Raw genomic sequence first — 144,179 nt, 5'->3', positions numbered from 1 at the left:
TGTCGGAGGTGAGTGTGTGCTCTCTCTGTCGCGGGATGAGTGTGTGCGCTCTCTCTCTCGGTCGGTTTTTGAGTGTTTTCTCTCACTCTGTCGGGGTTGAGTGTGTGTGCTCTGTGACGTGGAGTGAGTGTGTGCTCTGTGACGGGGAGTGAGTGTGTGCTATCTCTCTGTCGGGGTGTGAGTATGTGCTCTCTGTCGGGGAGTGAGTGTGTGCTCTCTGACGGGGTGTGAGTATGTGCTCTCTGACGCGGAGGGAGTGTGCGCTTCTCTGACGTGGAGTGAGTGTGTGCTCTCTGTCGGGGAGTGAGTGTGTGCTCTCTGACGGGGTGTGAGTATGTGCTCTCTGACGCGGAGGGAGTGTGCGCTTCTCTGACGTGGAGTGAGTGTGTGCTCTCTGTCGGGGAGTGAGTGTGTGCTCTCTGTCGCGGGGTGAGTGTGTGCTCTCTCCCTGTCGGGGGTGAGAGTGTGCTCTCTCTCTGTCTGGGGTGAGTGTGTGCTCTCTCTGTCGCGGGCTGAGTGTGTGCTCTCTCTCTCTCGGTCGGTTTTTGAGTGTTTTCTCTCACTCTGTCGGGGTTGAGTGTGTATGCTCTGTGACGTGGAGTGAGAGTGTGCTCTGTTACGGGGAGTGAGTATGTGCTCTCTGACGGGGTGTGAGTGTGTGCTCTCTGACGTGGAGGGAGTGTGTGCTCTCTGACGTGGAGTGAGTGTGTGCTCTCTGTCGGGTTGTGAGTGTGTGATCTCTCTCTGTCGGGGAGTGAGTGTGACCTCTCTGACTGGGAGTGAGTGTGTGCTCTCTGTCGGGGAGTGAGTGTGTGCTCTCTTTCGGGGTTGAGTGTGTGCTCACTGTCGGGGTTGAGTGTGTGTGCTCTGTGACTGGGAGTGAGTGTGTGCTCTGTGACGGGGAGTGAGTGTGTGCTCTCTGTCGGGGTTGAGTGTGTGCTATCTCTCTGTCGGGGTGTGAGTATGCGATCTCTGTCGGGGAGTGAGTGTGTGCTCTCTTTCGGGGTTGAATGTGTGCTATCTCACTGTCGGGGTGTGAGTATGCGCTCTCTGTCGGGGAGTGAGTGTGTGCTCTCTCTCTCTCGGGGTTGAGTGTGTGCTCTCTCTCTCTGTCGGGGAGGGAGTGCGTGCTCTCAATCGGGGAGTGAGTGTGTGCTCTCTCTCTGTCTGGGGTGAGTGTGTGCTCTCTCTGTCGCGGGCTGAGTGTGTGCTCTCTCTCTCTCGGTCGGTTTTTGAGTGTTTTCTCTCACTCTGTCGGGGTTGAGTGTGTATGCTCTGTGACGTGGAGTGAGAGTGTGCTCTGTTACGGGGAGTGAGTATGTGCTCTCTGACGGGGTGTGAGTGTGTGCTCTCTGACGTGGAGGGAGTGTGTGCTCTCTGACGTGGAGTGAGTGTGTGCTCTCTGTCGGGGTGTGAGTGTGTGATCTCTCTCTGTCGGGGAGTGAGTGTGACCTCTCTGACTGGGAGTGAGTGTGTGCTCTCTGTCGGGGAGTGAGTTTGTGCTCTCTTTCGGGGTTGAGTGTGTGCTCACTGTAGGGGTTGAGTGTGTGTGCTCTGTGACTGGGAGTGAGTGTGTGCTCTGTGACGGGGAGTGAGTGTGTGCTCTCTGTCGGGGTTGAGTGTGTGCTATCTCTCTGTCGGGGTGTGAGTATGCGCTCTCTGTCGGGGAGTGAGTGTGTGCTCTCTTTCGGGGTTGAATGTGTGCTATCTCACTGTCGGGGTGTGAGTATGCGCTCTCTGTCGGGGAGTGAGTGTGTGCTCTCTCTCTCGGGGTTGAGTGTGTGCTCTCTCTCTCTGTCGGGGAGGGAGTGCGTGCTCTCTATCGGGGAGTGAGTGTGTGCTCTCTCTGTCGGGGGTGAGTGTGTGCTCTCTCTGTCGCGGGATGAGTGTGTGCGCTCTCTCTCTCGGTCGGTTTTTGAGTGTTTTCTCTCACTCTGTCGGGGTTGAGTGTGTGTGCTCTGTGACGTGGAGTGAGTGTGTGCTCTGTGACGGGGAGTGAGTGTGTGCTCTCTGTCGGGTTTGAGTGTGTGCTATCTCTCTGTCGGGGTGTGAGTATGTGCTCTCTGTCGGGGAGTGAGTGTGTGCTCTCTGACGTGGAGGGAGTGTGTGGTCTCTGACGTGGAGTGAGTGTGTGCTCTCTATCGGGGAGTGAGTGTGTGCTCTCTCCCTGTCGGGGGTGAGAGTGTCCTCTCTCTGTCGCGGGCTGAGTTTGTGCTCTCTCTCTCTCGGTCGGTTTTTGAGTGTTTTCTCTCACTCTGTCGGGGTTGAGTGTGTGTGCTCTGTGACGTGGAGTGAGTGTGTGCTCTGTGACGGGGAGTGAGTGTCTGCTCTCTGTCGGGGTTGAGTGTGTGCTATCTCTCTGTCGGGGTGTGAGTATGTGCTCTCTGTCGGGGAGTGAGTGTGTGCTCTCGCTCTGTCGGGGTTGAGTACGTGCTCTCTGACGTGGTGTGAGTGTGTGCTCTCTGACGTGGAGGGAGTGTGTGCTCTCTGACGTGGAGTGAGTGTGTGCTCTCTGTCGGGGTGTGAGTGTGTGATATCTCACTGTCGGGGAGTGAGTGTGACCTCTCTGTCTGGGAGTGAGTGCGTGCTCTCTGTCGGGGAGTGAGTGTGTGCTCTCTTTCGGGGTTGAGTGTGTGCTCACTGTCGGGGTTGAGTGTGTGTGCTCTGTGACGGGGAGTGAGTGTGTGCTCTGTGACGGTGAGTGAGTGTGTGCTCTCTGTCGGTGTTGAGTGCGTGCTATCTCTCTGTCGGCGTGTGAGTATGGGCTCTCTGTCGGGGAGTGAGTGTGTGCTGTCTGACGGGGAGTGTGTCTGTGCTCTCTGACGGGTAGTGAGAGTGTGCTCTCCGTCGGGGAGTGAGTGTGTGCTCTCCGACGGGGAGTGAGTGTGTGCTCTCTCTCTTTCGGGTTTAGTGGGTGCTATCTCTCGGTCGGGGTGTGAGTGAGTGCGCTCTGTCGGGGAGTGAGTGTGTGCTCTCTCTCTGACGGGGTGTAAGTGTGTGCTCGCACTCTGTCAGGGGAGTGATTATGTGCTCTCTCTCTGTCGGGGAGGGAGTGCGTGCTCTCTGTCGGGGAGTGAGTGTGTGCTCTCTCTCTGTCGGGGGTGAGAGTGTGCTCTCTCTCTGTCGTGGAGTGAGTGTGTGCTCTCTCTGTCGGAGGTGAGTGTGTGCTCTCTCTGTCGCGGGATGAGTGTGTGCGCTCTCTCTCTCGGTCGGTTTTTCAGTGTTTTCTCTCACTCTGTCGGGGTAGAGTGTGTGTGCTCTGTGACGTGGAGTGAGTGTGTGCTCTGTGACGGGGAGTGAGTGTGTGCTCTCTGTCGGGGTTGAGTGTGTGCTCTCTTTCGGGGTTGAATGTGTGCTATCTCTCTGTCGGGGTGTGAGTGTGTGCTGTCTGACGGGGAGTGAGTCTGTGCTCTCTGACGGGGAGTGAGTCTGTGCTCTGTGACGTTGTGTGAGTGTGTGCTCTGTGACGGGGCGTGAGTGTGTGCTCTGTGACGGGGAGTGAGTGTGTGCTCTCTGTCGTGGTTGAGTGTGGGCTATCTCTCTGTCGGGGTGTGAGTATGTGCTCTCTGTCGGGGAGTGAGTGTGTGCTCTCTTTCGGGGTTGAGTACGTGCTCTCTGACGGGGTGTGAGTGTGTCCTCTCTGACGTGGAGGGAGTGAGTGCTCTCTGACGTGGAGTGAGTATGTGCTCTCTGTCGGGGTGTGAGTGTGTGATCTCTCTCTGACGGGGAGTGAGTGTGACCTCTCTGTCCGGGAGTGAGTGTGTGCTCTCTGTCGGGGAGCGAGTGTGTGCTCTCTTTCGGGGTTGAGTGTGTGCTCACTGTCGGGGTTGAGTGTGTGTGCTCTGTGACGGGGAGTGAGTGTGTGCTCTGTGACGGGGAGTGAGTGTGTGCTCTCTGTCGGGGTTGAGTGTGTGCTATCTCTCTGTCGGGGTGTGAGGATGCCCTCTCTGTCGGGGAGTGAGTGTGTGCTCTCTTTTGGGGTTGAGTGTGAGCTATCTCTCTGTCGGGGCGTCAGTATGCGCTCTCTGTCGGGGAGTGAGTGTGTGCTGTCTGACGGGGAGTGAGTCTGTGCTCTCTGACAGGGAGTGTGTCTGTGCTCTCTGACGGGTAGTGAGTGTGTGCTCTCTGACGGGTAGTGAGTGTGTGCTCTCTGACGGGGAGTGAGTCTGTGCTCTCTGACTGGTAGTGAGAGTGTGCTCTCTGTCGGGGAGTGAGTGTGTGCTCTCTTTCGGGGTTGAGTGTGTGCTATCTCTCAGTCGGGGTTTGAGTGTGTGCGCTCTGTCGGGGAGTGAGTGTGTGCTCTCTCTCTGACGGGGTGTAAGTGTGTGCTCGCACTCTGTCGGGGGGAGTGATTGTGTGCTCTCTCTCTGCCGGGGTTGAGTGTGTGCTCTCTCTCTCTCTGTCGGGGGTGAGTGTGTGCTCTCTCTGTCGCAGGCTGAGTGTGTGCTCTCTCTCTCTCGGTCGGTTTTTGAGTGTTTTCTCTCACTCTGTCGGGGTTGAGTGTGTGTGCTCTGTGACGTGGAGTGAGAGTGTGCTCTGTTACGGGGAGTGAGTGTGTGCTCTCTGTCGGGGTTGAGTGTGTGCAATCTCTCTGTCGGGGTGTGAGTATGTGCTCTCTGTCGGGGAGTGAGTGTGTGCTCTCTTTCGGGGTTGAGTACGTGCTCTCTGACGGGGTGTGAGTGTGTGCTCTCTGACGTGGAGGGAGTGTATGCTCTCTGACGTGGAGTGAGTGTGTGCTCTCTGTCGGGGAGTGAGTGTGTGCTCTTTGACGTGGAGGGAGTGTGTGCTCTCTGACGAGGAGTGAGTGTGTGCTCTCTGTCGGGGAGTGAGTGTGTGCTCTCTGACGTGGAGGGAGTGTGTGCTCTCTGACGTGGAGTAAGTGTGTGCTCTCTGTCGGGGTCTGAGAGTGTGATCTCTCTCTCTGTCGGGGGTGAGTGTGTGACCTCTCTGTCGGGGGGTGAGTGTGTGCTCTCTGTCGGGGGTGAGAGTGTGCTCTCTCTCTGTCGGGGAGTGAGTGTGTGCTCTCTTTTGGGGTTGAGTATGTGCTCTCTGACGGGGACTGAGTGTGTACTCTCTGACGGGGAGTGAGTGTGTACTCTCTCTCTCTCGGTCGGTTTTTGAGTGTTTTCTCTCTCTCTGTTGGGGTTGAGTGTGTATGTGCTCCGTGACGGGGAGTGAGTGTGTGCTCTCTGACGGGAAGTGCGTCTGTGCTCTCTGACGGGTAGTGAGAGTGTGCCTTCTTTCGGGGAGTGAGTGTGTCCTCTAATTCGGGGTTGAGTGTGTGCTATCTCTCTGTCGGGGTGTGAGTGTGTGCTCTCTGTCGGGGAATGAGTGTGGGCTCTCTCTCTGACGGGGTGTAAGTGTGTGCTCGCGCTCTGTCGGGGGGAGTGAGTGTGTGCTCTCTGTCGTTGTGTGAGTGTGTGCTCTCTCTCTCTGTCGGGGAGGGTGTGCGTGCTCTCACTGTCGGGGGTGAGTGTGTGCGCTCTCTGTCGCGGGGTGAGTGTGTGCTCTCTCTCTGTCGGGGAGGGTGTGCGTGCTCTCACTGTCGCGGGGTGAGTGTGTGCTCTGCCTCTCTCGGTCGGTTTCTGAGTGTTTTCTCTCTCTCTGTCGGGGTTGAGTGTGTGTGCTCTGTGACGGGGAGTAAGTGTGTGATCTGTGACGGGGAGTGAGTGTGTGCTCTCTGTCGCGGGGTGAGTGTGTGCTCTCTCTCTCGGTCGGTTTTTGAGTGTTTTCTCTCACTCTTTCGGGGGTGAGTGTGTGATCTGTGACGGGGAGTGAGTGTGTGCTCTCTGTAGGGGTGTGAGTGTGTGCTCTCTGTCGGGGTGTGAGTGTGTGATCTCTCTCTGTCGGGGAGTGAGTGTGTGCTATCTAGCTGTCGGGGTTTACGTTGGTGCTCGCACACTGTCGGGGGGAGTGAGTGTGTGCTCTCTCTCTCTGTCGGGGAGGGAGTGTGTGCTCTCTGTCGGGGTTGAGTGTGTGCTATCTCTCTGTCGGGGTGTGAGTATGCGCTCGCTGTCGGGGAGTGAGTGTGTGCTGTCTGACGGGGAGTGAGTCTGTGCTCTCTGACGGGGAGTGTGTCTGTGCTCTCTGACGGGGAGTGAGTGTGAGCTCTCTGACGGGGAGTGAGTCTGTGCTCTCTGACGGGTAGTGAGAGTGTGCTCTCTGTCGGGGAGTGAGTGTGTGCTCTCTTTCGGGGTTGAGTGTGTGCTATCTCTCAGTCGGGGTTTGAGTGTGTGCTCTCTGACGGGGAGTGAGTCTGTGCTCTCTGACGGGTAGTGAGAGTGTGCTCTCTGTCGGGGAGTGAGTGTGTGCTCTCTTTCGGGGTTGAGAGTGTGCTATCTCTCTGACGGGGTGTAAGTGTGTGCTCGCACTCTGTCGGGGGGAGTGATTGTGTGCTCTCTCTCTGCCGGGGTTGAGTGTGTGCTCTCTCTCTCTGTCGGGGAGGGGGTGCGTGCTCTCTGTCGGGGAGTGAGTGTGTGCTCTCTCTCTGTCGGGGGTGAGTGTGTGCTCTCTCTGTCGCAGGCTGAGTGTGTGCTCTCTCTCTCTCGGTCGGTTTTTGAGTGTTTTCTCTCACTGTCGGGGTTGAGTGTGTATGCTCTGTGACGTGGAGTGAGAGTGTGCTCTGTTACGGGGAGTGAGTGTGTACTCTCTGTCGGGGTTGAGTGTGGGCTATCTCTCTGTCGGGGTGTGAGTATGTGCTCTCTGTCGGGGAGTGAGTGTGTGCTCTCTGTCGGGGAGTGAGTGTGTGCTCTCTTTCGGGGTTGAGTACGTGCTCTCTGACGGGGTGTGAGTGTGTGCTCTCTGACGTGGAGGGAGTGTATGCTCTCTGACGTGGAGTGAGTGTGTGCTCTCTGTCGGGGTGTGAGTGTGTGATCTCTCTCTGTCGGGGAGTGAGTGTGACCTCTCTGTCTGGGTGTGAGTGTGTGCTCTCTGTCGGGGAGTGAGTGTGTGCTCTCTTTCGGGGTTGAGTGTGTGCTCACTGTCGGGGTTGAGTGTGTGTGCTCTGTGACGGGGAGTGAGTGTGTGCTCTGTGACGGGGAGTGAGTGTGTGCTCTCTGTCGGGGTTGAGTGTGTGCTATCTCTCTGTCGGGGTGTGAGTATGCGCTCTCTGTCGGGGAGTGAGTGTGTGCTCTCTTTCGGGGTTGAATGTGTGCTATCTCACTGTCGGGGTGTGAGTATGCGCTCTCTATCGGGGAGTGAGTGTGTGCTCTCTGACGGGGGGCGATTGTGTGCTCTCTCTCTCTGTCGGGGAGGGACTGCGTGCTCTCTATCGGGGAGTGTGTGTGTGCTCTCTCTCTGTCGAGGGTGAGAGTGTGCTCTCTCTCTGTCGTGGAGTGAGTGTGTGCTCTCTCTGTCGGGGGTGAGAGTGTGCTCTCTCTCTGTCGGAGGTGAGTGTGTGCTCTCTCTGTCGCGGGATGAGTGTGTGCGCTCTCTCTCTCGGTCGGTTTTTGAGTGTTTTCTCTCACTCTGTCGGGGTTGAGTGTGTGTGCTCTGTGACGTGGAGTGAGTGTGTGCTCTGTGACGGGGAGTGAGTGTCTGCTCTCTGTCGGGGTTGAGTGTGTGCTATCTCTCTGTCGGGGGGTGAGTGTGTGCTCTCTGACGGGGTGTGAGTATGTGCTCTCTGTCAGGGAGTGAGTGTGTGCTCTCTGACGTGGAGGGAGTGTGTGCTCTCTGACGTGGAGTGAGTGTGTGCTCTCTGTCTGACGGGGGTGAGAGTGTGCTCTCTCTGTCGGGGAGTGAGTGTGTGCTCTCTCTGTCGCGGGCTGAGTTTGTGCTCTCTTTCTCTCGGTCGGTTTTTGAGTGTTTTCTCTCACTCTGTCGGGGTTGAGTGTGTGTGCTCTGTGACGTGGAGTGACTGTGTGCTCTGTGACGGGGAGTGAGTGTCTGCTCTCTGTCGGGGTTGAGTGTGTGCTATCTCTCTGTCGGGGTGTGAGTATGTGCTCTCTGTCGGGGAGTGAGTGTGTGCTCTGTGACGGGGAGTGAGTGTGTGCTCTGTGACGGGGGGTGAGTGTTTGCTCTGTGACGGGGAGTGAGTGTGTGCTCTCTGTCGGGGTTGAGTGTGTGCTATCTCTCTGTCGAGGTGTGAGTATGCGCTCTCTGTCGGGGAGTGAGTGTGTGCTGTCTGACGGGGAGTGAGTCTGTGCTCTCTGACGGGGAGTGAGTCTGTGCTCTCTGACGGGGAGTGAGAGTGTGCTCTCTGTCGGGGAGTGAGTGTGTGTTCTCTTTCGGGGTTGAGTGTGTGCTCACTGTCGGGGTTGAGTGTGTGTGCTCTGTGACGGGGAGTGGGTGTGTGCTCTGTGACGGTGAGTGAGTGTCTGTTCTCTGTCGGGGTTGAGTGTGTGCTATCTCTCTGTCGGGGGTGAGTATGCGCTCTCTGTCGGGGAGTGAGTGTGTGCTCTCTTTCGGGGTTGAGTGTGTGCTATCTCTCTGTCGGGGTGTGAGTATGCGCTCTCTGTCGGGGAGTGAATGTGTGCTGTCTGACGGTGAGTGAGTCTGTGCTCTCTGACGGGTAGTGAGTGTGTGCTCTCTGACGGGGAGTGTGTCTGTGCTCTCTGACGGGGAGTGAGTGTGTGCTCTCCGTCGGGGAGTGAGTGTGTGCTCTCTTTCGGGGTTTAGTGTGTGCTATCTCTCTGTCGGGGTGTGAGTATGTGCGCTCTGTCGGGGAGTGAGTGTGTGCTCTCTCTCTGACGGGGTGTAAGTGTGTGCTCGCACTCTGTCGGGGGGAGTGATTATGTGCTCTCCCTCAGTCGGGGTTGAGTGTGTGCTCTCTCTCTCTGTCGGGGAGGGGGTGCGTGCTCTCTGTCGGGGAGGGAGTGCGTGCTCTCTGTCGGGGAGTGAGTGTGTGCTCTCTCTCTGTCGGGGGTGAGAGTCTGCTCTCTCTCTGTCGTGGAGTGAGTGTGTGCTGTCTGACGGGGAGTGAGTCTGTGCTCTCTGACGGGGAGTGAGTCTGTGCTCTCTGACGGGTAGTGAGTGGGTGCTCTCTGACGGGTTGTGAGAGTGTGCTCTCTGTCGGGGAGTGAGTGTGTGCTCTCTTTCGGGGTGTGAGTGTGTGCGCTGTATCGGGGAGTGAGTGTGTGCTCTCTCTCTGACGGGGAGTAAGTGTGTGCTCGCACTCTGTCTGGGGGAGTGATTGTGTGCTCTCTCTCTGTCGGGGTTGAGTGTATGCTCTCTCTCTCTGTCGGGGAGTGAGTGTGCGCTCTCTGTCGGGGAGTGAGTGTGTGCTCTCTCTCTGTCGGGGGTGAGAGTGTGCTCTCTCTCTGTCGTGGAGTGAGTGTGTGCTCTCTCTGTCGGGGGTGAGTGTGTGCTCTCTCTGTCGCGGGATGAGTGTGTGCGCTCTCTCTCGGTCGGTTTTTGAGTGTTTTCTCTCAATCTGTCGGGGTAGAGTGTGTGTGCTCTTTGACGTGGAGTGAGTGTGTGCTCTGTGACGGGGAGTGAGTGTGTGCTCTGTGACGGGGAGTGAGAGTGTGCTCTCTGTCGGGGTTGAGTGTGGGCTATCTCTCTGTCGGGGTGTGAGTATGTGCTCTCTGTCGGGGAGTGAGTGTGTGCTCTCTTTCGGGGTTGAGTACGTGCTCTCTGACGGGGTGTGAGTGTGTGCTCTCTGACGTGGAGGGAGTGTGTGCTCTCTGACGTGGAGTGAGTATGTGCTCTCTGTCGGGGTGTGAGTGTGTGATCTCTCTCTGTCGGGGAGTGAGTGTGACCTCTCTGTCCGGGAGTGAGTGTGTGCTCTCTTTCGGGGTTGAGTGCGTGCTCTCTGACGGGGTTGAGTGTGTGTGCTCTGTGACGGGGAGTGACTGTGTGCTCTGTGACGGGGAGTGAGTGTGTGCTCTCTGTCGGGGTTGTGTGTGTGCTATCTCTCTGTCGGGGTGTGAGTATGCGCTCGCTGTCGGGGAGTGAGTGTGTGCTGTCTGACGGGGAGTGAGTCGGTGCTCTCTGACGGGGAGTGTGTCTGTGCTCTCTGACGGGGAGTGAGTGTGTGCTCTCTGACGGGGAGTGAGTCTGTGCTCTCTGACGGGTAGTGAGAGTGTGCTCTCTGTCGGGGAGTGAGTGTGTGCTCTCTTTCGGGGTTCAGTGTGTGCTATCTCTCAGTCGGGGTTTGAGTGTGTGCGCTCTGTCGGGGAGTGAGTGTGTGCGCTCTCTCTGACGGGGTGTAAGTGTGTGCTCGCACTCTGTCGGGGGGAGTGATTGTGTGCTCTCTCTCTGCCGGGGTTGAGTGTGTGCTCTCTCTCTCTCTGTCGGGGAGGGGGTGCGTGCTCTCTGTCGGGGAGGGGGTGCGTGCTCTCTGTCGGGGAGGGAGTGCGTGCTCTCTGTCGGGGAGTGAGTGTGTGCTCTCTCTCTGTCGGGGGTGAGAGTGCTCTCTCTCTCTGTCGGGGAGGGAGTGCGTGCTCTCTGTCGGGGTGTGAGTGTGTGCTCTCTCTCTGTCGGGGGTGAGTGTGTGCTCTCTGTCGCAGGCTGAGTGTGTGCTCTCTCTCACTCGGTCGGTTTTTGAGTGTTTTCTCTCACTGTCGGGGTAGAGTGTGTGTGCTCTGTGACGTGGAGTGAGTGTGTGCTCTGTGACGGGGAGTGAGTGTGTGCTCTGTGACGGGGAGTGAGTGTGTGCTCTCTGTCGGGGTTGAGTGTGTGCTCTCTCTCTCTCGGTCGGTTTTTGAGTGTTTTCTCTCACTGTCGGGGTTGAGTGTGTGTGCTCTGTGACGTGGAGTGAGAGTGTGCTCTGTTACGGGGAGTGAGTGTGTACTCTCTGTCGGGGTTGAGTGTGGGCTATCTCTCTGTCGGGGTGTGAGTATGTGCTCTCTGTCGGGGAGTGAGTGTGTGCTCTCTGTCGGGGAGTGAGTGTGTGCTCTCTGTCGGGGTGTGAGTGTGTGATCTCTCTCTGTCGGGGAGTGAGTGTGACCTCTCTGTCTGGGTGTGAGTGTGTGCTCTCTGTCGGGGAGTGAGTGTGTGCTCTCTTTCGGGGTTGAGTGTGTGCTCACTGTCGGGGTTGAGTGTGTGTGCTCTGTGACGGGGAGTGAGTGTGTGCTCTGTGACGGGGAGTGAGTGTGTGCTCTCTGTCGAGGAGTGAGTCTGTGCTCTGTGACGTTGTGTGAGTGTGTGCTCTGTGACGGGGCGTGAGTGTGTGCTCTGTGACGGGGAGTGAGTGTGTGCTCTCTGTCGTGGTTGAGTGTGTGCTATCTCTCTGTCGGGGTGTGAGTATGCGCTCTCTGTCGGGGAGTGAGTGTGTGCTCTCTTTCGGGGTTGAATGTGTGCTATCTCACTGTCGGGGTGTGAGTATGCGCTCTCTGTCGGGGAGTGAGTGTGTGCTCTCTGACGGGGGGCGATTGTGTGCTCTCTCTCTCTGTCGGGGAGGGAGTGCGTGCTCTCTATCGGGGTGTGTGTGTGTGCTCTCTCTCTGTCGAGGGTGAGAGTGTGCTCTCTCTCTGTCGTGGAGTGAGTGTGTGCTCTCTCTGTCGGGGGTGAGTGTGTGCTCTCTCTGTCGCGGGGTGAGTGTGTGCGCTCTCTCTCTCGGTCGGTTTTTGAGTGTTTTTTCTCACTCTGTCGGGGTTGAGTGTGTGTGCTCTGTGACGTGGAGAGAGTGTGTGCTCTGTGACGGGGAGTGAGTGTCTGCTCTCTGTCGGGGTTGAGTGTGTGCTATCTCTCTGTCGGGGTGTGAGTATGTGCTCTCTGTCAGGGAGTGAGTGTGTGCTCTCTGACGTGGAGGGAGTGTGTGCTCTCTGACGTGGGAGTGAGTGTGTGCTCTCTGTCTGTCGGGGAGTGAGTGTGTGCTCTCTCTGTCGCGGGCTGAGTTTGTGCTCTCTCTCTCGGTCGGTTTTTGAGTGTTTTTTCTCACTCTGTCGGGGTTGAGTGTGTGTGCTCTGTGACGGGGGGTGAGTGTTTGCTCTGTGACGGGGAGTGAGTGTGTGCTCTCTGTCGGGGTTGAGTGTGGGCTATCTCTCTGTCGGGGTGTGAGTATGTGCTCTCTGTCGGGGAGTGAGTGTGTGCTCTCTTTCGGGGTTGAGTACGTGCTCTCTGACGTGGTGTGAGTGTGTGCTCTGTGACGGGGAGTGAGTGTGTGCTCTGTGACGGTGAGTGAGTGTGTGCTCTCTGTCGGGGTTGAGTGTGTGCTATCTCTCTGTCGGGGTGTGAGTATGTGCTCTCTGTCGGGGTTGAGTGTGTGCTCGCACTCTGTCGGGGGGAGTGATTGTGTGCTCTCTCTCTGCCGGGGTTGAGTGTGTGCTCTCTCTCTCTGTCGGGGAGGGGGTGCGTGCTCTCTGTCGGGGAGGGAGTGCGTGCTCTCTGTCGGGGAGTGAGTGTGTGCTCTCTCTCTGTCGAGGGTGAGTGTGTGCTCTCTCTCTGTCGGGGGTCAGAGTGTGCTCTCTCTCTGTCGGGGGTGAGAGTGCTCTCTCTCTCTGTCGGGGAGGGAGTGCGTGCTCTCTGTCGGGGTGTGAGTGTGTGCTCTCTCTCTGTCAGGGGTGAGTGTGTGCTCTCTCTGTCGCAGGCTGAGTGTGTGCTCTCTCTCTCTCGGTCGGTTTTTGAGTGTTTTCTCTCACTGTCGGCGTTGAGTGTGTGTGCTCTGTGACGTGGAGTGAGAGTGTGCTCTGTTACGGGGAGTGAGTGTGTACTCTCTGTCGGGGTTGAGTGTGGGCTATCTCTCTGTCGGGGTGTGAGTATGTGCTCTCTGTCGGGGAGTGAGTGTGTGCTCTCTGTCGGGGAGTGAGTGTGTGCTCTCTTTCGGGGTTGAGTACGTGCTCTCTGACGGGGTGTGAGTGTATGCTCTCTGACGTGGAGTGAGTGTGTGCTCTCTGTCGGGGTGTGAGTGTGTGATCTCTCTCTGTCGGGGAGTGAGTGTGACCTCTCTGTCTGGGTGTGAGTGTGTGCTCTGTGTCTGGGAGTGAGTGTGTGCTCTCTTTCGGGGTTGAGTGTGTGCTCACTGTCGGGGTTGAGTGTGTGTGCTCTGTGACGGGGAGTGAGTGTGTGCTCTGTGACGGGGAGTGAGTGTGTGCTCTCTGTCGGGGTTGAGTGTGTGCTATCTCTCTGTCGGGGTGTGAGTATGCGCTCTCTGTCGGGGAGAGAGTGTGTGCTCTCTTTCGGGGTTGAATGTGTGCTATCTCACTGTCGGGGTGTGAGTATGTGCTCTCTGACGGGGGGCGATTGTGTGCTCTCTCTCTGTCGGGGTTGAGTGTGTGCTCTCTCTCTCTGTCGGGGAGGGAGTGCGTGCTCTCTATCGGGGTGTGAGTGTGTGCTCTCTCTCTGTCAGGGGTGAGTGTGTGCTCTCTCTGTCGCGGGATGAGTGTGTGCGCTCTCTCTCTCGGTCGGTTTTTGAGTGTTTTCTCTCACACTGTCGGGGTTGAGTGTGTGTGCTCTGTCGCGGAGTGAGTGTGGGCTATCTCTCTGTCGGGGTGTGAGTATGTGCTCTCTGTCGGGGAGTGAGTGTGTGCTCTCTTTCGGGGTTGAGTACGTGCTCTCTGACGGGGTGTGAGTGTGTGCTCTCTGACGTGGAGGGAGTGTGTGCTCTCTGACGTGGAGTGAGTATGTGCTCTCTGTCGGGGTGTGAGTGTGTGATCTCTCTCTGTCGGGGAGTGAGTGTGACCTCTCTGTCCGGGAGTGAGTGTGTGCTCTCTGTCGAGGAGTGCGTGTGTGCTCTCTTTCGGGGTTGAGTGTGTGCTCTCTTTCGGGGTTGAGTGTGTGCTATCTCTCAGTCGGGGTGTGAGTGTGTGCGCTCTGTCGGGGAGTGAGTGTGTGCTCTCTCTCTGACGGGGTGTAAGTGTGTGCTCGCACTCTGTCGGGGGGAGTGATTGTGTGCTCTCTCTCTCTTGCCGGGGTTGAGTGTGTGCTCTCTCTCTCTCTGTCGCGGGGTGAGTGTGTGCTCTCTCTCTCTCGGTCGGTTTTTGAGTGTTTTCTCTCACTCTGTCGGGGTTGAGTGTGTGTGCTCTGTGACGTGGAGTGAGAGTGTGCTCTGTTACGGGGAGTGAGTGTGTGCTCTCTGTCGGGGTTGAGTGTGTGCAATCTCTCTGTCGGGGTGTGAGTATGTGCTCTCTGTCGGGGAGTGAGTGTGTGCTCTCTTTCGGGGTTGAGTACGTGCTCTCTGACGGGGTGTGAGTGTGTGCTCTCTGACGTGGAGGGAGTGTATGCTCTCTGACGTGGAGTGAGTGTGTGCTCTCTGTCGGGGAGTGAGTGTGTGCTCTTTGACGTGGAGGGAGTGTGTGCTCTCTGACGAGGAGTGAGTGTGTGCTCTCTGTCGGGGAGTGAGTGTGTGCTCTCTGTCGCGGAGTGAGTGTGTGCTCTCTCTCTGTCGAGGGTGAGAGTGTGCTCTCTCTCTGACGGGGGTGAGAGTGTCCTCTCTCTGTCGCGGGGTGAGTGTGTGCTCTCTCTCTCTCGGTCGGTTTTTGAGTGTTTTCTCTCACTCTGTCGGGGTTGAGTGTGTGTGCTCTGTGACGTGGAGTGAGTGTGTGCTCTGTGACGGGGAGTGTGTGTCTGCTCTCTGTCGGGGTTGAGTGTGTGCTATCTCTCTGTCGGGGTGTGAGTATGTGCTCTCTGTCGGGGAGTGAGTGTGTGCTCTCTGACGTGGTGTGAGTGTGTGCTCTCTGTCGGGGTGTGAGTGTGTGATCTCTCTCTGTCTGGGAGTGAGTGTGTGCTCTCTGTCGGGGTGTGATGTGTGCTCACTGTCGGGGTAGAGTGTGTGTGCTCTGTGACGTGGAGTGAGTGTGTGCTCTGTGACGGGGAGTGAGTGTGTGCTCTGTGACGGGGAATGAGTGTGTGCTCTCTGTCGGGGTTGAGTGTGGGCTATCTCTCTGTCGGGGTGTGAGTATGTGCTCTCTGTCGGGGAGTGAGTGTGTGCTCTCTTTCGGGGTTGAGTACGTGCTCTCTGACGGGGTGTGAGTGTGTGCTCTCTGACGTGGAGGGAGTGTGTGCTCTCTGACGTGGAGTGAGTATGTGCTCTCTGTCGGGGTGTGAGTGTGTGATCTCTCTCTGTCGGGGAGTGAGTGTGACCTCTCTGTCCGGGAGTGAGTGTGTGCTCTCTGTCGAGGAGTGCGTGTGTGATCTCTCTCTGTCGGGGAGTGAGTGTGACCTCTCTGTCGGGGTTGAGTGTGTGCTATCTCTCGGTCGGGGTGTGAGTGTGTGCGCTCTGTCGGGGAGTGAGTGTGTGCTCTCTCTCTGTCGGGGAGTGAGTGTGTGCTCTCTTTCGGGGTTGAGTACGTGCTCTCTGACGGGGTGTGAGTGTGTGCTCTCTGACGTGGAGGGAGTGTGTGCTCTCTGACGTGGAGTGAGTATGTGCTCTCTGTCGGGGTGTGAGTGTGTGATCTCTCTCTGTCGGGGAGTGAGTGTGACCTCTCTGTCCGGGAGTGAGTGTGTGCTCTCTGTCGAGGAGTGCGTGTGTGCTCTCTCTCTTTCGGGGTTTAGTGTGTGCTATCTCTCGGTCGGGGTGTGAGTGTGTGCGCTCTGTCGGGGAGTGAGTGTGTGCTCTCTCTCTGACGGGGTGTAAGTGTGTGCTCGCACTCTGTCGGGGGGAGTGATTGTGTGCTCTCTCTCTCTTGCCGGGGTTGAGTGTGTGCTCTCTCTCTCTGTCGGGGAGGGAGTGCGTGCTCTCTATCGGGGAGTGAGTGTGTGCTCTCTCTGTCGCGGGATGAGTGTGTGCGCTCTCTCTCTCGGTCGGTTTTTGAATGTTTTCTCTCACTCTGTCGGGGTTGAGTGTGTGTGCTCTGTGACGTGGAGTGAGAGTGTGCTCTGTTACGGGGAGTGAGTGTGTGCTCTCTGTCGGGGTTGAGTGTGTGCAATCTCTCTGTCGGGGTGTGAGTATGTGCTCTCTGTCGGGGAGTGAGTGTGTGCTCTCTGTCGGGGTTGAGTGTGTGCAATCTCTCTGTCGGGGTGTGAGTATGTGCTCTCTGTCGGGGAGTGAGTGTGTGCTCTCTTTCGGGGTTGAGTACGTGCTCTCTGACGGGGTGTGAGTGTGTGCTCTCTGACGTGGAGGGAGTGTATGCTCTCTGACGTGGAGTGAGTGTGTGCTCTCTGTCGGGGAGTGAGTGTGTGCTCTTTGACGTGGAGGGAGTGTGTGCTCTCTGACGAGGAGTGAGTGTGTGCTCTCTGTCGGGGAGTGAGTGTGTGCTCTCTGACGTGGAGGGAGTGTGTGCTCTCTGACGTGGAGTGAGTGTGTGCTCTCTGTCGGGGTGTGAGAGTGTGATCTCTCTCTCTGTCGGGGAGTGTGTGTGTCCTCTCTGTCGGCGAGTGAGTGTGTGCTCTCTCTCTGTCGGGGAGTAACTGTGTGCTTTACGTCGGCGGGAGTGAGTGTGTGCTCTCTCTCTGTCGGGGTGTGTGTGTGCTCTCTCTCTCTGTCGGGGGGGTGAGAGTGTGCTCTCTCTCTGTCGGGGGGTGAGAGTGTGCTCTCTCTCTGTCGGGGGGTGAGAGTGTGCTCTCTCTCTGTCGGGGAGGGAGTGCGTGCTCTCTGACGGGGGGGTGAGTGTGTGCTCTCTCTCTGTCGGGGGGTGAAAGTGTGCTCTCTCTCTGTCGGGGAGGGAGTGCGTGCTCTCTGACGGGGTGTGGGTGTGTGCTCTCTCTCTGTCGGGGAGTGAGTGTGTGCTCTCTCTGTCGGGGAGTGAGTGTGTGCTCTCTCTGTCGGGGTGTGAGTGCGGGCTCTCTCTCTCTCTCTCTCTCTCTCTCTCTCTCTCTCTCTCTCTCTCTCTCTCTCTCTGGACTGTGAGTATGTACTCTGAGTATTTGCTGCCTCGGCTGGATGTGATTGTTGGTGTGTGTCACTGGCAAAGCCACCATTTATAGTTTATCTGTGCACATGCAGCAGAGTGACTTTGGTTAGATATAACAGCAACGATCACCATTTTGTGTTTCATTCTTGCTGCTGCTTTCAAGCGTTTGCACTGTCTCTGTGATTTTTGTTGCGGTTCTCGGGTTTTGTCCCACATTCCGTCGGCTTGTGGTTAGGTTTCCTGTGTCGTGGGCATGCTACGTTGGCACCGTAGGTGTGATGTCTCAATCTGAGCACATGGGAGCCTGTAATTTCTGCAAATCTAGATTAGCACAGAATGTGGAGGAACTCAGCTGGTCAGTCAGCATCTAAAGTGGGATAAAGTGGCAAGAAAGCATCCTCTCTTCGTGGATGTTTATTCCTCTCCAGAGATGCTGCCTGACCTGTTGAGTTCCTCAGCTCATTTGGTGTGACCTGATGCAAATGACACATTTCACGGTATGTTTCGATGTACATGTGACAAATAAACTAATCTCTTTCTTCATCTCACCTTCAGCCTCTTTAAGTGATTTGCAAGGCATATGTGGTCTGGAATCACATCTAGACCAGTCCAGGAACAACTTCTGTAATCTGGCACCTTGTTCTCTCTCACAATTCCATCTACTTTTTTTCACATTAACACATCAGTAATATTTCTTAATAAACCTACCAACCTGCAGAACGGTAGCACCAGGTATGAATGAGTGTCTGAGTTTCTGCCCGCTTCCTTTCGTCCTGAAGAAGGGTCTCAGCCTGAAACGTTGACTGTCTATTCATTTCCATAGATGCTGCCTGACTTGCTGAGTTCTTCCTGCATTCTGTGTGTGTTAATCTGCATTTCCATCAGCTGTAGAAACGATTGTTTGCCTCCCACACTTGTTTCCTAGTGTGCCTGTGAATGTGAGCGTGCCTCTGTTCTTGTGCAAAAAATTGTGCATGAGTTTCTCTAGGTGCGAAAGAGAGAGTGTGAGCACGTGTCCATGGTTCTGAGTGAGCGTGAGTGTGTTTCTGTGTGAGTGTGAGCACGAGTCCATGGTTCTGAGTGAGTGTGTCTGTGCTTCTGTGAGTGTGAATTTGTGTTTCTGAGTGAAAGTGAGCACGTGTCCATGCTTCAGAATGAGAGTGAGCATGTGTCCGTGCTTCTGAGTGTGTGAGTGCGTGTCCGCGTGTCTAAGTGAGTGTGAGTGTATGCCCGTGTTTCTGAATGAATGTGAGCGTGTGTCCACGTTTCTGATTGAGTGTGAGTGTGAGTCTGTGCTTCTGAACGAGTGTACAGGTGCCTCACAGACAGTATCAGAGGTCAGAGTTGAACTGGATTACTGGAGCAGTGAAGCAGTGAACCTACAGTGAATTTAAATTCAAGTTAAAGTGCGCCTCTATCGAGGATAGACGTGGATAAAGTGCATCTCTATCGAGGATAGTCTTGCACGGGCATTTCGCTGTCGGGGCAGTTGTTCATGGAGTGTCAACACTATGAAAACGAACTTTTTGCATCAGCAGCACCATACATTAGAAGCTGATGGAAAATAGAAGGAAACCCAAGTATAAATTACACACCTACCGAAAGGAGCTACTCATTAAGCAATGCCATTATTAAGAGACTTAGAGAAGAATATCCCAGATTGATGTGCTTTCAGGTCACTCCAATGATCTAATGGTAAAATATAATCAAAAATTAATTAATGAAAATTGCATTCCAAGTTTAGAGACTTGGAGCTAATGCTCGTTGTTGTTAAAAGTCACCTTGTTAACTAATAGAGCTAACTATGCCTTTCCTTGTGTGGCCCCTGTGCGACTCAAGACCAGTGGTCCCCAACCTGGGGTCCACGGTCCTCTCGTCAATGGGAGGGGTCTAGTGTTGAGAACCTCTGCTCTGGACTAACTGAACGGCTCCTTGTTGCTTCATCGGTCCAGGGACATCAGAGATGCATAATAAATGTGGGAAACACCCTGTCAATGGTTGAGTTCAAGAAATATCGCTTGCTGAAGAGTGTGGTTATTGGCTCAATCTACCTGGTGATACCTTCCCAGATGCTTTGGAGGCACAATAGTGTGGACAACTGGTGTCTTTGTCCCAGGGTCAAAATATCTGACGGTGGAGGGCACGTGATCGGCAGATGAATTTCCCCTCTTGGACTACATCGAAATCCACGTTCCCATTGGATTGAATCCGATGGCCGGTTCTCTTGAGTTTCTACTCTCTCCATCTCCTGCTGAAAAGACCACAGCCCACCCCAGTGTCCATCACAAAATCCTCTCTGCCCAGTGTACCCTCGAACCTTCTCCCAATTCCACCATCCTGATTGGATGACGTGACATTCCTAAGCATGAACATCTCAACACCTTGTCTTTAAGAGTAACCCAAACACTACCAGCAGAACGCACTGCTTCCACAGAAAGCCATTAAATGAACCACCCTACAACATTAGCAGTAAAATCCTAATTGGAGCTTTACACTACAAGAGAGTTCCAAGCTCCAGTACAATTCTTACGGAGTTAAGGAGCATAACAGTGAGCTGCAGGTGAACGAGTAGAAACCAAGTTCTAGTTCTTCTTTCTGTCACGCTGTCTTTCTGTCGTTCTCCTTGTCACTCCCAACAATCCCAAAATGTTATAGTGTTTATACTGTTTTCTACTGGATAACATCATGGGCATGTGATGTGTTCCAGATACCTTCGCTGGGACAAAGTAACTCACACAGATGGTCTTGGAACAGAAATGAGGTGTAACTTCTTTAGCCGGGGTGCATGAGCGGGTAAGAGATGGAAGGAGGGGTGGGGGGTGGGGAGGAGAGAGAGAAAGAGAGAGAGAGAGAAGTAAATTTATCACCAGAGTACATATATGGCACCAAACCTGAGGTCCATTTTCTTGCGGGCATTCACAAGGGGCAATAGAATGAATGAAATACCGGATCCCACAGGATAGACAAACAACCCATGTGGGAATAATATAACACACTGTGCTGCTTTCTCGTGATAGCACTCCATATAGATGTGCTCAGAGGTGGGGATTGATGGCCTGGGCGGTATCAGTAGAGACCGATACACCAGTTACATTGCAGGAGTTGCCAGTCAGCATTGACCTCAATGTAGGACTGCCTTAATGTCTCCAGCTCTGGATCTTTCCTCTGCGTTCAATCCCAAAGCCTTTCCTGTAGATGTAAGACAGAGAAGATTTGAGATCAGAGTTTTCCTTCTCCTAGATGAGCTGGCAGCCGTGGCTGTTGAGCCCCATCTGTCCAAAGTGACTGGTTTTAAGGTGCCAGTAACCCGCTTTTGCCCCTTCTCCTGTCAGTAGAAACGGTTCCGCTGGGTTTAGTAGCAAAGTCACACATGAAGGCCTGGTGGTGGACTTGATTGTCAGAGGCTGTTTGAGACCCACGCCATTGGGAGAACTTAATAGGTAGTGGGAGCTTGTGCCCATTACCACCTGTATCCAGAGAGCAGTGCCTGTCGTGTGGCAGCACTGCCCTCACCTGGTCGGAGGGCACATCACATGCCAGTCAACATTTCACCCCTCCCAACTAGTCAATCCACACTAAACCATTGGTCGCCTTAATTGGATTAACCAGTCTAGCACCAAGCCGTTGGCCCCCACCCCGGTGAATCACCCCCGATCTATAAAGGGTGCTGCATGTACTTGGCTCGCTCTCTTTTGCCATCCTCGAGGGACCACCCTGCTTCAGTCCAGGCTGAAGACCGCTGGAGACATGCGGTGAACCGTGCATTGAATAGGGTTGTGGGAGCGTTTATTGTTGTCCCTGTAGCAGAGAGCCGTGGATGCCCTTAGTCAGGGGTGGCGGGTATCGTAGTTACTTCTCCCTTGCTCGTATGCGTACCAGTACTCCGTCCCCACACCGTTTTCCCGTGTATTGTACTGCCGACCCGACTTTTCCCACGCTCGTCTATTCGAAGCGCGTTTGTGCGAACATTGTGGCCGCTTGTTTTGTTCCCAAGCTTTTTCTCCCCTTCTAAATAAATTCCTTATTATCAAAACTGTGTGTCCAAAGTCCTTGCCTTTGAGACCCAAAGAATCTTTCTCATTTCCATCACAACACCACCCCCAGCTGTAACAACCTCAAGGGAGCAGCGAGAGTACAGGCCCTCCAACGGTTGGCTCGGCCATGGATGTTGCGTCCGAGCTGTCATGGACAAGCCCTGGAATTTAGTACGGGGAGCAGAGAAAGAGGGAAAGCATAGCAGTGAGAGAGAGAATCATTTCAAACACATTCTACTTCATTAATTGTTCAGAGCTGAGTTAACAACTCATTAACCACCATTAGTGTTTAATCATGAGTATCAACGTCATATGCTGAAGTTGTAGACAGTGTTTTTCATTGTCTTATTAACGTTAATGGAGCGAGATGTTTTACCGTGAGTGTGAGGAAGACTCCTCTCAGACTCCCGTTGCCTGGGCGATCACCCTGTGAGTGGCCCTCCAGATCCTACCTCACCATTGGGTCACCATCGTCTGGGTGTGCCCACAATTTACGGATTGCCATTGGAGGTGATCTATCACTTAGAGTGATGACGTAAATCGTCTGTACGCCGTTCCTGGACTCTCGCAGTACCATCATTTGAGCCGAGTAAGATGGTCTCCTAGGGGGCCTTCAGAAGCCACAAGGACAGGGAGGACTCGCCTGTCACTTTGTTTGACGTGGGGAGGCTGATCCACCGGCAGCCACCACATGGTTCTTGACAGACCGAGGTCAGGACCCAATGGCGTGGAGTGCAAGATGACAACAAAGAGAAAATCTGCAGATGCTGGAAATCCGAGCAACACACTCGAATGCTGGAGGAACTCAGCAGGCCTGGAGCAAGCTGGCCGTAGACCCTTCAATTCTTCAGCCTTCAGTGATGCGTCATCATCTCCTGCCAGCCCCACCGTTGAGGTCTTGGTTGAGTCGCTGTTAGTCCGGAACCTCCCACTTGATCTTACTGCCATGGGTGACCTTACCGTCAAATGGCTAAACTTCAGGCCGCTGTCGGGATCTCAGGAACTCACGAACCTCTCCACCACAACAAGGTGACTGTTAAGTTTGAATTTTGAGTTGCCACTGCAGAATATTCAAATATTTCAGTATATGAACTCCATCGCTCTACCAATTTGTCATACAGCCCCATACGTCCAAACATTGTCGCCAGTTTTAAACACAATCACGCTCTAGAAAAGTTAACTAGTCTGATCTGTGTCTCTCTTTTTTATTTATTTTATTTAACGGTCCCGTTCTCGTTCTCTCCCCTTGGATTTTCCACTCACCACGATTCCTGCAGCCATTTCCTCTTTGCTCACTAGCATTACACAGAGATACACTCCCCGTGTTACACACGGACTTTTCTTGCCGGAGGGCATGTGGTGAACTATATATACCTGTCTGGACACGCCCCCACCCCGCTGACTGCTCCTGTGGCCCCTCCCATTGACTGTGGCTCCTCCCACAGACCCCGGTATAAAGGCGATTGAGGCCTGTGCCCTGTCCTCAGTCTCCAGGATGTAGTGTGGTGGTTAACTACTGCTTGTTCTTTCTTCCAGTCAATAAAAGCCGATATCTCGCCTTTACGCCTCAGAGAGAGTTATTGATGGTGCATCAGGGAACAACGCAATAAATATCACGTGAGGACTTGCCTCGTTGCCATCAGTTGTTATGTTTGTTCTGGGAATCCAGGTGACCATGAGTAGCACACATGTGAGACGGACAGCTGAGGGACAAATGTGTGGTTCTTTATTTTACTCGCAAGTCGTCTCCTCAGAATGCTCTCTCACCTTACAGTCTGTAACGCACTGGGAAGCTCGACAGCAACCCGTAAGTTCAAAATCTACATGAATGCAGAACGATGACGGTCATTGGAGAGACACCCTGGACTTCAGCAGGGGTCCAGCAGAGGTGATCAGGTGATCACCCCACACACCTTTCATAGCTCCTGTCCCACTGTCATCAGACCCTTGAATAGATCTTGCATGCACTAGAAGGATTAATTCTTGGACTCCTGATTTGCTGATCCACCATTGCACTCCACTGTCTACCTGCTCTGCTCTTTCTATGTATCTGTACCACGACACTCAGTGGCCACTTTATTAGCTACACCCGTACACCGGCTCATTAATGAAAATATTTAATCAGCCAATCACGTGGTAGCACTCGATGCACAAAAGCATGCAGTCATGGTCAGGAGGCTCTTTTGTTGTTCAGACCAAACATCAGAATGAGGAAAGAATGTGATCTAAGTGACTTTGACCATGGAAAAATTGTTGGTGCCAGATGGGGTGGTTTGAGTATCTCAGAAACTGCCGATCTCCTGGGATTTTCACCCAAAACACTCTCTGGAGTTTACAGAGAATGGTGCAAAAAAGTCCAAAACAAAAAAAAATCCAGTGAGCAGCAGTTCTGTGGGTGAAAACACTTCCTGAAAGAGAGAGAATGAGAGAGTTCAGAAAAGAATGGCCGGACTGGTTCAAGCTGACAGGAAGGTGACAGTAACTCAGATAACCACCTGTTACAACAGTGGTGTGCAGAAGAGCATCTCTGAATGTATGCCACGTTGAGCCTTGAAGGGGATGGGCCACAGCAGCAGAAGACCATGAACATACACTCAGTGACCACTTTATTAGGTACAGGAGGTACTGAGTGTAAGTTATCAAGATAGTAGTTATTTAAAAGCCTGCCCTTTCTGCCAACACATGGCACCCCCTCATTCCAAACTAAAAGGCTTTTTTTTCTGAGAATTTATTGTTTTATTGACAAAAGCAGCGCATTGGGGAAAGAAAAAGAAGTTTTAAATGTAAAGACAAGAGACTTAATAGCTCCAGACAGGTTGGAGAAATGCAGGCTTGTATTTAATCAGTACTTCCCCGAAGGCACACAAAATACCAGATGTTTCTCTCCTGAGTTCAGAGAACACATCTGGTGAGGCAAATTTAACCTGGCAGAAGATACATTTTAAGGGCCTTACAAAGAAAAGTGAAATGACTTTCTCTCTCTGAAGAGCGGGTCTTGTTATATAAGGGTCCTCGCTTTCTGTCAAACTGGAAAATAAAATTACATTATGAGTTAAAGCAACGGTCTGGAGTAATTGCAAGTACTGACGGAGATATGTAACCCAGAAATCTCTGTGGAGAAACTGCCTTACCCTTCTCAATTTTTGACTACGGGAGTGAATCCTTTCTACCTACACTCAGTGGCCACTTTATTAGGTACTCCTGTACACCTTCTCATTAATGCAAATATCTAATCAGCCAATCATGTGGCAGCAACTCAATGCATAAAAGCATGCAGACATGGTCAAGAGGTTCAGATAAGATAAAACTTTATTTATCCCAAAGGGAATTACTGTTACAAGATTACTCCATTAGAAATATATACTTTAATAAGCATTACGGTATAAAAATAAAACAAAATATGCATTAAAAAGTAATAATACAAAACACAGATGTGCAATGAAACCATATACTTAAATACTTGAGGAGGAGGAGGAGTTGTAGAGTCTTAGAGCCACAGGCAGAACGGATACCCTGTGTGTGTTCAGTGATGCATCTCGGTGGAATCGAACTGTTACTAAAGATGCTCCTCTGTTTGTCCAGTACATCAGGGAGGGGGTGAGAGGGATTTTCCATAATGCTCAGCTCCTTCTGTGGCATCCTCCACTCAGACACAACCACCGGGGAATCCAGTTCCACCCCCCAAGCAGACCCAGCCTTCCTGATGGGCTTATCCATCTTCTTACCGTCAGCTGCTCTCACCCTCCTGCCCCAGCAGACTACAGCGTGGAATAGAATGCTGGCCACCACTGAGTCGTAGGACATCTGCAGCTAGTTGTTCAGACCAAACATCAGAATGGGGAAGAAATGTGAGCTATGTGACTGTAGAATGACTGCTGCTGCCAGACGGGGTGGTTTGAGTATCTCAGAAACAGCTGATGACCAGGCATTTTCACCCACAACAGTCTCCAGAATTTACAGAGGATGGCACTGTTTTATATTGTAACTCCAAAAAGACTATGCAGCAGAAGAACTTGAGTTCTCTTTGTTTTTTTACTGTTAGCGAGGTGCACATTATGACATGGTGGTGTGATGAAGTATGCAATTTGCATACTTTTACATATAGAGTGCTTACAGGAAGTACTCATCTCCCCTGGAAGTTTTCATGTTTTATTGTTTTACAACATCGAATCACAGTGGATTTAATTTGACTTTTGTTGATCAACAGAAAGAGACACTTCTATGTCAAAGTGAAAACAGATCTCTACAAAGTGATATAAAATAATTACAAATATAAAACACAACATTATTGATTGCAAAAGTGTTCACACTCCCCCCTTTATTATGACAAACCAAACCATCACTGGTACAGCCAATTGGTTTTAGAAGTCACTTTATTAGGTAAATGGAGATCTGTTTTTGGAGACCTGTGTGCAGTCACGGTGTTTCAATTAATAATCGTGAATGTACACCTGTGTCTGGAAGGTCCAACTGCTGGTGAGTCAATATCCTGGCAAAAACTACACCATGAAGACAAAAGAACACTCCAAACAACTCTGCGAAAAGCTTATTGAAAAGCACAAGTCAAGAGACGGATACAAGAAAATTTCCAAATCACTGAATATCCCATGGAGTACAGTTACATCAGTCTCCAAGAAATTCAAAGAATAGGGCACAGCTGGAAATCTGCCTAGAGCAGGCTGTCCTCAAAAACGGAGTGACTATGCAAGAAAGGGACTAGTGAGGGAGGCCACCAAGAAGCCTATGACAACTCTGGAGGAGTTACAAGCTTCAGTAGCTGAGATGGGAGAGACCTGTGTATAACACTGGTGCCCAGGTGCTTCACCAGTCACAGCTTTACAGGAAAGTGTTGAAGAGAAGCCTCTGTTGAAAAAGTCTCATGAAATTTCAGCTAGAATTTTTTAGAAGGCATATGGGAGACTCTGAAGTCAGCTGGAAGAAGGTTTTATGGTCTGATGAAACCAAAATTGAGCTTTTTGGCTATCAGACTAAATGCTACATTTGGTGTAAGCCAAACACTGTACATCATCAAAAACACACCGTGGTGGTGGCTGCATCACGCTGTGGGGATGCTTCACTGCCGCAGTCCCTGAAAGGCTTGTGAAGGTAGAGGGTAAAATGAATGCAGCAAAATTCAGGGAAATCCTGGAGGAAAACCTGGTGCAGTCTGCAAGAGAAGTGTGACTTGGGAGGAGATTAGTTTTCCAGCAAGATGATAACCCCAAGCATAAAACCAAAGCTACACAGGAATGGCTTTAAAACAACAAAGTTAATTTCCTGGAGTGGCCAAGTCAGAGTCCAGACCTCAATCCAATTGAGAATTTGTGACACTGGTCTTGAAAAGGGCTGTTTACTCACCATCCCCATGCAATCTGACACAGCTTGAGCAGTTTTGTAAAGAAGAATGGGGAAAAATTGCAGTGTCCAGGTGTGCAAATCTGATGGAGACCTATCCACACAGTCTCAAGGCTGTAATTGCTGCCAAAGGTGCATCTACTAAATACTGACTTGAAGGGGGTGAATACTTATGCAATCAATTATTTTATGTTTTATATTTGTAATTAATTTACATCGCTTTGAATAGATCTGTTTTTACTTTGACACAAGTCTTTTTCAGTTGATATGTGTCAAAAGAGCGAGATTAAATCCACTTTGATTCAATGTTGTAAAACAATAAAACATGAAACTTCCAAGGGTGGTGGAATACTTTCTCTAGGAACTGTAACCTGTATTGCATTCTGTAAACAATAAAGAAGGTTTAATCAAACAATTTATTTACAATGTCACTCTGGTATTACTGAAATATTAAATACAAATCAGGTGGGAAAAACTAAAAGCATTCAGTGAGCAGCAGTTCTTGTTAAGAGAGAGATCAGAGGAGAATGGACAGACTGGTTCAAGCTGATGGGAAGGTGACAGTAACTCAAATAGCCACGTTGTTACAACAATAGTGTGCAGAAGAGCATCTCTGAATGCACAACATGTCGAACCTTGGGCCATATCAGCAGAAGACTTCAGCTTAAGGAGATTCAGCAGATCACCAATACTGTGAGGCACTGTCAAAAGTATCCTGACTGACTTCTGTCATAACCTGGGATGAAAATTCCAATGGTCAGGAATACGAGAAGGTGCAGACAGTAGTGGACACAGACTGGTCCAACACAGGCACCAGCCTCTCCACTACTAGGAGCATCTTTCGCCAAGGATCTTGACCATCTGGGTCATGCCCTCTTCTCATTCCTACCTTCAGGCAGGAAGCTCAGAGGCCTGAAGTCCCACACCACCAGGTTCAGGAACAACTACTTCCCTACACCCATCAGGTTCCTGAACTGACCTGTACAACTCAAATCCAACCCTGGTGACAGATCTACCATGGACTTGTCTTTGATTCTATTTCTGTGCTAATGTCTTGTATCATTATCCTGAGGGTCTCTGTTGGTTGGGGTTGACCATGGAGGTTTAGCCCTAGATGTCAGTACACAGGACTGGGTGGTACAATATGGAGAGCAAGCTGTTGCCCATGTAGCAAGCTCCCCCCCCCCTCTATGCAGCGGATGAATCCAAAGGAACAGCAGAGACCAATATGATTTGACAGCAAAAGCATTGCAGGAGCTGCGTCAGCATTGAACTTGACGTAGGACTGCCCTTGGGACATCAGCTCCACACCTTTCATCTGGGTTCACTCCAGAAGCCTTCCCATGAGTGGGTGTGGCTGCAAGGCTGCGGAGGTTTGAGATCAGAGTATTCCTTCTCCTAGGTGAGCTGCCGACCATGGCTGTCAAACCCCATCTGCCCAAAGCGACTGGTTTTAAAAATGCCAGTAACACACCTTTGCCCCATCTCCTGTCGTTAGGACCAGTTCTACTGGGCTTGGTAGCTAAGCCACGTGTGAAGGAGATGGACTTGTTTGTTGGAGGCTATTTCAGATGCTCATTGCTGAGAGCTTGCCCCCACTATCCAACCTCCATCTATGACAGTCTTAAGGAACCTGGACTTTCTAACTTGTGTATATCTAATGTTCTCTGTGTTGTCTGAACGTACGTGCTGGTGTAAACAGTGTTTCATTGGATTTGTAACTCCAGATGTGTGCACAGTGGTCTAGTAGTGGACAAAAGAGAGTAGTGGACACATCCCAGGACGCTGCTTGGTTTACAGGGCATGTGCTATCACGAGAGGCTGGATAAACTTGTGTTGTTTCCTCTGGCGTGTCGGAGGCTGAGGGGGAGATCTGATAGAGGTTTACAAGATTATGAGAGGCATAATAGGGTGGACAGAGAGTATCTGTTTCCCAGGGTAGAAAAGTCTAATACCAGAGGGCATGCATTGAAGGTGCGAGGGGGTAGGTTCAAAGGGGATGTGAAGGGTAAGTTTTTTACTCAGAGAGTGGTGGATGTCTGGAAGGCACTCCCCGGTGTGGTGGGAGAGGCAAAAACATTCAAGGCTTTTAAGAGACATTTGGATGTGAAGAAGATGGAGGGATATGGACACTGTATAGGTAGGAGAGATCAGTGTTTGGGTGATTTTGATTTGCTCTTTAACTGGCTTGGCTCAACATTGTGGGCCAAATGGCCTGTTCTTGGGCTGTATGTTCTAAAGTATCAGTCTCTGCCTATAGGCATTCTATACATATTCTATTCTATACATTGTATAGGCATTCTATCCCTATCAGTCTATAGGGCATTCTATACATCTATCACTCTGACATCCCTCGAGTCTTTCCTACAATCACCTTAAAAGTATGTCCTCTCGTATTAGTTATTTCCGCCCTGGGAAATGGGCACTGGCTGTCTTCTCTGTCTATGCCTCTTATAGACCTCTATCAAGCCTCTTCGCATCCTCCTTTGCTCCTAAGAGAAACCTTTCCTCATAGGACATGTTCCCTAATCCAGGCAGCATCCTGGTAAATTGGCCCTGCACTCTCGCTGAATTTTCCTCATCCTTTCCATAACCAGAACTGAACGCAGTACTCCAAGAGTAAACACGAGATTCTGGAGATGTTGGAAACCCAGACACACACAAAACGCTGGAGGAACTCGGCAGGTCAGGCAGTGTCTGTGGAGAGGAATAAGCAGTCAATGATGAGGAGTCTCAGCCCAAAACACTGACTGTTTATTCCTCTCCATCGAAGCTACCTGACCTGTGAAGTTTCTCCAGCATTTAGCGGTGTGACTGCCAACAATAAGCTGGACTTTGACTCCAGTCAAACATATGGCTGAGTAGTCTACAATGGGATCTTAGAACTTAATGAACACACGATCATGCTTGCAGACCAGAGCAAACATCCCCAGTTTTAATATTCTTGTTATAATAGCTAAAAGAAGAAAGATGAATCTTTTGGGAGAATGAGACTGAGGCAACATTGTCACAGCACAGTTTTAATAGTTCATATGCTCCTTGTAATGACATTTTACCTAGAGTATGAGGCATTGAAAGGACAGATTATATTATGATTTATCTTTCAAAACCCTGTTGAGAAACTGAATCCAGTAGTAGTCAATTATGTTATCAGTTTAGAAACCAGTGCTCAATATTCCAAAAGAATGGCTTTAATATAGTTTCAAAGTTAAGAAGGTGAAGTTAGTAACAAACTGATCTTTTTCTCTCATTGAATGGTGATGTAAAGGTGACTTCAGGGGGCAATTTCTGAGCTCAGTGACATCAGAAACTGATGGATTTTTTGACCTTGTTGTCAGTTGCAATCTGTTCGCGTATCATCTTTCCTTTGGATTCCTGAGCCAATTTCACCCCGGTGAAGCAAGGCTAAGTGTTTTTAAGCAGCAGCACAGTTAAAGTAGCATCAGAGGTAGACAGGGAGATGGAGGAGCCTTTTGGTAGGCTGGCCATCATCAGTCCGGGCACTGTGTACAGAAGTTAATGTCTCAGGTTTGCAATTCAGAATCAGAATCAGAATCCGGTTTAATAATGTCGTGAAATTTGTTGTTTTGTAGCAGCAGTTCTTTGCAATTTATGAAAGTACTACAAATTATAATAAATATATATAACAAATTATCTTAAATTTAAATTTAATTAAGTTTAAATTAAATTAAATGAATTAAGTTGTAGAAGTATGGTGGCCAATATGTGCACAGTGAGATTCCACAAGAGCAGTGCACCTAATTACCTGGTTAGTTTTGATATTGTTAGTTGAGGGGGAATGTTTATTTATTTATTGATATACAGCGTAGAATTGGCTCTTCAAGCAATCCCCTGATTTAATCTGAGCCTAATCATGGGCCAATTTAAAATGACCAACTGGTTCATCTTTAGACTGTGGGAGGAAACCGGAGCACCTGGAGGAAACCCACACGGTCACAGGGAGAAGGTGCAAACTCCTTATAGGCAGCAGGAGGAATTGAAGCCAGGTCAACTGTACTCTGAAGTGTTGTGCTAACCACTACACTAGCTCAAATGCTGGCCAAGACACTGGGAAAAAATTCCTTCTCTCTAACACACTGGTGTCACGGGATCTTTTACAGAGGTCCAGATTCTTGGGCACAGGGATTTTGGCCTAGCTTGTCCTGAGGTACCTACCTATGGTGGTCTCATTTTGCCTGCGTTTGATCTAGATAGTCTCTTGGTTAGACAGGGTGTCACAGGTTACAGGGAGAAGGCAGGAAAATGGGTCACAGCACAGGTGCACCACAAGGTTGTGTGCTTAGCCCCTGCTCTACTTGCTTTACACCTATGACTGCGTGGCTAAGCACCGCTCAGAATCCGAATCAGGTTTAATATCTCTGTCATATGACATTTGTTAACTTAACAACGGCAGTGCAATGAAATGCATGATAATATTGAAAAAAATAAATAAATCAATTAAAATAAGAATATATATGTATATTAAATAGTTATATTAAAAATAATGCAATATCAGAAATAGTGAAAGTGAGGTAGTGTTCATGGGTTCAACGTCCATTCAGCAATTGGATGGCAGAGGGGAAGAAGCTGTTCCTGGATCACTGAGTGCGTGCCTTCAGGCTTCTGTACCTCCTACCTGATGGTAACAATGAGAAGAGGGCATGTCCTGGGTGATGGGGGTCCTTAATAATGGACGCTGCCTTTTTGAGGCAAAGCTCCATGAAGATGTCTTGGATACTATGGAGGCTAGTGCCCAAGATGGAGATGACCGATTTTATAACTTTCTGTAAGCTCCTTTCAATCCTGTGCAGTCGCCTCACCCCATACAAGACAGTTTTCTCCCCCCCATCTGTAGAAGTTTTTGAGCTCAATAGCAAAAAAAAAAAATAACACTTTCACTACGTCCATATTAACCTGTTCTTTTGGCATAAAACCTTGGTCTGAATTCAATCTGGAAAATTTACAAAGAAAAAGGGAGAACATTTTGGAGATAGTGATCACAATCCTATCTTCTTTACCATAGTATTGGAGAGGGATAGGAATGGACAAGTTAGGGAAACGTTTAATTGGAGTGAGGGGAAATATCAGGCTATCAGGCAGGAACTTGGAAGCATAAATTGGGAACTGATGTTCTCAGGGAAATGTATGGAAGAAATGTGGCAAATGTTCAGGGGATATTTGCGTGAGGTTCTGCGTAGGTATGTTCCAATGAGACAGGGAAAGGATGGTAGTGTACAGGAACCATGGTGTACAAAGGCTGTTGTAAATCTAGTCAAGAAGAAAAGAAGAGCTTACAAAAGGTTCAAAAAACTAGCAAATGATAGAGATCTAGAAGATTATAAGGCTAGCAGGAAGGAGCTTAAGAATGAAATTAGGAGAGCTAGAAGGGGCCATGAGAAGGCCTTGGCAGACAGAATTAAAGAAAACCCCAAGGCATTCTACAAGTATGTGAAGAGCAAGAGGATAAGATGTGAGAGAACAGGACCAATCAAGTGTGACAGTGGAAAAGTATGTATGGAACCGGAGGAGAGGCAGAGGTACTTAATGAATACTTTGCTTGGGTATTCACTATGGAAAAGGATCCTGGTGTTTGTAGGGATGACTTGCAGTGGACTGAAAAGCTTGAGCATGTAGATATTAAGTAAGAGGATGTGCTGGAGCTTTTGGAAAGCATCACAATGGATAAGTCACCTGGACTGGATGAGATGTACCCCAGGCTACTGTGGGAAGTGAGGGAGGAGATTGCTGAGCCTCTGGTGATGATCTTTACATCATCAATGAGAACAGGAGAGGTTTTGGAGGACTGGAGGGTTGTAGATGTTGTTTCATTATTCAAGAAAGGGAGTAGAGATAGCCCAGGAAATTATAAACCCGAGAGTCTTACTTCAGTAGTTGGTAAGTTGATGGAGAAGATCCTGAGAGGCAGGATTTATGAAAATTTTGAGAGGCATAATATGATTAGGAATAGTCATCATGGCTTTGTCAAAGGCAGGTTGTGCCTTTCGAGTCTGATTGAATTTTTTTGAGGATGTGACTAAACACATTGATGAAGTTAGAGCCGTAGATGTAGTGCATATGGATTTTAGGAAGCATTTAATAAGGTACCCCATGCAAGGCTTATTGAGAAAGTAAGGAGGCATGGGATCCAAGGGGACATTTGTGGCTTGCATACAGAAGGCAAAAAGTGGTTTAGATGGGTCATATTCTGTATGGAGGCCAATGACCAGTGTTGTGCCTCAGGGACCCCTACTCTTTGTGATTTTTATAAATGACCTGGTTGAGGAAGAGATGAGATGGGTTAGTAAATTTGCTGATGACACAAAGGTTGGGGGTGTTGTGGATAGTGTGGAGGGCTGTCAGAGGTTACAGCAGGACATTGATAGGATCAAAACTGGGCTGAGAAGTGGCAGATGGAGTTCAACCCAGATAAGTGTGAGGTGGTTCATTTTGGTAGGTTAAATATGATGGCAGAATATTGCATTAATAGCAAGACTTTTGGCAGTGTGGAGGATCAGAGGGATCTTGGGGTCCGAGTCTATAGGACACACAAAGCTGCTACCCAAGTTGACTCTGTGGTTAAGAAGGCATACAGTGCATTGACCTTCATCAATCATGGGATTGAGTTTAAGAGCTGAGAGGTAATGTTGCAGCTATATAGGACCCTGGTCTGACCCCATTTGGAGTACTGTGCTCAATTCTGGTCGCCTCACTACAGGAAGGATGTGGAAGTCATAGAAAGGGTGCAGCGGAGATTTACAAGGATGTTGCCTGGATTAGGGAGCATGCCTTATTAGAATAGGTTGAGTGAACTCAGCCTTTTCTCCTTGGAGCGAAGGAGGATGAGAGGTGACCTGATAGAGGTGTACAAAATGATGAGAGGCATTGATCATGTGGATTGTCAAAGGTTTTTCCCCAGGGCTGAAATGGCAAGCATGAGAGGGCATAGTTTTAAAGTTCTTGGAAGTAGGTTCAGAGGAGATGTCAGGGTTAAGTTTTTTATGCAGAGAGTGATGAGTGTGTGGAATGGGCTGCCAGCGATGGTGGTGGAGGTGGAAACGTTAGGGTATTTTAAGAGACTCTTGGATGGATACATGGAGCTTAGGAAAATAGAGGACTATGGATAACCCTAGGTAGTTCTAAAGTAAGGATATGTTCGGCACAGCTTTGTGGGCCAAAGGGCCTTTATTGTGCTGTAAGTTCTATATTCTAAAAATAAGAACTGAAATGACAAATTTCAGAAAACACTGTGTTCACTTGAACACATTTCAATGAACACTACTTAGGACAGAAGGGGGAAGGAGAATGACAGACATAAACATTTTACCCAACACCAAGATAAAAATTCAAAGAATGTATTTTCATCAACATAACCAGGTTTCAGCACTCCACCTGAGCATATACAAACTTAAATAAATGCATAACGCAGAAAAATTATAAACATATCACTACAGAAGAAAAGTGAACCAATGGATGGCCGTGACCCTCCATGGAAGACATTCCCACGATCTGAGCAGACTAGATGTCAACAAGGAAGTGTCAAACACCTGGCTCAGAGTTGGAGATCTCTTCCCAATAACAGGAGGGTTCCTTGTGGCAATACTGGACCCGGTGGTTAACACACAAAAAAAATCAAAATACATAATCAAAGACCAGCAAGTTCAAGACAATAAATGCAGAAAATGCTGAGAGAACCAGAAACAATCCTGCACATTCTATAATCCTGTAGCAGTTTAACTCAATCTGATTCCTTGCGCAGATACAATCACGTGGCAAACATCTTTCACCAAAATCTTGGCTTAAAATACAAACTCTTCCACTCTCTCTCCACATCTGATCCTCAGTGAGGACTGAAGTCAGTAAATGGTCTTGCTGACATTGAGTGAGAGGTTTTTTTATTACACCAGTCAGCCAGATTTTCAATCTCCCTCCTTCATGCTGATTCATCGCCATTCATCAACTGCAGTGGCATTGTCAGCAAACTTAAATATGGCATTGGAGATTAGGCTCCCTTTAAATCTTTCTCCACTCACTTTAAATTTATACTTTCCAGCTCTAAACTCACTTATGCTGGGGAAAAGACTGTGACCTTATAGACATCGCTTCATGAGTTTATGGACCCCGGTAAGGTCACCTCCATCCTCACATTTCTCAGTACTGTATCCAGTTCTGGTCATCTATCTGCAGGAAAGATGTAAATATGATTGAAAGAGAGCAGATAAAATTTACAAGGATGTTGCCAGGACCTGAGAACCTGAGTTACAGGGAAAAATTGAATAGGTGAGGACTTTATTTCCTGGATTGTAGGAGAATGAGGGGAGATTTGATAGAAGTATACAGAATTATGAGGGGTATAGACAGGGTAAATGCAAGCAGGCTTTTTCCACTGAGGTTAGGTGAGACTAGAAATAGAGGTCATGGGTTAAGGGTAAAAGTTGAAATGTTTAAGGAGAACATGAGAGAGAACCTCTTCACTCAGAGGGTGGTGAGAGTGTGGAATGAGCTGCCAGCGGAAGTGGTGGATACCAGTTTGATTTCAACATTTACGGGAAGTTTGGATGACTTAATAGATGGGCGGGGTATGGAGGGCTATGGTTCGTGTGCAGGTTGTTGGGATGAGGCAGAATAGCAGCTCAACATGGACTAGGTGGGCCCAAGGGACTGTTACTGTGCTGAAGTGTTCTACGACTCTGTGATTCATTGACTCCAAGGGAAACCTCAATCCATCTTTATAATGAAATGATGCATATGGCTAGCATACAAAACAAAGTTTACACTGTATATGTGACAACAATAAACCAATTTACCAATTTAGCAAAAATCCCTGGACTATCCAGTCTTTTCTAATGAATCAAGCTCTGCAGTCCCAGTAGGATCCTTAGGATTTTGTTCTGCACCCATAGTTCAGTGAACAGAGCTGCAACATTATCCAAGAGGGGCAAGTGGGGTTTTGGGTTAATGTCACATCCAGAACACAGCCTCCACCACTGTGAAGTCCTCCCTCCATTTCACTGGAGTGACAGCCTGGAAGTTTGTGTACAGAACTCTGGGAGGTGGGGGTGGTCTTTGGAACAGAGATGAGGGACTGTATCCTGAGTTGGGCCTTGGAGATTTTTATGATGCTGCTGGTCCTGGCATTCCAGTGGCCTCTGCTTCCCTGTGGGGCAGAGAGCACCCAAGGAAGTAAGACATCTATAGATGCACTGTGGAGAGGACCTGCCCTTAAATTCACTTGGTCTATCTCTGAGACCTCCTCCCTCCTTCTCAATCTCTCTGTCTCTATCTCGGGAGATAAACTGTCAACTGACATCTTTTATAAACCTACTGATTCCCATGGTTATCTGTTCCCACCCTATCTCCTGTAAAAATGCTATTCCCTTTCCTCAGCTCCTTCGACTCGGCCGCATCTCTTCCCAGGACATGGCTTTCCATTCCAGGACATCAGAAATGTCCTCTTCTTCAAAGAATAGGGTTTCCCTCCCTCTACTATTGATGCTGCCCCTACCCACATCTTCTCCATTTTACCAAACATCTGTGCTTACATAGAAACATAGAAAATAGGTGCAGGATTAGGCCATTCAGCCCTTCAAGCCTGAACCGCCATTCAGTATGATCATGGCTGATCATCCAACTCAGAACCCTGTACCTGCTTTCTCTCCATACCCCCTGATCCCTTTAGCCACAAGGGCCATATCTAACTTCCTCTTATATATAACCAATGAACCGGCCTCAACTGTTTCCTGTGACAGAAAATTCCACAGATTCACCACTCTCTGTGTGAAGTTTTTCCTCATCTCAGTCCTAAAAGGCTTCCCCTTCATCCTTAAACTGTGACCCCTCGTTCTGGACTTCCCCAACATCGGAAACAATCTTCCTGCATCTAGCCTGTCCAATCCCTTTAGAATTTTATACGTTTTAATAAGATCCTCCCTCAATCTTCTAAATTCCAGTGAGTATAAGCCTAGTCGATCCAGTCTCTCTTCATCTGAAAGTCCTGCCATCCCAGGAATCAATCTGGTGAACCTTCTTTGTACCCCCTCTATGGCAAGAAAGTCTTTCCTCAGATTAGGTGACCAAAGCTGCACACAATACCCTGGGTGTGGTCTAACCAAGGCCTTGTAGAACTGCAGTAGAACCTCCCTGCTCCTGTACTCAAATCCTTTTGCTATGAATGCCAACATACCATTTGTTTTTTTCATTGCCTGCTGTACCTGCATGCCCACCTTCAATGACTGGTGTACAATGACACCCAGGTCTCGTTGCACCTCCCCTTTTCCTAATCAGCCACCGTTCAGATAATAATCTGTTTTCCTGTTCTTGCAACCAAAGTGGATAACCTTACATTTATCCACATTAAGTTGCATCTGCCATGAATTTGCCCACTCACCTAACCTATCCAAGTCACCCTGCATCCTCTTAGCATCCTCCTCACAGCTAACACCGCCACCCAGCTTCGTGTCATCCGCAAACTTGGAGATGCTGCATTTAATTCCCTCGTCTAAATCATTAATATATATTGTAAACAATTGGGGTTCCAGCACTGAGCCTTGCGGTACCCCATGAGTCACTGCCTGCCATTCTGAAAAGGTCCCGTTTACTCCCACTCTTTGCTTCCTGTCTGCCAACCAATTCTCTATCCATATCAATACCATACCCCCAATACCGTGTGCTTTAAGTTTGCACACTAATCTCCTGTGTGGGACCTTGTCAAAAGCCTTTTGAAAATCTAAATATACCACATCCACTGGCTCTCCCCTATCCACTCTACTAGTTACGTCTTCAAAAAATTCTATAAGGTTCGTCAGACATGATTTTCCTTTCACAAATCCATGCTGATTTTGTCCGATAATTTCACCTCTTTCCAAACGTGTTGCTATCACATCTCTGATAACCGACTCTAGCATTTTCCCCACCACCGATGTCAGACTAACCAGTCTATAATTCCCCGGTTTCTCTCTCCCTCCTTTTATAAAAAGTGGGGTTACATTAGCCACCCTCCAATCCTCAGGAACTAATCCAGAATCTAAGGAGTTTTGAAAAATTATCACTAATGCATCCACTATTTCTTGGGCTACTTCCTTAAGCACTTTGGGATGCAGACCATCTGGCCCTGGGGATTTATCTGCCTTTAATCCCTTCAATTTACCTAACACCACTTCCCTACTAACATGCATTTCCCTCAGTTCCTCCATCTCACTAGACCCTCGGTCCCTTACTATTTCCAGAAGATTATTTATGTCCTCCTTAGTGAAGACAGAACCAAAATAGTTATTCAATTGGTCTGCCATGTCTTTGTTCCCCATGATCAATTCACCTGTTTCTGACTGTAAGGGACCTACATTTGTCTTGACCAATCTTTTTCTTTTCACATATCTATAAAAGCTTTTACAGTCAGTTTTTATGTTCCCTGCCAGCTTTCTCTCATAATCTCTTTTCCCTTTCCTAATTAAGCCCTTTGTCCTCTTCTGCTGGTCTCTGAAATTCTCCCAGTCCTCAGGTGTGCCACTTTTTTTTGCTAATTTATATGTTTCTTCTTTGGTCTTGATACTATCCCTAATTTCCCTTGTCAGCTATGGGTGCACTACCTTCCCTGGTTTATTCTTTTGCCAAACTGGGATGAACAATTGTTGTAGTTCATCCATGCGATCTTTAAATGCTTGCCATTGCATATCCACCGTCAACCCTTTTAAGTAACATTTGCTCGTCTATCTTAGCTAATTCACATCTCATACCTTCAAAGTTACCCTTCAAAGAACCTTTGTTTCTGAATTAACTATGTCATTCTCCATCTTAATGAAGAATTCCACCATATTATGGTCACTCTTACCCAAGGGGCCTCGCACGACAAGATTGCTAACTAACCCTTCCTCATTGCTCAATACCCAATCTAGAATGGCCTGCTCTCTAGTTGGTTCCTCAACATGTTGGTTCAGAAAACCATCCCACATACATTCCAAGAAATCCTCTTCCTCAGCACCCTTACCAATTTGGTTCACCCAATCTATATGTAGATTGAAGTCACCCATTATAACTACTGTTCCTTTATTGCACGCATTTCTAATTTCCTGTTTAATGCCATCCCCAACCTCACTACTACTGTTAGGTCGCCTGTACACAACTCCCACCAGTGTTTTCTGCCCCTTAGTGTTATGCAGCTCTACCCATATCGATTCCACATCCTCCACGCTAATGTCCTTCCTTTCTATTGCGTTAATCTCCTCTCTAACCAGCAATGCTACCCAACCTCCTTTTCTTTCCTGTCTATCCCTCCTGAATATTGAATATCCCTGGATGTTGAGCTCCCATCCTTGGTCACCCTGGAGCCAGGTCTCTGTGATCCTAACTATATCATATTCATTAATAACTACCTGCACATTCAATTCATCCACCTTGTTACGAATGCTGCTCACATTGACACACAAAGTCTTCAGGCTTGTTTTTACAACACTCTTAGCCCTTATACAATTATGTTGAAAAGTGGCTCTTTTTGCTTTTTGCCCTGGATTTGCCTGCCTGCCACTTTTACTTTTCACCTTACTACTTTCTGCTTCTACCCTCATTTTACACCCCTCTGTCTCTCTGCACTTGTTCCCATCCCCCTGCCACATTAGTTTAAAGCCTCCTGAACAGCAGTAGCAAACACTCCCCCAGGACATTGGTTCCAGTCCAGCCCAGGTGCAGACCGTCCTGTTTATACCGGTCCCACATCCCCCAGAACTAGTTCCAATGCTCCAGAAATTTGAATCCCTCCCCCTTGCACCATTTTTCAAGCCATGTATTCTTCTGAAATATCCTCCTATTTCTACTCTAACTAGCACATGGCACTGGTAGTAATCCAGAGATTATTACCTATGTGGTCCTACCTTTTAGTTTATCTCCTTACTCCCTAAATTCACCTTGTAGGACCTCATCCCGTTTTTTACCTATATCGTTGGTACCTATGTGCACCATGACCACTGGCTGTTCACCCTCCCATTCCAGAATGTCCTGCAGCCGCTCAGAGACATCCTTGACCCTTGCACCAGGGAGGCAACATACCATCCTGGAGTCTCGTTTGTGGCCGCAGAAACGCCTATCTATTCCCCTTACAATTGAATCCCCTATCACTATAGCTCTCCCACTCCTTTTCCTTCCCTCCTGTGCCGCAGAGCCACCCATGGTGCAATGAACTCAGCTGCTGCTGCCTTCCCCTGATGAGACATCTCCCCCAACAGTATCCAAAACTGTATATCTATTTACCTCATCTTCTTGCCACCTTTACAGTGATAGAGTTCCTCTTGTCCTTATCTGCCACCCTATGAGCCCCTGCATCCAACACATTATCTACTGCAACTTTCCCCAGTACTAAAGGGATCCTACTAAACACCCTGCCCTCCACTTTCCACAGATCTCATTCCTTCTGTGATTCCCTTGCCCACTGATTCCCTCCAACCTGATGGCATGAATATCAATATCTCCTTGTTAAAAAAAATTCCCTCTCCTTTCTCTTTTTCACTATTCCCACTCTGACCTTTTACCTCTTCTTACCTGCCTATCACCTCCCTCTGGGTCCCCTTACCCTTCCCTTTCTCCCATGGTCCACTCTCCTCTCCTATCAGATTCCTTCTTCTCCAGCCCTTGACCTTACCCACCCACCTGGCTTCACCTATCACCTTCCAGCTTGTCTCCTTCCCCTCCTCCCCACCTTTTTATTCTGGCATCCCTACCCCCTCTTCCTTTTCGGTCATGATGAAGGGTCTCAGCCCAAACCGTTGACTGTTTATTCATCTCCATAGATGCTGCCTGACCTGCTGAGTCCCTCCAGCACTTTGCTCTGGATTTCCAGCATCGGCACACTGTCTCTTGTGGAGAGTATCCTGACTGGTTGCATCACTCATTGTCCAAGAATGGAAATGCTTACAAAAAGTGGTGGACACTACCCAGTCCACCACAGGTAAAGCCTCCCCACCATGGAGAACATCTACAAGGTGCACTGCCTTGAGAAAATAGCATTCATCCAGGCCATGCTCTCCTCTTGCTGTCACCATCAAGAAGAAGGCACAGGAGCCTCAGGACCCACACCACCAGGTTCAGGAATGGTTATTGCTCCTCAACCATCAAGCTCCTGAACCAGCTGATGCACCATCAATAACTCACTCTGAGACGTAAAGGCGAGATATCGGCTTTTATTGCCTGGAAGAAGGAACAAGCAGTGAGTGACCACCATACTACATCCTGGAGACTGAGAGGCCGGGCTCAGGCCTCAATCGCCTTTATACCGGGGTCTGTGGGTGGAGCCACAGGTGCAGTCAGCAGGGGGCATGTCCAGACAGGTATATGTAGTTCACCACACCAGCGTGGATAACTTCACCCCCACCCCCCCAACACTGAACGGATTCCACAACCTATGGACTCACTTTCAAGGATTAAACAACTCACGTTCTCAGTATTATTTATATATTTATTGTCTTCTTTTTCAAATTAGGTGTTTGTCAGTCTGTGTGTAGTTTTACATTGATCTATTGTGTATCTCTGTTCTGCTGTGAATGCCTGCAAGAAAAGGAACTTTACTCACCTTAATGCCGAACTGATTCCACAACCTATGCACACATCTTTCAATGACTCCACATCTCATGCTTGCAGCGTTATTCATTTACCTATCTTCTTGTCTATTTATATCCTTTGCACTTTGTCTTCTTCTGCACATTGGTTGTCCATCAGTCTTGGAGTGTCGTTTTTTTGTTCTATTGTATGTCTCTATTCTGCTGTGAATGCCTGAATGAAAATGAATCTCAGGATTGTATATGGACGCATATATGTATCTTAATAATAAATCTACTTAGAAGACTGGCCCGCAGGAGTGAAGTTTTGCACACTGGCCTTCGGCCTCTGTCAGCAGAGGGAGCTGTATCCCAGGACATGGAGAAAGTACTGGGAGAGAGCAAGCAGCCACGATCTGAGAGAATGAGAGCTCCCTGCGAGAGCCACAAGCTTTCCGACAAGCTGGCTTAGTCCAGTGTGTGACAACCCCCTCCCACCTCATCTGCAGCCCAGAATGAGTGGCTTTGTGGCCAATGCATGGAAGGGCAGGTGGTGTTGAGAAAGCAGGGAGTCTGCAGAAGGACTTCAACAGCTTAGGAGAAGGGACATAGAAGTGGTAGAAGAAATACAGTGTAGGGAAGCGTATGGTCTTATGGTCTCAAGATCTTACACAAGCAGTAATACTCCAGAATGTTACCATAATCGTGCAAGTTATGTATAATTTATGTTAAATTGTGATAACTTATTGAACATAGAACATTGCAGCGGAGTACAGGCCTTTGGCCAATGATGTTGATCTTTTAATCTACTCTAAGATCAGTCTAATCCTTTCCTCCAATATGCTGCCCTCCATTTTCCCATAACTCATAAGCCTATTGAAGAGTCTTACAAATATCTGTAATGCATTTGCCTCTACCATCACCCCGGCAGAGTTTCCATGCACCCATCATTCTCTGTGTAATAAACCTTTCTCTGACAATCCTGTTTATACTTTCCTCCTATCACCTTAAAATGATACCCTCTCCTAGTAGCCATTGCTGCCCTGGGAAAAATGCGCTGGCTGATCGGAAGGCGGTGAAGGTTTTGCGCTGACACAGGGGTGGATCCTAATGCTGATTGGCTCCCAATCTAACACCCCTTTCCAGCGATGACGACGACAGTGGTGAAGAGGATGGCTGAAGACAACAGCGCATCGGCCCGAGGCCTGGACGTCAAGAACACTGTCTGGCTGACTGTGCGACGCCAGAGCGAGGGCAATGGATTTTTGAGAGTGACCTTCATCCAGAAGGTCCTGATGGACTGTTGCGGTTTCACTATCGACGACATCTACTGCGTCCAGGCCTTTGCTGGGTTCTTCGACGTCACCTTCTGACGACCCTCAGGGTGGCAGAAGTTGCTCCAGCTGTTCCAGGAGAAGGGGAGAGAGGCGCCGCTGTCGCTGTTACAAGCACAGCCCCTCTTCGCTGCCGCCCAGCAGGAACGGACTGCCACCGTGCACATGTTCAACCCGAATGTGCCGGTGGCCGCCGTGACCTTCCTCCAGGAGTGCGGACTGCCACACTTCCGCAGCTACTGGAGGTGGTCACGTTGGTGACCCGGGGTTTGTCGGTGTGGTCAGGGGGCAACAACTGTCGCGCTGCCGGCCTGGGGATTCTGCTACAGGGAGGCAACTTCTCAATCACCCGAATCAAAGAGGTGGTTGCCGGGTGTCTCCTGGTAGCAGACGTCAAATACCGGGGCATTCCGCTCCGGCTGATCAGTGTGTCAGTTTCCCCCGTGCGAAGCAAGCCGCTGGCCATCCTTGAGCAGCTCCCACCGCTGCTGGTGACGGCCCGGCCGGTCGTTCTGCACCTTTGATGCGGCCGGACAATCCGGCAGTGCCGACGGCAGGCTGGACAGTACCTCCAGACTCCTGATGGAAACGGTAAAGACAGCCAAGCTGTGCGACACCTTTGGCGACCCCACAGGTGCAGCTCAGCCACAAGCTACCTGGACACGATCGGACGGCTCAGCCCATTCCTGGATCAACTTCCTCTTCCTGTCAGAGCCCCTCACGGTCAGAACCACCAACGTCACGCCGTGTTCTTCTCTGACCACTGCCCCCTGCGGGAGGACCGGAAGGCAGGGAGGGGGACGTGGAAGCTGAACGTCAAGCTGCTGAACCCAGAGAATATTGAGGAACTAGAGAAGGAGTACACAGGTTGAAGAACCTTGAAAGCCTTCTTTGATTCCCCGGTTCACTGGTGGGAAGCCCCCAAGGAGAACATCAAGAGGTTCTTCATCCGCAAGGGTATCCAGAGAGCAAGGCAGGGGCAGAGGGAACTGCGTAAACTCCAGACAGAGTTGCAGCAACTCCTCCTCCTGCAGTCGAGGGGGGTGGATGTCAGGGAGGAACTGCGGCAGGTAAAGGGCCGGCAGGCCCAGCACTTTGCCGCCGAGTCCTCCAAGATCATCTTCCGATCGAGGGTCCAAACCGTGGAGCAGGACGAGACGCTCACGATTCTTCTTCCAGAAGGTGCACAGGGAGAACTCTGTGATCCACAACCTTAAAGAAGAGGACGGCTCAGTCGCGTCCTCGCCGACAGACATACTGAGGATCTGCAGGTCCTTCTATGCCGGTCTGTACGGAGAAAAGGCCACAGACTCCACAGCCTCCCGCAGCTTCCTGTCGTCTATCACGCAGGTCTTAGTCGAGGCAAGCGGGAGAGTCTGGAGCAACCCCGTTCCATTGAGTCGGGTAAGACTCCCGGAAGCGACGGTTTACCGGTTGAGTTGTATTCGGCTCTGTGGAACCGGATGGGCCCCGGCCTGCTGGAAGTGTACAACACTACGCTCCTGGCAGGCAGCATGTCAGAATCCATGAGGAAGGGCATCATCACCCTCATCTACAAGCAGAAGGGGGAGAGGGAAGACATTAGAAATTGGAGGCCCATCTCCCTCCTGAATGTTGACTACAAGATCCTGTTCAAGGCTATCGCCAACAGGGTCAAGTCTGCACTGGAGCAGGTTATCCTTCCGGGCCAAACCTGTGCTGTACCGGGCAGGAAGATCTCAGACAGCCTCGCGCTGCTGAGGGACACCATCGCCTACATGCAGGACAGGGGGGTGGATGCCTGCCCGGTCAGCTTGGACCAGGAGAAAGCCTTCGACAGGATATCGCACACGTACATGGCGGATGTACTCTCCAAAATGGGATTTGGGGAGGGAATCCGGAATTGGATCAAACTGCTCTACACGGACATCTGTAGCGCAGTTCAGGTCAACGGGTGGGAAACAGACAGCTTCCCCACCAGGTCTGGAGTCAGGCAGGGCTGCCCTCTCTCCCCTGTCTTGTTCGTGTGCTGCATAGGACCCTTTGCCGAAGCCATCAGGAGGGATGGGGGCATAAGAGGGGTGACACTGCCGGGCAGTGGAGGGACCCAAGTCAAAACCTCCCTGTAGATGGGCAACGTCACCGTCTTCTGCTCCGATCCGAGGTCAGTTCGCAGGCTGTTCAGCATCTGCGAACAGTTCGAGCTGGCGTCAGGGGCCAGGGTCAACTGCACGAAGAGTGAAGCCATGCTCTTCGACAACTGGCCTGACCGATCCAGTGTCCCCTTCACCATCAGGGCTGATCACCTGAGGGTGTTGGGAATCTGGTTCGGAGGGTTGAGGCGTGTAACAAGAACTGGCAGGAGCGGACTGCCAAGGTGAAACAGAAACTGGGACTGTGGGGAGGGCGCTCCCTATCGATAGCGGGCAAGAACCTGGTCATCAGGTGTGAGGTGCTCTCAGGGCCGTTGTACTTGGCTCAGGTGTTGCCAGTCCCCCGCCCTTTCTGCTCGGAAATCACCCGAGCCATCTTCAGATTCGTCTGGGGATCCAAGATGGAGCGGGTCAGATGGACCACCATGCACAAGTCCCTGGACAACGGGGGCAAAGACGTTCCCAATGTCACCCTCACCCTGATGGCCAGCTTCGTGTGTGGCTGCATCAGACTGTGTGTGGATCCCAGGTATGTGGGCACCAAGTACCACTATGTGCCCTGGTTCTACCTGTTGCCCTGGCTACGAACGATGGGTCTGGCCCCTTTCCCGTGCAACGCCCCTGTCAGCTGGTCATTGCCGCCATACCTGTCCTTTGTAGAGAAGTTCTTTCAGGTCAACGCCTTTGACCACAGGGCCACCAGGCAGTGGTCAGCACGTAAGGTCCTGCAGGCACTGCAGGAGAAGGACAAGATGGACACAGTGGGGTGGTTCCCTGAGCAGACCGTCCAGTTCATCTGGCAAAATGCTTCATTGCCAGACCTCACCAACAGGCACCAAGACCTCACCTGGCTGGTGATGAGAGGGGCCCTCCCAGTCCGATCCCTCCTGTACACCCGGAACATTGTCTCCACACCCCTCTGCCCTGGGGAGGACTGCAGAGAGGAGGAGTCAGTGACCCACCTCTTTGCACATTGTGGGTTCACGGAGAAGGTGTGGAGGAGGATGGAAGGGACAGTGTCGAGGTTCATCCCCTGCAGCTGCGTAACAGAGGACTCTTTGATCTACGGGCTGTTCCTGGGGACGCACACTGAGACAAACATCGAACATCCGGTTATGCTGGCAGATCATCAACTTGATCAAAGACGCTCTTTGGTCAGTCGGAAACTTGATGGTCTACCAGCACGCGGAGATGTCCGTGGGAGAATGCTGCCGACTGGCACATTCTCAGCTGCAGGAGTACGTGCTGAGGGACGCACTCAGACTCGGTGCAGCCACCACAAGGGCCCGGTGGGGAAGGACCACAGTCTAGGGTCCTTCTCCCTTGGGAGTTGAGGGGTGGGTGGCGGGGTGTATACCCCTAAACCACCGTATGTAAATATGAAATAACAGAGTGCCACCTGGGTGGCAAAAGTTTGGGAATGTAAAGACTGTAATGGAAACATTTGTAAAGGACTGAGAGTCATGGAATGGTTTATTGTACCTAATTTTATTTTTGAATAAAGTATATTTTGATTAAAAAAAAACTTATGGATGTAGAGATACAGCATGGTGCCTTCAAGATATTCCCTGGAAATTTTGAACATGAAGTTTTGGGCAGGAAAGTACAAGCACAAGAGATTCTTCAGATACTGGAAATCTGAAACACATACAAAATGCAGGTGAAACTTGGCAGGTCAGGCAGCATCTATGGACTTTGATGAAGGGTCTCAGCCCAAAACATCAGCTGTTTCTTCCCCACCATCGATGCTGCCTGAACTGCTGAGCTCCTCCAGTATTTTGCAAGTGTAGGGCAGGAGAGTTGGTCCTCCATTGTACTCTGCCTTGAATATATTCAGTAGTTCGACCACCCTAGTCCTCTTGAGTAGAGGAAACATTAACATTTCCCCTCTTTCCATGTTTTCTGCCTAATTGTTGAGTATTTCCAGCATTTTCAGTTATCTGATGGATCTGGAAATAATGAAATACGAGCTAAAATTCCCATAATGCGAAGTTCAAAGATCAAAGTAAATGTATCACAAAGTACGTACATTGCACGTCACCATACATTACCTAGAGATTCACTTTCTTGCAGGCTTTCACAGTAATTGATGAATTAATGAAAATTACACACAAGCAAAGATGGTCAATGAACCAATGTGCAAAAGAAGACAAACTCATGCCCTGAAGAAAGACAATAAACTGTCTTGAATCGTGAACTGTTAATTATATTCCAAAACATGGATTCTAGTACTGTTTCTGACAGCTTTCTCCCCTTTCTTGATCTGTCTCTACCTCAGGAGACAAACTGTTGACTGACATCTTTTATAAACCTACTGATTCCCCCATCTATCTTGATTATACCTCTTCCCACCCTGTCTCCTGTAAAAATGTCCCCTTTTCTCAGTGTTTTTATCTCCACTGTCTTTGCTCCCAGGATGTGTTTTTCCTTTCCAGGACATCACAGATATCCTTCAGAGAACGGGATTTCCTTTCCTTCAACATTGACGTTGCCCTCACCCGCATCTCCTCCAGTTTTTGAACATCCATGCTCAGCCCATTTTCCAACTGCCTTAACAGAGATCCTCACCTAACACTCCATTAGCCTCCACATCAGACACATCATCTTCCATAACTTCCACCATCTCCAAAGGGATCCTACGACCAAACATATTTTTATATTCCCCCCCCCCAACTCTGTTTTCTGTAGGGATTGCTCCCGGCATGATTCCCTTGTCCATTTGTCCCTCCCGACACTTAACCCTGCAAGTGGGCAAAGTCCCTGTCCCTATCCCTATCCCTGTCCATTCACCGCCTCCCTCATCTCCATTCAGAGCCCCAAGCAGTCCTTCTAGGTGAGGCAACACTTCACTTGTAAATCTGTTGGGACCATCTATTACATCTAGTGCAGCCTACTCTGCATTGGTGAGACTCCTTGTAAGTTGGGGGACTGTTTTGTCAAGCAGCTCTGCTCCCAAATGGAATTTCTCCATCATAAGCCCTGCGGGTTTTTGCGGCAAGCAGGAGGGTGTTGGTTCCAAGGTTTCTAGAGTAATTAATTGCTAATTGTTGTCTTAATGAAAGTCGTTAAGCACTTGTGCATTCTGTTTAATCTTGCCAAGTTTATTTTGACTGGCATGGGTTTTCTGCTACTGTGATTACTTAAAGCGGACTCCTGATTAGTGCTTATCGCGGGGTCCTTTTTCTATGACAGATTTGTTTTGCAGTATCGCTTGGTTAAGCCACCAATGTTCTGTGAAATTCCTTTGTACAAATTCTTGTTTCTGTCTCTATATGGGAGTTTGTCAGTCCTCCGCAGCTGGGTTCAGTCATTGGCGGAGCTCACTAGAACATTCCTGGTGGCCAAACAACTTAATTCTAACTCCCATTCCCATTCTCCTCTTGGGCCAAGATGAAACCACCCTCACGGTGGAGGAGCAACACCTTACATTCCATCTGGGTAGCCTCCAATCGGATGGCATAAATATCAATTTCTCATTCCAGTAAACAATGAGATGGTACTAAACGGCAACTCCTTTACTTGCATCTTTGGAAACAGCTCTATTTCTATCATTAATATCTTTTGAAGACCCTGACCAGGAGTTCCACGGTGACTTTGGTTCTTTGTGGGAATGGGACCCACTCTCGGGGTCTCATGACTGGCTGTTATCCGACATGCTGAGGGCGTGTCCTAGGAGCTCGGTTCACCTTTGGAGTGCTCTGCAGACGGATGGATCAAAGGTCGGTGTCCCGACAGACTGGTGTGTTGTGGGAGTCGGAAGATCTTTGGCTGTGTGCCCAGAGACCTGAGATCTTTGGGTTCAGAGCTCGGAAAAAGCGATGCAATGGACTTTTAATATCATAAACCAGTGAGTTGTTTGTTATGTCTCCCCTCTCGCTGTGAAAACAGAGATATCGCTTTCTCCTGGAGAGAGAGAGAGAACCTGCAGTATGTCAAATACCGGGTGACCGCGTAGTCTTTGGGGTAACTGCGTCTGTGTCTTTGCTGTTGCTTTTGCTCCACACTTGGTGGTGGGTACCAATGCTTTTTTTTGCCAGTGTGGGAAGGGGGATCATTGCTTGCTGCCATTTACGTGTGGGAGGGGAGCTGGGGGGGGGGGACTTTGGGGTTCTAACATTTAACTGCCATTCATTCTCTGGGGCACTCCTTTGTTTTTGTGGATGGCTGCAAAGAAAAAGGATTTCAGGATGTATATTGTATACATCTTTCTGACATTAAATGTACCTTTGAAACCTTTGAAAAATTTCCTCCCCCTTCTCTGGCCACTTACCTCTTCTCACCTGCCTATTTCCTCCCACTGTCCCCTCCTCCTTCCCTTTCTCCCATGGTCCACTGTCCTCTCCTTTTGGATTCCTTCCTCTCCAGCCCTATACCTTTCCCACCCACCTGGCTTCACCAATCACTTTCTTGCATGTCCCCCATCCCACCCTTTCCAATCCTGAAGAAGGGTCTTGGCCCAAAATGTTGACAGTTTATTCACTTCTACAGAAGCTGCCTGACCTGCTAAGTTTCTCCAGCATTTTGTGTGTGTGTTGCTCTGCATTTCCAGAACTTCAGAATCTCTTGTGTTTATGATTCTGGCACTGTTCATTCTTCAAGATTTGCTTTGTAAATTCTGCTGCAAGATATTGAACATTAATTATGTAGGTAAGATATTAGTGAATTTTAATTATAAAGGCAGTAGAGTTACATTCATTCTTCTATGGAAGGTTTTTTCCATTTTCAAACAGCAGAAGGGAATATTATAGAGAGAATTATGGATTCCTCAATTAATGTTGTAGTTAATGCAACTCAGAACACTTTACCGACAAAGATATAAGTAAGGTTGAAAGAGTACAGAGAAAATTTACAAGGATGTTTCTGTGACCTGAGGACCTTGGTTGTAAGAAAAGATTGAATAGGTTAGGACTTTATTCCTTGGAATGCAGAAGACCGAAGAGGGATTTGATAAAGGTACACAAAGTTATGAAGGGTATGGATGGAGTAAATGCAAACAAGCTTTTTCCATTGAGATTGGATGGGAGAACAGCTGGAGGTCATGGGTTAAGGGTGAAAGGTGAAAAGCTTAAGTGGCACCTGAGGGGAAACTTCTTCACTCAGAGGGTGGTGAGAGTGAGAAACGAGCCGCTAGAGCGAGTGGTGCATCCGAGCTCGATTTCAATGTTTAAGAGAAGCTTGGGCAGGAGGTTATGGGGATCGATTCTCTAGGTCAATGTACAAATGGTTTGTCACAGACTAGATGGCTGAATGGCCTGTTCCTGTGCAGTCCTTTTCTGTGACTCTAAATAGAACATGAATCGCTTGGAAGGAAATTGCTGGTGTACGAAAGGTAGAACAGGCTGACTTCAACTGAGTGAAGTCACGGTGAGATAAACAGCTGATTGCCCCCTCCCCATGTGTCATTTCTGAAACACTCATCTCTGCCTCATTCCCAGCGCATGGAGATGAGTCCATGGTCAGATCAGCCATGATCTTATTGAATGGCGGGGCAGGCTCGATGGGCCGGATGGCCTTCTCCTGCTCCTATTTCTTATGTTCCTATGAACCAAAGTAGCTCAGGCTTTATAAGGCATTGGTCAGACTGTACTTGGAGTATTGTGAGCAGGTTTGTGCCCTTTATCTGAGAAAGGATGTGCTAGATTGGGAAAGGGTCCCCAGGAGGCTCATGAGAATGATCTCAGGAATGAAAGGGTTAACATACAAGGAATTTTTGAACGCTGTGGGCCTGCACTCACTGGTGTTTAGAAGAACGAGAGAGGATCTCACTTAACCTGTCCAACACAGAAAAGTCCAAATAGAGTGCATGTGGAGAGGATGTTTCCCATAGTGGGGCAAGCCTAGGACCAGAGGGCACACCACATAATAGAAGGACATCCCTTTGGAACGGAGATGAGGAGGAACTTCTTTAGCTAGATGGTAGTGAATCTGTAGAATTCATTTCCACAGGTTGCTGTGGAGGCCAAGTCATTGGGGTGGATGGAGGGGAAGCTCCCTGGACTGTGTCAGAGCAAGGACTAGGCCTGAAGCCACGGTGCCACTCGTTTGCAGCCGTGCTGCCGCACCGTGCGATCGGTCAAATCTGTTGGTGCTTCTCCGGGGACAGTACGGATGCGACATCTCTGCCCACCCAGTGTTTTGCTCGGCATAAGACAAGCTCTATGGCGGCCAGCTGCAGGTTTTTTGTGGAGGCGCTCGGTGAAATTGGGGACTCAAGCTGTGGGGACACTTGCTTTTCAGGCACCGGGGGAAGGAGCGTCCAAAGCAGCGTGCTCTGTCAGGGCAGTGCAGCACAGTTGTGATGACTGAAGACCTCAACTGGACCGAGGGGTTTGAACTGTACACATAGATAGTTGTGTGGTTATGTTTTCACTATATGTGTCTGTCTATGGGAGGACTGGGCTTCAAAACTGTGGAGTTGCCTAGTGGGCCAGTCCACAGATGATATCGGTGGGCTGGGGGGGGGGGGGTTGTTCTGGATTATATATGTGCATATTCTGTGTCGTCGTATTTTTACCGATATCCTAGATGGGTTTGTTGACTTGTATGTGTGAGGCCTGGGCGTCAAGCTACAGGGTCACGGGGTCTGGGGGGAGGTGGATCTCATTACGAGATTATGATCTTGTTTGTGCTTATTGTGTGTGACTATTGGTGTTGTGTCTTTGCACTTTGACCCCGTAGTTACACTGTCTCGATTAGCTGTATTCATCGATGGTTAAATGACAATTGAATTGAATAATTAAAGCTACGTTCTTGATCAGTCAGGGTGTCAAAGGTTATGGGGAGAAGGAGATTGAGAGGGGTAATAAATCAGCCATGACGGAATGGCAGAACAGACTCGATTGGCCAAATGGCCTAATTCTGCTCCTATGTGTTATGGTCTTATAGTTTCAGATGACTGCTCAGGTTTCCCTGCACCTGACTTCTGCCTTGTATGGGTGTGGGGCCAACACAATTTTATACACTCCTTCCAGATTTGGAGGGGATGATTTGTCAGGCCAGCGGAACTCCAGTTGTTGAAGGAGGAAGGTGAAAAAGAGGAAGAGCTCCATTCTGGCCAATTTTTCTCCAAGGCAAACACGGGGTCCTGTTGGAGAAGCAAGGTGAAAGAGGATCAGCTTTAACAGAGCTCAGAAACAAATCATGTACACGACGTGTTTTTATAAAATTGTGCAGATTCACAGAGCAGTGGATGACCATTCATCCAAACTAACCAAACATATTTAGTTCTTCATGCTTCTCAGCTTCTTGGTCCATTGGTCCATTAGTTCCAGCTCTTTGAAGTTCACCCATTTGGCACTTAGCCTTGTAAGCGGAACAAGTGCCACACCTGCCCCTACACCTCTTCCCTCACCACTCAGAAACCCAAATAGTGCTTCTAGGTGAGGTGACACTTCATCTGTGAGCCTGTTGGGGTCACCTACTGTATCTGGGGCTCCGGGTGTGGCCTCCTGTTTATCGGTGAGACCCGACATAAATTGGGAGATTGCCAGAGAAAGCAGGATCTCCAGTTGGCCATACGTTTCAATTTTACTTCCCATTACTATTCCGACACGTCAGTCCCTGGCCCCCTCTACTCCTGCTATGAGACCACACTCAGGCTGGAGGAGCGACACCTTATATTCTGTCTGGATAGCCTCCAACCTGACGGCATGAACGTAGATTTTTTGAACTTCTGGTAATTGACCTCCCTCTTCTTCACTATTTCCCATTTCCATTTATCTCTGTCACATCTTCTTACCTGCCCATCACCTCCCTCGGGTGCTCCTCCACCTTCCCTTTCTTCCATGGCCTTCTGTCCTCTCCTATCAGATTCCCCCTTCTCCAGCCCTTTATCTCTTTCACCATCAACTTCCCAGCTTTTTATTTCAACTCCCTTATCCTCTCACCTACCATTTTGTACTTTTTCCCCCGTTTCCCCCACCTTCTTACTCTGAGTTCTCTTTCTTTCCAGGGTCTCAGCCCGAAATGTTGACTGCTTACTCTTTTCCGTAGATGCTGCCTGGCCTGTTGAGTTCCTCCAGCATTTCCTGTGTATTGCTTTTGATTCCCATCTTTGTGTTCTTACCAAGCTCTCCACTAACCGTTCTGGCACTCTGGTTCCCATCCCCCAGAAACTCTAGTTTAATTCCCCCCGCGAAGCACCAGCAAACCTTCCCGCTAGGTATTAGTCTCCTTCCAGTTCAGATGCAACGGTCTCTTCTGTACAGGTCCCACCTTCCCTGGGAGAGAGCCCCATGATCCAAACGTTTTACACTCCCCCTCTAACTCCGTAGCTTCATGTTAAACTGTATAATCTCCTTATTTTTGGCCTCACTAGACTGTGGCATAGGCAACTATTGGAGATCATAACCCTGGAGGTCCTGTCCTTTAACTTGGCACCTACCTCCCTGAACTCCCTTTGCAGAACCTTATTACTCTTCCTACCCATGTGACTGGCACCTACATAGGCTACGACCTCTGGCTGTTCATCCTCCTATTTAAGGATGAGAACTCATTCTGAGATGTCCCAGAACCTGGCACCCAAGAGGCAACATACCATCCAAGAATCTCATTCTCGTCCACGGAACCTCCTTTCTGTACCCCTAACTAATAAATCCCCTATCACCACAGCTCACCTCTTCTCCTCACTCCCATTCTGAGTCACAGAGGCAGACTCTGTGTATAGACCTGACTGCTGTGAATTTCCTCCGCTGGGTCACCCCCTAAGAGTATCCAAAGTGGTATACCTGTTGGTGAGGAGGATGGCCACTGGGGTAGACTCTGTTGGTTGTTTAACTCTTTTCCCTTTCCTGACTGTCACCCAACTTCCAGTTTGCTGCACCTTTAATGTAACTATATCTCCATATGTCTTATCTATCACACCCTCAGCCACCTGTATGATCTAGAGTTCATCCAGTTCCAGCTCCAGCTTCTTAACATGGATGCACTTCTTGCATTAGGGTCACTGGAGGCTTCCCTGCCTTCCCACATCCCACAGGAGGAGCATTCCGCTATCCTGCCGAGCATCCCTACTCCTCTAACCGGGAAAATGTAAAGGGGGAAAGAAAACCTTTACAGCCACCTGCAGCTTTCATTTTTGCCTTTTTTTTGCCTGACTGAAGCCTTGTAGAGCAGAAGCCTCAAGCTCTCCACTCTAACTCTGTTCAATCTGACGATGACCGCTCCAACTGCCTATGCCTTACTTTCATTTATTCTTGTCAATCCATCCTGAATACTGATTGACTGTTGCCTAAAGCTCCAAAACTGCCATGAATCACTGTCTCTTCTACTCAATCAGTGAACCTGAGTGAGACTATGCCCTCTCAGGCATCTGATTTTCTTTTTGGCTAACAGGAGATTCCAGATCCCCAACACTCCTTAGAAAAAAATAACTTCCCCAAATTTTCTCCTAATCTTTCTACCATGAAACTGAACCTGATTAGATAAACAGTACTTAAGGTGGAGCTTGGTCAGTGCTTGATTAGTCAGGGCATCAAAGGTTACAGGGAAAAGTTAGGAGAACGGGGTTGAGAGGGATAATAAGCCAGCCAGAATGGAATAGGGGAGCAGATTCAATGGTCTAAATGACCGAATTCTATTCTTATGTCATGGAATTTTTGCATCATGAGTTACCAACCTCTTTGGCAAGGGACATCATCCTTTCCTGTCATTATCCCTCATCACTGGGCACACTTCATTTAAATTGAGTCTTGGTCAGGACAATCTCTTCACTTCACTAGAAGACTGGAGGTGACTTGACTGAGCTATATAAGATTATGAGAGGCGTAGATCGAGTGTACAGATCATTCCTTCCCACCCCCCCCCCCAAGGGTGGCAATGGGCAATAACAGAGGCCATCTATTTATTCTGAGTGGAGGAAAGATCAGCGGAGATGTCGGAGGTAGGATTTGTGGGTGATTTACACAGAATGTACTGTGGGGCTGGTGGGCCATGGACCATAGAAAAATGGATGGTTATGGGCTGAAACTCTTGAACACAAGATATTCTGCAAATGCCAAAAATCAGGAGCATCACACTCAAAACTCAGCAGGTCAGGCAGTATCGATGGAGAGGGATAAACAGGTAACATGTCAGGCTGAGCCCTTCCACAAGTGCTGCCTGACTAACTGAGTTCCTCCAGTGCTTGGTTATTGCTGTGTAGGAGGGAAGGTCTAGACTGAAAATAGAGTAGTTTAATATACTGCAGGTTAGTGCGACATGGTGGCCTGAGGGGACATACGGTCCTACGTTCTACAACCAGCAAACCATAGCCCACAGAAACAGAACAAAGGCCAGAATGTTATGCAGTGCTCTAGCTGAAATTAACAAATACATTCATTTACACTCAGTGGCCACTTTATTCGGTACACCCGTACACCTGCTTATTAACGCAAATACCTAATCAGCCAATCACGTGACAGCAATTCAATGCGTAAAAGCACGCAGACGTGGTCATGAGGTTCAGTTGTTGTTCAGACCAAACATCAGAATGGGGAAGAAATGTGACTTTGACCGTGGGATAATAGGGAGGTTTGAGCCTCTCAGAAATTGCTGATCTCCTGGGATTTTCACACATAGTCTCTGGAGTTTACAGAGAATGGTGCAAAAAACAAATAAAATCATTGAGCATTATTTCTGTGGATGAAAACACCTTGTTAATGAGAGAGGTCAAAGGAGAGTTACCAAACCGGCTCAAGCCGAGAGGAAGGCGACAGTATCTCAAATCACCACAAGTTACAACAGTGGTGTGCAGAAGAGCGTCTCTGAGCGCGCAACACATTGAACCTTGAAGTGGATGGGCCACAGCGGCAGAAATCCATGAATATACAGTCAGAGGCCACTTTATTAGAAAAAATGGATGGTTACAGGAGGTACCAAATCAAACGGCCACTGAGTTTTGTTTTTCAATCCTAGCATCCCCATGGTTTAAATTGTCTCATTTTATCAAGGAGAGAATTGAAATTCCTTTATGGATACCTTCCCTGCTCTCCACCACCTTTAGTGATCTGCAAGTTTCTGGTGAGTCTACAATGAACTACAGCTCACCAGCACTGTGAGTTGGGGTAGCACAGCAGCACAGCGGTTAGCACAGTGCTTTACAGTGCCAACTGTAAGATCAGGGTTCAATTCCCAGCGCTGTCTGAAAAGAGTTTGTATGATCTCACTGTGACCGTGTGGGTTTCTTCTGGGTATGCTGGTTTCCACCCACATTTCAAAGACATGTGGGTTGGAGTTAATAAATTAGGAGGCGAGCTATATTGGTCCAGAAGATGGCAACACAGGTGGACTGCCCCCAGCATGTCCTCGGACCATGTCGGGTGTTGATTGAAAACCATGCATTTCATTGTATGTGTTAATGTACATGTTATTAATAAAGTTAGTCCTACCTAACAATACTTAAGTTATCACACTGGACAGCTGTGTACTGGGAAGGAGGAACTCCTTAAACATTGGTACAATTTTGTTCTTCACTGCCAGCTGTCTAAACCTTCACCGATAGATCTGTCTGTCTCTCTCTATCTGTCTATTGATCTAATAATAATATTTAAAGACCTAGCTCTCTTTTTGCTTGCTTGTTTGTTTCTCAGAGAAATGGACAATGAACCCACATTACCCAGTTACACCAAAAGGCCCTCTGCTGGTTGGGGTTGACCTCGACAAGCCAGGGCGGTACGATATGGAGAGCAAGCTGCTGCCCATGCAACGGGCACCACTCTCCACGCAGGTGAGAAACCCAAAGGAATGGCAGAGACCGATACAGGTTGGCACCAGGAGCTGCCAGTCAGCGATGAACTCTGTGTAGGACTGCCTTAGGGACTCCATCTCTGGATTTTTCCTTCAGGGTTCACTCCCGAAGCCTTCCCCATGAGTGGGTATGGCCATAAGGCAGCAGAGGTTTGAGATCATAAGTTTTCCTTCTCCTAGATTTACTAGGATGTTACCTGGGTTTCAGCACTTAAGTTACAGAGATCAGTTGAACAGGTTAGGTCTCTATTTATTGGAGCGTAGAAAGTTGAGGGGGGATTTGATTGAGGTATTTAAAATTTTGAGAGGGATAGATAGAGTTGACATGAATAGGCTGTTTCCATTGAAAGTAGGGGAGATTCAAATGAGAGGACATGATTTGAGAGTTGGGGGCAAAAGTTTAAGGGAAACACCAGGGGGTATTTCTTTACTCAGAGAATGATAGCTGTGTGGAATGAGCTTCCTGTAGAAGTAGTAGAGGCCAGTTCAGTTGTGTCATTTAAGGTAAAATTGGATAGGTATATGGACAGGAAAGGAGTGGAGGGTTATGGGCTGAGTGCGGGTAGGTGGGACTAGGTGAGATTAAGAGTTCGGCACGGACTAAGAGGGCCGAGATGGCCTGTTTCCGTGCTGTGTTTGTTATATGGTTATATAGATGTGCTGCCAACCATGGCTGATAAGCTCCATCTGCCCAAAGCAACTGGTTTTGAGGTGCCAGTAATCCATTCTCACCCCTTCTCCTGTCATAAAAAGGGTTCTGATGGGTTTGGTAGTTAAGCTGCTTGTGAAGGCCAGGAGCTGGACTGGTTATCAGAGGCTATTTGAGCTGCATGCCATTAGGAGCATTTAATAGGTAGCGGGAGCATGTCCCCATTACAGTCCCAGCTGTGACAACCTTAAGGAGCCCCAATTAACCTATGTGAACAAATAACCTACTAAAGTGTGTGTCTTTGGAATATGGAAGGAAACCGATGTATCTGGAGGGAAGCCCATGTGGTCAAGGGGAGCTGGTACAAACGGACGGTGGTGGGAATTGAACCAGGGGTACTGGCCTGTTAGCATTACGCTAACCATGCCACGTGATAGTGGATGCACAAGGATCTATCACAATCATCTAGAGCCTTAACAGCAAACTACTCACCCATCGAGAAGGGTATGAATGCATCCGGTTGGAAAAACTCCCCGCTGTCGTTTAAAAAATTCTCCGGATTGAACTGGTGTGGGTGCTTCCACTGACCCTCTTCAGTCAAAGCCGACCACAGGTTGAATAACACAAGGGTGTCCTGGAGAAACAGAACATTAACGTAGAACTAAACAGAGGGCTGAAGGAACTCAATGGATCAGACTGGGCAAGTCCTCCACTCACAGACCTTGAGCAGAGCTTATCTCAATAGTCAGCTCACTCTCCCCTTGCACTGTCTGCTCTCTCTCATGGTCTATCTGTCCGATTGCCCTCTCCCTCTCCACTCCCACTTCTCTGGCTCTCTTCCCTTTCCTCTCTGTCTCCCTCTCTCATGCACTCACTCCTCTTCCTCCTTTTCCTCTCTCACTTTCTCTCCCTCTCCCCTTTCTCTCTGTCTCTCCTCTCTCCATCTCTGTCTCTCACTCTCTCACCCATCTGTCTCTGTCTCTCTCTCCCTCTATTTCTCTCCTTTATCTCCTCTCTCGCCCTCTGTCTCTCTCCCTCCCTGTCACTCTCCTTCTTTCTGTGTCTGTCTGTCTGTCTCTCTCTATCCACTCACACGCATACTTCCACCTCCCTGTAGCTCCACGAGCTTCGTTTCCCTCCTTCGCACCTCTGGCAAAGTGTCTTTCTTATACCAGAAGCATTTCCACAGATGCTGACTGCTCAGTATTTCCCACATTCCCTGTTGCTGACAAGTTCCACAGTGTACATAATGCTCAAGCGAGCAGAATTTCATCTTCTGTTGTCAGAATAAATAATTCCTTTTGTAACAGCCCCACTCTATGACGCAAAACAGAATATAGTTCCTATTTTTGAAAGATTAAGTAGGAAAATGAATTCACTGATGTTAGAGGGTTTTCATATTTTCATACTAAAAGGACATTTGGCCCATCAAATGTGTACTAGATTACAGAGAATATAAATATAAATTTCTATTATTCATGCTCAGAACATTTTAATCCTGTTTCATATGCAAGTAGGACTTTATCCCCAGGAGCATAGGAGACTGGGGAGATATGATGGAGGTATACAAAATTATGAGGGGTATAGATAGGGTAAATGCACTGAGGTTAAATGAGACTAGAACTAGAGCTCATGGGTTAAGGATGAAAGGTGACATGTTTGAGGGGGAACGTGAGGGGAAACTTCTTGGCAAACAGAGGTTAGTGTGGCGTGGAATGGTGGATGTGGATTTGATTTCAACATTTAAGAGAAATTTGGATAGGTACTGTATGTGCATGGTTTGTCGGCTTGTTCTGCTGCAAGGGTTTGGGTGCATCAATACTGAGAGCTCAGCCACTGGGAGTCCATCTACTGGCAGGGTCTCCCATGATGCTCAGGTCTCAGCTGAGGCATCAAACTAAGACAACCCACCCAGCTGGTTAGCGGCAGTATCCGGGCCAGAGGGAGGCCCAGCAATCTACTCCCGTATCTTGCCACAGAAACAGCATGGATAACTAACTACATACTGGATAATTTCCTCGTGTTTGGATAACTACAGTAAAGCAAAAACAAAATACGATGTAGTGGTGGGAGATGAAACCCTATGGCATGTGCCAGTGATGTTAAACCCCGGCTGACAAGCTCCAGCTGCCCGAAGCTCTGGTTTTAAGGCACCAGGACCCGCCTTCGCACCTGCTTCTGCCAGTAGAAACAGTTCCGCTGGGCTTAGAGGCTAAGCCACACGAGAAGGCCAGGAGTTGGACTTGGTTGTCAGAGGCTATTTGAGGCGAACTTTTAGGTAGTGGGGGCTTGTTCCCACTACCACTCCTCAGCTGGACAGCCTTGGAACTCAGTACTGAGCAACTGATCCAAATAGCTTCTGTGTCCTGGGAGCTGACATGGAGAGGATGCTTCCAATAGTGAGGGAGCCTCAGGACATCCTTTTAGAATGGAGATGGGGAGGAATTTCTTCAGGCAGAGGGTGGTGAATCTGCGGAATTCATTGCCACAGACGGCTGTGGAGGCCACATCACTGGGTATATTTAAAGTGGAGGTTGATAGATTCTTAATTAGTCAGGGCATCAAAGATTACAGGGAGAAGACAGAAGAGCGGGGTTGAGGGAGATAATAAATTAGCCATGGTGGAATGGCAGAACAGATTTGATGGGCCAAATGGCCTGATTTTTGCTCCTATGTCTTATGGACTTAAGGTTAGTGGGAGCCAGGAAGAACACAAACACAAAAAAAGGAGAGGAGTTACCTTTTTGATGGTGTATCCCATAAATCTAATGTCTTGCGTGGTTGTGTGCATAACGGAAAATGGCAGTACGCTTGCAAATCGCTGGATCTCATGGATGACAGCGTTGACAAACGGCATCCTGGCTCTGTCCTCCAGGGACGGGGTACGGGACCGACCGATCACTTCATCTATCTCCTTCTGACATCTCTCTGGGGATCAGGAGAGGAGGAATCACTCAGAGTCACGAGGCATGGAGCAGGCTCTTTGGCCCACAAAGTAGATGCTATACACTAAACACCTATTTACACCGACCAACCCTGCACAAGTTCTCAGCTTCACCCCGCCCCCCAAGATTACACCACTCCTCTGCACAATTGGCTCAATTTACAATGGGCAATTAACACCATAAAATATCAGTGACCTCTTTATTAGGTGCACCTGCTCACCCCCTCATTAATACAAATATCTAATCAGCCAATCACGTGACAGCAACTCAATTCTGAAGCGCATTCAGACATCGTCAAAAGGTTCAGTTAATTACCGGTTGTGAGGCTGTGAGATATTATGATAGACGTACAACGGTGGGGGAGGTTATGCCACCTTTGTGAATGAGGGCTTATTGAACCTTCCCCAGCGAATACCAAATGTGTAATTGTTGAATTGTGAGATCCACACGGTGGGATCAAAATTGTAACAATTTATAGCCCAGGTCGGGAACTGTCCGTGGAAGGGTTGGGAAGAATGGTGGGTCCTAATTCTGGTAAAATAATTTTTTTGGGTGACTTTAATGCACATAGTGGTTTGGTGGGCCTGTAAGACAATAGGTGCTAATGGGGCAGCAGTAGAGGTGTTTTGGAAAGAATGTGATTTAATTTCTTTAAATGCTGAAAGACAAGGGTGGATATTGCCAAAGGCGAGTGTTCTTGTCTAGACTTGACTCTTACCTCTGCTCCACTTAGTAATTGTGATGTAATGATTGAGATGTAATGATCATGTAATGATCTTTTCTCAGTCCTATGTATCATGGGCATCAAGGTTCACTAACAGAATTTGGGCTCTGGTACTCAATGATGTTTTAAGAGGGCAAACTGGGGAAAACTTTCTGATAAGTGTGATGAATCATTTGATCAGTTGTCTGTAGGTGATACCATAGAAGAAGACTGATTATCAGAGTGTAATTTCTGGTTTGTGTGTCAAGCTATTCCTCTGGTGTCTAGGATAACTGGTAAGAAATGTCTTCCTTGGTGGCCACAGGAATGGACAGAGGTCAGCAGGGACCCAGGACGGGCATTTCCTGTTTTCAAACATAGATTAATGTAAGAAGCCTTGATTAGCTTTCAGAAGAAAAGGAGAGATACTAGGAATGCTGAAAAGGTGGCTGGGAGTGGATTTTGCTCATCATTTGGGAAGGAAACTGGCATGACAGTGGTGTGGAGAATGATAAAGAAAATGAATTGTGACAGAGGTTATCACCAGATTCCAGTGTTAGTGGAGAATGGACACTTGGCTGCAATAGACAAAGAACAGGAAAAACGTCTGCGAATGTTTGCAAAGATATATAGGCTAGACAATTTACTGGATGAGTACATGAAGAGATGAGAGTGTACTTTGATGGACAATGGGAAGATTTGGGAGAAACAGGAGATGTTTGAGAGTGGCATGATGATAACCTTACATTGGCTGAACTGAAATTTGCTGCCAATTGTGCGAGAACTACAGCCCCAGGACAGGATGTGGTGAGCTACTGTACACTCCAGCATCTGCCTGCGGCAGTCCTGAAGAAGTTGCTTGGGTGTTATCATAAAGTCTGGAAGCAAGGAATGCGCCCGGGAGACCGGAAAAGCACTGTGGCATTGCCTATTGTTAAACCTGGGTATGATCCAACCCTGTCAAGTATCTACAGCCCTATTGCTCTCACCGACCACTGTGTAAAATAATGCAGAAAATGATAGTAATTAGGCTGATGTTTGTTTAGGAGAGGAGAGAATTAGTCATTACCAGTGTGGGTTTTGTAAAGGGAGATCTACATATGATGTCTTGTATTACTGGGAAACAATATTCAGAAAGCTTTTACAGTAAAAGAACCAGTAGTTGCTGGACGTAGGAAAAGATGATATGCTATGGAGGGGACGGCTTTTGATTAAACTCAGGGAGGTTGGTATTGGTGGAAGGCTTCACAACTGGGTATTGGATTCTTTTTTGTTTGGCTGGTCGTTTAGAGTGAGGGTGAGTGAAGAAGCATCATTAGAGTTTTTGGTGGTGTCATTAGTCCAATGTTGTTTAATCTGATGATTACCTTTGATGGTGTTGGGCCTGGCTTTGGATTGGCTTTATGTGCTGATGGTGGACCTCTGTGGAAAAGGTAATGCTGCCTATGTGGTCAGGTCTGTGTAAACAGCATTATCAGCAAGGGAAGATGGTCTTTGGACTGTGGTTCTAAATGTTCAGTTTCTAGGTCAAAATATATGGTTTTAGTCTGAAAAATCACCTTACTCTGGGTGTACGCTGTCTAGGGTTCACGTGTTTAAATGTTTGGGGTTGTGGCTGGATGTGAGACTGACTCGGAGAACACATAAAAGTTTTTGGATGATAAATGAGAAGCAGGTCATTAACTTTATGTACTGTGTGGCTGGGTATGACTGGGGAGCTTCTAGGGGTGTTCTATTGACAATTTACTGCACTTTAATACTCTCTTGTCTAGACTATGGTTCCATGATTTATGGAAAAGCAGCTTGTTCAGTTTTATATAGGTTGGATGTTCTACGGTCCAGGGCACTTAGAGTCTGTAGTGGAGAATTCCGGACCACACCTGTAGATGCATTGAGGGTTGAACTAGGCGAGATGCCTCTTCCCCTGCAGAATGAAAAATTTAACCTTGCATACTGGACTTCCTGAGTAGGGTAGGGAATGTCCTATTTGCCGTATTCAGTTTTAACGGATTGCTGAGAATGTACTAGCAGAATTGGTAAATATTTTGGGTAGATAATTAGGTGATATGTGCAGGAGTATGTCTTGGGTATATGTGGAATAGCCCAACAGTGGCCTGGCCAGGAGTTCCACCATGGAGATTTCCAAATGTGGGAATAGATTCGACCTTACTGGGGGATAGGTCTCATGTGTGCTGAGAGGGCGTCTGGTTTTTCCTTTTTGCCTTTCTTTCAAATGGTTCTAAAGAGCCAGTTAGCAACCAGGTGGGCTCAGGGATATTTATCCCGTGGTTTAATGTTGAGGTGGGGAAGAGGCTGATGTGGGGGCGGGGGAGCAGGGTGTCTGCCTATGCTGCAGAATTTACAGCCATTATCAATCGTTTGCAAAGGGTTGAACAAGTTAAGCCAAACAGAGTTGTGACCTGCTCAGATTCTGCCTCGGTACTGCAGAGGTTGGAATCAAAGTGTTCAAGGAGACCTGATCTGTATTATAATTTATATGTTCTGGAGAGTGTGGGAATAGTAGTTCAGGTTTGTTGAGTACCTGTACATGTGGGTGTATCGGGTAATGAAAGGCAGATGATAGAGCAAGGTAGATATTAGAGTCACTGTGGAAAGTATGAAGCCAACTCTTGTATTAGGTTGACTGGGATTGGGAAATGGCAGAAATTGTGGGATTGGAGTGGGATTACATTTGTTTCCATTGGCCCAGGAGCGGCTCCTTTTGGGAAGGAATGGGAGGGAAGATGTGTGGTTGGCAAGACTGAGGTTTAGACGTGCAAGTTTGTGCTCCATTGTTGCTAAGCACGGGAACGGCTGGTGTGATTTTTGTAAGGTCCCAGAGACGTGTTCGCTAGAACGTAGGAAGCTATTTAGGGAATTAGTGGGTAGATCTGAGTCTGCAGGATATTCTGACACCTGGAGCAGGGATGGTTAAGTCATGAGGGGCCCTGGTGAACTTTCTAATTAATGCAGGTTTGGGAGGCAGGACATGTTCCCCAGCACAGTAGGTGGCAGAAATGTACTTTCCTGATAGGTGTGAGCCTATGTAGGACAATGAGGAGAGATTTTGATAGTATACAAAATTATGAGGGATGTAGATGGGCTAAATTCACGCAGGCTTCTTCCATTGAGGTTGGGTGTGAGTATAACTAGAGGTCATAGGTTAAGGGTGAAAGGGAAATGTTTAAGGGGAACATGAGGGAGAACCTCTTCACTCAGAGGGTGGTGAGAGTGTGGAAGGAGCTGGCAAGCAACTGGTGGATGTGGGTTTAATTCCATCGTTTAGGAGAAGTTCGGATAATTATGTTGATGGGAGGGGTATGAAGTGCCATGGTCTGGGTGTGTATCAATGGAACTAGACAGAATAACAGTTGGGCATGGACTAGATGGGCCAAATGGCCTGTTTCTGTGTGGCAATGCTCTAAGACTCTTTAACTCTATGCCTAACTAACCTACAGACACGTTTTGGAATGTGGGTGGAAACTGGAGCACCGGGAGGAAACCCACACAGCCATGGGAGGAACTACAAAGCTACTTACAGACAGCGGTGGGATTGAACTCAGGTCACTGGTGCTTTAAGTCTTATGCCAACCACTGCACTACTGAGCTGCCCGAATAGGGGCACGGGGTGGGCAAGTGGGACCAGCTCGGATGCGAACCAGTTGGGCCATGCTGTGCAATGATGGCTCTGTGATAAACCCCACAACTTCCAGGAATGGCGTAACAGACTTCCGGTGGCCCATTGGCAGGCTTGGGCTTTACCTTGTATGTCAGGGTAAGCCATCATGTACATCAGCCCCCATTGAAGGGTGGTGGTCGTGGTCTCAGTTCCCGCCAGGAAAAGGTCGTAAATATTATATAGCAGGTTTCCATCCAGCATAAACGAGTCAGCTTCTTGCTTCTGGAAAAAAAAACATTGCCCTGCTTTTCAAGTCAATGCCAATGCAGTCAAATAGGGAGTAAATGAACTCAGCAGGCCGAGCAGCATCTGTTGAAAGAAGCAGTTAAAGTTTCGGGTCGAGAACCTTCGTCAGGACAGGAGTCAGTCAACTTCGAGACCCTTTGTCAGGACTCGACCCGAAACGTTGACTGCTTCTTTCAACGGATGCTGCCCGGCCTACTGAGTTCATCCAGCTTTGTTGTACGTCTTGATTTGACCACAGCATCTGCAGTGTACTTTGTGTTTAAATAGGGAGTCAAGCTGTCTGCCTATGTGAACAGCACATTACCGTGACATGTATGTACTTTGCTAATAAATTTAACTTTGAACAAAGACAAGCAAACTCATGCAAGTGTCTGAAAGCCCCCACTCACCTTTTCCATCTCCAGTAAGTAGGCATCAATAAAATCCCGGATGGTTTCCCCATCCCGTGTCTCTCGGTGCTGCCTGATGAAATCCTGAAGTATGGCTTCAATGGCAGCCTTGTTTTCAAATATCCTCTGGTGTGGCCCAGGGAGATGGTAGATAGCAGGAAGCACAGCACAGGCCTAAGAGAAATCACAACTTCGACCTTATTCCTGTTTTAACCACAAGCGTGTATCTAAAATGGAAGCTTGGTGATTGGAGAAGGATGATGATGTGGGATAGCTATTGTTTGATCAGAGGTCCAGTGGTGTATCAAGGGGACCTTTGCTCTTGCTGTTTCTCACATTCATCAAGAAAAAAGATTAACAATGAACTTTCTTTGCCACATCTGCATTGAAACACTGAAGGCACAGAGCGAATGGTTTCTTTTGTGTCAGTGACCAACACAGCCCGAGGATGTGCCGCAGGCAGCCCGCAAGTGTCATCACGCTTCTGGTGCCAATATTGGATGCCCATTAACTTTCTAAACTTAACCTTATGTCTTTGGAATGTGGGAGGAAACTGGAGCATCCAGAGGAAACCCACACAATCACAGGGAGGACATACAAATCTCTTTACAGACAGTGGGAGGATTTGAACCTGGGTCTCTGATCCTGTAATAGTGTTATGTTAAACACTACACTACCGTGCATTGGAGTTGTACTACCTTCTAGCTCAGTGCACCTTGTAATGAATTGATCTGTAGGAACGGTGTGCAAGACAAGTTTTTCTCTGAATCTTGGTACATGTGACAACAATAAACCAAATCTGTCTCTATTAATTATCAGGCATGAGGATAGCCTCCAATGGGGTGCAGGAGGTCACGTTGGCCTACACCCATTGAAATTCTTTTTACCTTTATCCAGAATCCTGATGACAACTCCAGTGCTTCATCAAACAACTTGATCAATCGTGTGAAGGTCTTGTCATCATGGCGGAAACGCTGGCCAAGAATGATCGAGCAAATCACGTTGGAAACCGCAGCTGTGATAAGGGGCTTGAGATCAACAACTTGACCTGCAGAAGAATAGAAGGTGGTTCACTGTAGCCCAAGAGAAGATGGTTCTGCCATGCAAAGCACAAAGCAATACCTTCAACTTACTTTGAACAATAACAATGCTGTGACCGTGCTGGAGAGGGTACAGGGGAGGTTTCCTAGGATGTTGCCTGGGCCGCAGCATTTCAGGTAGAACGGAGAATATATACTCAGTGGCCACCCCTATTAGGTACACCTATACATCTGCTTGTCAATACAAATATCTAATCAGCCAATAATGTGGCAGGGAATGCATGCGGACATGTTGTTGTGCAGACTAAACATTGGAATGGGGAAGAAAGGTGATCAAAGTGTCTTTGCTCGTGGAACGATTGTTGGTGCCAGACAGGGAGGTTTGAGTATCTCAGAAGCTGCTGATCTCCTGAGAGTTTCACACACAACAGTCTCTAGAGTTTACAGAGAGTGGTGAGAGTGACAAAGGGGAACAACCTGTGAGTGGCCATTCTGTGGTGAAACAGTCTAGTGTATGAGAGAGGTCAGAGGAAAATGGATGTCGGGACTACCTCAAGCTGACAAGCAGGTGACTTTAACTCAAATAACCTTCCTCTGGCTGCTTTTTCCTTTCTTTCTAGTCCCGATGAAGGGTCTTGGTCATCAACCGTTCTCCCTCTCCATTGGTGCTGCCTTTCCCGCTGAGCTCTCCCAGCGATGTACCAAGCCGAGGAGATGATGCCACCCCGTGCCACAGGGAATGGGCTTTGGGAGTATCTGGCCAAATACATGGAATGATCCCGAAACTCTTGTCACAAGCTAATCTTCCTGTTACAAGGCATTCAATGGGAAATCATTTGGTGATTAAATTTCCAGCAATATTTTGGGAATTTTTGTTAATACTGCTTCATCCTTTTGTTAATTTGGAGAGTCAATGGGAGGAAATTAAATTGAGAAATGTGTTAGACCCAGACACTGAACTGATGGTAACTGTTCCCAGCCTCCCAGGCCAGGTCCCACCAATGGTGAGGTCCAACTCAATAAATAGGAATTAATTAGATCCCACAGCTTCTATGTTCTACAGGTGTGCAGTGGACAGGAATGCTCTACAACAGGTAGTCAAAGCTGCCCAACACATCACTGGCACCAGCCTTCCACCATCAAGGACATATGTACATACAGAAAGGTGCCAGTAACAGTAAAAGGTCCCACCCTCCCTGCTCATGGACTGTTAGTCCCACGCCCATCAGGAAGGAGGCTACACAGCATCCAGACTCAAAAACAAACAGGAGGAAATCTGCAGCTGCTGGAAATTTAAGCAAAACACACAAAATACTGGTGGAACGCAGAGGGCCAGGGCAGCATTTATTGGAAGAAATACAGACGGCGTTTCGGGCCAAAACCTTTGTCAGGCTCAAAATCAGTTACTTTTCCCAAATTGTAAGACTGACCAACACCTCCACCCACTACCTTCACCACTACTGTTATTTCTTGTCAGTCATCTGTGTAAGGCTCATGTCACTTTATGGACATAAAATCAATCTATATATATATACTATCTTATGTACTTATATTTGCAACACCCTGGGAATGATTTCACTGCTAACATAATGGTCTTTCTGTAGAAGCAGTGTTTGGGTTATGGTTACAGATACCAGGTGCTATGGAATGTGAGCCATGCAGTCAGGGGATCGGGCCTTTGTGTTCCTGACGCTGGTGTGAGCTGGGTCCTCTGTTCGACGGGAGATGCTGGAGAAAACCGGTCGTAAGATTCGACCCGGTGGGGGACTGTGATTCGGTGGAGCAAAGTGCCGCAGCCGACTAAGGATCGGCAAATATGACTTTTGGGAAGAGCTGAGCTCCAGCTTGGGCACATTTGAATTATTTAATTAAAATGGGCCTGTTTTGTTTTTTTCCTATTCTCTACTGACCCTTCAGTTAATCGTGTGCTGTCTGTTGTTCCTTGGCACTGAGTTCACACAGCATCCACACAAACCGGGGTTTGGGGTGGGAGAGCCGTCTCCAGCTCATGAGTTTGGCGGGTCCAGAGTGAGCCTTCCCTAGCCTTCAGCAGCCAAGGAAACCGGGAGAGGTGGGGGAGGGGGTTCATAGTTATTGTGTATTATTGTTAGTGTGATCTTTCTCTTTCATGATTTTTGTGCTGCATATGATCCAGAGTAACAATTATTTTGTTCTCCTTGTGTACAGGAAATTATGTTAAACAATCTTGAATCTTCTTTTGATCTAACCGATAGCTCAGCTGGATGAGTAGAACCCCAGAGAGGGAGCATGAAGACAGGTAGAATTGGGGAAATGAAAGATGTCATGGAGATGTTCAAGGAGCCCATGGCACTGAGGCTGACATTTGGAATAAACAGGAGGGAAAATTATGCTGTGGCCTGCAATCTGGGAGCCTAACCTTAACCCCAATCTTAACTCCAACCCTACAGAGCAGTGCTTATGTGTCTCCTGGTCTGTACAGTCCATATTGCAGTATAGTCATGTGTCAGTGCTCTCTCTCAGTTGGTCCTGACTGGCAGATCTGTCTGGGACAGATTGGCGATATGTGGATGTTGATGTGCAGTCGGGGGTTTGTGTGGGTTGTCTGATTGCTTGGGGAAAGGATGCCCAGAAGCCCAACATGAGTGTATAGTGTCATATGCTAGGTGGCAGCGGGCGCCACCTGAGGTGGTCTGTGTTGGAAGATCTGACTGGGACCCCGGTAGAGGTGTGTGAGGGGAATTTACAGAAGTGCATGTGGCCCCAGCAGGGGTGTGGCTTGCCTGGCCTTTTTGGGGAGAGGAAGCCCTGAAACCTACTTCTTGCAAACTGATCCCCTCGCCCTAACACCTAACTACCAAAACTAACCCTTCAATACACGTCTAGGGTTGGTATGATTTGGGGTTCAACCAAACAGGAAAGTTGGGATATTCTGATTAAGGAACATTGACTGTAGTGAATCCTATGTAACTACTGCTCCATCTGAAGTTATCATCCGCCCAAAGATTAACAGATCGTACACCAGCATAAAATTATAAAGATATTTATTTACTGAATTTACAGTTACAGGGGAAAAAGTAAAAGTTAAGCCAGTCCCTTGTGCCGATAAACGTAGCTCATGTCTGAAGTATTTGGGGACAACGCTTCACTTACGCACTGAACCCACATTCTGTGTGAAGAACACCAGCTACAGGCTGACCTTTCCTCAAAGACCAATTCGAATGACCTGGCTGTCTCAGGACTCCAGTCACGTCCTCCTCAGGGCCATTCATCTGTTAAAAGCAATTCTTACCATGGATCTCTCCCTTCAGCAGCATTCTCTCATATCTTCCCAAGAGGACCCCAAACCAGACTGTTGTCCTTTAAAAGTCTCTTCCCACCCAGCAATCTAGACCTTTTCTCACATCCCTCAATCTTGATCAGCTGACACAATATTCCAACGTTGGACAACGTGACTCCATATCTTTAGCCAATGCCAAGACACTCTTACCAGTAGGGCACACTGCTTTTACAGAAAACTGCTAAAATAAATACCCCACATCAGAGCAGTAGAAATCTTAAATATGGCATTACCTATGGATATATTGTTACATATATCCTGTCAAGAAATATATATGTACAGAGAGAGTAATTTAGCATTTTTGTTTGTTTAGATAATTCATTACAGGTTTTATGTAAAAATATGTGACATACATATGTCATCATGCTACCTTGTGATAAGTGCATACCTCACTTAATGTGAACTCACAGTTAGACCTGCATATTAAACTCCTGTGGCTTTTAAATTAGTTTGATGTTTTGAGGTTACTGAGTATAACATTGGTGATGAGGTAATTTTCAAAGGAACCCAAGACGGCTATCAAACTGGTGAAGTGCAGAGAGATGTTAGAGTGAAAAAAAAAAATGCGGTGATGAATGGCGAGTAAAAATTGCAACCCAGCATATGCAGTTCATCAAGTTTAAGCATAAATACAGTGCGACTCATGCTCTTCAGAAGGGAAGACATGATTGTGACTTTAAAAAAAGTCAGGAAACGGAAGAATTCATGGGTTCGTTAGCAGAGAGTATTGGGTGGTAATAATCATAAAAAAGCAGAAATGGCTGGCTATATTGGAAAGATTGATCCATTTGATTGTACAACTGGAAACTGGCTCATGTATACTGCGCTAATTCAGCAATATTTTGAAGCAAATGAAATATCCAGTGCGAAACACATACCAATTTTGCTGAGTGCATTGGGTTTAAAGGCATACAATTTGCTTCGATGTTTAACTGCTCCAGCCAAACCAGGAATGAGCTTACTGATATTGTTACAGTAATGCAGGAACATTTAGAGCCAAAGCCATTGTTGATTGTCGAATGCTTTAGGTTTCATAAGTGGAATCATAAAGAAGAGGAATATTTTTTAATGTATCTGGCTGAATTGAAGAGATTGTCTGAGCATTGTCAGCTCAGTAATGGGCTTACTGATACATGAAGATACCGTACAGTTTGTGGAATCTTAAAAGAAAGCATTCAAAATGGCTCCTAACTGAAGCCCAGCTTACATTCAAAAGAGCAGTTGAAATTGCTGTTTCAATGGAAACAGCAGACAGAGATGCAATTGAGTTGCAGTCAGGAATGAAAGCGACCATGAATAAAATTGCAGCATCCTAGCAAATTGTGTTATGGTTGTGGCAGAGGCTCACATACATGAAATAAATGCGGATTTAAAGGCAAAACTTGCAGAAAATGCAACAAAGTAGGACACACACAAAGAACATGTCAGGCAGAGAACAGGAAAAGATATAAAGTCAAGTTACAGGTTCAAAAAGAGCACTAATCTGCACACTGTTGATAAAAAATCTGATAATGATGAGAGTGACACAAGTGTGTAGCCTTGAAACTTACAGTATGAAAATTAACAATAGACAAGCAACATGGTTTATGCCAGAAGTGAACGGCAAATTAATTAAAATAGAATTGAACTCTGGCTCAGCTGTTTCAGTCATTCCACAAAATGAACTTCAATGGCATTTCAAAGATACCAAACTGAAGCTTGTGGAGATCCAACTAAGAACTAAAACTGGAGAAAAGATATCTCCTGTGGGAATGGCTTTTGTAACTGCAAAATATAACAACCAACATGCCACATTGAGCTTGCATGTGGCAAAAACAGAAGGACCAGCATTGTGGGCGTGATTGGCTGAGACAGCTACCAAATTGACAATTTGCCAGTCACATCCCCTACAATGAAGTCAACTGAAAGTGAATTAAGAATGGTACTGTATGATGCCACAATTGTCTCCATGCCAAACACCATAAACCGTTGCCCAGCAGAGGACAAATTGTTGTAGGTGTCACCCTCTGTGCCTCTGGTTAGAAAGTATATTGGACCAAGGAAGGACCGTGCTGCTCAGAGGGAGTGTGAAAGTATCAAAAACAGTGGTCTTGATTACAACTGATATGTTAATCCAGTAGTTAGTTGCCAAACGTGGCTTGGTTTTAAACTGGAATAAAGTTCAAGAACTTTCAGGAGAGCTGCAAGCATTCAGCTTTTGTGAGTGTAAAGAACCAGAATCTACTCTGTGTATTTTAAGGTTATTGCATGAATTTCAAGTGGGAGTCCAAAAGCTGATTGTAAAAGTAGATGTAAAGACCCAAGACCAGCTGGATGAATGGAAGGCCAAAAAGAGGAAGTCAACGGAGATTCAGAAACAGACAATTCATCAGACAGTGTTGTAGCTGAGGAAACCAAGAGGAGAGATCAGATTGTACAGGGAGCAATAGAGGGTTTAATAAGTGAATACTCCAGTGAACTAAATGTGCCTTCCCAAGATCAAGATGCACAAGCTAGAAGAAAGAAGAAGAAGGAAGGTGGTCTCTGTTGTGAGAACGGCTTCCTGCGGTCTCGGAGTCAACTCCACCACAGAGGAGGCCCCAGAACCTGAGATTGTTTCACAGCCACAAGTCTCAGCTGGCAAGCAGAGTGAGCCCCCAGGTCAGGAAAGACTTTATCCCCCATAACAATTAAATCTATGGACCTAAATGAGACAACTTAAAATTTACTACGCCATGGATCTCTGTATACTGTGGTTGTATTATATAATGTACTGTGTATTTAGTTGAGATGCATTCTACATTGAGCTGGTGCTTATAGCTAAGCAGGGAAGAGTACGTGTACAAGGTATTTTAGGGTATTTAACATTTAAATAATATTTGAGTAAATATATATAGGTGGGGTGTGTGTGTGTGTGTATACATATAATGCCCTGGTCTCATATATATATTTCTCATATATATATTGATTGATTAAGCATTCTTGTTTATTTAAGTAATTCATTGCAGCTTATAGGTAAGAATACATGAATTGCAAATCATGATGCTACCACATGATACGTGTGTACCTTGCTTAAAGTAAACTTGAGTTCATCCCACATTTTGGACTTCCATGTCTTCCTTTGAATTAGTTTAATGTTTTGAAGTTACAAAGCAAAATGCTAACCCTAACACTTTAATATTAACCCCAAATGTGTCCCTTATCTGGTGGCATGGTAGCACAGTGGTCAGCGTATAACATGCCAGCTGTAAGATTAGGTATCCGTTCCTGCCTCTGTCTGTAAGGAGCTTTTTCATTCTCACTGTGACCTAATTGGTTTCCTCCCACATTGCAAAGACTTGCAAATCAGGGTTAGTAAGTTGTGGGCTTGCTATGGAACGTGATAATTGCTGACTGCCCAGCACAATCATCACCTATTTGACTGCAGGCAAGTATTTCACTGCATTCTTTGATGTGCATGTGACAAATCAAATCAATCTTTATCTTCAGTCTTCAACTCTGACATCTCAAAGGCCCAACTCTTATCACGAATCCTAACCTCTCACCATACACCTGACTGTAACACCTTGTGTGCGATATGCAGATTTCCTTGGACCTGTTGCAATTCTTGGCAAATAATCATATTCAACAAATCCTTTCCAATGCCAGGTTGTTCACTACAGGTGAAGTCAAACAAACAAGAGAATGAAAATCCAGCAGGTTAGACTGTGCGGACTCTCACCTTCAAACTTTGATTTGAGGGTTTCCGTCAAATGCTGAGCCTCTTCCTGGATTCTCACCTCAAAGGCAATTTTCCCCAAGCCAAAGTTCCTGAAAATGGTGAGAGTGAATCGGCGTTGTTGTTTCCAGGACTTGCCATAGGGGGCTGTAATGATGCCTAGTAGAAAGGGGTAAATAATTACAGCGGATTTGCATCAATGCAGACAAAAGCAACACAGAAATCATTTACTTTTATTTGTATTTTATTCAGAGGAACAGTACGGAACGGGCCCTTCTGTCCCTTCAAGCTGCACTGCCTAGCAACTTCCAATTTAACCTTAGTTTAATCACGGGGCAATTTACAATGTCCAATTAACTTACTAACTGGATTCGAATTTTGAGTCCTCCCTTGTCTGGCTGTGATGAGTGGATCCTGGGTCAGGGGTTGAAAGCTTGATCAAACTTCAGGGACTGGAGCACAATCCCCAGCTGTGACCCTCCAGTCCCTTGGGCTGAGGAATGTGGAGCTGAACTTCGCACATCCATGCTCACATCATTTTGCTGATGTGCAGTAGAGAGAATCCTAACAAGCTGTATCACTGTTTTTCATGAAAACTACACTGCAGCCGACAGGAAGACTATAATAAGTCATCAAGACTGCCCAACGTATCACTGGCACCAGCCGAATTGCCATCAGGTGTATATACTGTATACAGAAAGGTGCCGGTAAAGAGCCAGTAACATCTTGCAGGCCCCCATACACCTTGCTCATGGACTGTTTGTCCCACTCCCATCATGGCGGAGATACCATCTAAAATAGATACTTTCCCCAAGCAATAAGGCTGATCAACACCTCCACCCACCAACTCCACCGCTTCTTTATTTTCTTCTGTCAGTCACCTTATGTACAGCCTAGCATCATTTTATCAACATACAGTCAACCTATGTATATAAGATATCCTATGAAATTATATTTATTGGGCGTTTTTATTGTCTTCTTTACCTTTTGTGTTTTTTATGTTCTGCAGTGGATTTGCAGTAACAATCATTTAATTCCTTTACACAAAATCACATTAAAAATTTTTGAATCTTGACGTATCATGGTCCCAGTGATAAATCCTGGTCCCTCCTACATGCTTGGGTGCAGTGGCACTGGGAGGAATGCCATGCAACTGTGCCAAACCAAAATTATTACAACTATCCCTGGGTACGTGGGATCTTGCTGGGTACAACCAGTTGCTAGGTTCAAAAGTGCCCATAAACAGATTGGGAAGGCACTTCATATCTGCAAGTTTTTAAAAATCCAAATGTACACTCAGTGGCCACTTTATTAGGTACCCCGTACACCTGCGTATTATGCAAATACCTAAGCAGCCAATCACGTGACAGCAACTCAATGCATAAAAGCATGCAAACGTGGTCAAGAAGTTTAGTTGTTACTCAGACCAAAGCAGAATGGGGAAGAAATGTGATCTCAGTGACATTGACTGTGGAGTAATTGTTGGTGCCAGATGGGGAGGTCTGAGTATCTCAGAAATCGCTGAACTCCTGGGATTTTCATGTAAATCAGTCTCTAGAGTTTACAAGAATGGTATAAGAAACAAAAAAACAACAAGAGGCAGATCTTGTTAATGAGAGAGGTCAGAGGAGAATGGCAGGACTAGGCCCAGCTGACAGTAACTTACACAACCACATGCTACGACAGTGGTGTGCAGAAGAGCATCACTGAACACACAACATTTGAAACTTGAAATGGATGGGCTACAGCAGCAGAAGACCACAATCATACACTTGGTGGTCACTTAATGAGGGGTAAGAGGTACCTAATAAAGTGGCCACTGAGTGTAGTTACTACAAAGCAATAAATTAACTTTGCATTACCTTGGCCTTTTGCCAGAAGATCATTAATACGCATAGTTGGCCTCCCGGCAAACTCCTTACTGTGCAGGACTAGAGCTTCCTGAATTGTCTGAAACCCGCTCATGATAAGGACTTTGACCCAAAACATATTCACTGTGCAAACGTTCCCGTATGTGTTGACGACCTGTTTCTGGGTGAGAGAGGAAAAACAAAAAGATGCATCACATCACCAACCAGGTAGTTTTGTATTTACATGCCTGTTGTCTGGGGCCATGGGTTCAATCCCTGCTCCAGGCTAACTCTCCTGTGCAGCATCATGTTCAAAAACACAGATGGTCCTGCAGATGCTGGAACCCACACAGAATGCCGGAGGAACTCAGCAGGTCCGGCAGCAACTACGAAAATGAATAAACAGTCAGTGACCCTTCATCAGGACTGGAAAGGAAGGGGGAGACACCAGAATAGAAAGGCGAGCGGAGAGACCTCCAGCCACTCACTTGTCTTCGCTGGCTGCATTACGGCCCGGTATGGGAACGCCAATGCCTTTGAGGAGAAAATCCTACAAAAGATAGCGGATTCGTCCCAGTACATCACATAAAACCCTCCCAGCCACTGAGAGCACTGCCGTAGAAAAGCAGCACCCATCATCAAAGATCCTCAGCACCCAGGCCCTGCTCTCTACTCGCTGCTGCCACCTGGTGGAAGGTACAGGAGCCCCAGGACTCACACCAGCAGGTTCAAGAACAGATACTACCCCTCAACCATCAGGCTCCAGAAGATAACTACACTCATTTAAAGATTCTTTTGTTTTGTTATTTCATGCTCTTCTTATTTATTGTTATTTGCAGAGTTTGTTGTTCAGTTACTGTTCTATAGACTTGCTGAGTATGCCTACAGGATAAAGAATCTCAGAGTTGTACGTGCTGACATATATGTACTCTGATAATACTTTGAACTTTGTATGATAAGATGGATTCTTGACCTCAAAATCTACCTGATAATGGCCTTACATTTTACTGTTTGTCTGCACTGCACTTTCTCTGTAACTGTAACACTATATTATAGAGACATAGATAACTACAACATAGAAACCAGCCCTTCTGCCCATCTAGTCTGTGCCAAAATATTTTTCAGTCTAGTCCCATCAACCTGTACTTGGATCACAGCCTCCATCCACGTCCTTATCCAAACTTCTGTTAAATGTTGAAATCACCCCTCCTGCAGGCAACTTTTTCCTCACTCTCTGAGTGAAAAGGTCTTCCCTTCGTGTTCCCTTGAAACATTTCATCTTTTACCCTGAACACTAAACCTCTAGCTGTAGTCTCACCCAACCCCAGAGGAAAGAGCCCTCTTGTATTAACCCTATATCTATACCCCTCATGTTGTATACCACTATCAAATCTCACCTTTTTCCTACACTCCAGGGGGTAAATCAAGACAAATGTTGAATCTTAACCTATTCTACCTTTCCCTGTAACTCAGGTCCTTTAGATAGAGAATTGAAAGGTCTTGGCCCAAAACCTTGACTGTTTATTCAATTCAATGGATGCCGTCTGACCTGCTGAGCTCCCTCAGCATTTCGTGTGTGTTGCTCCGAATTTCCAGCATCCCTTGTGTTTCTGATTTTCTGTTCGTGTATCTCCCTCACTGTACTGATGTGATGAAATGCACTGTATGGTTAGCACATAAAACAGTTTCTCTGTATCTCAGTACACATGACAATAATAGACTGGTTCAACAACTTACTGACAGAAAATTGCTATGTTTGCTTGACACAGTTTCTTGAGAGACAGCGCTTTCCCAGCCCTTGCCCCATTCACCCGTTTGACTACACGTACCATCCTCATGTGGAGAAGCCTCCTGTCACAAGTGAAGAAATATCCACACTGACTCCAGAAGGAAGGTCCCGGGGGAAGCTGGTTCGGTATCCTTGCTTGGATGAGGTAAAACACCAGCAAGAAACCTAGCAGGAATATCAGGAGCATTTTGAGATTGAGCCATTCGACTACAGCCATCCCCGAGACAAGATCATTTGTTTTCATTCTCAACTTTTAGAATCTGGTCAGAGCTTCTGCTGGGGGGAGGGGGAGGTGTTCACGAAGCTGGCCTGCTCAGCAGTTGTACCTCTGACACACTTCCTGGTTTGGCAAGCGTGCTCTGCAGAGAGGCTGATGGGAGACTGTGTTTACTTGCGTCGTGTTCTGACAAAGATTTTCGGCAGCCTCTGGCATTGATCCCAATGCAAATCGTGCAACTGAAAGCAGCACAGGGAAGTGAGCTTCTGTTTATTTATTTGGAGATACAGCCGGAACAGACCCTTCCAGCAACCCACCTACTTAACCCTTGCTGCCCAGCAACCCACCTATTTAACCCTTGCTGCCCAGCAACCCACCTATTTAACCCTTGCTTAATCATAGCACAATTTACAATGACCAAATTAACCTGCCAACCAGTACGACTTTGGACTGTGGGAGGAAACCTACAAATTAAACGGGGAAGATGTGCAAACTCCTTACAGAGGACGCCAGGAGTGAACTCCAAACCTCGACACCCTGAGCTGTTACTCCTGCTTCTGTGCTGCCGTGGCATGCTTGGTCATGCACTTCGGTAGAAATATAGACTACTTTTCAAACTGAGAACGGATTCAGAAACTAGAGGTTCAGAGGCACTTGGGAGTCCTCCTACAGGGTCCCCTGAAGGTTAGTTTGCAGGTTGAGTTGGTGGTGAGGAAGGCAAATGCAACGTTTGTACTCGTTTGAAGAGGACTAGAATATAAAAGCAAGGATGTAATACTAAGGCTTTCTAAGGCCCTGGTTAGAGCATACTCAGTGTATTTTGAGCAGTGGTGGGGCTCATTTCTAAGAGAAAACGTGCTGGCATTGGAGAGAGTCCAGAGGAGGTTCAGGAGGATGATTCCAGGAATGAAAGAGTGATGCACCATCAATAACTCACTCTGAGACGTAAGGCGAGATATCGGCTTTTATTGACTGGAAGAAGGAACCAGAAGTGAGTGACCACCATACTACGTCCTGGAGACTGAGGCCGAGCATCAGGCCTCAGATCGCCTTTATACAGGGGCCTGTGGGAGGAGCCACAGGAGCAGTCAGCAGGGGGCGTGTCCAGACAGGCACATAGTTCACCATAAAGAGTTAACGTTTGAGGAGCGTTCGGGCCTATACTCGCTGGAGTTTAGAAGAATGAGGGTTGACCTCGTTGAAACATACCGAATATTGAAAGGCCTAGAGAGAGTGGATGTGGAGAGGATTTCTCCTTCAGTGAGGGAGTCTACGACCAGAGGGCACAGCAACAGAATGGAGGGACATCTCTGTAGAACAGAAATGAGGAGGAATTTCTGAAGGAAGAGGTGGAATTCATTGCCAATAACAGCTGCAGAGGCCAAGCCATTGGGTGTAGTTAAAGTAGAGGTTGATAGGTTCTTGATTAGTCAGGTTACGGGGAGAAGGTAGGAGAATAGGGAGATAGGAGATAGGAGAATAGGTAGATAATAAATCAGACGTGATAGAATGTTGGAGTAGGCTCGATGGCCTAATTCTGCTTCTGTGTCAAAAAGTATTATAATTTATATCTGTGTTTTAAAGGGATAAGGGAGGTTAAGGAGGCACAGGAGACCATTGAGCAGGGGAATGGGAAGCAAAGTTGAGAATTTGGGCTGGTTATCAAGGGAGTTTGGATGAGAGTAGCCCTTTGACAGTTCCACACACTTTGTCTAGCTGGCAGCTCTCTGTGCCTTAAGGGCTTTCTGGAGTCATTGCGTAGGTTTTCACAAATAAAATGACGGAGGCGCTTTATGTTTCAGAAAAGCAGTAGTAACGCATTTATTGAGCACCAGAAAGTGAAAGCAAAATGCGCTATAAGTCCTTCGTGTAATTACATCATCAGGTCAGACCAGCCTCTTCAAGTGAACCCCAACTCAACGTCAGTGTTTGTGAATTATGTACGTTTCCACCAATTGCATTACCCGACAGAAGCCCCCCCCCACCCACCTGTCTGGAGCTCGGAGGAGCACCCAGCTCGGGTCCCATGTCCTGTGGGTGGAGGGTCAGCAGGAGCCTCTGGCTCATCCAGAGGAGCAGTGACACACTCATGGTCATGTTGTGACAGCAGGTGCATGGCAGCAGAACGCTCCAAGTCCTGGTGGGCCTGATCGACCGGAATACTCCTCATTTACTCCTATGATAAAAGCCTTTTCTCCCTGTTCCAAAACAGGTGGCCTGAGGGGATGTTGGTGTGCATCACGGTGGCGAGAAAGCAACGGAGGTGGAATGCAGATCAACAGGAACCCACCAGTGCTGTGCACCTCGACGGGAGGTAGGAATTGAATTTACTGAAGAGGGTGGAATGCTGTTGAGAGGCCGACCGGTTGGTCATGGCGTCACCTGGCATACATAATGGCTGCCTGTATGCCAGTTCAGCAGCAGGTGACTACAGGTCCTCTTTTGGAGCTGTTCTGAGACCCAGCAGGACCCACGGGATCCATCATCCATGGGGGGGGGGGGGGGGGCGGGAATGCAACAGTCTAGAAATTGCCAAGAATGACCGGTTAATTTTTGCTCACTGGCTTTCCAGACAGGCCGCAGTCCAATCACACACGTCCTTTCTGAGGGCACGGCACATAAACTTTAGTGCAACCAGTTTCTGCGAAGCCTTCTGGCCTGGACGCGAAAGGCCATGCATCGAGTCCTCCTCCAGTTTGCGGGCACTATGGGCTGAGGGTGACTGGTTGAGACATCACACAGGAGAGATTCCCCAGCTTCCCCTAACTTAATGTACGCCAAACACAGGCCTGTGACAGCTGTTCAGTAAGCCTGGACCTCTAGGTCAGTAGCTGGCTGGTTGCCATGCCAACAAAGTCAAACCCTATGTGTATGCTCTCAACCACATTATTTTTCCGCTTGGTGTGTTCTATAACAGTTGTAGACCAGTTGGCATTGCTGCCGTGCAGACCAAGGATCTGATACTTTGGCCATCACAAGCACGAGGGGTTTGTGGTCAACGAACGCAGTGAAATGGCAACCCTTGAGAAGTAAACGAAAAATGGCTATGGGAGTATTGGGGAGCGGGTATGCCAGAAGAGTTTTGTTGGACAGAACTGGCTTGGCATCATCAATTGCCCTGGTCATGTCCGCTGACCAGTCAAGCATGTGATTAGGGATATTGCCTTTAGGCACACAATACAGGGGGAGCTTAAGCTCAGAAGCTCACGGAATGAAGTGCTGATAGAAATTCACCGTAACTGAAAACTCCTGTAGTTTTTTAGTCATGTGGAGTGGTGAGAAATCATTAAGAGTGGCTACTTCTGATGGGATGGGTTTCCCACCTTCCGCGGAGATGCGATAGTCGAGAAAGTCAATGGTTAACAACCCAATCTGGCATTTGGCGGGGTTAATGATCACCTGCATTGGCTTATGCGCTCAAAGTGAGTGGAGATGTGATACGTGTTCAGATCTGGACACACTGGCGACAAGTATCACCTTTCACGTAAACAAAATCTGTCTTTTAATCAGCTGTTGGAAAGTCTGTGCTGCATTTTTCAGCCCAAGCAGCATGTGCAGAGACTCAAAAAGGCCAATCTGGGTTATCACAGCAATTTTGGGAATCTCCTCCGAGCCCACAGGCACCTGGTGGTAGCCCCTAACTCGACTGACTTTGGAAAAAAATCAACTTTCCAGCTAAAGATGCTGTAAAGTCTTGGATGTGTGGGACTGGGCAACTATTGGGGATGGTGGCCTCGGTAAGACATTAGCAATCAGCACCTGGGCAGCAACCAGGGGTGAAGCCCAGGGGCTATTTGACAATCCAAGTCTTTCCATTTTGGTAAGCTCAGCCTTTGCAGTTACCAGCTTTTCTAGGTCCAGTCTACGCATGCGAGCATGGGCTGGCAGGCCAGTTGTGGAAATGTGCTGCTCGACCCCATGTTTTGGGACTGTGCCGGAAAATGTGGGCTTGGTGAGGTTTGGGAATTTGCCTGGCAGGCGAGTAAACTCACATGCGGTGGTACATGTGCTTGACAGAGTCATTGTGGGGGAACTTACTGGGGGAGCAGGGTAACGACACAAAGTCCTTGACATCTACAAGCTGGCAGTTCTTAAGATTGACTAACAGTCCTTAGGCACACAGGAACTTTGCACCGAGCCGATGTCTGGCTTCGTCAGTCAGGATGAAGTCTCACGTGTAATATGAAGCAGAAGCAGAGCTTCACCTGTCATGTTCAGTGGGTCTGGATCCTGCTGCCGTTGGCGGTCTCCAGCGAGGCCCCATCACTCTTTGCATTCTCGTCAATAGGTGATGTGGCAGCACGCTCATTTGAGCAGTCATGTCATGCAGAAAGTGTCGCCTTGAACGGGTGTCCGTAATGAACAGCAGACGACCCTGGCAGATGGAATCCATGGTGTTCACAGACCTCTGACGTCCTGATGCACTGGTACTGTCAAAGTTGCAAGGCAGTCAGCATTCCCTAGCATTCGTTCCAAAGTGAGGTTTTGTCTATTTCACAGGTGTGGGCCTCCTTATGTTGGTGGTCTTGCTGACCAGGCTTATTGAGGAAGGGAAAGAAGGAGGAACAATGCACTTCTGCCTGGCTGAGTGTAGACTATCGGTCATTTCCCATCAGCAACACACATTACCAATGGTGCATAGCACATAGTGCAAATAGCATATATGGTTACAATTTCAGAAAAACATAGTCACAAAGAAAAAAGTTATGAAAATAATATTGTCCAAGGCCCTGAGTGACATTATGTAGTCCTGCTCCAGCTTGTTCTTTCACAGAGCAAATACTGGAGGCAGCAGCAAGAGAACACTGGAGGGCAGCACTGAGCAAACACTGGAGGGCTGCACCAAGTGAACACTGGAGGGCAGCACCAAGTGAACACTGGAGGGCAGCACTGAGCGAACACCAGAGGGCTGCACCAAGTGAACACTGGAGAGCAGCACCAAGTGAACACTGGAGGGCAGCACTGAGCGAACACCAGAGGGCAGCGCCAAGTGAACACTGGAGAGCAGCACCAAGTGAACACTGGAGGGCAGCACTGAGCGAACACCAGGGGCTGCACCAAGTGAACACTGGAGGGCAGCACTGAGCGAACACCAGAGGGCTGCACCAAGTGAACACTGGAGAGCAGCACCAAGTGAACACTGGAGGGCAGCACTGAGCGAACACCAGAGGGCAGCGCCAAGTGAACACTGGAGAGCAGCACCAAGTGAACACTGGAGGGCAGCACTGAGCAAACACCAGAGGGCTGCACCAAGTGAACACTGGAGGGCAGCACCAAGTGAACACTGGAGGGCAGCACTGAGCGAACACCAGAGGGCTGCACCAAGTGAACACTGGAGAGCAGCACCAAGTGAACACTGGAGGGCAGCACTGAGCGAACACCAGAGGGCAGCGCCAAGTGAACACTGGAGAGCAGCACCAAGTGAACACTGGAGGGCAGCACTGAGCGAACACCAGGGGCTGCACCAAGTGAACACTGGAGGGCAGCACCAAGTGAACACTGGAGGGCAGCACTGAGCGAACACCAGAGGGCTGCACCAAGTGAACACTGGAGAGCAGCACCAAGTGAACACTGGAGGGCAGCACTGAGCGAACACCAGAGGGCAGCATTGAGCAAACATCAAAGGGTAGCACCAAGGGTTGCACAGAATGAGCACTAGAGGGCAGCACTGAGCTGACAATGGAGTGCAGCACTGACAGGAGTGGCCAGCCCCCAACCTAATATGGATTCCAGTGTGTCCCTCAAAGACTCTCCCACACTGCTCAGCTTCTCCTCTCCTGGGTGGCTGTAACAGGGAAGCCTGTGGCTTCAGGCTAGTCCACTCCACAATCCAGGCAAAGAAGCTCCCTCCCCATTGGTCCTGCTAATAAACTAGTGAACTGGACTTGCAGTATACGATATTACCAATGCCTAAAAAGGTTTTGTAATCACAATAATAAGCTTGAAATATTAAAAAAACAGACTTGGACAGGTGTGTGGATAGAAAAGGCTTTGAGGGATGTGGGCCAAGTGGGACGAGTTGAGATGGGAATCCTGGATGGCATGGACCAGATAGGCTGGAAAGGCCTGTTTCCATGTTGTAAAACTCAACAACTCTATGACCTTAACATACATCGCTCGGCTCAATGACAACTCCTATCGCACTGTTAAAACTCGACAACTCTATGTCTCTAATACACACTACAAGGTTCAAGGACAGCTTCTATCACACTGTTACCAGACTCTTGCATGGAACTCTCATGTGATGAAGGTGGACTTGGCTTGGTCTGGTCTCACTTCCTTGGCGAAGCAACTAAGAATTTCTCCCAGACATGCGAAGAGAGAGTGTGTCCTGGATGGCGAGAGTCCTTGATGATGGATGCTGCTATGATTGTCGATGTGCTGAATGGTGAGGAGGACTTTTCCTGTAATGGACTGGCTGCATCCACCTGCCTCTGTTGGTTTTTTCCATTCTTGGGCACCGGCGTCCCATCCCAGACCATGATGCAACCAGTCAGGACACTCTCCACTGTGCACCTACAGAAGTTCGTCAAAGTTTCAGAGAACATTTTACACAGGGTTTAAAACCATTGATATTCTAATATTTTAATTAGGGGCTAATTACTCAAAGGATTTATATTAAAAATGAAAGCACAATGGATGATTAGGTGTCATTTCTTGAACACAGCTGAGAGAGGTTCGGGACTAATATAGGCCCTTCAGCCCAACTTGTCTATGCTGACCAAGGCCCCCCATCTAAGCCAGTCCCATTTATGCATATTACCTTATTCCTATCCACATACTTGTCCAAATATCTTTTAAATTCTGTTATTGTCCTCACCTCAACTCCTTTCTCTGGCAGCTTATTCCATACACACACCACCCCTGTGTGAAGATGTTGCTCCTCTAGTCCCGTTTAAATCTTTCTTTCCTCACCCTAAAACTGTGACCTCCAGTTTTAATTGCCTTTATCCAGGACTCTGTGCATTCAATATCTACACGCCATGGCCACTTTATTAGGTACACCTGTAAGTCTGCTCGTTAATGCAAACATCTAATCAGCCAATCATGTGGCAGCAGCTCAATGCGTAAAAGCATGCAGGCGTGGTCAAGAGGTTCAGTTGTTGTTCAGACCGAACATCAGAATGGGGAAGAAATGTGATCTAAATGACTGACCATGGAATGATTGTTGGTGCCAGAGAGGGTGGTTTCGGTAACATTTTTAGACCATAGACCAAAAGATATAGGAGCAAAATTAAAACAACAACACACACGAAATGCTGATGGAACACAGCAGGCCAGGCAGCATCTATAGGGAGAAGCGCTGTCGACGTTTTGGGCAGAGATCCTTCGTCAGGACTGACTGAAAGGAAAGATAGTAAAAGATTTGAAAGTAGTGGGGGGAGGGGGAAATGTCAAATGATAGGAGAAGACTGGAGGGGGTGGGATGAAGCTAAGAGCTGGAAAGGTGATTAGGAGCAAAATTAGGCCATTTGGCCCACAGAGTCTGCTCTGTCGTCCAATTTTCCTCTCAGGCCCAATCTCTTGCCTTCTCCCCATATCCCTTCATGCTCTGACTGTCAAGAATTTATCAACCTTAAATATACATAAAGACTTGATCTCTACAGCTGCTGACAGCAAAGAATTCCACAGATATACCAATATCTGGCTAAAGAAATTGCTCTTCATCTCCATTCAAAAAGCACCCTCTTTCTGAGGCTGTGTCCTCTGGTCTTAGACTCTCCCACCATAAGAAGCATTGTCTCTATATCCACTCTATCAAGGCCTTTCACCATTCAATAGGTTTCAATGAGATCACCCCTCATTCTTCTGACTTCTGGTGAATAAAGGCCCAGAGCCATCAAACACTCTTCATATGACAAACCATTCAATCCCGGAATCATTTTCGTCAACCTCCTTTAAACCCTCTCCAGTTTCAGCAAATCCTTTCTGAAATCAGGGGGCCGAAACTGCTCACAATACTCCAAGTAAGGCCTTACCAGTACTTTGTAAAATTTCAGCATTACATCAGTGCTTTTGTATTCTAGTCCTCTTGAAATGAATGCATTTGCATTTGCCTTCCTCACCACAGACTCAACCCGCAAATTAACCTTTAGGAATTCTGCACAAGGACTCCCAAGTCTCTTTGGACCTCAGTTTTTTTTTTGTATTTTTTTTTCTCCATTTAGAAAATAGTCAATTCTTTCATTTCTTCTATCAAAGTGCATGACCATATGTTTTCCAGGACTGTATTCCATCTGCCATTTCTTTGCCCATTTTCCTAATCTGTCTAAGTCCTTCTGTAGCCTCTCTACTTCCTCAAAACTACCTGCCCCTCCGCCTATTTTCATATCATCTGCAAACTTCCCATTATCCAAATTATTGACATATAATGTAAAAAGAATTGTTCCCAACACAGACCCTTGTGGAACATCACTAGTCACTGGCAGCCAACCAGAAAAGTCTCCCTTTATTCCCACTTTTTGCCTCCTGCCAATCAGCCACCACTTTATCCATGCTAGAATCTTTCTTGTAATACTATAGGCTCCAGACTTGTTAAGCAACCTCATGTGTGGAATCTTGTCAGAGGCCTTCTGAAAATCCAAGTGCACAACATCCACCAATTCCCCTTTGTCTATCCTATTTGTTAATTCTTCAAAGAATTCCACCAGATTTGTCAGGCAAGATTTTCCTTTGAGGAAACCGTGTTGACTATAACCTATTTTATCATGTGCCTTCAAGTACCCTGAGACCTTATCCTTACTAATAAATTCCAACATCGTCCCAACCACTGAGGTTGAACTAACTGGCCTATAGTTTCCTTTCTTCTGCCTCTGTCCCTTCTTGGAGTGACATTTGCAGTTTTCCAGACCTCCAGAATCTAGAATCTAGTGATTCTTGAAGGATCATTACTAATGCCTCCACAATTCTCTTCAGCCACCTCTTTAGGAACTCAGACTTATCAACTCTGGTGATAAGTCACCTGGATTGTACACCATCTGGTCCAGGTGACTTATCTACCTTCAGGCCTTTCAATTTCCCAAGACCCTTCTCTCTAGATATAGTAACTTCACACACTTCATGCACCCGAGATCTGGAACTTCTACAAAACTGTCAGTGTCTTCTACAGTGAAGACTGATGCAAAATACTTAATCAGTTCATCCACTATTTTGATGTCCCCCATTACTACCTCTCCAGTGTCATTTTCCAGTGATCCGATATCCACTTTCGCCTTTCTTTTACACTTCATGTATCTGAAGGAACCTTTTGGTATCCTCTTTAATATTATTGGCAAGCTTACTTTCATATCCCACCTTTACTTTCTTAATGACTTTTTAGTTACTTCCGGTTGATTTTTATATGCTTTCCAATCCTCTAACTTCCCATTAATTTTCGCTCTATCACGTGCCCTTTCTTTGGCTTTTATGTCGGTTTTGATTTCTCTTGTTAGCCATGGCTGTGTTATATTTCCTTTAGAATACATCTTCCTCTTTGGGATGTATATATCCTGTGCCTTCCTAATTGCTTCTAGAAAGTCCAGGCACTGCCGTCATCCCTGCCAGTGTTCTTTTTCAATCAGTTCTGGCCAACTTCTCTCTCATGCCTCTGTAATTCCCTTTATTCCACTGTAATACTGATACATCTGACTTTAGCATCTTCTTCTGAAACTGCTGGGTGAATTCATTTGCCCCTAAGGGCTCTTTTACCTTACGTTCTCTAATCAATTCCAGTTCGTAACACAACACCCAATCCAGAACAGCTGATCCCCCAGTGGGCCCAACCAAGAGCTGTTCTAAAAAGTCTCGTGGGCACTCTAGAAGCTCCCCGTCCCGTAATCTGGCACCAACCTGGTTTTCCCAATAGAACCATAGAACCATAGAACATTACAGCACAGAAACAGGCCTTTTGGCCCTTCTTGGCTGTGCCGAACCATTTTTCTGCCTAGTCCCACTGACCTGCACCTGGACCATATCCCTCCAAACCTCTCTCATTCATATACCTGTCCAAGTTTTTCTTAAATGTCAAAAGTGAGCCTGCGTTCACCACTTTATCTGGCAGCTCATTCCACGCTCCCACCCCCCTCTGCGTGAAGAAGCCCCCCCCCCATGTTCCCTTTAAACTTTTCCCTCTTCACCCTTAACCCATTACCTCTGTTTTTTTTCCCCTGGCCTCAGTGCCTACATATTGAAGTCCTACATGATTATTGTAACATTGCCCTTTTGGCATGCATTTTCTATCTCCTGTTGTAATTTGTAGACCACGTCCTTACTGCTGAGTGTCTGTATACAACTGGTTTTACCCTTTCAGTTCCTTAGCTCCATCCACAATGATCCAACACCTTCCGACCCTTTGTCACCTTGTTCTAATGATTTGATTTCGTTTTTTATCAACAGAGCAATGCTGGTCCTGCCCGCCTTCCTGTCTACCCTTTTGATACAAGGTGTATCCTTGGACATTAAGCTCCCAGCTGTAATCTTTCAGCCATGATTCAGTGATGCGTACAACATCATACTTGTCAATCTGCAACTGTGCTGCAGGTACCTTATCCCACATACTGTGGGCATTCAGTGCTGTATTCACCCTTTTCGAATTTTTCCATCTTTTACTTTGCAACTCGTCCTGTTGACTTCAATTTTCCCCGATCAACAGCCTCTCCTCACTGCACGTTGCCTCTGTTTGTAAACCAGCTGCCTCATCTTCAGCACTATCATCTGCCTTTCCTACGATACCTCCTGTATTTAAAGATAAGCAGCTCAGGATATTAATCACACCACGCTCAATCTTTTGATTCCTAACTTTGTCTGAGGTCTTACCAACATCGGCCTCCACAACCTCTCCACTAACTCCCCAGGCACTCTGGTTCCCATCCCCCTGCAACTCTAGTTTAAACCCCACCATGCCGCATTAACAAACCTCCCTGCTAGGATATTAGTCCCCCTCCAGTTCAGGTGCAAACCGTCCCTTCCACAGGTCCCACTTTCCCTGGGAGAGAGCCCAATGATCCAAAAACCTTATACCCTCCCTCCTACGCTAACTCCTTAGCCACTGTATAATCTTCCCAACTCTGGCCTCACTAGCACGTGGCATGGGTAGCAATCCTGAGATCACAACCCTGAAGGTCCTGCCCTTTAACTTGGCACCTAACTGCCAATGCAGAGCCTTGTCACTCATCCTACCCATGTCATTGGTACCTATATCTACCATGAGTTCTGGCTGTTCACTCTCCCACTTAAGAATGCTGAGGACTCAATCCAAGATATTCCAGACCCTGGCACCCGGGATTCTACCATTGGGAATCTTGTTCTCACCCACAGAATCTCCTGTCCATTCTCTTAACTAACAAATCCCCTGTCACCACAGTGAGCCTCTTCTCCCCACTCACCTTCTGAGCCATAAAGGCAGAGAGCCCCAACCACTAAGACTTTCCTCTGTTAGGTCATCCCTCCCGATAGTATCCAAAGTGCTGCTCAGGGGGATGGCCACAGGGGTATTATGCACTGGCTCCGTAAACCCTTTCCCTTTCCTGACTGTCACCCAGTTTCCTGTGTCCTGTACCTTGGGTGTAACTACCTCTCTATAAGTTGTTATCTATCACCCCTTCATCCTCTCCAGTGATCCGGAGTTCATCCCGTTCCAGCACCAACTCCTTTACGTGGTTTGTTAGAAGCTGCAGCTGGACTAACTTCTTGCAGTTGTAGTCAACGGGGATACTGGAGGTCTCCCTGCCCCCCCCCCCCCCCACATCCCCACAAGAGGAGCATGTCACTATCCTGGTATCTCTACTGTCCAAGCTGAGCAGATATAAGGAAGAGAAGGAGAAACTTGAACTTTTCTTTCCTTTGCTTTCTCTGAGTAAAGCCTCAAAGAGCTAAAGCCTTAACATCTCCACTCTAATCCCATTCAGATGATGGCCGTTGAGCTTGCCCCGGCCTTCCTTTAATTGGCTCTTACTTATCAATCCCAAATGCTGTTGGTGGCTGGTCAAAGCTCTATTACGTTGCCATGACCCGCTCCTGCCTTCTATCCTCACGCAGTTGACATGATTGGCGTCCCCTCCTCCCCAAACTTCTGATGTCTGGATTGTCTGTTGGCAAAAGCTCTATTTTTGAAAGTTCTCTTTGTATTCAGTCCATCTTAATGACATTTTCAACTTTCCCTTCAGCTTGTTGTCTCATGCTTTAGAACACAATGTGCTTTTTCTTCCATGGAAGGGGAGATGAGGTCAGGGTGATTGACTATAACGCCCTCCAGCGGTGGCTCTGTTGGGTATATTCCAGCCTTGGCATTAAGCAGCAGTGGATTCAAGTCTCGTGCTCTATTTATCTGCTGTTCTTGAGTAATGTCATCATTATCATTACGTGATGTGTTGTATGGCGTGGGTGATTATGGCCTTTCCAAGACCATGATTGCTCTTGGCAAATTTTTCTACAGAAGTGGTTTGCCATTGCCTTCTTCTGGGCAGTGCCTTTACCCCAGCCATTACCAATACTCTTCAGAGATTGTCCGCCTGGTGTCAGCGGTCACATAACCAGGACTCGCGACGTACTCCAGCTGCACATATGACCACCCACCACCTGCTCCCATGGCTTCACATGACCATGTCCAGGGGGGTGGAGGGGAATGCTAAGCAGGCTAGTGGAGGGGAGAAATGCCTTACACCTCCTTTGGTAGGGAGGGACATGGTGTTACAAGGAGGCGTTGGGAGCAGACCCAAGTGCAGGACACAGGCACACAGATAGTATAAACAGAACAGAGTTTATTGATAGTTACTAGGAAGGCCAGGGAGCAATGACAAAAATGTCAACTTGGACATAAACCTTGGATAACAAACTGGTAAAACCTAGACTAGGACTCGACTTGGATTCGGACTTGGAGCTTGAAAGACTAGGACAACAAGGAGACAGAATATCCAACTTGGAGTAGCAGCAAACGGCCGGACCTACTCAGCTGGAAGGACAGGGGCAGCAGGCTATCGACTCAACCCAGGAACAACGGACGACAAGCTCTGAAATTGACCCAGAAACTGCAAATGGCAGACTCTCGACTCAACCCAGGAACTGCGCCCGGCAGGCTCCCAACTCGACTCAGTCTCAGCCGGCCATAGAAACGACAGAATCCGTATCTTACTTGGAATAGCGGCAAAACGGCCGGCAACCCAGCTGGACACGAAAACGACTGAATTCACTGAGCGGCCACAGCACTGAAGCCACTAGAGTCCGTGATTCTCGACGGCCCCGAGACGAGCCCAGCCGCCTTGATGAGCTGACTGGTTACCGGTGACTGGTTATCGGTGACTGGTTACCGGTGATGAACTTCTGATGATGGTCCAGCACCGAGTAGCAGCAACCCGGAGCCTTTTATGCTGCCGGTTCGAAATGAAGGTCAAGTGCCTTAATCAAGGTGCCCAATGGGACACGGGGAAAAGGAAATAACTGGAATGAGGAGTCCACGGACCGGACCATGACACATACCTCCACCCCACCACCCAAACATTCCACAAATTCACTGCCCTCTGGATAAAGTGCAGAGTGTGTAGTGTGAACTTCTCCGGGCCTGTACCTCTGGGAGGGGGTATCTCACTGAAACCAACCAGATACTGTGTTACGTACTCGTGACACATGACAGTGGCACCCTTGTCACGTGACTGGGGCTAAAGCTATACTAGACTTGAGGTAATGGTCTTGTGATGGTGGAGTGACGTCATTTTCCCGCCAGTAGAGATCATGTGACAGGTTTTTTTTACAGGTTATAAAAGGAAGACCCCACCCTGTGAGGGGGGGGGCAGTTCGTGGCGGGATTTGCCAAGTTGACATCATGCCACTGCGTGATTTAATGTGATGACGCAGTTTAGTTGAGAGATGAAGTTTTATCTAATGCCTAAAGTTTAAAAGGTCATTGCCAGCAGTTTCTTTACAATTCTGCTAGTTTGAGAATCAGTGGAGAGAAAAGATCGGAGTTCAGGAGTTAAAGATCGAGGAGAATCGATTTCTATGGTGAAATGGGTTCGGCCTTTGTTTGATCCTTATACGGAAGGATTTCATTGACTATTCTCGTGTTAATCCCTGGGTTTACCAGAAAGGATTGAGGATAGTGAGGAAGGAAAGGTCAGTGTCTTAAGCCGTTTCGTTTCGTAAATTCTTCATGGGAAGTTCGACGTCGGGGATCGAAGCAAAGCGATGTGAAAGAGAATTTAAATCGTCTTATAAAGACTCTCCTTTTAAATGGACTGTGAGCATATCGAACTTTTGGCAATACCACTTTAAAGAACTGTTTTTGCAATATCGCTTTAAGAACTGTTTGAGCTGCCGCACCGCAGCTGTTTCCGGTTACGTTAGTGTTTGTTTACTTTTGTGGGGTTTGTTTTCTGTGTTTAATAAACGTGTTGTTTGTTATAAAAATCCTTGCCGAACTCATATATTTATTGTTGCCTGAATACGTAACAACTGAAAGACCTAGATGGAGTGGACATGGAGAGGATGTTTCCATTAGTATGAGAGTCAGGGATAGGAGAGCACAGCCTCAGAGTAAAGGGATGTCCCTTCAAATACGAGATGAGGTGGAATTTCTTCAGCCAGGGGGTGGTGAATCAGTGGAATTTGTTTCCACAGAGGGCTGTGAAGGCCAAGTCATTTAAGGCATAGATTGATAGGTTCTTGATTGGTAAGGTGGAAGCCAAGGGTTACGTGGAGAAGGTGGAAGAATGGTGAAAGAAAAATCAGCCATCATTAAATGGCAGAACAGAACAGATGGGCCAAATAGCCTAATTAGACCATAAGACTATAAGACAATTGATAGGAGCAGAATTAGGCCATCGAGGCTGCTCAACCATTATGGATGATTTATTATCTCTCTCAACCCCATTCCTCTGCCTTCTCCCCATAACCTTTGACACCCCAACTAATCAAGATTGTATCAATCTCCGTTTAAACATACCCAACCATCTGTGGCAGTGAATTCCACAGATTCACGACCCTCTGGCTAAAGAAGGTTTTCCTCATCTCTAATGCAATGGGATGTCTTGATATTCTGAGGCTGTACCCTCTGGTCCTAGGCTCCCCAGTATAGTAAACGTCCTCTCCATGTCCACTCTATCTAGGCCTTTCAATAATCAGAAATCAATAGGTTTCAATTAGATCCTTTCTCATACTTCTAAAGTCCAGCGAGTACAAGCTCAGGACTATCAAACGCTCCTCATACGTTAACCCTTTCTTTCCTGGGATCATTCTGGTAAACTTTCTCTGGATCCTCATAATTGCCAGCATATATTTTCTTAGCTAACGGACCTAGGGCAGCTGTCAACCCTCCAAGCATGGTCTGACCAACACCGTACACAGCCTCGGCATGACATCCTTGTTTCTGCAATTACTCTATCAGAGTATCTCCCTCACTGACCTTTGTTCTCCCCTTTCCCTTTCCCCGTCTTCGTACTTATTGAAACTCTGTCAGAGTTAAACTCTACTCATTGCCATCAGTTTAACATTTGGCTCAGGAGATGCTGAGACACAGAATGACAGAGTCACAGTGGCACACAGCAAAGAAACAGGCCCTTTGGCCCATCTGGTCCATGCTGAACAAGATCGCCCCTCTAAACTAGTCCCATTTGCTGTCCTTTGGTCCATATCCCTCTAAAACTTTCCTCCATGTACCTGTCCAAGTACCTTTCAAACATCAATTTCTCCTTCTGGTATTATTTTTCCTGCTTTTTTTCTTTTCGCCTCCCCTTCCTTCTTCTTCTATCCTCCGCTCTCCAGCCCTCAACCTGGCTTCACTTCGCACCTTCCAGCTACCCTCCTCCCCCTCCACCCACCTTCTTATTCTGACATCTCCCCCCTCCTCGGCCCGAAACGTCGACTGTCTTTTCATCTCCATAGACGCTGTCTGACCCGCTGACCCTCCAGCATTTTGTGCATGTTGCTCTGGATTTGCAGAATATCTTTTAAAACGTCATTGAACCTGCCTCAACTTCTTCTGTCACCTCATTCTCTGCACCACATGATCAAAAACTTGCCCCCATTTCACCACTAATTCTTTCCCCTCTCACCCTAAACCTCTGCCCTCTAGCACTTGACTCCCTAGTCTTCGGAAAAAGATAGTCCGTATTCCCCCTATCCTTGGCCCTCATGATTTTATTCATCTCTGGAAGATCACCTCTCATCCTCCCGTGCTACAGTGAGAAACAAGTCTCATAACTCACGCAAGTGCAATTGCAAAGGAAGCGCCTGCCTAAATGTCTTTTAAATATGTTAATTGTACCAGCCTCCACAGCTTCCTCTGGCAGGTTGTTCCACATACCCATCAACCTCTGCGTGAGAAACTTGCCCTTCATGTCACCTTTAAAATGTCTCCCCACTCACCTTAAACCCTCGGCCTCTAGTTGTGGACTTGTCTTCCCTGGGAGAAGAAGTGTGAGCTTTCCACACCCACAGAATTGCTTTCAATTATATCTTGATTATACAGCATATTATATTATTGTATCATATCTTGATATATTATATAATCTTGATTATCTATATGATATGGGGTTGTCCATCTTGAGCTCTTAGGTGTTCTCCCACTGGTCTCTTTAACAACCTCCGTAAAAAGTTAAATAAAATCACAAAATGCTGGCAGAACTCCGCAGGCCAGACAGCATCTAAGGGAGGAGGTGGTGATGACGTTTCGGGCCGAAACCCTTCATCAGGAGATGATGAAGTGTTTTGGCCTGAAACGTCGTCATTACCTCCTCCCATAGATGCTGTCTGGCCTGCTGAGTTCTGCCAGCATTTTGTGTTTTTATTTATTTATTTCTAGCATCTGCAGATTCACTCGTGTAGTCCGTAAAAAGTTAGTTGTCAGCTCAGCTTTTCTGAGCTACGCTGCTGAACTGTGCAATTCAGTACCTAAGCTAGAAGGGATGCAGACCTGGTTGACACTTTTAAACACCAGCTCAAAACCTATTTAATCTAGCCTTTAACTAGCACTTCTTTGTCTTTTACTTTCGCATTTCTTTTCATCTCAATTTAAAAAAAAAATTTGCTTTCAGGTCAGGCAGCGTCAATGGAAGTGAATAAACAGTCGACGTTTTGGGCCGAGACCCTTCTTCAGGACTGGAAAGGAAGATGGAAGATGCCAGAATAAAAAGGTGGAGGGAGGGGAAGGAGGGTGTACATCGTTTGTATGAAAAGTACTCCATAAAAATAAAAGTATTATTACTTACCTATCCTCTGCATGTCTTTACACAACTCTGAGGTCACCCTACAGCCTCCTGTGCCCCAGGCTAGCTACACATTGCACATGGAAACTGTAAGTCTGGGTTGGTCTCACACGTGCAGCCCGGAGAGCTGTTGTCTCCCAGCTCCAGGGACCCAGGTTTGATCCTGACCTCTGCCACTGGCATTAGGAAGTTTGCATGCTCTGTGACCATGTAGGCTTCCCATGGGCCCACAGATCTCATCCCACGTCCTAAAGATCTGCTGGTGGATTAATTGGCCACTGTTAATATTTCTCCTTAGCATAGGTGGGTATCAAAGGGATCAAAAAGGAGTTGTTTGAACTGTGAGAAAGACATCAAACTGCAGAACCAGGGGAAGGGGGAGGAATCAGACAAATGGAAACATCATGGATTTGCAGATGCTGGAATCCGGAGCAAAAAAAAAGGAATGGTTGATGTTTCAGTTGGAGACCCTGTGTCAGAAGTGAGAATGTATGGGGAGATGGCAAGAGGGAGGGGTTCAGAGACAGGAGCTGGTAGGTGATAGGTGGAACAGGTAAGTTAGGGATTGATTGACAGGTGGAGCCAAGTTGGGGAAGGAGGGGTTTAGAGACAGGGCTTGGTAGGTGATTGGTGGAACAAGTAAGTTGGGGATTGATTGGCAGGTGCAGCCAGGTAGGGAGTGGGAGGAAGGAGTTCAGGGGCTGGCGGACGAGATCAAATGGCGTAGTTCTACAGGAGATAGCATAGACCCAACTGGCTGAAAGGCCTCATCATTGTTGTATATCTTCCTTTGGCTCCTTCCGCTGGATTCTCAATGTAAAATGTTTTGATGCCGCTAGAGCCATTTTCTTTGTTAGCTCAGAGCTGAGAGCACACAGGCAGCTATTGTATCTTCAGTACAGCAGTGCAATTAGATTGCTGTCCCTGGCTCCACCTCGCAGTAGCAACAAAGGCAGTTTTGTAATTCTGGAATCCCCATTAACATTCAGAATGACCGCCGGGTCACAAGTTCCAGAGCTTTGGAGCTGCGGTAATATGAAACACATTTCATAAAAGCGGCTGCAATTTTCCAAAATGAGATTTTGGGAAAACAGGGAGAAATTACTGAACTAGAATAATGGAACAAAGTATCTCATTAATATCAATCCTTGCTCAAAGGTATTGGTGTTAAAGCTTTAGTGAGAGAATTGTGAAGTAATTTTTGATCGTTTATCATCAGAAATGGGAGGTACAGGCTGACCACTCTTCGCTGTACATACATGGTGGAGAGAGTTAGGAGCACAAAGTTTCTAGGAATGCACAGAATGGATGATGTCACCCAGTCTCTCAACACCAGCACTTCGGTAGAGTAAGCACAACAGTGCATCCACTTCCTGAGCAGAGTGAGGCACCTCCCCCCCACTCCCTCCCCACAGGAGCACCACTGAGGAATCATCCCCATCTGGTATGGAATTTACAAGGCATCTGGGTGCAAATCCCTACAGAGGATTGTGAGGACTGCTGAGAAGATCATTGGGGTCTCTCTTCCATCCATTAGAGATAGTTATCAGGAGCACTGCATATGCAGGGTCCTTAGCATTGTCAATGGTCCCTCTCATCTGTCCAACAATCTCTCTAGCCCCCTACCATCAGGCAGGAGGTGATGTAGCACTAGGACCAGAATTGTTAGGATAGGAAACAGCTCCTTCCCCCAGGCCAGAAGACCACTGAACTCCCTGGTCTCATCACGTATGAAGTGCAAGTAGCATTATACTGTTTACTTTTTAACTTGCACCTTAATAATTGTAAATTTATTTGTAGAAATATTACTTTATGTGTTATGTGTGTGATTTATATGCACTGCGTTGTGCACTTTGGTCCAGAGGACCGTTGTCTCATTTGGCCTACATATTACATATACTGAATGACAATAAACTTGAACAGGAGATCAAAAACTCATCAAAGGCTTAGAGCAGGGGTTCCCAGCCTGGGGCCCATGTTCCCCTTGGTTAATGGTAGAAGACCATGGCATAAAAACATTGGGAACTCCTGGTTCAGAAAGTGATTCTTAATGCTGGGCTCTGTTTCAGGTGGGGAGCTCATGACATTAAACCAGCTTGGCTTCATCTACCACCTTCTGGCTTGTCCTCCTTTCCTTCCCCTCACCTTTTCATTCTGGCATCTTCCCCCTTCCTTTCCAGAGATGAAGAAGGGTCTCAACCCAAAACGTTGACCGTTTATTCACCTCCATTGATACTGCTTGACCTGCAGAGTTTCTTTTGCACTTTGAGTGTTGGAATATTTTCGTTCTTGGGTCTCAGTAACCTTTCTCACGGTCTGGTGCAGCACTCAAATACACTGGCACTTCAGAGTGTCAGAATGCAGAATGCTGTGAACCCAGAACTAGAAAGCAGAGTATTGTGAACCCAGCTGAATATATCACCAGCACATTCCTCCCCAACATCCAGAGTACCTAGATAAAGTGCTGCCTTGAAAGAGCAGAATCTATCAACAAAAGTTCCTAGCATCTGGTCTCTGGCTTCTTCATACCTAATAAAGTGGCCAGTGAGTGTAATTTCATGGGTTTTGGCTGCTGTAGCCCATGCACCTTCAAGGTTCAATATATTGTACACTCAGAGATGCTCTTCTGCACACCACTGTTGTAACGTGTGTTTATTTGAGTTTCTATCACCTTGAACCAGTCTTTTCATTTACCCCGACCTCTCTCATTGATAAGGTGTTTTTTTTTGTTTTTTGCATCATTCTCTGCAAACTTTAGAGGCTGTCATGTGAGTTTGGTCTGAACAGCAGCTTGACCTCCTGACCATGTCTGCATGCTTTTAAGCACTGAGTTGCTGTCACATGCTTGGCTGATTAGATATTGCATAAACGTACAGGAGTACGAGACAGATAAAGGGGCCGCTGGGTGCATTTTACTTTCTCACAGCTACCGACAGGCAGGAGGCACAGAAGGCTGAAGTCCCACGTCACTAAGATCGAGACCAATGACTTCCCCCAACCATTCTTGAATTAATGTGTGTAATCGTAATCATTACCTCAGTGTAACAGTACCATGACCACTATGGACTACAATGGACATTTTTTTTGTGATCTAATTGTGTCTTTTGATGTACAATTATGCATAACTTATGGTTAATTTATTTTTATTTTTATTTAGAGATACAGCACGGTAACAGCCGATGAACTCGCACTGGCCAATTAGACCCATGTGATCAATTAACTTACTAACCCATACATCTTTGGAGTGTGGGAGGAAACCAAAGCACCTGGAGGAAACCCAGGCAATCAGGGGGAGAATGTACAAACTCCTTTTTGTCAGCAGTGGGAATCGAACTTGGGGTGCTGACACTGCAAAAGTATTACAGTAATTACGGCACTATTGTGCCTCCCAGCAGTTCTCTAGTGAATGTTGCATCTCTAATGCTGTGTGCTTATGATGCAGCTGCCAGCAAGTTTTACATGGCACTTGTGCACACATGTGTGTACATGTGAATATGACAATAAACTTGACCTGACTTCGAGAGAGAGAGAGAAGGTTGAACTGAGTTGGCTGAGGGTCACTAGTTAACTGTCATCTACCTATCTGTTATAGGTATATAGACAACCAGTCAACTGAATTACAGAGGCATGAGTGAGAAGAACTGCCAAAGTTGATTGGAAGGGAACACTAGCAGGGATGATGGCAAAACAGCAAAGGCCGGAATTTCTGGGGGCAATTTGGAAGGTGCAAGACAGATACATCCCAAGGATGAAGAAGTATTCTAAAGGCACTCATGGCTGACAAGGGAAAACAAAAATAGCATAAAAGCAAAAGAGAGGGCATTTAATATAGCAAAAATCAGTGGGAGGTTAGAGGATTGCAAAATTTTTAAAAACCAACAGCAGGCACTAAAAAAACCAAAAGGTGAGTAAAGATGAAATATGAAGGTAAGCTGGCCAATAATATCAAAGAGGACACCAAAACTTTTTCCAGATACATGAAGAGTAAAAGAGGGGTGAGAGTAGATACTGGACTGCTGGTAAATGACACTGGAGAGGTGGTAATAAGAATTTTATGTAGGAATTCACTGTGGAAGACTCTAGCTTTATACCAGAAATTCAAGGGCGTCAGGGGACAGAGGTGAGTGCAGATGCTATTATTAAGGAGAGGGTGTTTGGGAAGCTGAAAGGTCTGAAGGTTTATCTGCCTTAAGATTTATTTGTCACTTAGACCAGCTGGACTGCACTCCAGGATTTTGAAAGAGGTAGCTGAGAGATTGTGGAGGCATCGGAAATGATCTTTAAACAATCATTAGGTTCTGGAGAACTGGAAAATTACAAATGTTGCTGCCCTCTTCAAGAAATGAAGGGGGCAGAAAAACAGAAATTATAGGCCAGTTAGTCTGACTTCAGTGGTTGGGAAAACATTTGAGTTGATTATTAAAGGATGAAATTATGGAGTACAAGTTACCGAGTGTGTTTGAAGCAGAAGTTGATAGGTAAGGGTGTCAAGGTTATGGGGAAAAGTCAGCATTGAGAGCAATAACAAATCGGCCGTGATGGAATGGTACAGCAGACTCGATGGGCCAAGTGGCCTAATTCTGCTCCAGTGTTTTGCGGTCTTATGGTTTTTGAGTCTGGTAATCCTGGTATTGATGCTATGCAGCCTCATCCTTGATTGGAATGGGACAGACAGTCCAAGAGTAGAGTCTGTGGGTTCTTTCATGATGTTACTGGCCCTTTTCCAGCACCTTTCTGTATTTATGTCCTTCATGGTGGGTAGGCTGGTGCTAGATACATTGGGCAGTTTTGACTACTTGTTCCAGAGCCTTGCTGACTGCCACAGCCCAGTTTCTGTGCCAAGCTGTAATGCAGCTCGTTGGGAGGCTCCCTACTGTGCAGCTACAGAATGAAATGAGTATGTATAACCGCTTCTCTCCAGTCTCCTCAGAAACCGGCTTTCCTGATGAATCCCTTTTGCCTGTATTTCCCTGTATCCCTTTAAACCTGCCCTAATCATAGATTTGTACAAATGATTTTGTTATTGTACCTGTCTCGACCACTTCTGCTGGCAATGTAACCCCCTGGGTCGCCTCAGGCTCGCTCAGCTCGTTCCCGTCTAGGGGGAGCAGCCTTCGGCCCCACCAAACTGGGTAATCAGCTGGTGTGGATGCTGTGTGATGTCCCCGCCTCGCCCAAAACCAGACAGTACACCATATGCGATTAAATCAGTACAATTTATAAAGGTTACTATAACTAAGTGATTAATAACGATACAGTATATATGAAGAGAAAATTAAAGAAAAGGCGCCAAACTTATCAAAGTCCAAACCACTTCGTGCACAGTCGTTGGAGCTCAATTACTGAAGTCTTCTGGCCACCATTCGATCCCCTCTGAACTCCTCGACTCGCAGCTCAGGACCCTCCGAACTCCTCGACTCTCCAAACAGCTCAGGACCCTCCGAGTGGTCAACCAAGCACATCTAGCTTCATCCCCCCCCCTCGGAGAATCTCCCGGCCTCGGACCCCCCTTTGGGGTCCGATCCTCGCCCAGCTTAGAGCATTGCGTCCTCTCTCTCGACCCCCTCGCGCCGATCTGCCCAAAAGCCCGTCAACAAAAGCTTACAGACTCAGAAGAAAGAACATTAATCCCCATTTGGTTTACAAAGGAATACCATTCTCGTTATCAATAAATTAGCATTCCTGCTAGTTAACAAAAAGAAACCCTTTCCCAACAGTAACAAAGAAAAAAGAAGAAACCCCCTTTACACTGGCATCTCTCTTCATATGCTGTACGCACTGCCTGAAGAAGTTGCCCTTCAGGTACCTTCAGACCTAATGAAGGGTCTCGGCCTGAAACGCTGACTGTTTACTCTTTTCCATAGATGCTGCCTGGCCTGCTGAGTTCCTCCAGCATCTTGTGTGTGTTGTAAACTCAGCCAGCTCCATCATGGGCACAAGCTAACCCACCTCGAGGGCATCTCCAGAAGGCAATGCCTCAGGAGGGTGGCATCCATCATTAAGGACCCCACCACCCAGGACATGCCCTCTTCCTATTGTTGCTATCAGTGAGGAAATACAGGAGCCTGAAGGCACAATCTCCACATTTCGGGAAGAGCTCTTTCCCTTTCCGAACAGACCATGAACACTGCCCCACTTTTTGCTCTAAATTATTTTTGTTCACTTATTTATTTTTAAAATGTATTTCTTATTTAAATTTTTGTGACACTTTCTTACTGCACTGCTGTTGTAAAACATCTAATTTCAGGACAAGCCAGTGACATTAAACCTGATTCAGATTGTGATGTCGAGAATGGGGGTCGACGTGACCAACTTTAGAAGGTACAGCTTTAAAGCTTTACTGTTGGCAGTACAACAGGCTGCGTGGGCAAGTTACATTCAGAGCCACAGTGTCTGAATTAATCAAACCTCCTCCCTCTGCTCCCACCGATCTATACGCCATAAACTTGCTACTTATAGCCAGCAGTTAATAAGGAGGGAGACTTACAACGGTGCACAACTGACACACAATATTAAGTATCTAAAGCCTCCTATAGATTGCCTATAATTGGTTTGCAAAGATGCTGAATGTAGCGTGCTATTGCTGAGGAGAGATCACAGCAACCCGTCTGCGGGAGTCTCCAGCATTTCTGCGCTAGCCTGACAGTGACGGATGGAGCAATTTCCGCGGACGGAAGGCAGCTGCGAGTCCTGCGGTAGACGCGGAGGCTGTTGCGGACAGCGCCCACCCCTGCACTGTGGTGCTTCAAAGCTGCTTTAGCACGTCAGCTCACGGCGTCCCTCCCGGGGCAGTGAACTGCCCTCGTTTGTTTGTTGACCCATGGGTTCAGCGATAGAGACAGACAGTGTTCTCCCCCTCAATGTCAGCTTGGCGAATGCAAAACTTTATTTATTGGGATTTAGCCCGGATCCTCGCCGCCCAGCAACCTCCGATGTAACACTATAGCCCGATAAAACCCCGATTTAACCCTTAACTAGCCCAATTAAACCCCGATTTAACCCTTAACTAGCCCAATAAAACCCCGATTTAACCCTTAACTAGCCCAATCACAGGACAATTTACAACGAATAATTAACCGACTAACTAACTTTGGATGCAAACTTCTGACAGAGGAAACTAGAATTGAACCCTAGCTCCCAGAGCCCGAACAGCGATAGCGTCACGCTAACGCTCCACCACCGTACTAAAGGACTGACTGGGATCCATGGGAAGAGTCTAAATTTATATAACAAATCTAAATGTATCCCTGCCTAAGCTGACATGTTCCGTATCATATTGTTGACTGGAAAACTATCAATCCCGTTCACTCAGAGTATCTGTCTTTGTTGCTCATCAAACGCACAACACAGAACAGTATAGCACCGGGACAGGCCCTTCGGCCCACGATGCCTGTGCTGAATTAAGTGAAATCTCTTCTGCCTGATCCATATTCCTCCAGTCTCTATTGTGTCTGTTTCTGCCACTCCTTCCCCCCCCCCACCCCACCCACGGTCCACTCCGGGCAGCTACCAACCTCTGTGTAAAACAGCTTGCCCCCCCCCACCCCGCCGCACAATTTTTAAATTTGGAAATGCGGCGCTGTAACTGGCCCCTGTGCCCCAATGAGCCCGTTTCTCTCTCCACAGATGCTGCCCGACCTGTTGTGTCTTCCCAGCAGTGGAATTGTGTTGCTCTCGAAATCCGTTCTTGGCTGGTTCAACAGGACAAAAAAAAATCAGACATAGACCGAGGAACATCTACTCACATTTTGGCTTGGTAGCCTCCAACCTGATCTCTGACTCACCTCCCCTCTCACCCTGACTCCCCCCCCCCCATCCAGGTGATCCCAAACCATCCCTTGAGGATCCAGGGTGGGAACTTTTGCAGGGTCATAGTGAAAGGTCAGAGACGTGGGACTGATGGAAGTCAAATAAGCAGAAAAGAACTCCACAGCCTCCTGAGGTATAAGGGGATTCACCAAGGTAAGGAAGGGGGAAGAAGTCCTTATTTTAACCTTTTCCACCTCTCACTCCCTCCTCACTAGGCTTCACCTATCACCTGCCAGCTTGTGCTCCTCACCCTCGCCCCCTTTGGCTTCAGCCCCTTCTTTTCCAAACCCGATGAACGGTCTCGGCCCAATAAGTTGTCTGTTTACTTCTCTGCTTCCTTGTGCGGGACAGCCTAAAGGGTAATTTGCAGGTAGAGTCGGAGGTGAGGAAGACAAATGCAATATTAGCATTCATTTTGAGGCTTTACAAGGCCCTGCTGAGGCCTCACTTGGAGTACTGTGAGCAGTTTGGGGCCCATCGAAGAAAGGATGTCCGGAGATTGGAGAAGGTTCAGAGGAGGTTCACGAGAATGATTCCGGGAATGAAAGGGTTATTGTATGAGGAGTGATTAATGTCCCTGGGCCTTTACTTATTGGAATTTAGAAGAATAGAGGGGAATCTCATTGAAAACTATCGAATGTTGAAAGGCCTACATAGAGTGGATTTGGAGAAGATGTTTCATGTAGTGGGGTAGTTTAGGACCAGCGGGTACAGCCTTAGAATAGAGGGACATCCATTTAGAAAGGAGATGAGGAGAAATTTCTTTAGTCAGAGTGTGGTGAATTTATTGCCACAGGTGGCTGTGGAGGCCAAGACATTGGGTATATTTAAAACAGAAGTTGATACATTCTGACTAGTCCGGGCCATGAAAGGTTATGGGGGGAAGGCAGGAGAATGGGGTTGTGAGGGCGATGGATCAGCTGTGATGAAATGACAGAGCAGAATCGATGGGCCGAATGGCTTAATTCTGCTCCCGTATCTTCTGGTCTGTAAGTGCTGCTGAGTTCCTCTAGTTGTGTGTGTGTGTGTCTGGATTTCCAGCATCTGCAGAATCTCTTGTGTTTACCAACGTGAGGAGGCTTCACATTGTAAACATTAAAAGCCTTTACAGCTGCCATTTGTCCTTTATTGTATTTTAAACACCAGCTATTGTTTCTGTTTTATTAAAGATTAAAATTTATCTACCTATTTCCTCTCACATTTGTCAGACAGAGCAGCTGAATTCTTTGCTGCTACAAGATATATGTTATTAAGAAGATATATTGACATTATTATTAATAAAAATTAAACGTGTTCTGCAGATCCCTGTAAAATACTCTCTGGCGTCGAGCAATTACAGGAATAGATGTGTTATCTTACCCATTGATCCATTAAACATTCTTCTCATGTTTACCGTGAAACTGAATGCCATTCAAATTACAATACAAAGGAATAATTGGGTTCACAAAGGGAAGATTACACTGCCTGTAAGTTTCAAGATTACGGCCCATTTTTATTAAGTACATTTTTCTCAACCCTGATGTTTCAACAGATAGTGTGACTTGTGCTGGCTTATTTTCCTGCGGTTTTTAACAGGATGAAAGAAGAAGGTGTCTACAAAGTGAAGCTTGTCCTCCTTCCGTGTCCAAGACCACATGCCATGTAAAACACTAATGCTCAGTTCAAACTTCAAAGTCAGCTTATTATCAGATTAAATACTGTACATGTCACCATGTACAACCCTGAGATTGATTTTCTTGTGCTCATTCACAGTAAGCACAAAAACCACAATAGAATCAGCGAAAGACTGCAGTCAACAGGATTGACAAACAACCAGTGTGCAAATAGAAAAAAAAGAGAAAAAATAGAAAACCGTAATAATAAATATATAAATAAGCAATAAACATCAAGAACATAAGATGAAGAGTCGCCGAAAATGAACCTATAGGTTGTGGAATCAGTCCATGTTGAGCTGAGTGATGTTATCCACACTGGTTCAGGAGTCTGATGGTTGAAGGGTAATAACGGATCCTGAACCTGGCGGTGTGAGTCCAGCGGCTCCTGTACCTTCTTCCTGAAGGCAGCAGGGAGAAGAGAGCATGACCTGGATGGAAGAGGTCCTTGATGATGGATGCTGCTTTCCTGTGACACTGAGAAATCTGTATAATTGGCCATAAAATTCCTTAAAAGCAGAACCACGATTGTCAAGTTTAGCTTGATTAGCTTTATCTGTGACATGTGCATCAAATTATTGAAACATCTGGTCTACCACAGCCCAGTTATGTGCTGGAGACAGCCCAGTGAGTGTCACCATGTATTCAGTGCAGACGTAGAATGCCACTTTGTGCACGGAATCACATGACAATGCTGGAAATCCAGAGCAACACACACAAAATGCTGCAGGTCAAGCAGCATCTGTAGAGGGGAATACTGAATTGATATTTCAGGCTGAGACCTTCATCAGGACTGGAGAGGGAGGGGCAGAAGCCAGAATAGGAGGGGGGAGGAGTACAAGCGGTTGGGGAAGACCTGAAGAAGAATGAATCTGATAGGAGAGGACAGTGGATGATGGAATAAAAGGGAAGAGGTGGGGAACCAAAGAGAAGAAGGTGAAGGTGAGGGGCAGGTTGTAAGGGCGGGGGCAAGGGAAAGGAAAGGTAATGAGCTACAGAGGTGAGGAAATGCAGGAAGGGGATGGGGAACAGAGATATGGGGGCCAATGGAGGGAATTGATATCAGAAGTTGGAGAAATTGATGTCCATGTCATTAGGTTGGCAACGATGAAGGCAAAATATGAGCTACTGCTCCTCAACTTGTCAGTCAATGTATGCTTTTTTTTGGTCCTGTTTAATCAGCCAAGAATAGATTTCAAGAGCAACACATCTCCACTTAATGTGAAGAGAAAATGCTGGAAACACTAAGCAGGTCAGGCAGCATTTGTGGAGAGGGAAATGGAACCAACGTTTCCAGTTCCGACTGTAGTGGTCAGTACTAATGCAGTATCTCCCACCTAAAGCTTTAACTCCGTTTCTCTCTCCACAGATGCTGCCTAAACTGTAATTTTATTTCAGGTTTCTAACACCTGCATCTTTATTTTCTCTATCTTTAGTGCGACATTCAGCAGAACAAATACAATGATAAAGAGAGGAACAATCTGCACTCAGAGACCTCCTGTACCTAATAAGGTGGCCACTGAGAGTATGCTCGTGGTGTTCTGCTGCTGTAGCCCACCACTTTGTGGTTCGACGTGTCGTGCATTCGGAGATGTTCTTCTGCACACCGTTGTTGTAAAGTGTGGTTATTTGAATTACCGTTGCCTTCCTGTCAGCTTCAACCAGTCTGGCCATTCTCCTCTGACCTCTCTCATTAACAAGGTTTTATCGCCCACAGAACTGCCGCCCACTGGATGTTTATTTTGCATTTGTCGCTCTAGAGACCGTTGTATGTAAAAATCACAGGAGATCAGCAGTTTCTGGGATACTCCAACCACCCCATCTGGCACCAACAATCATTCCACAGTCAAAGTCACTTTGATCACATTTCATCCTCATTCTGATGTTCGGTCTGAACAACAACTGAACCTCTTGACCACGCCTGCATGCTTTTATGCATTGAGTTGCTGCTACCTGATTAGCAGATTAGATATTTGTGTTAACGAGCAGGTCTACAGGTATACCCAATAAAGAGGCCGCTGAGTGTATGTTGAACGCTGTAAGTAAGGCGCTGATCAGCCAGCGACTTGCTGAATTCTATGCAATGGCCGTAGCTCACTGGTTGATTTATCACAGTTACCTTTTGCTTTTCCCAACCTCTCAGTCCTTTCAAGGACTTTGCTTGACATGTGCGTTAATTGCCCATTAATCAACGCAGAGAATAGGGCTGATAGTTAACGGTATAAGCATCTTTTTAATGAGAAGATAATTGCTAATACAATGCCAATCAACTGCTTCTGGCAAGTCAGGCATTAAAATTACTTTTTGCCTCAACATAGCGAAGTGTAACTTAACTATCTCGTGTTCAGAGACTTGCACCTCAGGTCCCACCAAGTTCAGGAACAGTTGGTTCTACCTCAGTGCACTGAAATGCCCCTAATATATCTTTCTCTACCACCATCTCGAGCAGCGATTTCACTCTGTAAAGACCCTAGCTCCGACACTCACCCTGTACTTGCCTTCAATCACATTAAAATTATGCCCCCTCATATTTCCGTGCATACTCGATCTATGCATCTTTTCTGTATGCACTCCTATCCAGTCACCTCTCATCCTCTTTTGCTCCAAAGGGAAAAGACCCAACTCACTCAGCCTTTCCTCATGAGATTCACCGGGTTCAGGAAGAGTACAACCATCAGGCTCCTGAACCGGTGTGGATAACCTCACTCTCCACAAGACTAGGATATAGCACAGTCTATTACAGGCAAAGCTTTCTCCATCACTGAGCACACCTACATGGAGTGGTACCTCCAGAAGCCAGCATCCATCTTCCAGAACCCCCACGAACCAGGCCCTGCTCTCTTCTTGCTACTACCACTGGGCAGGAGTTACAGAAACCATAGGTCCCACACCACCAGGATCAGGAACAGTAGACTGTGAGGCCAAGGGTTCACCTTATCGTACAGGAGGTCCATTCAGTCGTCTGATAACAGTGGGTTAGAAGCTGTCCTTGAGCCTGGTGGTATGTGCTTTCAGGCTTTTGTACCTTCTGCCCATTGGAATATCTGGGGTGGATGGAGTCCTTGATAATAGACAATAGATGCAGGACTAGGCCATTCGGCCCTTCGAGCCAGCACTGCCATTCAATGTGATCATGGCTGATCATCCACAATCAGTTCCCTGTTCCTGCCTTCTCTCCATATCCCTTGACTCTGTTGTCTTTTAGAACTCTATCTAACTCTTAAATGCTGACTGTCTTACAGAGTCCATTTCTGTGGTGTGCTGGCTTCACAACTCTCTTACAGTTTCTTGCAGTCATGTGCAGAGCAGTTGCCATTCCAATCCATTATGCGCATTCTATGGTGGATCAATTAAAATTGGTAAGGGAAATGTCAAATGTCTTTAGCCTCCCGGGGAACTGGACCTTCTTGACCATGGGCTAGGACCAGGACATGCTATCAGAGATGTCCAGTGCTAGGGACTTGAATATCTCAACTCTCTCACCCTCAGCACCATTGATAAGGACAGGAGCAGATGCGCCACCCCTCTTCTGACAATCAATGACCAGTGCGCTTGTGTTTCTGACATTGAGGGAGAAGGTTGTTGTCCTGAGACCAGAATCAGAATCAGTATTAGGTTTACTATCACTGATATACAGCGTGAAATTTATTGTTTGCTGCAGCAGTACAGAACAATACATAAAAAAAATACTATAAATTGCAAGAAGAAATATATTAAAAAATAAATCAGCGGTGCAAAAAGAGAGCAAAAACAGTAAGGGAAGTGTTTATAGCTTCATTGTTCATTCGGAAACCTGAACAGAAGAGGGGGAGGAACTGTTTCTAAAACATTGGAACTGTCTTCAGGCTCCTTAACCTGCTCCCTGGTGGTCGTAATGAGTAAAGGGAATGTCCTGGGTGATGAGGGTCCTTAACGATGGATTCCGCCTTTTTGAGGCATTATGGTTTGAAGGCGTTTTTGGTGCTGGGGACTTTAGTGCCCATAATGGAGCTGGCTGAGTTTACAACTTTCTGCGGCTTTTTCCAGTCCTATGCAATGGCCCCTCCGTACCAGACAGTGATGTAACCAATTGGAATGCTCTCCATGGTACATCTGCAGAAATTTGCTGGAGTCTCTTATGACGCACCAAATCTCCTCATGAAAGACAGCTGCTGATGGGCCTTCTTCATAATTGCACCGATATGTTGGGCCCAGGACAGATCCTCGGAGGTGTTGACACCCAGGAACTTGAATCTGCTCACTGCCGGTTCCTCGATGAGGATTGGTGTGTGTTCCTCTGACAATCATCATTATGCCACGAAGTTAGTAGGCAGCCATCGATCCCAGGGGATCATGGGTTTGTGCCTGTGGCGGACCGCGTCCTCTCCGGAGCGCAAGCCTGGGCGGGAAGATTTGAAGAACCGGCAGCAGGCTGGCTCCCCCTCGCCACGTCACTGATGTAGTCCAAGGGAAGGGCAGCTTGTCATCGCAGAGGTTGCCAAAGTGAAGCTGTAAACAACAGCACTCTGCCTTAGGGACCCCGGCTCCGGATTTCTTCCTCAGGGTATGGCCACAAGGCAGTGGAGGTTTAAAATCAAAGGTTTCCTTCCCCCGGGCGTGCTGCTGTCCAAGGCTGACGAGCCGCATCTGCCCGAGCCATGGAATACATTTCTCAATAACAAGCTGACTTACTTCACTCTGGAACGGGTGCAGCATCTGAGAAATAATCGCAAGTATTGACCATACCCTTAAAAATCCTTGTGGAAACTTTGGTGTCTGTGACTAGAAGAACAGCCTGACACTCATTAACGTGCCTCGAACTCATCACTATCCAAGGAATGCAGACTGCTCAATCTTTTTTTTAAATCCCAAAATACTGGAGTTAATGAGCTTGAAAGAAGCATAACTGGGTTCTGGTCTGGGAAAGTCTTGGGACTAACGAAAGAGAGGGGTAGTTCTCCGCAGTGGAAAAACAAAAACATAATGAACAATGGAAACTTTGGCAGGGTTGAAACCAATAAAACTCACGATCAATTATGATGCTTCGCAAACATCCTTTCACCATTACTGTGGCCCATGGGCTTCGGAATGCCCAGAGCCAGTACAGCTTATTAAGTTCCACACTACAAGTCACATTTCTTAGAAATTCAATTTGAGGTTTAGCACTGATGCTATGAAAGGATGTATTGTGAATTCTAACTTAAAATGACAAACCTGTCTGTATTAAGTTCTTTTGTTGCTGTTTTTGTTGGAGCACCTGTGCACTGGTAATATCACATTTCACAAGTTCGATTCCTAAAGGTAAGTTTCTCATACATTTCCACATAATTGAGATTTCTTACCTTTTTGAATATTTTTTATTTTTCCCCATGTTAAGCAAGTTCCCCAGGCAAGGCTGGTATTTATTGCCTTATCATCCTCAAGAAGGTAATAGTGAACCATCTTTTGTGAATAGTGGATGGTGGAGTCAGATCCCTCTCCACCATCGATCACATCTGCACAGAGCACTGCCACAAGAAAGCAGCATCCATCATCAGGGACCCCCACCTTTCACACCATACTCTCTTCTCACCGCTGCCACTGGCAAGGAGGTACAGGGGCCTCAGGTCCCACACCACCAGGTTCAGCAACTGTCATTACCCTTCAACCATCAGGCTCTTGAACCGGTGTGGACTCCACAAACTGTGAACTCACTTTCAGGGATTCTACAACTCATACTCTCAATATTACTTTTTTAACTTGTTTATTTTTTTTAATTGCACAGTTTGTCTTCTTTTGCACAATGGTTGTTTGTCCATCTTTGTTCACTCGAAGGACTGCAGTAGTGCAGGAATGTGGCTCACAACCCCCCCCCCCCCACACCTTTGTCCAGGGGTTATTAGGGATGGGAAATAAATGCTGGCTTGGGCAGTGACAGCCACTCCCAGTAAATTGATGTATCTTTTATTCTCTCTCACAGCAACACCCAAAATGCCGGAGGAGCTTAGCCGGTTAGGGAAATAGGCAGTCAATGCTTCAGGCCAAGACCCTTCTTCAGGACAGCTGAATGTTTCAGATAAAATCCTTTCATTGGCACTCTGTCCTTTTCCCTCCAAAGCTGTAATTGCCATTATGAGCTTTATTACCAAGTGTGTTGAGGACTGTGTACCTTTATGTTTCCACCTCCTCTCTGACAATGCAGCATCCTCAGCCCTGGAAAGTTAGGTACTCTTCAGTCTTGTGCTTTTTCCTGGAATGGATCTGGATTCTTGGCTGAAGGTGAAAGTTTTATCCATTGTGTGGGCTGATCTCTGTCCTAAACGTGCCATGTCCCTGACTGAACTGCAGCAGGCTTCCAAGATCCAACACTCCAATTCCCCAGAGTATGGTTAGCTGCCACTGTCCCTACGAGACTCAGACTGCCAATTACTGCCTGCCGCATTCCTTCATGGAAAGTCTGTACTTAAAGGCTGCATGCCAAGCACTCAGTGCTCAATCATAGGAGTTTCATTTCAGGTACTACTGTTTGTGATTTCATTTGTGTGGTTTTGTTTATTTCGAGCCTGAGTCGCAGTTAATTCTAAATGTTACTGTGCTCTTGGGTTCACTTCCATCCATACCTCTCTGTTACATAAATGCATCTCACTACTTACTCGTTATGATGGTATTAGGTTCACTGTCTGCAAATCCCCGAGCTCAAAAGCATATTTTAAGCCCTATCTGATGTAGGTATCCACGGGTAGCCTCGTTATAGGAAGGTTATACGGTATCTACCTACTCTTCAAAGACTAGCTTTCTTCCCTGTCTAATCACCATGGCAAAGTCTAGCTGCCTATATCCACTGCAGGAGTGCTCCTACCAAGGAGGAGATATTTTCAACTAACAGTGGTTAAAACAGCATTTATTTTAATTTTAAGGATACATGTTTAAATTTCAACAAATAATTCTTAATACACATTTAACACTCATAGAGAATTCCTGATTTATGAAAGATTTCCAAATTACAAAAGTTTTATAGACTACAAAGGTTTTCAAAACACTGGCACAACTCTTACAAACTAAAAGAATTTTTTTCTTTATTTATTCATTTATGAGATGTTTGGCATCGCCAGCTAAGCCAGCATTTATTGCCCATCCCTAGTTGCCCTTGAGAAGGTGGTGATGAGCTGTTGTTTTGAACCACGGCAGTCCTTGAGGTGTAGGGACACCCACAGTGCTGTTAGGGAGGGAATTCCATGATTTTGATCCAGTGTCAATGAAGGAACGCTGATCTGTTTCCAAGTCAGGATGGTGAATGACTTGGAGGAGGATTTCCAAGTGTGGTGTTCCCAGGTTCTCATCCTTCTAGATGGTGGTGGTTGTGGGTCTAGACTGTGCTGCCTTAGGAACTTTGTTGTTGCAGAACATCTTGTAGATAGACCGCACTGCTGCAACTATTCGTCAATGGCGGAGGGATTGGATGCTTGTGGAAGAGGTAGCAATCAAGTGGGCTGCCTTGTACTGGATGGTGTCAAGCTTCTTGAGAGTTGACGAAGCTGTACTCATCAGGCAAGGGGCAATTATTCCATTACACTGCTGACCTATTGGCACGTTGTAGATGAATGAGTAATCCACTGCAGAAACCGAATCCTAGTTCTCATTTCCATCTCCCCATCTTTCTGTCATTCCTGACAATCCCCAATGCTCTCCATTCCAATCCCCAATGCTCTCCATTCCAATCCCCAATGCTTTCTAACATTTACACTGCTTTGCCACTAGCTGATGTTATCTGCATGCAATGATTCATTTCAGATACTTTGGCTGGGAGAAAGCAATTCACATTGATGGTCTAAAAGCTTTTGGGGACAGAGATCCCAGACATCCAAAATTAATGCTGTGAGTGCTGACTCTCTGCATGCACAAATATCTCAACTGTTGATTGATCATTTATACCTGTGATCATGTTTGATGTGATAATGGACAAAATCAATCTGGTCTGCAAGCTTCCTGAAACTCAGTCACAATGGTGTTAATAACATAGTCAGTGTCATCTGGTTTGATGCAGGCCAGTTAACATAACCTCATTGACATATGTTGATGGGCCTATATGACCTCACTACTTACTTGTTCACAATGGAACTTTACTAAGACTCATCCAATACCATCACTGCCTTTCCCTTCATCCCATGATTTACAGGCAACATCTCCAAATTATCAACCAACTCAACATCACCTTCAGAAGCATATGTTCATTATGGAAATGATATTTGAGAAACCCTGCATGTAACTTTCAAAGTCAAAGGTCAAAGTAAAATTTATTTTCAAAATACGTGTATGTATTACATATATTATACTATGAAATTAATTTTCTTGTGGGAATTTACAGAAAAATGAAGAAATATAGTAGAATGTTTGAAAAACTACACAAACTATACATAAAAGTTCAAAGTTCAAAGAAAAATTATTATTTCACACAGAAAGTGGTGGGTGCATGGAATGACGGTGGTACAAGCAGCTACAATAGGGTCTTTTAAGAGACTCTTAGATAGATACACGGAGCTCAGAAAAATAAGAGGGCTCTGTGGTAGGGAAATTCTAGCTAGTTTCTAGAATAGGTTACATGGTCAGCACAACATTGTGGGCCAAAGGGCCTGTAACATGCAGTAGATTTCTATGTCCTATGTTCTATATCAAAGTACCAATATGTCACCATATACCCTGAGATTCACTTTCCTGTATGCATATTTAATAAATCCATAATATAATAATAACCATCATAGTATCAATAATAGAACATACCAACTTGGGTGCTCAACCAGTGTGCAAAATACAACAAACTGTGCAAATACAAAAATAAAGAAATAATAATAATATAATAAATAAGCAATAACTATCAAGGACACGAGATGAATATACTCCCCACCGACATCTTTAGAAGTTTATCAAAGTTTTAGATGTCCTACCAAATCTTTGCAAACTTCTAAGGAAGTAGAGGAGCTGGCCTCATGATAACAATGGCAACACTGAGCAATTTAAAGTTGCTGATCCACTCCATCTCTGAACCCCCCGATCAGGACTGGCTCATGGACCTCTGGTTTCCTCCTCCCGAAGTCAATAATCAGCTCATTAGTCTTGCTGACATTGTTGTGGCACCATTCAGCCAGATTTTCAGACTCCGTCCTGTGTTGATTCATCGCCTGCTCTGGTTCGGCCTATGATGGTGATGTTGTCAGCAAACTTAAATATGGCACTGGAGCTATGCTTAGCCTCACAGTCAAAAGTATGAAGTGAATGGAGCAAGGGGCTAAGAACACATCCTGTGCTGATGGAGATCAGAGGAAATGTTGTTGCCAATCCAAACTGACTGGGGCTTGCAAGTGAGGAAATTGAGGATCCAGATGCACAGGGAGGTATTGAGGCCTAGAGTTTGAAGCTGATTGATTAGTTTTGAGGGGACGATAGTGTAGAATGCCAGACTGTAGTCAATGAGTAGTATCCTGATGTATGTATCTTCACTATCCAGATCTTCCAGGATTGAGTGAAGAGCCAATGAAATGGCAGCTGTTGTTGCATAAACTCTACAAGTGCTCATCTTAAATGACTTGTCCAGCAGAAAATAGTTTCCCTTCTTACTCCTTCCCCTGGCTCATTTTTGTATGTGGCTTTGTCAAAACGAAACAACTTTACTCCAGACCAAGGTGCACAACACAGAACTCTCACACAATACATAAAGTGATATTGCCACAAACTAATTAAAAATAATAAAATATATTCCAGAAGACTGACATTTAGCATAAGGTGCATTAATGCTCAAAAGTAAACAGTGTAAACAGTTCAAAAGTAAACAGTGTAACGCTCCAGACACTTCACATGTGACGAGACCTGGGTGGTGGCAGGGAGTTCAATAGTCCCATGGCAGGAGGGAAGAAGTTGTCTCCCATCTTGGCCTAATGCCATAGGACCTCCTGTCTGATGGGAGGGGGTCAGAGGAATTGTGGGATGAACAGGAGGAATCCTTAGCACATGTAGTGCTCCTGATAAATATCTCTGATGGTTGGAAGAGAGACCGTGATAATCAGTCCTTGCAATCCTTTGTATGGCCTTACAGTTAGGTAGCTTACAATTCCCATACCAGACGTTGATGCAGCTGGTCAAGACACTCTCAAAGGTGCTCCTGTTAAAATTGATTAAAATGGGTAGGGGACTATAATTAATTTTAATTATTATAATAATTATTATTTTCATAATAATGATAATAATTATATAATTATTGATTATAATAAGTTATTATTTTACTTTATTCCTTGGTGTGTAAGAGACTGACAGGTGGCCTTGAGGCCCTCTGTTGCTCAGTGTTGACCATGGGTGTTACGTTCTGGCTGTCTACATTTGATATGCAAGCCAGGGCAGTGCAATATGGAGAGCAAGCTGTTGCCCATGCAGCAGGCTCCCCACTCCATGCAGCTGATGAATCCAAAGGAACGGCAGGGACTGATACAGTCTGGCACCAACGGCTGTGCAGAAGTTGCCAGTCAGTGCTGATCTCAACAGAGGAGTGACAACTACAGGTGACGAGCCCCATCTGTCTGGGTGGTCTTAGAGAGGAGCATCAAATCATGAGGGGCAAGGACAGGGTGAATGCACACAGTCTTTTTTCCTAGGTTTGAGGGCACTGATTCAAGCTGAGAGGTGAGATTGAATGGGAAGGTGAGGGTCAGGTTTATCACCAAGAGGGTGGTCAGTATGCAGAGTGATAAACCAGAAAATCTGTGGATGCTGGAAATCCAAGCGACACATGCAAACTGCAGGTCAGGTAGCTACTAGGAAAGAGTACAGCTGATGTTCTGGGCTGAAACCAGACCTGCTGAAGGGTTTTGGCCTGAAACGTCGAATGTACTCTTTTTCTAGATGCTTCCTGACCTGCTGAGTTCCTCTAGCATTTTGTGTGTGTTTGCAATGAGCTGCCAGAGGAGATAGCCGAGGCAGGTATGAGGATATGGATAGTTTAGATGATGATCAGTATATGGAATGTTCACTCAACCTATTCTCATAGGGCATGCTCCTCAATCCAGGCAACGTCCTTGTAAATCTCCTCTGCACACTTTCTATAGCTTCCACACCCTTCTTGTAGTGAGGCAACCAGAACTGAGCACAGTACTCCAAGTGGGGTCTGACCTGGGGCAACATTACCTCTTGGCTCTTGAACTCATTCCCATGGTTGACGAGGCCAATACACCATATGCCTTCTTAATCACAGAGTCAACCTGCACAGCAGCTTTGGGTGCCCTGTGGACTCAGACCCCAAGATCCCTCTGATCCTCCACCCTGCCAAGAGTCCTATCGTTAATACTGTATTCTGCCATCATATTTGACCTACCAAAATGAACCACCTCACATTTATCTTGGTTGAACTCCATCTTCCACTTCTCAGCGCAGATTTGCATCCTCTCAGTGTCCCACCATAACCACTGTCTGATTGAAACATTTAAGATAATTAAAGGATTTGATAGGATTGAGGCAGGAAATATGTTCCAGATGTTGGGAGAGTCCAGTACCAGAGGGCATGGATTGAGAATAAGAGGTCAGTTATTTAAAACAGAGTTGAGGAAGAGCTTCTTCTCCCAGAGAGTTGTGGAGGTGTGGAATGCACTGCCTCGGAAGATGGTGGAGGCCAATTCTCTGGATGCTTTCAAGAAGGAGCTGGATAGATATCTGATGGATAGGGGAATCAAGGGATATGGGGACAAGGCAGGGACTGGGTATTGATAGTGAATGATCAGCCATGATCTCAGAATGGCGGTGCAGACTCAAGGGGCCGAATGGTCTACTTCTGCACCTATTGTCTATTGTCTGTCAGCCCTCCACACGATCCACAACATCCCCAACCTTTGTGTCATCAGCAAATTTACTAACCCATCCCTCCATTTCTTATCGCCTACAACCACTCTTTGCCTTCTGTGGGCAAGCCAGTTCCAGATCCACAAAGCAATGTCCCCTTGGATCCCATGCCTCCTTACTTTCTCAATAAGTCTTGCATGGGGTACCATATCAAATGCCTTGCAGAAATCCATATACACTACATCTACTGCTCTACCTTCATCAATGTGTTTAGTCACATCCTCAAAAAATGCAGTCAGGCTTGTAAGGCATGGCCTGCCTTTGACAAAGCCATGTTGACTATCCCTAATCATATTATGCCTCTCCAAATGTTCATAAATCCTGCCTCTCAGGATCTTCTCCATCACCTTACCAACCACTGGTCTATAATTTCCTGGGCTGTCCCTATTCCCTTTCTTGAATAAAGGAACAACATCCACAACCCTTTAGTGCTCCAGAACCTCTCCTGTCCCCATTGATGATGCAAAGATCATCGCCAGAGGCTCAGCAACCTCCTCCCTCATCCCCCACAGTAACCTGGGGTACATCTTGTCCAGTCCTGATGATTTATCCAACTTGATGCTTCCATAAGCTCCAGCACATCCTCTTTCTTAATGTCTACATGCTCAAGCTTTTCAGTCCACTGCAAGTCATCCATACAATTGCCAAGGTCCTTTTCCGAAATGAATACTGAAGCAAAGTATTCATTAAGCACCTTCGCTATCTCCTGCAGTTCCATTCACACTTTCACACTTGATTGGTCCTAGTCTCACAGCTTGTCTGCTGCTCCTGAGCTGAGTTAGTGCCAGCGACCCCCGTGACAGAGAAAGCCGGCCATTTATCCACACCTGAGTCCGGACGCTATGAGCAACTAAGGACGTGGGTAGTTTAGGGGGGGGGGGTTCAGTATATGGAATGAGCTGCCAGAGGCAGGTACAAGGATACGGATGGTGTACAGGAATAAGGAATAAATGCTGGAAATTGGATCAGCGCAGACTGATTGGGCCAAAGGGGCTGTTTCCATGTCATGTGACTCTTTGACCCTGTGATTGTGTAGACAGAGGCATTGGGTAGACTATTTAGCCCCGAGAAATCCAATTTTAAACTTACATGAGGGCCCCAAAGTTGTGATCCTGGTTGATATTTTCTATTCATGGAGACAGACCCCAAGAAGGAAAATTGCATTCTCGAAAGGAGAGAGTTATCAAACCTCAGCAACGAGATTGAAGAAATTGATTAATATCTATGAATCAAAACCGCCCAATGCATCAGCGGCACCAACCTACCTGACAATATGCACAGAATGGTGATGGAGAAGGGCCAGTAACATCACAAAGGATCCCATTGCTAATGGACTGTGTCACAGTGTCCGGACTCAGGTGTGGTGACATGGCTGGCTTTCTCTGTCACGGGGCTCGCTGGCACTAACTCAATCCAGGAACCACAGACTGCTGACTCACAACTCAACCCAGGAGTGGAGGAATGGCAGAATCTGCATGAAGAGATAGAAACAAGAGGTTAGGTATAGGAATACCAGCAGAGTCTTGGAGTGATGACTGAGTGACACCACAAGACAAATCATTCTCTCCAACAAGGGCAGATTAGAAGGTCATATGATGGAACGTCTGGGAACATGTCCAACTCAAGGCTTCACAATCCAAATGAACTGACAGGCTTGGGACCAGTCCTGGGACAAGTCTGCTGAGGTTGTAGAGGAAGAAACTCAGTTTAGTAAATCTGCTACCAACACTTTCATGTGTGACAGAAAGCCAATAAAGTAGCTCCAGGGTTTATCATCAGTCTCCCTTACCTTTGTAACCGGAAAAATATACACTCAATGGCCACTTTCTCAGATACCTCCTGTACCAAACAGAGTGCTGTAGCCCATGCACTTTAAGGGTTGATGTGTTGTGCATTCAGAGATGCTCTTCCGCACACCACTGTTGTGATTCGTGGTTATTTAAGTTAGTCTTCCTGTCAGCTTGAACCAGCCTGGCCATTCTCCTCTGACATCACCTATAGACCAGACTTTTGCGCCCACAGAACTGCCGCTGGATGTTCTCCACACCATTCACTGTAAACTCCAGAGAGATGTGAAAATCCCAGGAGATCAGCAGTTTCTGAGATACTCAAACCACCCCGTCTGGCACCGACAAACATTCCACAGTCAAAGTCACTTAGATCACATTTCTTCCCCCATTCTGTTGTTTGGTCTGAACATCAATTGAACCTCTTGACCGTGTCTGCATGTTTTTATGCTGTGAGTTGCTGCTACATGGTTGGCTGATTAGACATTTGCATTAATGAGCAGTGTACAGGTGTAGCTAATAAATTAGCTGCTGAGTGTAAACTGGCATAATGGTCTTTGACCTAGGCATATCAACTTGTCTCCCTAGATGGATTAAAACAAAACACAAGTGCAGATTAGTTGCAAATCCCTGTTGAGTTTCCTTTGGAATGTTTCTTGGTGTGTCACAGGAAGACACTGAAGACATGTGAGAAGCCATGCTAAATGAGATGTTCAATAACTGATTCAATGACACAACACACATCTCAATGGAGTGCACACCATTTGAGCATGTAGACCGATGGAATTTAGAAATAGCTATTTTGCAAGTTCTTTACAGAAATACCTTACAAGGATGGCTGGATGAGTGATGTTGCAACAACCACCTTCAGCTCAACATCAGCAAAACCGAGGAATTCTTTGTGGACCTCAGGAATGGGAAGCCATATTATATAAACCAAAGTCAGGATTGTTTCCTCAAGGGAAAGTCTTGCCTGACGGATCTGCAGGAATTCTTTGAGGAAATAACAAGTAGGATAGACAAGGGAGAATCGGTGGATGTGCACTTGGATTTTCAGAAAGCCTTTGACAAGGTGCTATACATGAGGCTGTTTAACGAGGTAAGAGGCCATGGTTTTACAGGAAAGGTACTAGTATGGATGGAAGATTGCCAGATTGGCAAGAGGCAAAGAATAGGGATAAAGGAAGCCTTTTCTGGTTGGCTGCCGGTGACTAGTAGTGTTCAGCAGGGCTGGTGTTGAGACCCATGCTTTTCATGTTATGTATCAATGATTAAGGTGATGGAATTAATGGCCTTGTGGCCAAGTTTGTGGATGGTATGATGGTAGGTAGAGGGGCAAGTAGTGTTGAGGAAGCAGGGGGCTGCAGAAGGACTTAGACAGATTAGGAGATTGAGCAAAGAAGTGGCAGTTGGTAGGTAGGTAGGCAGCCGTCGATCCCAGGGGTTCATGGGTCTGTGCCTCTGGTGGACCGTGTCCTCTCCAAGGCTCAAGCCTGGGTGGGATGGTTTGAAGAACCGGCTGTTGCCCATGCAGCAGACTCCCCCTCTCCATATCACTGATGTAGGCCTCCGTTAGTCTCGATAGACCATGGATTTGCGCCTTGGAAAGTTCCCAGGGCGCAAGCCTGAGCAAAGGTATTTTTATGGAAGACTGGCAGTTGCCCAAGCTGCAAGTCTCCCCTCTCCATGTCACCAATGTTGTCCAGGGGAAGGGCATTAGGACCCATACAGCTTGGCACTGGAGTCATCGTAGAGCAATGTGCGGTTAAGTGCCTTGCTCAAGGACACACACGCAAGCCTCAGCCAAGGCTCGAACTAGCGACCTTCAGATAACTAGATGAACGCCTTAACCACTTGGCCACGTGCCAACACTATATCACAGATATAGTCCAAGGGAAGGGCAAGCGCCAATACAGCTTGGCACCAGTGTCATCGCAGAGGTTGCCAGAGTGAAGTCGTAAACAACGTTAAACTGCCTTAGAGACCCCGGCTCCAGATTTCTTCCTCAAGGTTCACTCCCGAAGCCTTTCCCATGAGTGGGTATGTAAGGCAGCAAAGGTTCAAAATCAGAGCAGATGGAATATAATGTAGGAAAGTGAATACTCATACACTTTGGTAAAAGGAATAAAGGGACAGACTATTTTTTAAATGGGGAGAAAATTTAAAAATCAGAAATGCAAAGGGACTTGGGAGTCCTTGTGCAGGATTTTCTAAAGGTTAACTTGCAGGCTGAGTTGGTTTTAAGCAAGGCAAATGAATTGTCAGTATTTATTTTCAGAGGACGAGAATATAATAGCAAGGATGTAATGCTGATGCTTTATAAGACATTGGTACAGCTGTATTTGGTGTATTATAAGCAGTTTTGGGCCACATCTCAGAATTAGAGAAGGTTTTGGAGGAGGCTGTTGAGAATTACTCTGAGAATGAAAGGGTTAATGTGAGGGGAGCATTTGATGGCTCTGGACCTGCACTTGCTGGGGTTTAGAAGAATAAGGAGGGAATCTCATTGAAAGCAATTAGATATTGAAAGGTCTGGTGTAGTGGATGAGGAGAGGATGTTTCCTATTGAGGGTGAGTCCAGGACCAGAGGGCACAGCCTAAGAATAGAGGGACATCCACTTAGAACAGAGATGAGGAGGAATTTATTTACCCAGAGGGTGGTGAATCTGTGGAATTTATTGCCACAGATGGCTCTGGAGGGCAAGTTATGGAGTACATTTAAAGTGGAGGTTGATAGATTTTTGATTAGTGTTATGAGAGAAAGCTGGAGAATGGGTTTGAGAAGGATAATATATCAGCCATGATTGAATAGTGGAGCAGTCTCAATGGGCTGAAAGGCCTAATTTTACTCCTATATCTTATTGACATAGTCTTATACTCTTATATATGCATTAAAGAATGATAGAACATAGAACATAGAATAGTACAGCACAGTACAGGCCCTTCGGCCTACAATGTTGTGCCAACCTTTAAACCCAGCCTCCCAAATATCCCCCCACCTTAAATTCCTCCATATACCTGCCTAGTAGTCTCTTAAACTTCACTAGTGTATCTGCCTCCACCACTGACTCAGGCAGTGCATTCCACGCACCAACCACTCTCTGAGTGAAAAACCTTCCTCTAATATCCCCCTTGAGCTTCCCTCCCCTTACCTTAAAGTCATGTCCTCTTGTACTGAGCAGTGGTGCCCTGGGGAAGAGGCACTGGCTGTCCACTCTGTCTATTCCTCTTAATATCTTGTACACCTCTATCATGACTCCTCTCATCCTCCTTCTCTCCAAAGAGTAAAGCCCTAGCTCCCTTAATCTCTGATCATAATCCACACTCTCTAAACTAGGCAGCATCCTGGTAAATCTCCTCTGTACCCTTTCCAATGCTTCCACATCCTTCCTATAGTGAGGTGACCGGAACTGAACACAGTACTCCAAGTGTGGCCTAACCAGAGTTTTATAGAGCTGCGTCATTACCTCGCGACTCTTAAACTCTATCCCTCGACTTATGAAAGCTAACACCCCAAAAGCTTTCTTAACTACCCTATCTACCTGTGAGGCAACTTTCAGGGATCTGTGGACATGTACCCCCAGATCCCTCTGCTCCTTCACACTACCAAATATCCTGCCATTTACTTTGTACTCTGCCTTGGAGTTTGTCCTTCCAAAGTGTACCACCTCATACTTCACCTCACACTTCTCTGGGTTGAACTCCATCTGCCACTTCTCAGCCCACTTCTGCACCCTATCAATGTCTCTCTGCAATCTTTGACAATCCTCTACACTATCCACAACACCACCAACCTTTGTGTCATCTGCAAACTTGCCAACCCCCACATCCAGGTCATTAATAAAATTCACAAAAAGTAGAGGTCCCAGAACTGATCCTTGTGGGACACCACTAGTCACAACCCTCCAATCTGAATGTACTCCCTCCACCGTGACCCTCTGCCTTCTGCAGGCAAGCCAATTCTGAATCCACCTGGCCAAACTTCCCTGGATCCCCTGCCTTCTGACTTTCTGAATAAGCCTACCATGTGGAACCTTGTCAAATGCCTTACTAAAATCCATGTAGATCACATCCACTGCACTACCCTCATCTATATGCTTGGTCACCTCCTCAAAGAACTCTATCAGGCTCGTTAGACATGATCTGCCCTTCACAAAGCCACACTGACTGTCTCTGATCAGACCATGATTCTCTAAATGCCACTAGATTCTATCTCTGCTTTACACCACAGACATAAGGCTCACTGGTCTATAATTACCTGGACTATCCCTACTACCTTTTTTGAACAAGGGGACAACATTCGCCTCCCTCCAATCCTCCGGTACCATTCCCGTGGACAACGAGGACATAAAGATCCTAGCCAGAGGCTCAGCAATCTCTTTCCTCACCTCGTGGAGCAGCCTGGGGAATATTCCGTCAAGCCCTGGGGTCTTATCTGTCCTAATGTACAAAGTATTTTAACAACTCCAACACCTCCTCTCCCTTAATATCAACATGCTCCAGAACTTCAACTGCACTCATATTGTCCTCACCGTCATCAAGTTCCCTCTCATTGGTGAATACCGAAGAGAAGTATTCATTGAGGATCTCGTTCACTTCTACAGGCTCCAGGCACATTTTCCCACCTTCACTCCTGTCATCGTTTTGTTCTTCACATAATTGAAGAATGCCTTGGGGTTTTCCTTTACCCTACTCGCCAAGGCCTTCTCATGCCCCCTTGCTCTCCTCAGCCCCTTCTTAAGCTCCTTTCCTGCTACCCTATATTTCTCAATAGCCCCATTTGATCTTTGCTTCCTAAACCTCATGTATGCTGCCTTCTTCCATCTGACTAGATTTTCAAACTCACTTGTCACCCACGGTTCCTTCACTGTGTTATATGTTCTATAATATATATAGTACAGTGCAGAAGTCTTAAGGCACCCTAGCTATATATATGTCTAAAATTTTGCACAATACTGTAGTGATTTTATGTATTGCACTCTTGCGAGTACTGCAAAAACAAAATAAATTCCATGACATACGTGAGTGATGATAAACCTGATTCTGATATGGGTGTCCATTGTGGACTGAGAGTGGGAAGGGGGCAGGGAGAGGGGAATCATGGTTAGGAACAGGGGGAAGGGAGAGGGGAGGGAGTGGGAGGCACTACAGAGACATTCAGTAACGATCAATAAACCAATTGTTAGGAATCAAATGACCTTGCTCGGTGTGTCAGGGTCTGTGTGTGTCTGTGCCCGCGCCACCTCCTGCTCCTGGCACTCCTTCTCTGCCACCTGCCCCACACCACTCCCGCGACACTCCAGTCTCGCCATTCCCAACATCCTCTGCTCCCACCAGATTTACAAACTCACTCTCTGCTCATGCTGACAAAGGAACCTAGCTATATATATGTACCTGAGACTTTTGCACAGTAATGTAGATATGTAAAATATGATTTTTACAGTATGTATATAATATGACTTCCTTTCCTGAAGTAAATTCCCAAGTTTATTTTATTTGCACAATACTGTCACACACAGACACCTTCTTCCGGCAGCAGTGAGAGGCCGGTAGATGGCTGAACCCTCGCTCATCTCCTGCTCTCGCCTTGCTGATTTCAACCTCGGTCGCAGTGTTCGCTGGCGCCATCTTCTCCAGGCGGTATAGGGCAACACTTGGACAACAAAACTACTTTGCCTTTGACTTATTATGACCTTGAATTTGACAGGGAACTTGAGGCGGGGAGCTGTTGGGGCTCAGGAGTACCCCTACCACTGGAAGGGGCAACTTGTCCTTCTTCACCCCTGTCCCATTCCAGTCCCAAGAACCCCCAGTGAACCTCATTGTGGTTGAAGGTTTTGGGCTCCGGACAGGTTGTGTGTGAATCCTGGGAGAGACCAGGCAGCGTCTTGGCAGCTAAACGAGGCTTGCCTCATTCAGCAAGACACAACTCTGCTGCTTGTCTGTAAACTGGGCTAATCCTGTCAGCAGTCTGACAGAACATACTTATCTTGTCATGATGTGTTATCTGTAAGGACTGTTAGTGGGCACACTGATCCTCTCTTTAATAAGCACTTATGGCGTTCCCTCTCCAAATAGCCTTCCTCTTAGAAGGTACATATTTGACATTAAATAAGGAGGATCTGAACTTGCCTGGCACTGGGTCAATCTGTCTGTCACCTCAGTAGAGCCTAGTTATAGAGTGCCTAGCCTCATTGTCCCATAGCCTCCATATCCCTCCCATCCAGGTACTTTCCCAAACTTCCTTAAATGCTGCAATTAAGCCCACATCCACCACCTCCACTGGCAACTTGTTCCACATTCTCACCACCCTCTGAGTGAAGACGTTTCCCCCTCACGTTCCCCTTAAATATTTCACCTCTCACCCTTAGCCCTTAACCCCTCGTTGTAGTCTCACCCAATCTCAGTGGAAAAGTCCTGCTTGCAATACCCTGTCCATGCCCTCATTATTTTCGAACAGTCCAGCCCGGGAAAAGGCCATTCAGACCACAATGGCCAACTAAAATGCAAATCAGAAGCACCCAAACAATTACCCCTCCTACCTACTCACATCCATCTTCATCTTCCTTACATCCAACTACCAATCCTAAAGTCTCTTAAAAGCCTCTAATGTAGCTGTCCCACCACCATAGCAGGTAGTGCATCCAGGCATCCATGACACTCTGAGTAAATAACTTACCCCCCTCACCTTCAATGCATCCCCTCTGGTATTAGACATTTCTACCCTGAGAAGCAGAGACTCTCTGTCTGCTCTATCTATCAGATCTCCCCTTAGCCTCTGACGCTCCAGAGAAAACAACCCACGTTTATCTAGCCTCTCATGATAGCACATGCCCTCTAAACCAGGCAGCATCCTCGTAAACCTCCTCTGCACCCTAGTCCTATTGACCCACACCTGGTCCATAGCCTCCATTCCTCTTCCATCTATGTATGTATACAAATTTACTTAAATATCGACATTGAACCCACATCCACCACTTTCACCAATATCAGGCCATCTCTGAGCCTGTCCTTAGCCTCAGGCTCTTAGACTCACAGAGATCAGGCGTCCAATCTCCAGTCCTTGACCTGGACTTGCAGACTTTTAGACCTCTGACCTCTGGGCATGCTGACCCAGGAGATTTGACCTTTGGACCATGACCATTGCACTCATCAACTTTGGCCTTCGGCTTCAGGGTTTGATCACTGAACGTCACCAACCTCTGGATATTAACCCCAGAGCTTGCCAATCACAGCACTTTGATCCCTAGGTCTCAATCTTTGGACTTGCATGGGTCTTGACTATTTATTTACTGGACATTGACCAACCATGCCCAAGTAGCTTTATAAAACTCAAGTTAGGTCACATCTGGAGTATCGCATGCAGTTCTGCTTGCCCCACTGTAGGAAGGTTGTTAAGGCTTTGGAGAGGGTGCAGAAGAGGTTTACCAGGATACTGTCTGGATTAGAGAGCATGTACTATAATGAGAGGCTGGACAAACTTGTATTATTTTCTCTGGAGAAGCTAAGGCTGAGGTGAATCTGACAGAAGTTTATAAGATTATGAGGAACAGACAGACAGTATTTTTTCCCAGAAATGTCTAATACCAGAGGGTGATTCATTAAGGTGAAAGAGGTCACTTTCAAAGGAGATGTGAGGGGAAAGTTGTTTATCCAGAGTGGTTCTGCCTGGAGTAGAGGTAGAGACAGATACATTAGAGATTTTCAAGAGATGGTTACATTGGCACATGAATGTGAGGAAAATGGAAGGACATGGACATCGTGTAGGCAAAAGGGATTAGTTTAGTTGGCCACTTGATTACTAATCTATTTGGCTTGGCTCAATATTGTGGGCCGAAGGGCCTGTTTCTGTGCTGTACTGTTCAATGTTCTAACAGAGTGACTAGATGCCTATATGATATTTACTATTCTAGCGATTGTGAAGCTCATTGCTTGGAGAAGAAAAATGCACAAATTTGGTAAATGTAAGGGACAATGGGAAGAATAGAATCAAAAAGTATGGGGAGAGGAGGAGAGATTCAGGACTCAAGATCGTTTAATGTCATTTCCTGTAACGTGTAAAAGAGAAGGAATTAATTGATACTCCAGATCAAATGCAGCACAAAAGGTAAAGAACACAGTAATAATTATAAAAATCACACCGTAAATGTAAATACATGAGATAGCTTCTATACATTTGATTGTAAGTCCATAAGATGATGCTAGGCTGTACATAAGGTGACTGATGAGAAATAATAGAGTAGTGGTGGAGTTGGCGGGTGGAGGTGTTGATCAGACTTACTGCCTGGGGAAGGGAACACTGTTTGAGTCTAGTGGTCCTGGTGTGGATGCTTCCTGATGACAGTGGGACAAACCTCCCATGAGCAGGGTGGCCAGAGGGTTGGACAGAGTTTTAATTCCAGTCCTCGCCATCAGCTCATTCTGTTTAGGTCCAGTGGCCACAGGTGCCTAGTGGTCCATGTATTCAAACTTTCCTAACCTCTGCCTGATGGGAACGGTGAGGAGGAAGAACGTCCGGGGTTATGATTATGCTGTCTCTGAGGCAATAAGAAGTGTAGACAGAGTACACGGAGGGGAGGATGTCTTCCGAGATGTGCTCAGCTGTGCCTCCCACTCTCTGCAGTTTCTTATGGTCTCGTGTGGAGCAGTTACCATTCCAACGAAGCCCAACCGAGTCCTGACGAAGGGTCTCAGCCCGAAACGTTGTCTGCTCATTTCCACGGATGCTGCCGGACCTGCTGATTCCCTCCAGTGTGTTGTATGTGTTGCTTTGACCACAGCATCTGCAGTACACTTTGTGTTTACCATTCCAACCTGTTATGCATCCTGGTAGAAGCTTTCTATGGTGCACTAGTAAAAACTGGTGATAGTCAATAGCCTAATTTCCTTAGCCTCCTGAGGAAGCAGAGATGATGGTGAGCTTTGCTGACTGTCGCACCTACATGGATCTAATTTATCAGCATCAAGTTATCACCAGCATGTGTCCTGTGTCGTGAAATCTGTTAACCTAGCAACAGCAGTACAATGCAATACATGATAATATAAAAAGAAGAAAAAAAATAAATTATAGTAAGTCAATGACTATCTTAAATAGATTAAAAAAGTGTAAAAACAGAAATAATATATATTTTAAAAAGTGAGTTAGTGTTCGTGGGTTCAATGTCCATTCAGAAATCAGACGGCAGAGGGGAAGAAGCTGTTTCTGAATCACTGAGTGTGTGTCTTCAGGCTTCTGTAGCTCCTTCCTGATGGTAACAGTGAGAAGTGGACGTGTTTGGGGTGATGGAACCCTTAACAATGGACATCGCCTTTCTGACGCATAATTCCTTGAAGATTTCTTGGATACTATGGAGGTAGCAAGATGGAGCTCACTAATTTTACAACATTCTGCAGCTTCTTTTGACCTTTTAAAATCTTTTTATTAATTTTAAACAAACATAAATGAAACATGAATACGGAGAGTTTGAAAGTACACAATTAATAGGTTAAGTATACATTCATATAGATGATACTATATGAAAAAAGTGTGAAAAAAGATGTGGAAAAAGGGAGTAAATAAGAAGAGAAAAAAAAACCTAACCAACATGGGCCGTTGATTGCATTATGTCAAATATACACAGTAGCATCAATAACTCCGCAGCTCCATCCAAATAATTAAGGATAATAGAAGCAGGGTTTAGGAAAAGTCAGTTTAACTCATATGAAAATGTTGGATAAATGGTCTCCAAGTTTCTTCGAATTTAACTGAAGAGTCAAAGACAACACATATTTTTTTCTAAACTCAAACAAGAGATAGTTTGAGAAAACCACTGAAGTATAGTTGGAGGATTAATTTCTTTCCAATTCAATAGAATAGATCTTCTAGCCATTAATGTAACAAATGTAATCATCCGTCGAGCTGAGGGGGATAAACACATATTATCCGCCATTGGTAAACCGAAAATTGCAAGCTTCTTTTGATCTATTTGCTGTTAAGGAGGGAGATGATTTCCCAACAAAGAAAAAATGATGGCAGCATTTGTTCAAGCAGGTGGCCTCCCCACTATCTTCTCACAAGGGAAGGTCAATAAATGCTGGCCTAACTCATGGTGGCCAGATCCTGAAATAATTGAGTGAAGAAAGAATATTGCGAGAGTGGAGCATAGCTGAGTTTTCTGACGGCCAACTCTGAAAAAGTGGGTTGAAGAAGGTGGCATCTGTCATTAAGGACTCCCATCGCCCAGGACATACCCTCTTTTCATTGCTACCATCAGGGAGGAGGTACAGGAGCCTGAGGACCCACAGCCAATGCTTCAGGAGCAGCTCCTTCCCCTCTGCCATCAGATTTCTGAATGGACGTTGAACCCATGAACGCTTCCTCAGATATATTTCCTGTCTTTGTACTGCTTATTGAATTTATTTTTATGTCTATATAGTTCTTATTATAATTTATATTTTTATTATTACTTATTGCAATGTATTACTGCCACAAGACAACAAATTTCATGATTTGTACCAATGATCTGAAACCTGATTCTGTTTCTGAATGTGTAGTGAAAATGACTGGAAATGTTTGAGTGGGAGACTGTTGACATTGACGATCCACTCAACTCATCTTTTCAGATTGATTCTCTCTTCTTATCCCTTTTTGTAGAAGATACAAAAACCTGATAGCATGTCCAACAGGCTCAAGGACAGCTTCTATACCACTGTTATCAAACTCTTGAAATGAAATCTTTTTCCATACAATGGAGTCATGATCTCATAAACCTCCTCATTAAAATCTTGCACCTTATTGTCTGTCTCTACTGCACTTCCTCTGTAACTCTAACACTATATTCTGCATTGTTTTACCTTGTCCTACCTCAATCCATTGTGTAATGATTTGATCTGTATGTAGAGTGTGCAAGACAATTTTTTCACTCTATCTTGGTAACAAATCAATTCTAATACTCTAGGTGGGTCTCGCCAATGTCTGGTGCTCAATGCCCTGATGGATGAGCACAAGCATGCCAAATGCCTTCTTCACCATCCTCACTACCTGTGTTGCAACATTCAAGCAAGAATATACTTGACCTCTAGGTCTCTGTTCTGCAACACTTCGCAGAGCCATACTACTTATTTCAAAGAAACTGGTAAAAAATGACTTCACAGAAGCATGTTAAAAACAGAGCTCTATTCTGAGGATATTTCTCGTGAAGTAAGTAATCTTTTTTCATGGTGGTGTGTATATAATTTCTTTTTGGCACTGCTGATGTCACAACAGTGGTTGGCCTCATCAACGACAATGACGAGACGGTGTCCACATAGAATAGTGCGAGCACGTCGAGTCTCAATGAGACAAGACCAAAGAGATGACTGTGGACTTTAGGAAGGTGTGGGCTGACTACTCCTCACTTCACCGTGGAGAGAGTTAGGAGCACCATGTTCCCATAAGTGCACATAACAGACAATCTCTCCTGATCCCTCAACATCAGCTCTTTGGTCAAGAAAGCACAACAGCATTTTCACCTCCTGAGGAAATTGAGGTGAGTGAGGCCCCCATTCTAACCAATTTTTTGCAGGAGCAGCATTAAGACTATCCTGACAATTGTTTCCTTGTCTATCACTTTTTTTGATGGTTCATTTCACAGACCCAATTCCCTCAGCGAGAAAGTGTTGCCCCTCAGATTCCCTTTAAATTTTTCCCCTCTCACCTTAATGCCTGATGATGTACAATACCAACATTTAAGATGGCCACATCCCACACAGTCAGGAAAGCTCACCAAAGCCTCTACTTTCTGAGGAGGTTGTAGAAGCTGGACTTTGCACGTCCATACTCACGTCCTTCTCCAGAGGCTCTGTAGCATCACTGCTTGGTATGGAAATTCCACTGCAGTGGCCAGGAAGACTCTGCAATAGGTAGCCAAAACTGCCTACTGCATCACCCCCACCAGTCTACCCACCATCAAGGACACACAAACAGAAAGGCACCGGAAACGGGCCAGTAACAACATGAAGGATCCCTCCCGCCCTGCTCACGTTTGTCCCATTCCCATCAGGGAGGAGGCTACGTAGCATCCACACCAGGACCACCAGACTCAAAAACAATGACTTTCCCTAAGCAGTAAGGCTGATCAACACCTCCACTCATGAAACCACCACTACTTTAACATTTCCGGTCAGAACTACATTATTTGCAGAGACTCCAGTCACTAGCCTCACCTTATGGACGTGGAATCAGTTTACGTATTTAACCTATATCATATATTTATACTTACTGGATTATTATTCTGCTCTATAACTTTTGTGTTTTTTTTTGTGCTCCGTTGGATCTGGAGTAACAATTATTTTTTTCACTTTACACTTCTGTACAGGAAATGACATTTAACAACCTTGAATTTTGAATAAATATGCAGGGAAATTTGTGATATAGACCATGTATAGGGAATGATGGGATATGAACCATGAATGTATAGGGAATGGTTGGATATAGAACATGTACAGGAAATGCTGGGATATGGACCACGTGCAGGGTGTGATGGAATATAGACCATATAATGACAGGGAGTGATGGGATTATAGACCATTTGCAGGGAATGGTGGGCTAAGGACCTTATACAGGGAATTGTGGGATATGGACAATATGCAGGGGATGATGGGATGTAGATCAAGTACAGAGAATGGTGGGATTGAGACCATGTGCAGGCAGATAACATTGTTTTACCTTGGCATCATGGTCTGCATGGACATTGTGAGCTGAAGGGCTTGTCCACATTCCAGTACCGTTCTAAGTGACTGTACTCCGGGAGAACATAGAGACTCCACAAAGGCCGCACTGGAAGCCAGGACTGAACCAGGTTGCCTGGGGCATGAAACAGCAGCTGTGTCAACTGTGACATGATGGGGTGCTTCCAAACACCTGGTAAATACCCACTCTATCTACCCATCCAGATTCAGCCGGTATATACCCACTATATATACTCCCCCAGTATATACCCACTATATGCTCCCCAATATATACTCACTCAATATACTCCCCCAGTATATACCCACTCTATACACTCCCCAATATACTCTATATACTCCCCCAGTACATACCCACTCTATATACTCCCCAATATACTCACTCTATATACTCCCCGTATATACCCACTCTATATACTCCCCAATATACCCACTCTATATACTCCCCCAGTATATATTCATTCTATATACTCCCCCAGTATATACCCACTCTATATACTCCCCAATATACTCACTCTATATACTCCCCAGTATATACCCACTCTATATACTCCCCAATATACTCACTCTATATACTCCCCCAGTACATACCCACTCTATATACTCCCCAATATACTCATTCTATATACTCCCCCAGTATATACCCACTCTATCTATCCATCCAGATTCAGCCGGTATATACCCACTATATATACTCCCCCAGTATATACCCACTATATGCTCCCCCATATATACTCACACTATATACTCCCCCAGTATATCCCCACTCTATCTATCCATCCAGATTTACAAACTTGATTGAAATGTGTTTAAAGTGTTTACGCCTACATTGAAACATACAGTGAAATGAACTGTTTGCATTAACAACCAACACACCAATTGACATGTTGGGATTTGCCAGCCAAACTGTGTGGCGCCACATAGCATGCCTATAATGCTCGGCAGAACAGCACGGAACACAACAAACAGCAAAACAACAACAGTGAAACAAGCCCCTTTCCTGCCCGCCCTCACCCACACACCGCCACAGTCCACGGTAGTCCTTATTCTCCGGCCTCGAGCCTCCAGTGGACTCAGACACACAGACGTTGAGCCTCTGATTGCCGCTGCGGACTTGCAGGCCTCTGGCAGAAGCGTGGAGAAGCAAACATACCGTGAGGCACAGATTCAAAGCTGGAAAACTTACTAACACAAAAAATACTCCGGAAATGAACACAGCATAACATCCACAGGCAATCACCTAAAGGCGCGTGATGCCATCCCTCACCGCGACCTCCTTGCACAGCAGAATGGGTACAGGCACTGGGAAAGCTTCACTACAGAGAGAGCCAGCAGCATGTCTAGCAGGGCTGCTATATCTAGAGTTAATACAGCGACTTAACACGCTAGCAACGTGATTAAACATTATTCCAATTTTGTTTCAGTCACACGATTATTAATTAAATTGGCCGCAGCACCAGCAACTGTCGCAGCGCATCAGATCCAAGGAAGCTCTAAGCCAGACTGAGAATGACAAAGTTCATTAAAAGCACTGTGACAGTGAGACAGTATATTTCCCTCTCGGGCAACTTTTAGGCTTTCTAACAGACTCAGACATTTCTGACCACTGTGGCAGATCTGCTTCATCTAAATGAAGAACCACACTCCCTCCAGCACCCCAGCCTGAAATTCTGAAGGAGTGGGTAACGGAGAGCGCGTTGAAGGAAGATCCAAGCCATTCTCCTGCATTTCAAAACACTAGAGATTCTTCAGACACTGGGAATCCAGGGCAACACACACAAAACACTGGACGAACTCAGCAGGTCAGGCTGAATCTATGGAGAGGGAAGGCGGCAGAAGACACCTCACTGCAGACTTCCTCCAGCAGTTTGTGTTTTTCTCCTGTATCTGAATCTCCTGCAGAGATGTTCAGTAAAGTAACTCTTGAAAGGTGTCCCCCCACCCTTGTATTAGTCATTTTCACCCGGGATAAAAGTCTCGGACTGTCCTCTCAATCCATACCTGTTATCATCTTGTCCACCTCAATCAAATCACCTCCTTCACTCCAAAGAGAAAACCTATCTTCCTAAGACATGCCCTTGAGTCCAGTCAGCATCCTCTACACCGTCTCTAAAGGGTCTGCATCCTTCCTATAATAAAGGGACCAGAACTGTGTCGTTGTGGTGAACTACGTATACCTGTCTGGACACACCCCTCTGCTGACTGCTCCTGTGGCTCCCTCCCACAGACCCCGGTATAAAGGTGATTGGGGCACTGCTCCTCCCTCAGTCTTCAACGTGGACGTGCTCTGTTTTCACTGTTAATAAAAGCCTATCGTTCACTTCCAGTCTCCCAGAGTTATTGATAGCACATCAGTTGTGAAATTTGTTGTTTTGCAGCAGCAGTACATTGCAATATATAATAATAAAAAGTGGAAATTACAATAGGAAATATGTCTAAAAATCAGCACTCTCTGGCTAAAGAAATTACTCTTCATGAAGCAATGATCTGTCCATGTACTGTGCAGAGAACCTAACTAAATTTTGAATTGTTGTATAGCTTGATGAAGGGCTGTTCTCACTTGCTACTCCTTGAGACTCCACCCTCAGGGTCAAGGAGCAGCACCTCATATTCCATCTAGGTAGCCTCTACCTGATGACAAGAATATTGACTTCTCCTTCCAGTAATTTATAATCTTGTATATATTTTTTTCTTTTTTCCACCCCATTCCCTCTTCTTCCATTCCCCAGTCTGGCCTCTTACCTCTTCTCCTCATCACCTCCCCCCTGGTGCCCCTCCTTCTCCCCTTTCTCCCATGGTCCACTCTCCTCTCCTATCAGATTCCTTCCTCTCCAGCCCTTTACCTTTCCCACCCACCTGGCTTCACCTATCACCTTCCAGCTTGTCCTCCTTCCCCTTCCTCACCATTTTATTCTGAGATCTTCCCCCTTCCTTTACTGTCCTGATGAAGGCTCTTGGCCTAAAGCATTGACTGTTTATTCATTTCATTCGATGCTGCCCAGCCTGCTGAGCTGCTATGGCATTTTGTGTGTGTTGCTTTGGATTTCCAGCATCTGCAGAATCATTTGTATTAAGGACAAAATCTGACAAAGCAGTTCCTAATACATTGAGAATGTGTCTTTGGCCTCCTGTACCTCTTCCCTGATGGTAGCAATGAGAAGAGGCAATTTGGAGCAATGAGATGAAGGTCCTTAACGGTGGATGGACTTTTTTTGAAGGTGTCCTTGATGCTGGCGAGGCTAGTGCCTGTGGTGGAGCTGTCAGAGTTTACAACTTCCAGCAGCTTTTTCTGATCCAGAGCAGGGGCCCCTCCGCACCAGACAGTGATGCAACTAGCTAGAATGCTCTCTGTGGCACACTGTAGAAATTTACTTGCCTTCGGTGGCACACCCAATCTCGTCAAACTCCTGATGCTGTCATGCCTTCTTTCGAATTGCATCAAGGACAGATCTCCAGAGATGCTGACACCCAGGAACTGGAAACTGCTCGCCCTTTCCACTACTGATCCCTCGATGAGGACTGGTGTGTGCCGTTTCGTACCCCTAGCGGTTTAACGAACCAGCAGTAATAGACCACACCTGGAGCCCAGTTTTGATGTTAAAACCACTATCTTTATTAATATCTACTTAATATAGCAACTTAAACAAGAATAATCAAAAGTTAACAGTGTTATGAGAATACATATGTGTAAATATAACTCCCAAACTACTGAGCTTGGGGGAGGGGCGCACCAGGCTTAAAATCTTGAGATGGTGAGGTATGAAAGTTCAGTTCATCCACAGATTAAATGATGTGAGAGAGATATTTGTAATCCAAGGTGAATGTTGAGAGAAGAGGGCATTATATGTCATATTCCACAGGTTCCACGGTGGTAAAGCAGGATAACAATTGCCGTAGCTTTTATCTGTCGTCGTTCCAAATCCACTTACAAATTATCTCCAATAGTAGCTTATCACAGGGGTACCGTTTTCAAAGGGAACTATCACCCAGGCAAGGTTAACACAGAGGTAGATTCCATAAGGTTGCCCCAGTCACATAATGTGATGGCCACTTATCAATGTGCTAGGTTGATGCTCAAGCCACCCTTGTGGACACTCGAAAGTTCCAACCAGTGCCCCCTTTGTCGCTGGCTTCCTTCCCTTGTCTGACTCCAACTGCGACTGACTGTGTGTGAGTGAGTGTCCTTGCTTAAATCAAAACAAGCTGCAGAGTCACATAGGTCGGCCCCTCTCTCTCTGTCGGAATTAAACAGGAGCCGAGAAAGCTGGCGACTGACATTTTAAAATGACAGTGCGTGGCAAGATAAACTTAGGGAGCTCATCACAGTTCTCCCTCGACTTGCCCCTCCTGAAGCCCACAGCCAGTTCCCTAGCTTTACTGACGCTGAGCGCAAGGTTGTCGTCGCAATACCACTCTAACAGCTGACCTATCTATCGCTCCTATCCATTATGCTTCCTCATCACCATCTGAGTCATCAGCAAATTTATAGGTGGCATTTTGAACTGCCTCTAGCCAGACAGTTGTGAGTGTAGAGAGTGCAGAGCAGTAGACTAAGCACGCAGCCTTGAGGTACGTTAGTGTTGATTGTCAGTGAGGTGGAGATGTTATTTCTGCACAGACTGTGGTCAGGGATGAGGGATTCAAGGATACATTTGCAGAGAGAAGTACCGAGTCCCAGGTTTTCAGAGCACGTTGATTAGAACTGAGGGTAAGATTGTGTTGAGTGCTGAGCTGTGATCAATAAGCAGGAGCCGATGTAGGTATTGATATTGTCCAGGTGATCTAATGTGAGCAGAGAGCTCCCTGCTCTTACTGCAGCTATGCCTTACAGTTGAGCTAGTGAAGAATGGATCCAGCCAAGACCCTACATCCTACTTCATTTAAAACACAGTGTACGAGGACAATGCTTCCCTGGGCAGCTGGGATAATTATATTAACATGACTCCTCAATTAAAAAAAACAGATTTTGACTTTAACATGTCCTTCCTAAACATGCTTCCAAGAATTGTTTTTTAATTAAAGTTACAATCCGTGGTTTCCATACTCAAGTCCTACTGTGACTAGCAAGCTGGGGTGCTGTGCTTCTGAACGTGATTGTCTATATTCCAATAAGGGCTGTAAGATTTGAACCACATTCTTGTGACTTGGGCATATTTGGTCCATGTCTTTCCAAACCTTTCCCGTCTGCACTGCTCTATGACTTATCTTCCAATACCATGGAGATGCTGTGACTAGCTTAAGGCAGCATCAAAGTAAGGTGAGTGAGGAAAGATTTTAAAGGAGGAACACACACAAAATGCCGGAGGAACCCAGCAGGTCAGGCAGCATCCACACAGAGTGTTGTGTATTTAATATTTTAGTTGTATTTGAGTATTCTAAAACATAGAACATAGCACAGGAATAGGCCATTCAGCCCACAATGTTGTGCTGAACCAGTTAGAAAGCAAATCAAAATCATCGAAACACTAATTCCTCCTGCCTCCAGCATGTCCACATCCCTCCATCTTCCTTACATCCATGTGCTTATCCAAACGCTTTTTAAAAGCTGCTAATGTATTTGCCTCCACCACCATACCAGGCAGTATATTCCAGGCGTCCACCACTCTTTGAGTAAAAAAACCTAACCTTCACATCCGCCTCTCACCTTTAATGCATGTCCTCTGGCATTAGACATCTCAACCATGGGAAATAGACACCCTCTGTCCATTCTATCTCTGTCTCTCATAATCTTGTAGACTTCTATCAGATCTCCCTTCAGCCTTTGATACACTAGAGAAAAAAAACAAGTTTGTGCAGTCTCTCATGATAGCACATGCCTCTAAACCCGGCAGCATCTGGTAAACCTCATCTGCACCCTCTCCAAAGCCTCAACATTATTCCTGTAGTAGGACGACCAGAACTGTATGCAGTACTCTAGATGTGGCCTGACCAAAGTTTTATAAATTTGCAACATAACCTCCTGACCTTGGAACTCAATGCCCTGATTAAGAAAAGCAAGCATTCCATAAGCCTTCTTAACCGCCTTATTGGCCGGTGTAGCCACTTTCAAGGAGCTATGAACTCGGACCCCAAGATCTCCGGGTTCAGCAATACTGCTAAGGATCTTGCCCTTAACAGTGTACTGTCTCCTTGCATTTGCCCTACCAAGGTGCAATGCCTCACATTTATCCGGGTTAAACTGCACCTGCCATTTCTCAGCCCAACTTGATCTAAACTGCGCTGCATTGTTTGCCAATCTTCTACACTATCCACAACTCCACCGATCCAGGTACATCTGCAAATTTACTCACCCATCCATCTACATTTTCATCCAGTTCATTTCTATATGTATATTTTGATCAAATATTCTTGTTTGCTTAAATAATTCATTACGGCTTATATGTAAAAATAAGTGAATTGCATATGCTATGACACTACCACGTGATACGTGGATGCCTCACTTAAAGTAAAAACAAAGTTAAACTCACATTCCTGGCTCTGTGTTTTTGCTTTAATTGGTTTTCTGTTTTGAAGTTACAGAACATAACAGAGAGAAATAAACAGTTGACGTTTTGGGTCAAGACCACAATGAAGGATCTATTCCCCTCCATAGATGCTGCCTGAGTTCCTCCAGCATCTTGTGTGTGCTACTCTGGATTCCCAGCATCCTCAGAACCTCTCATATTTTAGATTTGAAAGGAGACTTAAGAGACAATTTTTTTTTAATATAGAAGGTTCTGGGTATGTAGAATGAGGATGAAATGGAGAGGCAGGTAGAATTACAACCATTTAAGAGAGTTTTCGATAGGAAAGGTTTCCAGAGATGTGGGCCAGATGCAGACAAATGGGACTGGCAGAGATTGACACCTTGGTTGACTAGGACAAGTTAAGTCCAGGGGCCTGTTTCTGTGCTGTATCCATCTCGCTCCATTGAGAACTGATGATATATGGTGCCATATATGGGCACCCTAGCAAAATGTATAAGCCCAAGACCTTTGTACGGTCCTGCAGCAGAGTGGTGGGTGCGTGGAGCACACTGCCAGGGCTGGTGGTAGTGGCAGATACATTGGAGTCATTTAGGAAACCCTTAGATAGGCATATAGATGATGGCAAAATGGAAGGCTATGCAGGAAGAAAGGATTTGATTGATCTTATTGTAGGTTAAAAGGTCAACACAACATCATGGGAATCCCAAGAATGAAAGGGTTAATATATGAGTAGCATTTGATGGCTCTGGTCCTGCACTTGTCCGAGTTCATAAGAATGAGGCAGGCTGTCATCGAAACCCATCGAATGTTGAAGGGCCTGTTTATAGTGGATGTGGAGAGGATGCTTCCTATAGTGGGCGAGTCTAGTCATAGCCTCAGAATAGAGGGACATCCATTTTGAACGGAGGTGAGGAGGAATTCCTTTAGCCAGAGGGTGGTGTATCTGTGGAATTCGTTGCCACAGAAGCTTGTAGAGGTCAAGTCAGTGAGTGTATTTAGGGCAGAGATTGATAGGTTCTTGATTGGTCAGGGCATGAAGGGATGTGGGGAGAAGGCAGGAGGTTGGGTCTGAGAGGGAAAATGGATCAGCCATGATGAAATGGCGGAGCAGAATCGACCATTAGGCTGAATGGCCTAATTCTGCTCTGATATATCTTATAAGATTGTAAGTCATGGGGGCAGAATAAAGCCATTCAGCCATTGAGTCTGCTCCACCATTCCATCATGGCTGATATATTATCCCTCTCAACCCCATTCTCCTGCTCTCTCCCATAACCTTTCAACACTTATTAAGCAAGAACATACCAACCTCTGCCTTAAATATACCCAATAACTTAACCTCTACAGACATCTCTGGCAATGAATGCCACAGATCCACCACTCTCTGGCTAAAGAAATTCCTTCCCATCTCTGTCTAAATGGTCTTACTGTGCTGTAGGGTTCTATGTTCTGTGCTCTAAATGAGTGAAAGGTTAGATTTAATTAGGTCTATGTTTCATGAATCATCGTGAAAGGATAACTCGGGTTCTAACATTTGGTTTGTTTTTAATACTGCCGATGTAAGGTTTTGATTTGGCAATCTGCGTGCAAACTGAAAATGTCAGAAGCCACTCCATTGACCAGGAGAGTCAATTTACCTCAGACCTGGCAACAGCCCGAAGATTAATTGCAATGCAATTAAAAGAGAAATGAGAACAATCTCTTGTTCGAATCTTGAATCCTTATGACATTTCATCATCTAAACTAGCCTGCAGGAACTACTGAATTTGGTAATGCACCAGGGAGTATCAGAGACAGACTTACTGAGACAGTGTGAGGGAATGAATTTATTTACCACTGTGAACCCATTCCCTCAATCAGCCTCACTCCTCCCGCAGTACTTATGGTTTCCATGATTGCTGCCAGTTCGCAGGACCCTGCTGCTGTTTTTCCATGGCAACACATCCACACTTCTCTTTGACTTGACATCTTTCCAGGAATGGGGCAATTCTGGGAAAGGATTAACTGCAGAATCCAGTGGCAGGGTAACGTGGCGGTTTGTGCAAGTGCTGTATAGCGCCACTGATCACCAATCAGTGTTAAATTCCCGTCGAAATCTGGAAGGGTTGGCACTGTAGTGTCAGTTATTTTGCCATGCTAGTGATCACCGATCAGGATTCAATCTCCACTGCTGTCTGTAAGGAGGTTGTACGTTCTCACCTTGACAGAGTAGGCTTCCTCCGGACGCACGGGCATCCTCCCACAATTCCAAAGACCAACAGGTTAGGGTTAGGGTTAGGGCTGCAACTCAGCAGCCATGCTCTGTTGACACCAGAAGAGTTTCAAGGCTTGCAGGCTGCCCCCTCCCCCAGCACAACCCTCACAGATTTGATTTGACGCAAACCGCGCATTTCACTGTGACGAGTCAAGCTAATCCTTAAAGTCAGGACATGATAGAACCGCTCAGCAGGTCAGCGAGCATCTGCGGAGAGTTTGAAGTTCAAAGTAAATTTATTATTAAAGTATGTATACCATATACAACCTCGAGAATTGTCTCCTTGTAGGCAGCCACAAAACAAAGAAACAATAGAACCCGTTAAAAATCCCTACACAAACACCCAATGTTTGAAAAAAACAACAAATCATGCAAATGATAAAAAACAATGAATAACGCACAGGACGCAGGGGCCCCAGAAGTGAGTCCACAGCCGGATAGGCACTGAGGCAAATGCCGATGGCTGCAGGCCACAACCGCACAGTCGGTTCAGCGCTGATGTGAGAGAGAAGCAGTATTAGCATTGTGGCTTGATGACTACCAGAAGCAAAGTTGACATTTTCAGAGGTCCAAGATTCAAAGTGCATTTATTATCAAAGAATGTGTAAATTATACACCTTGAGATTTGTTTGCTTACAGGCAGGCACAAAGCAAGAACCATGCAAAACACAATTACAAAAGAGAGAAACCATAACCACTGCGCTGAGGAAAACACACATGCACACCACGTAAACAACAGAGGCAAACGGCAGCATTCCGGACCAGACTGCGTCCTCAGTTCATCATATGAGTGGCACAAAATCAGCTGCCGGAACAGTCACGGCCTCGGCACCGCGGAGAAGAAAGAACATCATGAAATCAGTCTGACCCTTGCGACACTCCATCTTTCCAGTCTATCTGGGCTGGAGTTTAAATTGTCCAAGCAGCTGTGACCGTCTTCGCTCTAGGAACCGCACCCCGGCGCAGCAACATAGCCCGAAGCTCGGAGCAATCCAACCTGCCACCTGGGCTAGGTGTACGGGCATTGAAACTTCCACATCGACTCCGCTCCAAATTGTTCACTCCAATGAGCCAACGCCTCCTGCGACTCCACCTTGAACACATTGCGTTCCGGCATCAACAGGGCTCATCCTTGGAATCAACTTCAACACCACTTGCTTCTTCATTGTTTGTGGTGATAGTCGACCTTAATTTACTTAAGTAATGCTTTTAGTCGTATTTCTTTCCTATTCCTATATTTCCAGTATACTGTCACACAAGTTCAGTAGCTCCATCCTAAACCGGAAGAGAGAGTTTTGACCTGAAATGTCAGCTCTGCTTCCCTCTTCACGGATGCTGTCTGATTTGCCGAGTGCTTCCACCATTTTGTTTTTTAATATTTAATCGAGGAAATGATGAAAGTGTCTTGTCATGATTAAACTGACAGCCTCTGTGAAAGATTGATCAAAGCTGAAAGACTCGTTCACCTGGAAATGAATACGGCAGATAGACTCATTTTCAATGGGGAGAAACAGGCTCACCAGCAGCCATACAGCATTCTAACCAGTTGCATCACAGTGTGATAGGGAGGCTCCAATGCACAGGATTGGGAAAAGCTGCCGAGGGTTGTAAACTAACCCAGCTCCATCATGGGCTCAAGCCTCCCCATCATTGAGGACATCTTCAAAAGGCGATGTCTCCAAAAGGCAGCACCCATCATTAACGACCTCCATCACCCAGGATATGCCCTCTCTTCATTTTACCATCAAAGACGAGGCCTGAAGACCCACACTCAAAGTTTTAGGAACAGCTTCTTCCCCTCTGCCATCAGGTTTCTGAAAGGCCCAGGAACCCATCACGACCTCACTATTTTGCTCTCTTTGTACACTTCGTGATCAGTAACATCATCAAAAGTTACAGGGAGAGGACAGCAGAATAGAGGTCAGAGGGCAAATAAGTTGGCCATGATGGAAGGGTGAAGCCTAATTCTACTCCCATATCTGATGGTCTTACAAATGTAGGTATTTGTAGTATACAGGTGCAAGACATTGTGTGCTCATTCGAGCTGTTGTACAGACATTTGAATGACTGTATCTTATGCAAGATGCTGTACCCTCATGCTCTCTTCTCGCTGCTGTCATCAGGAAGAAGGTACAGGAGTCTCAAGTTGCACACCAGCAGGTTCAGGAACAGTTATTACCCCTCAGCCATCAGGCTCCTGAACTAGTATTGGGTAACTTCACTCACCTCAACAATGAACTGATTCCACAACCTGCAGACTCACTTTCAAGGATTCTACACCCCATGGTTTCAGTATTATTTATTTATCTATTTGCTTGATTTAAATAAAAATTGTATTTGCACAGTTTGACTTCTTTTGTACATTAGTTGTTGGTCAGTCTTTGTGTGTAGTTTTTCATTAATTCTGTCATATTTCTATGTTCTACAGTGAATACCCACAAGGAAATAAATCTCAGGTTTGTATATAGTGACGTGTACACACTTTTAATAATAAATTTGCTTCTAACTTGTTGGATATTTGAACATATTTAAGTCCCGAAACATGCCGTTGACCAGAGAAGCATCCCACCCGGTTGATGGATGTCACCACCTTGTTTCCAGCCCTGGCTGAGCTGGAACAGCCACAACCGTTGTTTGAATCGCACTGCCCAGCAATATCAATCACAATGGCTTCCCCACCTTCTCAGCCTTGTTCCAAAATCGAGTTCAGAATCAGCTTTCATAGCACTGGTGTATGTCATGAAATCTGTTGTTTTGTGGCAGCAGTACTTTGAAATACATAATAATAAAAACTATAATTAAGCACAATTAATGATGTTTTAATTGGGGCACATTGGGACCAATGCACTTTTGCTCAATTACGTAGCTGCCCCAATTAGCCAAAGTTTCATGGAAATTGCTTATAAAATACAAACTACTGTTTAACTGAGTAACAAATTATGTATTTAAATGAATTACAGAACAAATAAGGAAACTGTGAATAGTACTACAGTACTATTAAACTGTGTATTAGTTCCCAATTGTTACTGATGGAGCAATTCACTCAGAGTACACAGCCATTTTCTCTTGATCGACTGCGAATGAGCAAAATCAGCACAGTCACCTAGTACAGAAAATAGACTGCCTTCGTTGCCTTCCTGCTTGAAGTAGTGTCAAAAGTCACTGCTTTTTTAATTCAGCATGGGTTGGCAAATAAATAACTAACATAACACAAACATGTGCAACTGATGCTAGTTATAAACTGCCCCCTGTATGCCCGTTGTAGTGTCAGTTATGGCTGATGTTAATTAGAAACTGTTGCATCCCCCAAATCTTCACTTTCATTGTAACATTCAAGATGATTGTCGATACCTTCAAATTCTCAGCATCGGAATCAGGGTCCTGAACCTGGTGGAGTGGCCCCAAGGCTCCTGTGCCTCTTTCCCACTGGCAGGGTCACCGAGAAACTGTGGATGTGCCGTCTTTGATCTGTGTAGTTGGGGAGCATTTCCGAGGATCAAATCAGAGGGAAGCTGTTTGCACTGTGATTAATCTTAGCTTGTAAATGAAAGAAGAGGGTGGAAGAGGTTTAGTGCAGTCTGCCAACACTGACATGTCAGCTCTGGAGAAAAGACCATCGTTAGAAAATCAATATCTTCCAATCTTCTCTGAAGATTCAATTTTTTTTCCAGTGAGCTGTCAGAACACGGACTTTACAGGTAACAAGATATCACGCTTCCACTTAATCAACTTCCATTGAAACTTGACACTTCAAATCACCTTTGAAGAATTAAGCTGAGAAATGGGATCAGGTGGTAGCCCCTTTATCTTGTGCGGCGAACGGTCCAATTTTGACTTAATCTGCTAGGGACTGTTTCTGGGTGGAATTACGGCAGCTGCGGAATTGGAGTGTGGCACTTCTATACTCGAGGTTATTAATAACTTGTCAAGGTTATTGCTTTTATTTGAGTTAGAGATACAGAGTGGAACAAGCCCTTGCGGCCCTTCCTTAACCTCCGACAACCCCGATTTAACCTTAACCGAATCACAGACAATTTACATTGACCATTTAACCTGCCAGTACATATTTGGACTCTGGGAGGAAACAGAATCACCGGGAGGAAAGCCACATATTCCACGGGGAGGATGTAAAATGTCCTCACAGATGGCACTGGGATTGTACTCTGAACTCCTACGCCTGTCCTCTGATAGCATTGCTCTAACCACTAGTTGACCATGGCGTCCACGCTAGTGAACCTGATGTTTACATGGTGTTTGACAGCCCACCTAATAATGGAAATACAAGGGACTACACAAGCTAGATTCTGCAGCAACAAAGTCTATTATCATATGCACAGGTAAGATTGCATTTTCACAACTTGTAACAGGATCATCAACACTAGGTATTCTGCAGATGCTGGAAATCCAGAGCAACACGCTCAAAATGCTGGGGGATCTCAAAAAGCCAGGCAGCGCCTATGGAGAGAAATAAAGAGTAGACATTTCGGGCCGAGATCCTTTTTCAGGATTGTAAGGAAGGCGGAAGAAGCCAGAATAAGGAAGAAGTACAGTCTGGCAGGTCATAGTTGAGACCAGGTGAGGGAGAAGGTGGGTTGAGAGGTGGATAAGGCAAAGGGCAGAAGAAGAAGGAATCTTACAGGAGAGGAGAGTGGACCATAGGAGAAAGTGAAGAAGGGAGGTGATAGTCTGGTGTGGAGAAGAGAGGAGGCAAGAGGGGAGCCGGAATGGGAAATGGAAGAAGAGAGAAGGGGGAGGGGGAGAAATTGATGTTCATACTATCAGGTTGGAGGCTACCTAGACATGAATATGAGGTGTTGTTCATTATCACAGACACTAACATCATATAAGCAGCATTCACTATAAAATCAAATAATTAAATGTATACACCAATTTTGACAAAACATAACACAATTAAAACAAAAAAGAATCCAAGACAACCAATGTAGAGCAAAATGATTGAAGTCACAGTCTCACGCTGTCTGTATTGTTGTTCTCTTCTCCCTTATCTTATCTTGCATCTCTGTAAATACAGTTGCGACTTTGAGGGAAAGAGGTGTGCTCCTGTGGAGTTGTGTTTTAATTCCGCGGGTGTTTGATGGGATAGATGATGAGAAAGTGTTTCCAGCTGTGGGAGAGCTGAACTCTGGATGGACAGTCACTAACAAAACCTCAAACTTCAAAATTTCAAAGTAAATTTATTATCTAAGTACATATATGTCACCATATACAACCCTGAGATTAATTATCATGTGGGCGTACTCATTAAATCTATAGAATAATAACCGTAACAGACTCAATGAAAGACAGCCCAACTGGGGCATTCAACCAGAGTGCAGAAGCCAACAAACTCTGCAACTACAAAAAGAAGCAACTATAATATAAACAAATAAGCAATAAATATCAAGAACATGAAATGAAGAGTCTTTGTAAGTAAGTCTATTGGTTGTGGGAACTTTTCAGTACTGTAATGGGGCGAGTGACATTGAGGGAAGTTATCCCCTTTGGTTCGAGCATCTGATGGTTGAGGGGTAATCACTGTCCGTGAACCTGATGGTGTGAGCCTCGAGGCTCCTGTCCCTTTTTCCTGATGGCAGCGGTGAGATCAGAGCATGTCCTGGGTGGTGGGAGTCCTCGATGATGGATGCTGCCCTCCTGCAACAGTGTTTCATGTAGATGTGCTCAATGGTAGGGAGGTCTTTACCCATGATGTAGTCATGTCCACTACTTTTTGTGGGATTTTCTGTCCCTACAGGGAATTCAGGAGAAAGTTCATTAACCAAGGATGGTAGAATGTGCGGTTCACTGTCATTAAACAAATATTTTGTTTAAGAGAAGTGGACTTTGCAGGATAAGACAGTGTTTCATTGCCCATCCATAGATTTCCTTGAGGAATCAGTGGTGAACTGCTACAGACCTTGAGGTGTGGTTACACCCGCAAAGCTGCTGGGGACAAAACTTCAGGGTATGAGCTGGAGTACAGAAGGGAGAGAGAGAGAGCTTAGCAACATCACGTCATGGCAAAAACCTTTCCAACAACATCAGCTAAACAGAAGAGCTGGCCATAAGGCACTCGAAGCTCGGCTTTCTCCTGGGCCTGGCGAAGCTGGCGATTCACGGGTTTGGGTGGAGGGCAGTCACAAGCCCTACCTGAATTGACTTTGGGGGTATGCCATGACTGGGCATTCTTGGAGAAGGAGATTGAGGTCTC

At 46.6% G+C, this 144,179-nt stretch overlaps 1 protein-coding gene and 1 long non-coding RNA gene across 4 annotated transcripts; one reads left to right on the top strand and one right to left on the bottom strand.

The window, feature by feature from the left end:
- Positions 1-29,206: 29,206 nt before the first annotated feature.
- On the bottom strand, positions 29,207-76,439 carry LOC132383213 (cytochrome P450 2B4-like). Of its 2 annotated transcripts, none has more exons than XM_059954106.1 (9): positions 76,112-76,439; positions 74,295-74,463; positions 72,436-72,591; positions 65,264-65,424; positions 64,377-64,550; positions 63,825-63,963; positions 59,155-59,342; positions 56,907-57,048; positions 29,207-29,562 (listed from the first exon to the last, which is right to left on the bottom strand). In XM_059954106.1, the coding sequence occupies exons 1-9, from the start codon at positions 76,313-76,315 to the stop codon at positions 29,465-29,467; spliced, it is 1,431 nt and encodes a 476-aa protein (XP_059810089.1). In that variant the 5' UTR covers positions 76,316-76,439; the 3' UTR covers positions 29,207-29,464. The 2 variants fall into 2 exon arrangements, with proteins under 2 accessions (XP_059810089.1, XP_059810088.1); XM_059954105.1 differs by lacking the exon at positions 29,207-29,562 and adding an exon at positions 48,132-51,125 and having other exon boundaries at positions 76,112-76,438.
- LOC132383214 (uncharacterized) lies at positions 76,434-93,426 on the top strand. Of its 2 annotated transcripts, none has more exons than XR_009508568.1 (3): positions 76,434-76,546; positions 78,501-78,602; positions 93,292-93,426. It is a non-coding gene; the product is annotated as an uncharacterized LOC132383214 (long non-coding RNA). The 2 variants fall into 2 exon arrangements; XR_009508569.1 differs by lacking the exon at positions 76,434-76,546 and adding an exon at positions 76,839-76,972.
- Positions 93,427-144,179: the final 50,753 nt, after the last annotated feature.

This window comes from Hypanus sabinus, chromosome 29 (genome assembly GCF_030144855.1).
Source record: "Hypanus sabinus isolate sHypSab1 chromosome 29, sHypSab1.hap1, whole genome shotgun sequence".
Lineage (NCBI taxonomy): Eukaryota > Metazoa > Chordata > Chondrichthyes > Myliobatiformes > Dasyatidae > Hypanus > Hypanus sabinus.
The sequence above is the reverse complement of the archived record's forward strand: the minus strand, read 5'-3'. Positions and strand labels throughout refer to the sequence as shown.

What these genes read in the sequence shown, in the direction of transcription:
- LOC132383213 (XM_059954105.1), bottom strand. Translation starts at nt 76,315, where the DNA reads ATGAAAACAAATGATCTTGTCTCGGGGATGGCTGTAGTCGAATGGCTC. An exon ending in TCTTCTGGCAAAAGGCCAAG is followed by an intron (nt 72,592 to 74,294) that starts GTAATGCAAAGT and finishes CCTTTCTACTAG; the next exon opens with GCATCATTACAGCCCCCTAT. An exon ending in ATTCATACCCTTCTCGATGG is followed by an intron (nt 51,126 to 56,906) that starts GTGAGTAGTTTG and finishes CTTCTCCAACAG; the next exon opens with GACCCCGTGTTTGCCTTGGA.